We start from the raw sequence: 143,415 nt of genomic DNA on the forward strand, positions 1-143,415 counted from the left end.
AACAAAGGAGTGGCTCCGTAAGAAGCATTTGAAAGTCCTGGAGTGGCCTAGCCAGTCTCCAGACCTCAACCCCATAGAAAATCTGTGGCGGGAGTTGAAAGTCCGTGTTGCTCGGCGACAGCCCCAAAACATCACTGCTCTCGAGAAGATCTGCATGGAGGAATGGGCCAAAATACCAGCTACTGTGTGTGCAAACCTGGTAAAGACCTATAGTAAACGTTTGACCTCTGTTATTGCCAACAAAGGTTATGTTACAAAGTATTGAGTTGTATTTTTGTTATTGACCAAATACTTATTTTCCACCCTGATTTACGAATAAATTCTTTACAAATCCTACCATGTGGATTCATGGATATTTTTTTTCACATTCTGTCTCTCACAGTTGAAGTGTACCTCTGGTGCAAATTACTGACCTCTGTCATCATTTTAGGTGGGGGAACTTGCACAATCGGTGGCTGACTAAATACTTTTTTGCCCCACTGTAGACACAGACAAACAGGCACACACAGACACAAACATGCATTCCCACCCTCATGCACACATATACAAACACTCAGCACTCACCCAACGTAAGGATTGACATAAATGGACATGTACACACAATCACACTCCCCAAACATACTCTATACCCCGGGTCCAGGTACCCTCGCCCCCAGAGGGGGAAACAGAACCCAGACCCAAGAGACGTTACCCTTCCCCCCCCCCCCCGGGGTGGAGGCAAGCAGACCGTCCCAGGCTCCGCAGCAGCAGGGAGGCCAATCGGACAGCTAACATCTCCTCCCAGCCCCCCCCCGCCCCGATGGCTAGCAGAGAACGGGGGTGTGTGAAGACCCCATACCTCCCTCCTCCCGCTCGTGTGTAGTGTTGCTGCGTGTTGTTCTAAAGTGCATTTAAAACAAGGGAGAGCATGGTGCTGCTGCCAGAGAGCAGCAGGTGTTAGCATGGCCCCTCCCGAGAACCCTCAATGTCTACATGGATTTAAAATTGAGAGGTGGGCACCAGCGCAAGAGGTAGGTTTGAATACACAGACTGTCCACTGGACGCCGTTAACGTGCCCACCCTCAAGGCCCTGTGTGTGTGTGTGTGTGTGTGTGTGTGTTTTACGTGGTGAGGGGGAAGTAACAAAAGTGACCGGGTCAGAAAAAGGAGTCAAGGAGGCGAAACAGTTTAAATAAAACAGTTTTATTGAAGTAAGTCAATTAAAAGAGACGGACAAGCCGTTATCACCATAAAACACCAACAAAACACAAACAAAACTCAGGCGTTGGTCAAATAAAGCAAAAAGTCAAAAGGAAAGCGCAGCTCACTAGCTGGACACCACACTACGCAGCTCACTAGCTGGACAACACACTACACAGCTCACTAGCTGGAAACTACCGCAAACACTCAGCTCACTAGCTGTACCCACACAAAATGGCACTCTGGCCCAGAGCTCACCCTGCTCTGGGCTTAAATACCCTTAATTGCTGATGGGAGTCAGCTGTACAGGAGGGAAAGGTGGCACCTCAGGCAGGAGGTAGTGGGACACGCCCACACAGGCACCCTCAGGAGAGAGAGAGAGAGAGAGGCCCTGCTAGGGCCGTAACACCCCCTCCCATAAATGCAAACCCATGGTTTGTCAATTTACCATAACCAAAAATGAGTCCATAACCGTTTCATGACGAATATTGCAGGCTTTCCACCTACCAAACCCCATAACAACGGTTAGGCATTTCCTGCGGAAACTGCCAATCCCCATCTCAGTGGGTTCACAACATTGCCAGAGAGTGGCCCCAGACCCTCGAAACAGTGTCCCATGGGATAGCCAGGGCTTCGAACCATCACGTGTGGAGAACCCAGCAGGCAGCTAGCAGGCTTCACTGAAACACAGACATGACTGTTAGCAAGGGGTGCAGGTCAGAATGGTGGTTTTAAACATGAACCGGAGAAAGGGTCAACCAGCGGCAGCTCAGGGTTAGTTGGCCTCGTACACTGATTACGGGGTGCTACTGAGCAACTGTGCTCCAGGTTTAGCCTTTTAGTAGGCCTGGCAGGCTTGTCAGTTTGAGAGCCACGACTGACTTTACTCAAAACAGGCCCCTTTTTGTGTTATGAGAGTGTAAGTAATGTGGATGTCTAAGTTGTGAGATAAAATTGAGGTACAGGTGGCCAGAAGGGGACAGAGGGGGGGATGTCTCCCCTGCACCCTTGTGACACGCAGAGGAAACTGTACCCACCCCAACATTCAATCGTCTCCCAGACTACACAAGACAACAGACACCCAGGTTAAGTTTATTCTCCACCTCTCTTATGTCTCTCCCCCACCTGCAGAGTGGACTCCTGCAAGGATGGAACAACCTCCCCGCCAGTTGAAGAGCCCCCCAGTTAGGCCGATGCACAAGAGGCCCCCTGCGCCAGGGCTGAGCCCCAGTGCACCCACCCGCTCACAACCTCGGTGACACACCGACGAGGATCCAAGCCCCCAAGGCCCAGCCAGAGCCCCAGCACGGAGGCGAAGCACCCCTGAACCCCAAACCCCCACGCCTGCCCCGGATCCACTCAGGGGCAGCCAGGCCACCAGGCCAGTAACCTACGTCCACCGGTACAGACCATCCTCCAGCCCCGCTGCACGCAGCCACGAGGAGAACAACCTCTAAGAGTGACCAGAGACACTAACCAGGTTATGAACACAACCCCCGGGTTAAGCCCTCCAGGGATAACGTCTCTAGGGGTCCTCCAGGCGCCCTAAGCCCGTCCCAACTCCATATCAACCACAGTAGCTAAGGCGGGACCAAACCACGACCCCTTACCCCCGCTAGGTGATGGAGCCGATCAAAGGAGCCCAGAGGGATTGATCTAATGTGGTGGCAGAGGCTATATCGAGACTAATGTGATCTATTAGAAGGTTTCTATATTGGCTAGAATTAAGATTATTTTTATTTTTCCAGTTCATGAGGACAGTTTTCTTGGCGATGCATAGGGCAGTAAAAACCATGTGGACTGTATTAGTTTCTGTAGTGACCTCATCCAGTTTTCCCAACAAGCATACTAAAGGGGAGGTTGGAATTTTACATTTCAGACACTTTGATAAGTCTTCACATATCTCGTGCCAAAACTTCTGCACTGGTGAACAGAACCAAAGAGCGTGAATGTAATTGTCTGGTGTATTGCCTTGACAGTGTGAGCAGTTGTTGGAAGATGTAAAGCCCATCTTGAACATCCGATGACCTGTATAGTGCACTCTATGTAGTATTTTGTATTGTATTAATTGCAGACTGGGATTTTTAATCAATTTAAAGGTTTTTAAGCATACCTGAGACCAGAAGTTTTGGTCTAAGCTGACTGATAAATCTACTTCCCACTTTGCAATAGGAAGGGATATTGATTCATCTAATTTAGAAAGTGTTCTGTATATTTTAGATAATAATTTGGGGGATTTAAGAGTAAGAAAATGTGCCGCACTTGGTGGTGTTTGTAATTCAACTTGACTGAGGTTAAATTTCTTTTTTACTATGGATTTAATTTGTTGATATTCTAAAAATCTTTTCTTGTTGATCCCATATTGTGCAACTAGTCTGTCAAATGGAATAAATTCTGTTCCCTCTAATATATGTTCTAAGTATTTAATTCCTTTACAACTCCATTCTGGGAAATTAATCATATTATTGTTTTGTAATATGTCAGGGTTATTCCAGATAGGTGTACGTTTGGGATTAATGAAGACTGTTATTTTTAGAAACTCCCACCATGCTGTCAGAGAGAAGCTGATGTTGATACTTTTAAAGCATTCATGTCTTTTGATGTTTGAGCTAATAAATGGTAGGTCTGAAATCTCTAGATCCTTGCATAGTGCCTGTTCAACATCTAGCCAGGGCTCATCTAAGAAGGTATGTTTTAACCATTCTGAGATGAACTGAAGCCTGTTGGCTAAGAAGTATTGGTGAAAATTAGGCAGATCTAATCCTCCTCTATCCTTGGTTCTTTGTAGCGTTTTTAAGCTGATAAGCGAGGGTTTATCTTTCCAAAGGAATTTGGTTCAGATCTCTGGATTCATATATTTCCAATCTTGTGATGGTTTGTTAGGGATCATCAAAAATAAGTAATTTATTTTTGGCAAGATCATCATTTTTATAGTGGCGACCCTTCCCATGAGTGATATGGGTAAAGATTTCCATCTAGTCAGATCGCCTTCTACTTTCTTTAGAAGTGGGATGTGGTTTAATTTAAGTCTGAAAGCTTAGGAGAAACATTAATACCTAAATATTTAATATTTCCAGATTGTAGTGGGGCAGAGGAAGAATAATGGAAGGAGCAGTTAATGGGAAGAACTGTAGATTTTGGCCAGTTAATTGAATAATCTGAAACTCTTGAAAACCAGTTTATTAGAGTAATTACCTCAGAGGTTGGTTTGTGTGTTTTGCAGAAAAAGCAACACATCATCCGCATAGAGACTGATTTTATGTTCTATGTTCTTACATTTTATGCCCTTAATTGTTGTAACCTGTCTAAATGCTGCTGCTAGAGGTTCGATAAAAATTGCAAAAAGTGAAGGGGAGAGTGGGCATCCCTGTCTGGTGCCCCTCAGGAGACAGAAGCTGGAGGATGTCTGGTCATTTGTTCTGATACGAGCTGTTGGGGAATTGTATAATATTCTTATCCAGTTTATGAAAGAGTTTCCAAAACCAAATTTGTATAAAGTTGCGAATAAAAATTTCCAGTTAACTCTGTCAAATGCTTTTTCTGCATCTAGAGATAATATTATGGTTTCGATGTTTTTATTGTATGAGTAGTCTATTAAATTAAGTAATCTACGTGTATTTGTTGATGAGTGCCGACCTTTTATGAAACCAGTTTGGTCAGGATGAATTAAGAGGGGGGTTATTTTCTCTAATCTCTTTGAGAGAGCTTTGCAGATTATTTTAAGGTCTACATTTAAAAGAAAAATTGGACGATAGCTTGAGGGAAAAAAAGGGTCTTTGCCTGGTTTTAGCAGGAGACTAATGTTGGCAGAATTCATATTTGGTGGTAGTCTGCCCTTTTCCTCGATTTCCTGCAACATTCCGTGGAATACTGGTGCCAAAATTATCCAGAATTCTTTGTAGAATTCTGCAGGGAAGCCGTCTGGACCTGGAGCCTCATTATTGGGCATACTTATCAGGGCTTCCTGGAGTTCACCTGGCGTCAGTGGCGAATCCAGTGCCATTGCTTGACTGTCTAGTAATTTTGGAAGAGTTACGTTGTCAAGAAACAAATCAATTTCATTTTTAGATGGGTTTATTTGTGGTGAATATAAAGTTTCATAGAAATCCCTAAAAATGTTGTTTATTCTTCCAGGGTCATATATTGTGTTCCCCGATAAATCTTTAGCAGCACATATAGTTGTTTTTTCTTTCTTTATTTTTAACTGGTTAGCTAGAAATCGACCTGATTTGTTACTGTGTTCAAAATTCTGCAAGTGAAGTCTTTGTATAAGGAATTGGTTTTTTTTTTTTATTAATAATTTCATTTAATTCTAGTTTTGTCTTGCGTATTTTGTTCAATGTTTCCTGATCTTGGTCGCACGCGTAGGCTTCTTCTAGTGATTTGATAGTTTTTTCTTATTCCTGAATATTTTTGTTTTCTTCTTTCTTTTTGTGTGATGAGAAAGAAATTATTTTACCTCTCATCACAGCTTTCCCTGCTTCCCATAGAACAGAAGCAGATATTCCGGGAGTGTCATTAAAGTCTAAATATGAAGTCCATTCCTTTTTAAAATATTTAATAAAGTCTTCATCTTTAAGCAGTGATGTATTAAATCTCCAGTTTTTACTTGGCGTAGTATTATTCTTGTGCATTAGTGTTAAAGATGCAGGAGCATGATCGCTGACAGCTATAGGATGAATCTCAGTGTCTGAAATGTCACTCAGCAGTGAGCTGCTGACCAAAAAATAATCCAGACGAGAGTAGGAGTGATGGACATGTGAGAAAAAAGTATATTCCTTACTGTTGGGGTGAAGGGAGCGCCATGCATCGCGAAGGCCAAAGTCGCTCATATACTGTTTGATTATTTGTGGATTGCCAATTGTGCTGAGTTCCTGTTGTGTTGAGCCTATCCATTTCTTCATTTAGTCCAAGGTTGAGGTCGCCGCCAAGAATGAGTGTGCAATCGAGGTGTTCAGAGAGTGCACTAAAAAATCCGTGGAAGAATGAGGGTTCATCAACATTTGGACCATATATACTTACAATACATAGTTTTTTGTTCAATATTGATAGTTTAATAATTAGAAATCTACCCTCTGGATCTATAACTGTATCGAGTACTGTAAAATTAACATTTTTATGTATTAAAATTGCTACTCCCCTTTGTCTAGAATTATAACAGGCTGCAAACACGTTAGGAAACTCAGGTGTTTTAAGTTCGTTTAAACCTGTGACAGGTCTGTGAGTTCCTTGTAATAAAACAACATCTGCCTGTAGTTTTTTTTTTTTAAGCTGGTTAAATATCTTTAACCTCTTTCCTCTGGAGCCAGCTCCATTTACATTCCATGTGACAAACCTCAGCATGCCCATAATTGTGTGTGTATGTCTAATGATGTACGATGGGTGTTTCGTTTAGACAGGTGGAGAGAATGTGGAAACATCCCTTGTTTGTAAATAGAAAGAGAAAAAGAAGTGTGGTGAGAGGCTCCATAAGTCTGACTGTGTGTAAATATTCACTAATATGAACAAACGTGGCTTGCTTATGTGTCCTGCAAGTCTGTGCGTGCTGTGAGGCTGTTGTGAATGTGCTGCCGTTGAGCGGATGTGTTTGCGTGATCGTGGTGTGAAAATATGGAGAAATAGAGGGTGTTGTTTGTAGGTGAGTGGGGAAGTAGGTGATCACAGCAGTGAAAGACAAGAGAAAGAAAGAAACCACATGAACTGTGAGCCACAACAACAAAAAAAGAAACGAAACGGAAACATTCCAATTAAAGTAATGACGGAGGGTGACGGTGTTATATCTGCTATGACATCATATTGATATTACTAGGTTAAACCCATGTTAAAGGAGAAAGTGTGAATGAATAAGAAAAGAGTGTAGCGGGTTCTTATCTGGAGTGCAGTCAATATAACCATGGTGTGGTGCCGGGGTCGCAGTAGAGCTGTCAGTCCACGTAGAGCCGGTCCACGGCGATGACAGCACGGGAGCCTTTCTGGATGAAGCTACGTCGAACTGGGAACAGGACCTTGCGTCGTTCCAGGATCTCTTTGGGGAACTGGTCGTTCACGCTGAAGTCCGTTCCTTTCAGCTCTCTGCCGCGACTCTTCACCTGTTCCTTCTGTTTGAATTGACCGAATTTGCCCATAATAGGCCGTGGTCTCCCGGTCCGCGACCGCACGCCCCCCCAAGCGATGCACTATATCGAAGTCGATGTTCTTTACGGTGTCCTCTGGCAGCTTCAGGTGGATTTTAATGAAGCTTTTCACCGTTGCCTCTGCGTCCTCTCCGGCAGATTCTGGAATACCAGAAAACACAAGATTATCTCTCATGCTACGGGCTTGTAGATCGATAACGGACTCTTTTATTTTTTTATTTTCAATGTTTAGCTGGATCACGTTATCGGTGAGAGATTTGACCGACTCCCGTAGCGTGGCATTTTCAGCGGCAAGCGTTTCCACCTGCTGCCGGCTGAATTCCAGGGATTCTCTCAGAGATTTAAATTCCCGGTGTAAAATCTCCACCAGGGACAGCCTCACATCGAAAGTGGACAATCGCTTGTCGATTGACTCCAGGATGTCTGCGATGTCTTTGCCGGCAGGCGATGTTGTACCGGGGAAGTCTGCCAGGCGACATCTCTTCGATGACGGCGTCTCAATTTTGGCCGGGGAAGATGCACTCTGGGCCTTCTTCATTACTAAATCTTGAAAACAGCGGTCGATGTAATCTTGGAGAGCGTCTAAACTCTCCCTGTTGTCCTCCAGGGTGTTAGAGATGATAGGACAGATGTTGTTAGTTAAATGACAATTGATTAGTATATTTGGTAATACTGAAGCTTGAAAAAAAACTTTGTTAAACTCTATGCTACCATTCGCTTTTTTTCCGCCAAATCTCCGGCGTCTGACGTCACCTACAACATGGGTCGCTTACCTTACTCGTCACTTACCGTCACTTACCGTCTCCTCCTCTATCCCGTCTCCTCCTCTATCCACATCTCTGACATACAGCAACATATGTGGTTGACTGTTATGAGTACAGGGTTAGGGTTTCTCTGTCAGATCAAAGAAACAATCTTTCTTAATATGCTTTTGATCCAGTTATGTCAAGCATAGAGATGGACCGATCCTGACCTAAATTACTGGATCGGATATCGGAGAAAAATAAAAAAATGTAATCCGATCCATTAAATATCACGAAAGCACCTCACAAAACTTGCAACACGCCGTAACTCACCTCAGAACGTTAGCACGTCGGAGCAGTATGCATCACGTGATAGAGCGGCTGTGGCATGTAGGACCTGTCGGTGGTCTGGATAGCATTTGGAGCTTCGCTAGCAACCCGGCATTTCATCTCAAACAAAGTTATCCCGAGAGAAGTAAAGCAAGTGTGTAAGTCCATCTCTGAATGTTTGTAAAGCATTCCTGCGTTAAGCTTAACAAGCGACTGCCTCTCCTGCTGCTACTTCAATCATGAAACTGCTTAACGATCAGCTGATCGGCTTTTCTGTCGCGAGTCCATCTCTCTTGTTTGCTTTTGGCCCACTTTGCACCAGAAAGAGGAAACCAGCGGCTGAACAACAGCAGCACGTTTAAGCTTGATCAGCTGTTGTTAGAATTTATTTAATATTACTTTCTACACCAGGATCTTTTTCTACGCAGCTGACGGCTGTAACTGTGCAGGGGCGGATCTAGCAAAGTTTAGCCAGGGGGGCCGATAGGGCATTAACAGGGAAAAGGGGGCACAAAGACATACTTTTCTTTCTTATTCTCATTTAAAATGTCTAGCTTTTAATAAATAATTATCTGACACCCAAAGTTTTAATTTGATGTAAAATGAATAGAAGTCAATTACTGTATATAGTAACTATTAAGTCTAATATACCCTAGTAAGCTATAGTACTTTTTCCTTTGGGAAGGTACCATCTGTGCAGTCTGCAATTTTGTTGAAGAAAGATGTTGAATCTATTTAATATTTCTTGAAAAATAATTGATTTCTGTGCATTTTTTTTCACACTTCATCAAATTAAGGTTGATTACGTCGATTAAGCATCATGAGGTGGAGCGTGAGGGGTGGTTCCCTATTTTTTATTTTTTTATTTTTGTTGTTGCTGGGAGTTGGAACCCTATTAGTTAGGTTGCTTAATATTTATGCTAAGTACTCTTTAAAATACCAGAATAGGGAGGATGGTGTAGGTTTAAGTTTATTAGATTGATCAGTATTGCTGAACTATGAAATATTTTTTTTTTGCATAGGGGTATAACAGAATAGCTTTAGTGTAGTTGTTGTTTTAAACTTGAGTATGAACTCATACAAAATGCAGCAAGATGATTAAAAAACACTATATCGGATTCATATCGGTATCGGCAGATATCCAAATTTATGATATCGGTATCGGTATCGGACATAAAAAAGTGGTATCGTGCCATCTCTAGTCAAGCACTCGCCTCGCTCTCAGGCGTTGTACATCTAATACTGGGTTGGACAGTGGGACCCCACATTCTCCTAGCAAGAACTTGCCCCTGTCATCGCTGCCAGCAATTTGATTTTGCAAGGACACTGCACGGATGTTCTTAAAATAGCAGTCCAACAACTCCAGAGAAAAAAGGAATCAATGCTAAATATCTCATAAAATCAATTCCTCTACCTGTGTGTGTGGGGGGGGGCTTAAAGAAATACAGACTTGCATCAACTGTCATTTCACTTATCGTGCACTTTTATTGTTGGCGGTGCACTTACAAAGTTCTTGAACAGCATTTGCTGTCAGTCCATGTTGTAGGATCAGGATGGCCTTGCGGTACTGTCTGAAGGTAGTCATTGCAAATGTGGGGATACAATCACCGCCTGAAAGCCTTGCGTGGAAATATTCAATTTCCTTCTTATCAGACCTATTGCAAATGTGACAGAGGTAAGACATCATTGAAAGTGTGTATGTGTCATCCAATATGTGGAAGTGGCAATAAGGTCAACATACCTCGCTGTTGGCACGACTGTCGGGCACGCTTGGGGACTGTCAGTGATGATAAAGCCACGTGTTTGAAGGTGAGTGCAGAGTTTAATGCAAGATTCTTCATCCTTGCAGTACTCCTGGAGCTCTGAGAAGTTCCAGACTACCTTCAGTAGAAAACAGCTTCTGTGAAGTAATGGCTCTGGAAGCTTCTTCCTCACATTCCTGTGGTGTGCAGTCTTTCAAGCACACTCTGCTCAGGTGTGTGCGAATGGACTGTTGGGGCTTTTTACAAAGCAGGCAATAGACAACGCTTCTCTCCATCTTGTTTGCACTGTAAGTACAAAGAGTGAGAGAGAAAATCTCTTCATATCACTTTGTTTTCTCATACTGTCAAAATAAACTGAACAAACAACAACAACAAAACATCCACACACAAACTTTGCTTCCCCCATCCCCCCCCTCAAAAAAAAAACTTAAAGAAAAAAAAGTGATTTAAAACAAGACAAGAGAACAAACTGCTTCATTTCCAATCTACTACATGGATTTTCACAAAAGACCTGAAACTTTCCCTGATTGTTCCTCAAAGCCTGCTGATTCTTACAGTGCAGGAATGATATAGATAGGCTGCCGACCTCTGATATGGTATTTTTCTTTCTTGCACTTTTTGCACTAACATTTGCTCATGATGTTTAACCCAGTGTTAATTTGGTTATCTGATATTGTGTGATATTCAGTATATATGTATATATCTATATTGGGTGTTATAAAATGTTCTTCAATGATTTTGAGGTTTTTTTTTTTTTTTTTTTATTGCTATTGGTTTGCGGCTGCTTTACGACAGTCGACTGTGGTAGTACATCCTAGCGGGAGGGGCTATGAGCTCACGTGGCTTGTAGCTGTGCCAGAGAGCAAGCTTGGGTGAGCTAGCGGGGAATATCTTCTTCTGCAGTAGCCTTAAAAAAGACTATTGTTCGTTCTCCTGCCAGGCGCCTTACTGCTGTGCTGCCTTACTGCTGTGCTGCCTCGCTGGTGCCATTAAAGGACAAGCGGCTGCCATCCATTCATCCATCCGGACTTCGATTATTTGGACCGAAGTACTCACACACACACACGCCCGCACTCAGTGCCATACAGTCTCTTTATTTTGCTGGCCAGCTAACATCATTGTTTTTTTTTTCTTTTTGCATTCACAAAGACTATCCAAAGACATTTTGGTTATTGTCAAATAGACACTCTCTGATTACGGACTGAGGAGGTTGTGGTGTTACAACCCCAGGACTGAGAAAAAAGACTCTCTACATAATATATTCACTTGTCTCCTGGTTAGGAGAAGTGATTATTGATGGAAATATTTTTTCTTCTTCTTGTCTTTGTTTACATTGTATCCCAGAGAAGTTTTAAGTTGTTCAGGTTGAAACATTTGCACTTAGTCTGTTAAGTTTCCTTTGATGTATCAGTGTCAAGCTGATGTTTAAGAGGGTATGTTAAGGACAGATGTGCTCCAGTCCATCAATCCCTTAAAGTGCTGGACACCGATGGTAAAGTGCCATCAGACCCTAAATAAATTGTCCTCTGCTTTTATCCATATTGCTTCACTCATTCTTTGGTGAGTAGACGTATTAGTTACAACTAAAAGTAGTAGGAAAAAATTGGCGCCCGAACAGGGACTGGAGCACATCACTAACTTTATCCTGAAGCACATGCACAGACATCTGTGAATTCATCTACTGCTTTGCAGAGAGAGACTATGGAGGTATGGTTTTGATCCAGAGTACACTGTTTTGTTAAAAGGGGCTAAAGCCAAGATTAAACTACAAGAGGTGCAAAGAGCATTCGCTTTGCTGGATCACGTGGTCAAAATTCAACAAATAGTCTCCCTGACACTATTTAGTGTCAGTACACTGAGTCCATTACCCCAATGCTCTTAGATGGAGAACATTCAGCAGATGGGGAGTGTTGGGAGGTTATTCAGATAGATGAGTACTGTCCTCAGGGACCTGACAGTTTTCACTTGGCGCATGATGTGGTCCCCCTTGCTCGAGCAATTGATGATGTGACTGCTAGTTTCAGAGAACAAGTAAACGAACTGGCATTAGCATATAATGTGAGCCCCGCGACCTTAAATCAGGCTGCAGTGAGCCACATGTGTGGGGAAAAATGATACATATAAGGGGTTAGCTACCTCAACTCCTGCCTTGGGAGTTAAAACTCAGTCCACACCCGGTCCCAGGTCAACTGCCGCCTGTGATGATGGCCATGTGCCCAAGGCTAAACAGGCACTGGATGCGGACTCCCTGCTTGTTGATCCTGTGCCAGCGGAGGTTCAGAGAGTTATCGTGGAGCACATTGTAAAACATGACTCACCCATGCATACTCCCTCTGCTTTTGAGCTCCGCTCATTTTCAGGAAATTCTCCAAAACCCCCTAATGAGGTAGAGTACAGGGTATGGCGACTTAGAGCTAAACAGGTACTAAATGACTCTACCCTTTCCGAAGGGCAGCAGCGCTGTGTTTTCCTCAATAGCTTGGCTAGCCCTGCTTTGAATGTAGCCCTTTCTATTGGGTCTCAAGCACCACCAAAAGACTACCTCGATGAGCTCGACAAGGCTTATGGCAATGTCACTGGAGGTGAAGAGCTGTATATCCAGTACCTAGAGACTTATCAGAATAGTGGAGAAAAGGCATCTGATTACTTGCGCCGACTCCAGACGTTGCTGCAGGAAGTAGTTGACGGTAATGGCATACCTAGAAGTGATTTTGATGTTCAGCTACTAAAGCAGTTCCTCAGAGGTTGCTGGGATGACTCTCTAATTGCCACTCTGCATCTAAAAGAAATAGTGGGATCTGCACATCATGTTATTCCCACTTTCTCAGAGCTGTTTTTTAAAATCAGAACGCATGAGAAAGAGAGTCAATTAAAAGAAATGCACAGGAAACGTTACATGAGCGGCACCTCAACTAAAGTGCAGGCTCGAACACTCGTAGCCACAGATGACGGCAGGCCTTCTGGCACCCTCCCACAGCGCTGGATGCGTGTACCAGAAAGCAACTGGAGGAAAATAAAAATAAAAAGAGGAGTGGAGGAAGTATGTTCGCCCCCTTGTACATGCTTATAACTGTACAAAACATGGCGCAACTGGAGAAGCGCCCTTCCTTCTGATGTTTGGTAGAGAGCCACAGCTTCCGATGACACTTGCATTGCTCAATAACTTTTTCCTGTCATTACAACAACAGATTGCTGGGTTAGTGCAATCTCTGTCGGGTGACAGTGACGGGGACGTCACACTTTAAGCAGGGGTGGATGTAACCCAGTGTTAATTTGGTTATCTGATATTGTGTGATATTCAGTATATATGTATATATCTATTAGGGGTGCAACGATATTTGTATCGATATTGAACCGTTCGATACAGTGCTTTCGGTTCGGTACGCATATGTATCGAACAATACAACATTTGTAATTTATTTTATCAACTTTCCTTCTGATGATGCTGTCTGTGTGGAGCGCTCAGTGAATCTGCGTTCGACTACTCCGCCTAGGCTGCACTGTCGAGCGCAGATCCACTGAGCGCTCCACACAGACAGCATAGTCAGAAGGAAGAGCGCAGGGCAAGCTAGCGAGACAGAAGTTAAGCTCTCCTTGCAACATGGCAAATTGAACCTCCCCCACCCTCATTCAGATCTGGCGTTTGGAATTATTTTGGTTTTCATGTGACGTATGACCCTGAAGGTAAGCGCGTCATGGACTAAAGTAAAACAGTATTGTAACGATGGTTAAGTGTTATTGTACAGTGACATGTTGGTGATCTCTGCACACTGTTGTTGTTCCTTTAAGATTCATGTTTGGTTGTGGTACAGGAAGGGGAGGGGGGACCTGGTTGTTTTGGGTGTGTGTGTGCCAGGCTGGAGAGAAGAGTTGTATGAGGGCGCTCTCCCCGGAGTTAGCAACCCGCTTGCTTATGTGCCGAATAAACGGACAAACTGAGACCCAACCGTCTGGTTCTTGTGAATGTTACATTGGTGTCAGAAGTGAAGAAAGAAAAAAGAACCCCAGAACGCCCGACACCCTGTTGCTGGCGACGCTTGCCGTTACGAGACGAGGATGTTGCCGGGCAAGATTAAGAAGGAGACGGAGGAGAGGGACGTTCGTCCGCGCTCGCCCGCCCATGGAGTGAGGGAAACGGCGCTGCGGCTGTCTGCCGAGGCTGGATTTTCTCCAGGTTTGACTAGGCTCGGGAACTGTTCGCACAGCGGCCGCGATTCCGGCGGGAAGGAGTCGACCTCGCTTGGCGCGCCGTCACGTGATGTAAACAAACATGGCGGCGCCCAGCAAGCTGCAGCGAATATAAAAACGCCTAAGTTCAGCGGCAAGACGCCATGGGAAGTGTTTATCGCACAGTTCGAGCTGTTAGCTGTCGCAGCTGGCTGGTCTGGGGAACATAAAGCTCTCCAATTGGCTTTGTGCCTGTGTGAGGATGCAGCTGCATGCCTGCTGCTGCTGACCGAGGAGCAGAGGGGAGATTATAATGCTCTGGTCGGAGCACTTCAGAGGCGCTTCGGGCAGTATAACCAACCAGTGCTGCTGAGGTCGGAGTTCCACAACAGACGCAGATTGCCAGGTGAGCCCCTCCGCATTTTGGCCCATGAAATCGAGTGCCTTTGCCGGAGGGCGTATGACAGCATGCCACCATCAGTGCAAGCGGAGTTAGCTCGGGACCAGTTCCTGCAGGCCCTGAGCCCTAAAGAGCTCCGTATGCAAACTCAGCTTGCTCGGCCGGCCACACTCAGTGCAGCCCTGGAGCTAGCGTTGGAGAGGGAGATGCTTGCAGGATCCTCTGGGGGCGCTGATGACGCACACGTGGTGAGGGCTGTGTCAGCACCTGTGGAACAGATGGAGACGCCAGCGGGCTTGTGCAGCTTGGTGCAGGCGGCTTCGCTGCAGTCGCCTTCCCCTCGGGCTGGCCCACACCGCCGACCACAGAGCTGCTGGGGATGTGGACAACCCGGACACCTCATCAGGCAGTGCCCCAAGCTTGCAGCGGTTCAGGGAAACGCCCACGGGCCCGTGTAGGCGGGAGTACACGGGCCTGGGAGAACGACATCCCCACGCCACCACCACCTCCACCCGGTGCGGCCATCCCTGTGGGATGGACCCAGGTTGGCGGCTTTTGCCATGTTCCAGTGACGATCGCGGGGGTGTCCTGTACGGCCCTGCTGGACACGGGGTCCAATGCAACGCTGGTCCGACCCGATATTGTCCCAACCGGAGCTGCTGTGCAACCGACTAATGTGCAACTTAAGACTGTGACCGGTGATCTGGCCCCAATGAGAGGGAGGGGAGTGTTCCAGTTCAAGGTGGGGGACCTCGGTGTGTCTTATGCTGCCTGGGTGGCTGACGTGCAGGACGCCTGCATCCTTGGGCTGGATTTTTTACGAGCCATTGGCGGTGTACTGGACTTAGGCAAAGGCTTCCTCGTAATCCCTGATGGGAAGAAGGTGCCGCTTATTCCTCCCCCGGTCTGCACAGCATCTGCCGCGGCGTCCACCTCCACCGCAGAGACCCCTGCAGACCCGCCAGCAGAACAGCAAGCGGAGGAGGAGGAGAGGCTCTTAGCAGTGAGGAGTATCTGGTCAAAGAACTGTGAGGGGCTGACTCCACAGCAGCAAGAGAGTCTATGGCAGGTACTAAAAGAGTTTAGTGACATTTTTGCCCTGAAAGAAAGTGATGTTGGCTTGACACACTTGGTAGAGCACGTAATTGAGACCGGGGGTGCCCAGCCTATTAAAGTGCGCCCCCGCCGCCTGCCCCTGGCTCATCAGGAGGCTGCGGACAGAGAGTTGTGTGAAATGATGAAGGCGGGCATCATAGAGCCATCTGATAGCCCGTGGGCCTCCGCGGTGGTGATGGTGCCTAAGAAAAAAAGTCCTAGGATGCGTTTCTGTGTGGACTACAGACCACTCAACAAAGTGACGAAGAAGGACTCTTACCCCCTTCCCAGGATTGATGAGTCTCTCGACTTAGTAGCCGGGTCCTCCTGGTTCTCCACCCTGAACCTGCGGAGTGGCTACTGGCAGGTGCCACTGTCCCCGGAATCCAGACCGAAGACAGCCTTCTGCACTAACAGGGGACTATGGCAGTTCAAAGTCCTGAGCTTTGGTCTTTGCAACACTCCTGCGACCTTCGAGAGGCTTATGGACAGTGTGCTGGCTGGCGTCCCACGGCAACGGTGTCTGGTTTACCTGGATGACCTTCTAGTGCACGGGAGCTCCTTTGATGCTGCCCTGGATGCCCTGAGACAAGTGTTGGAGAGGGTGGCGGCTGCAGGCCTGAAGCTGCACCCCGACAAGTGCCACTTCATGAGGAGGGAGGTGGAGTTTCTGGGCCACAAGCTGGGTCGTGAGGGCATCAGCACGTTGGAGGAAAAAATTCACACCATTACCGAGTGGCCCACACCAGCAGACCAGAAACAGCTCAAAAGCTTCCTAGGACTGGCGTCTTATTACAGGAGGTTTGTGAAGGGCTTTTCCTCCATAGCCGCACCACTCTTCCACCTGCTGCAGAAGGACCGTGACTTCATCTGGACCCGGGACTGTCAGCAGGCGTTCGACACCCTCCGCAGATCGTTGACAGAGTCCCCAGTCCTTGCCCCCCCTGACCCCGCCCTGCCTTTTGTCCTGGACACTGACGCAAGTAATGTGGGGCTGGGAGCGGTGTTGTCGCAGGTTGGGCCGGAAGGGGAGAAGGTGGTGGCGTACTTCAGCCGGGTCCTGAACAGGAGTGAGCGGCGCTACTGTGTCACACGACGAGAGCTGTTGGCTGTGGTGGCGGGGGTGAGACACTTTAAGTACTACCTGTGCGGCACAGCATTTGTTATCAGAACTGATCATGCTGCCCTTCAGTGGCTGATGTCTTTCAGGGAGCCAGAGGGACAGGTGGCTCGCTGGCTGGAGGAGCTCCAAGCCTTCAATTTCACTGTGGAGCACAGAGCAGGGACGCACCATTCTAACGCAGACGCCCTCTCTCGCCGCCCATGTGCTGCAGCTGGCTGCCGTTACTGTGAGAAGCGAGAGGAAATAGAGCAGGAACTCACGACAATAGATGGAGCAGCACAGCTCGCCTGCAGGGCTCTTCTGGTGGTGGATGCAGCGGAGTGGAGGGCACGGCAGGAACAAGACACGGACCTGCTGCCGGTCCTGCAGTGGCTGGAGAAGGGGGAGCAACCCCTTTGGGATGAGGTCACTGGGTTTTCCATCTGTACCAGGGGGCTATGGGCCAAGTTTGCAGCTCTCAGGCTGAAGGAGGGGGTGTTGGAGCGTGCCTGGAAGGATCCTGCCACGGGGGAGGAGAGGTGGCAGGTTGTGGTGCCAAGGTCGCTGAGGTCAGCTGTGCTGGAAGCCTGCCATGGGAGCACTGGCTCCGGCCACTTTGGGGTCTCCAAGACTCTCCGCCGCCTCCGCCAGGGCTATTACTGGGGTCAACAGCGGAGGGACGTGGAGGACTTTTGCCGCAGCTGTGATGCATGTTCCTCACACAAAGGGCCACAGGACCAGTCCCGGGCTCAGCTTCAGCAGCAACCAGCAGGAGCCCCAATGGAGCGAGTAGCTGTGGACGTCATGGGCCCATTTCCTCGCACAGACAGAGGAAACCGCTATGTTCTTGTGGCAATGGACTATTTTACCAAGTGGCCGGAAGCATACGCCATCCCAGATCAGGAGGCTGAGACTGTCGCTGATGTATTAGTGGAGGGGATGTTCAGCCGCTTTGGAACAGCAGAGACCCTCCACAGTGACCAGGGGCGTAACTTTGAGTCGAAGGTATTTGCTGCCACGTGTGGACGCCTTGGGATTAAGAAGACCCGCACCACCCCACTTCACCCCCAAAGCGATGGGCTGGTGGAAAGGTTTAACAGGACGCTGGCCCAGCAGCTAGCCATCCTTACCTCAGAACACCAACGGGACTGGGATTACCATCTTCCCCTTACCCTCATGGCCTACAGGTCGGCAGTACAGGACTCCACCCAGTGTACGCCTGCCCTGCTCATGTTAGGGAGAGAGCTGAGAACTCCTGCAGAGTTGGCTTTTGGGAAGCCCCCGGACGCGACAGAGGCACCACCGGGCCGGGACTACGCAAGGAAGCTGCAGGACCGGCTGGATTCTGCACATTCCTACGCCCGAGAGCAGCTGGCGAAGGCAGGCCTGCGCCAAAAGAGGAATTACGACATCACCACTAAGGGGAGGCACTTCCATGCTGGGGAGCTGGTGTGGGTCTACAGCCCAAAGAGGAAGAAGGGACGGTGTCCTAAACTGGATAGCAGCTGGGTGGGGCCTTGCAGCGTCCTAGAGCGAGTAGGGGAGGTTGTTTACAGGGTGCAGTTGCCTCCTAGGGGGAGGATAGTAGCGCTGCACAGAGACCGGATGGCCCCCTACAGAGGGCAGTCCCTCCCCTCCTTTCCAGAGGGACGTGTACAGAGTGTCCGTGACCCTGCTCAGAGGGACCCCCGACCCGGGCTGCGTTCCCCTCCCTCGGACTCTCCACCCCAAAGCCCCGAAGCTCCGCGTCCACCTCAGGGGCTCAGGAGGTCAAGGAGGGAACGTAGGCTACCACCCCGCCTCAGAGACTGTGTCGTTCCCTTGGGGACGAGGAACTTATTGCTGGGGGGGCAGTGTAACGATGGTTAAGTGTTATTGTACAGTGACATGTTGGTGATCTCTGCACACTGTTGTTGTTCCTTTAAGATTCATGTTTGGTTGTGGTACAGGAAGGGGAGGGGGGACCTGGTTGTTTTGGGTGTGTGTGTGCCAGGCTGGAGAGAAGAGTTGTATGAGGGCGCTCTCCCCGGAGTTAGCAACCCGCTTGCTTATGTGCCGAATAAACGGACAAACTGAGACCCAACCGTCTGGTTCTTGTGAATGTTACAGTATGTTGGATGTGCCACGCGAATGAATTACATGGGTTTTGAATTACATGGGTGGGAGCTAGTGTGTTAGCGCAGTTAGCTCGTTAATGGAGATTTGCCGTGTTGTGGCGTTAAGGTCATTTTAACGAGGTTAACCTGAAAGCACTGGTGGGAACACAACGAATATGACTGCACATTTATGCCGACATCCTAGTGCAAAGACAAAAACAACAAGCATGCATGCTACAAACTTTACCCGAGTCATTTAGACAGCCGTTAGCACATGAGTCTCCTTATGGGGACCTGATATGTTTAATATGCTGCTGAGAATATACAGTGGGGCAAAAAAGTATTTAGTCAGCCACCGATTGTGCAAGTTCCCCCACTTAAAATGATGACAGAGGTCAGTAATTTGCACCAGAGGTACACTTCAACTGTGAGAGACAGAATGTGAAAAAAAAAATCCATGAATCCACATGGTAGGATTTGTAAAGAATTTATTCGTAAATCAGGGTGGAAAATAAGTATTTGGTCACCTCAAACAAGGAAAATCTCTGGCTCTCACAGACCTGTAACGTCTTCTGTAAGAAGCTTTTCTGTCCCCCACTCGTTACCTGTATGAATGGCACCTGTTTGAACTCATCATCTGTATAAAAGACACCTGTCCACAGCCTCAAACAGTCAGACTCCAAACTCCGCCATGGCCAAGACCAAAGAGCTTTCGAAGGACACCAGGAAAAGTATTGTAGACCTGCACCAGACTGGGAAGAGTGAATCTACAATAGGCAAGCAGCTTGGTGTGAAAAAATCAACTGTGGGAGCAATCATCAGAAAATGGAAGACATACAAGACCACTGATAATCTCCCTCGATCTGGGGCTCCACGCAAGATCTCATCCCGTGGGGTCAAAATGATCATGAGAACGTTGAGCAAAGATCCCAGTACCACACGGGGGGACCTGGTGAATGACCTGCAGAGAGCTGGGACCAAAGGTCACCATCAGTAACACACTACAACGGCAGGGAATCAAATCCCGCAGTGCCAGACGTGTTCCGCTGCTGAAGCCAGTGCATGTCCAGGCCCGTCTGAAGTTTGCCAGAGAGCACATGGATGATACAGCAGAGGATTGGGAGAATGTCATGTGGTCAGATGAAACCAAAGTAGAACTTTGTGGTATAAACTCAACTCGTCGTGTTTGGAGGAAGAAGAATACTGAGTTGCATCCCAAGAACACCATACCTACTGTGAAGCATGGGGGTGGAAACATCATGCTATGGGGCTGTTTTTCTGCCAAGGGGACAGGACGACTGATCCGTGTTAAGGACAGAATGAATGGGGCCATGTATCGTGAGATTTTGAGCCAAAACCTCCTTCCATCAGTGAGAACTTTGAAGATGAAACGAGGCTGGGTCTTCCAACATGACAATGATCCAAAACACACCGCCCGGGCAACAAAGGAGTGGCTCCGTAAGAAGCATTTGAAAGTCCTGGAGTGGCCTAGCCAGTCTCCAGACCTCAACCCCATAGAAAATCTGTGGCGGGAGTTGAAAGTCCGTGTTGCTCGGCAACAGCCCCAAAACATCACTGCTCTCGAGAAGATCTGCATGGAGGAATGGGCCAAAATACCAGCTACTGTGTGTGCAAACCTGGTAAAGACCTATAGTAAACGTTTGACCTCTGTTATTGCCAACAAAGGTTATGTTACAAAGTATTGAGTTGTATTTTTGTTATTGACCAAATACTTATTTTCCACCCTGATTTACGAATAAATTCTTTACAAATCCTACCATGTGGATTCATGGATATTTTTTTTCACATTCTGTCTCTCACAGTTGAAGTGTACCTCTGGTGCAAATTACTGACCTCTGTCATCATTTTAAGAGGGGGAACTTGCACAATCGGTGGCTGACTAAATACTTTTTTGCCCCACTGTAGCCCAGAAGAAGCGTATAGTATAGCTTTTATTTTGGAAAGAGACATTTCTCTGTAATAAATTCTCTTTTCCAAAGATGAGTGATTCCTCAATCAGATACAGGGCTCACAAAATCGCTAGCCCGATTTTTTTCCAGTCGGGCTACCAAAATCTATCTCTGCCCTGCCCGTCCGGCTATTGTAGGAAGGAAAAATATATGTCAATGCTTTTGCATTCTTTCGGAAATGTAGCTGGGTAATTATGTCATTGGCATCGGTGAGCCACTGTCAATATGTGACATATTGAAATCCCGTTTGAATTTGCGCTTGTTTTTTTGCTTTCACTTTGCAATCGCGCGAACTGTGTATAGAGAGCGACAGTACTGATTGGTGAGTGATGATAATTTGTGCACCAATTCCTCTGACATTGTCTTATTAATCGTTAGCTTACTACGCAAACATGACAAGTGAAATCTCCTGCAGCAAGCTCAAACATGTGAGAGGTTGATCGCGCAGAGAATCGCTGAGCTTATGTGAGTGCGTGTGTAAAAGTAGCAGGATTTATATTTTAGTTCTGCTGAGCCAAATAAGACAGGTCAGGGTGAAGAAGTGACAGCCAAAGAAAAGCTTACCACAAAACGGAAAAGTTATGACAAATCAGACTATAAGGCAAAAAGAAAGTGCAGCTTTATGGTTTCATGGACAAAATAATTTCTGTGGCTGCGATATGATGAGCTAAACAACCAGGGCTGCACATAAGTGGTCCGCAGGTGCGCATTCGCTGTCAAAATAAAAAACACGCACAAGGGTTAGGGTTAAATTTAAAAACTGTACTTTTGAGTTAAAATATATATTTCTAATTTTAATAAATGACAAATTAAAAACGCATGAACATTTTTTTTGTATTGAAAAAATATCGAACCGTGACACCAAAGTATCGAACCGAACCGTGAATTTTGTGTATCGTTGCACCCCTAATATCTATATTGGGTGTTATAAAATGTTCTTCAATGATTTTGAGGTTTTGTTTGTTTTTTTTTATTGCTATTGGTTTGCGGCTGCTTTACGACAGTCGACTGTGGTAGTACATCCTAGCGGGAGGGGCTATGAGCTCACGTGGCTTGTAGCTGTGCCAGAGAGCAAGCTTGGGTGAGCTAGCGGGGAATATCTTCTTCTGCAGTAGCCTTAAAAAAGACTATTGTTCGTTCTCCTGCCAGATGCCTTACTGCTGTGCTGCCTCGCTGGTGCCATTAAAGGACAAGCGGCTGCCATCCATTCATCCATCCGGACTTCAATTATTTGGACTGAAGTACTCACACACACGCCCGCACTCAGTGCCATACAGTCTCTTTATTTTGCTGGCCAGCTAACATCATTGTTTTTTTTTCTTTTTGCATTCACAAAGACTATCCAAAGACATTTTGGTTATTGTCAAATAGACACTCTCTGATTACGGACTGAGGAGGTTGTGGTGTTACAACCCCAGGACTGAGAAAAAAGACTCTCTACATAATATATTCACTTGTCTCCTGGTTAGGAGAAGTGATTATTGATGGAAATATTTTTTCTTCTTCTTGTCTTTGTTTACATTGTATCCCAGAGAAGTTTTAAGTTGTTCAGGTTGAAACATTTGCACTTAGTCTGTTAAGTTTCCTTTGATGTATCAGTGTCAAGCTGATGTTTAAGAGGGTATGTTAAGGACAGATGTGCTCCAGTCCATCAATCCCTTAAAGTGCTGGACACCGATGGTAAATTGCCATCAGACCCTAAATAAATTGTCCTCTGCTGTTATCCATATTGCTTCACTCATTCTTTGGTGAGTAGACGTATTGGTTACAATGTCACAAAACACAACCCCACAATAACAAATATCTCATGTTCACCATACAGATGGACATCCGTTGACAGCCTTTGTCGCGTTGCTTTGACATCATTGCCCACAAATGCGGCCATCGAAGTATGCAATTTGGACACAGCCGTAGTGTACAGCAGGTGGGAGGAGTGGTGTTTGGGGAGTAACGGAATACATGTACCACTGTTACTCATTTGTATTTTAAATACGTAACTGTATTCCGTTACAGTTACCATTTAAAAAGGTGGTATTTAGAATACTTACTTTGCTGAAATAAAGGTCGTGTCCAAATTCATGGGCTGCATCCTCCTGAGACGCATTTGTAGACCAATTGCGTCACAGAGACGCGCTGAAGGCTGTCCAAATTCGTAGAATCCTCCAAATGCAGCCGACAAATGCGTCCTCCTTTTCCCCGAATTTGAAGGATGGGTCGGGTGTGTCCTTCGTGGCCTACCATATCCCAGAATTCATAGCGTGGCCCAGCCAAACTCCAATTTCCAATAATGGTGGCAGCTACTAAGTTTTAAAATTACTCTTACTAATCTTTCTGGGTCACAAAATAAACTTTTATGATATTTTCAGGTGAGAATGTAGCTGTGTTAACATCAAATATCTGCTCGGTTTATCAAGATATCGCATATTTGCAAAAGTGCTTCGACGTTTTCGGAGACATCTGCTACCCACCGGCTCGGGAGCTGGAGGGTCACTGAAGCCGCCGAGAACGGCACAACTCCCGGCACAACTCCCAGCACATCATTTTCAGATCACCGCAGTCTTTTGCTACTCAGGTTAAATGTAATATATAAGTCACTTAGACCAGCGGTCCCCAACCTTACCTGTGTGCCAAGTTTCAGCCAGATTTACTGTAAAATTCCTCAAAAATTAAAGGACATTTATATGCAATTCAATACAGCCAATACACTACAATTATGGAAATTTCAGAAATTCATTAAAAAATCATCCATAGTAGTTGAGGTCCAACTTTCAACACTTTCTTACTCTGGGCGCCCTACTGTATCTCTGGGCCAAGTTTCATCTCAATTCACTGTAATCTTTATCAAAAATTGAAAGAACAATTATATGCCAATGCTGGATGTGTGTCCTTTCAAAGTGACACTAAATAACAGAACTCAGGCACATCAGGGAATAATCCAAAAGGCGGATTTATTAAACAAAAACAACATACAAAATATCTCTAACCCATACTACATAACCTAAAAAGAAACAAAGGGACACTTAGAAGCACAAGAAAACAATACTGAAAGGGCAAGAGACACAGCCCAAACATAATCCACAACTAAAATGCCAAAAGAACAAGTCATCCCACATAGCAGACGGGTCTTGCCTGGATCTGGTGTCAAGCCGGCACTGCTGGCTGACTTCTGGCATGGTAAGATGGCACTGTTTATGTGATGGCATGCCACATTTGGCCCGATTGGGTGAATGTGACATGTTGTATAGCGTAGGGGTGGGTTTTTATAATCGAGTTATCGATTAAAATAGATTCTGGCTTGGATAACGTAAAATCGATTCATTAAAATCCTGAATCGATTTTTTTAATATAAATTTATTTTGCCCGAAATCTCAGGTGAAATCTCACAAAATTTCAACCACCACCAAACAGCTAAGACAGTAAATGAGAGCAGGAACACGGATTCTGCACAAAGACTTAAACACACAGCGCGACCCGCGGATCAGAATCAGTTAGATGTCGCCTTTCTCACGGTCGGGGCTGAAAGCCGACAGCTTGCTGATTCTGATCTGTCGGCGGGTCCGCACTTTGTGTTTACGCCCTTTATGTGCTGATTCTAAAGCTGCTAGTTTGATGTCTCTCCAAACAATATTGACCGAACCAGCAGCAAAAGAAGATCCAAACTATGCTTCACATGAACATTGTCATGTATTCACTCTTACTTTTACTGTTTTGCTTCGACCACGATGCACAGCTCTCTCTCTCTCCCTCTCTCTCTCCCTCTCCTTCAAGAACAGTTTCCCGTCTAAAAATCTGTTTTCGTCATTATTCGCTTACTTGTTATGCACAAGACTACAGTTTACAGCGCTGTCGGCCGACGTTTTTTTTTTTTCGTTTTATATACTTCCGAAAAGAAAACCTAATTTCTGCGGTTCAATACTGAACAAATTTAAACTTTTTAAAATTATGCAAAATGCTTAGCCGTGTCTCTAATAAAACCGCTGTAACTTCAGATTACAATCATGTGTTGATTAATGGTTTTCTTTCGTTTTTGATGTACTGCAGAATATTTTTATAAAATCCCAGGCCAGGAAAATCACCTTCATGTTTTTCTGTGTTTTATCCTCAGCTACTTTGACACAAAGGCATCTGCTGTGATGCTCACACCTTTGATAAAGTCTTGCGTGTGTCAGCTTCCTTTTTATAGATACAAAAATATGTAAATGTACTGATCTGAATTATAATATTTCTGTCAAAATTTCCCAGATTCAAATTGAATCGAATCGTGGATCAAATCGATTCGGGACTTTGTGAATCGGAATTGAATCGATTCTAGAAATCAGTGACGATACCCAGCCCTAGTATAGAGCACTTTGAGTAATATGGGTGAGTAAAAAAAGCACTGTATAAGAATCAGTCCATTCACTGTCTGAACAGAGTTTCGTCATGTTACTTTTGCACTATTATGTTCCAGCACATGTTGTTATTACATGGCTTACATGGCTAAGGTACACATTAGGCTGACATCTGGGGCCAGAGCTGAAACTGTTCTGGGCCAGCACAGGGCCAGCAGTGTGTCTGCAACTGGCCTTGTGCTGGCTCATGTGTGGGCCACCTCTGGTAAACCAGATCTGGGCCACCAGAGGGCCGTCATTCTTTGCGGTACACAGGCCATGTGTAAGCAAATTGTGTGTGACAGATCCAGGCCATACCAATTTTGCTATGTGGGAGGAATTATGTAAAAATAGAAACATCATAAAAATGAACATGAAGTAAAATGTGCTGAAAAGAACATCAGTATGGCCATCATTATTTGCTTGGAAAGTCTAAAGTTCCATGGCTTTGAACAGCCAGACAACGCAATGCCCAGCTTAGAGTGACTAAAAGTAACTTCTTTTAACATTCTGTCATTCTGCCTCTATATCAAAAATCCACTAAAAATAGTCATTTGAAAAAATATTCGCCACTTTTCATCAGTGTGGGTTCCTCTGTTTATAGCAATTTTTAGAAAAGAATCGAATACCTTTGTCACTATACAGTTGTACAGTGAGATACAGAGCATTTCCTACTCATTGCAAACATGCTGGGGGGGTGGCTCTATCCGCCTTAGTGCAGCTGCCGTACCATACTGTGATGCAGTAAGTTAGTAGGCTCTCAATGGGCGAGTGGTGGAAGGTCAGCAGAGGATGTCTGGGATGATTGCATTAAAGGCTGAGCTGTAGTCCACAAAGAGCATTCTGGCGTAGCTCTGCCGCTGTTCTAGGTGACTCAGCACCGAGTGGAGGGTGATGGCATCTTCTGTGAATCTGTTTGCGCGGTATGCAGAGAGCAGAGACGGGTGTTTGTCTTCTGAATTAATATAGAATAGAATAGAATAGAATTTATTGTCATTGCACATGTCACAGGTACAAGGCAACGAAATGCAGTTTGCATCCATCAAGAAGTATATATTGTAATAGATGTATTACAATATATATTAGCAATAATATAGGTATGCAAGTATATTACAGAAATGGGTCTATTATGGTATGTATAATGTACACGGTATGAAGTTATGAATATGCTATAACTATAAGTATGTACAGGCTGTAGTGAGTACAAGCTATGAACAGGATATAAATATGAAAAACTATACAGAATATGAAATAAAAAAAACTATACAGAAGTATGAGATGTACAGCTATACAGAAATGTGAACTATGCAGGTTATAAACAGTTGTAGAATTAAAAATTATCATATTGTACAGAATGATGTGAGCTGCATCCACAGAAGAGAGGCCTGAGAGATGAAGACTCTGATTCCTTTTCAACATTAAAATTCTATAGGAACCACAAGTACACCTAATATTCCAAAATTAAAATCTGGATTTCAAAGCGAGTCAGTGAAGACAAGCAAATATGCTGTCTCTTTATAGTCCCTGTCATGACTCTCTCAGCAGCACTTTTGATCCATCAATATTAAACAATTATTGATGCAGCAGATTGAGATGAAACCTGGCCCAGAGGTACAGTAGGTGTCCCAGAGAAGGAATGTGTTGAAAGTTGGACCTCAACTATTAAGGATGATTTTTAATGAATTTTTGAAATAGACAAAATTGTAGTGTATTGACTGTATTGAACTGAACATAAGTTCCCTGCAATTTCTGAAGAATATTGTGGTGATGTGTGGGTGTTCATGTGCCAATGGGGTTTTGCCAGTAGGGGGCGCTGTATTTGAGAGGGCTCATGAATGCCTCTATAAAAGAAGACTGACTTGTGAATGAGATATAAAATGTTTGGAGCAGACGCTCGCGAAACACAAGTGGATGCTGTGTAATTATTCAAAGCTATACGAAGACAACACATGGTACCAGGAGTAAAAGTGGGAGAGCGGAAGCGATAGTAGCTCAAAGTTCTGTTTGAGATGGAAAGTTTGAAGCCTCCGGAAGGACTGAAACTGGTGGGGAATGTGGACAGCAACTGGCGGTGTTTTAAGCAGCAGTTTGAGCTGTACATGGCTGCCATGGGACTGGACTCTAAACCCGATGCCAGGAAAATTGCATTGCTGCTCACCGTAGCTGGTCCTCAAGCCATTGAAGTCTTCAACACGTTTGAGTTTGAGGAAGTTGGTGACAGGAATAAGTATGACAGAGTGGTTGAAAAGTTTGATGCACACTGTTCACCACAGAAGAACACAGTATATGAAAGGTATGTTTTCCGATCTCGGATGCAGCAACCAGAAGAGACTTTTGATTGCTTTGTGACTGATTTGAAGCTAAAGGCACAGTCATGTGATTTTGGAGAGCTGAAAGATTCTATGGTTCGTGATCAAATTGTGTATGGGATCCATGATAAACGGACTAGAGAACGGCTGCTCAGAGATTCCAAGTTAACTCTGGATGAAGCAGAAAGACTGTGTCATGCAAGTGAGTTAGCCCTGCAGCATGCAAAGACATTTAATGAGACGAGCGTCGCTGCAGTACATGATAGTGCAAGAATAGCTGTGGTTAAAAAGAAAATGAGGATGTCAGTGCATGTCAGTGCGAACATCAGCACTAAGGGAGTTACTTCGTGATTCCATGGAATTTAAATGGTCAGCGAGGCATGAACAAGAATGGAATGATTTGAAAACCACACTGACAACGCGCCCGGTGCTTGCCTATTATGATCCAACTAAGAGTCTGAAAATCTCGACAGATGCCTCAAAGGATGGGCTTGGAGCTGTTTTACTTCAGGCTGAAGAAGGGAGTTGGAAACCAGTTGCTTATGCTTCTAGATCCATGACTAAGTCTGAAGCTAGATATGCTCAGATTGAGAAAGAATGTCTCGGACTGGCATATGGACTTGATATTTTTCACTGTTATGTTTATGGTCTTCCTACCTTTACAGTTGAGACAGATCATCGTCCTTTGGTGTCAATCATTAAGAAACATCTGAACGAGATGTCGCCGAGGATTCAACGTCTCATGATGAAACTGCAAAGGTACAGCTTTGACTTGATATACACACCAGGAAAGCATTTAGCTTTAGCGGATGCACTGTCGTGAGCATCAGTGCTCACGCAAGCTCCACTGAGAAAGAAGTAGACGATCATGTTAATATGATAGTGGAGTCTTTGCCAGTGTCTGACGCAAAGATAAAACAAGTATGTGAGGAGACAGCTGCAGACAGGGAGCTGCAAACGGTGATGGAAAATATCCAAGGAGACTGGCCCAAAGGGTCTTGTTCAAAGTATTATCATGTTAGATCGGAGCTCAATGTGGTAAATGGACTGCTGTTGAGAGGCAATAGGATTGTGATACCACATAGTCTGAGACAGCTGATACTTCAAAGAATACATGAGGGACATCTGGGAATAGAAAAGTGTAAAAGGAGAGCTAGAGACACTGTGTACTGGCCTGGCATTAATAAAGATATTGAGACCATGGTCGGAAAGTGTGAAACATGTAACAAGTTTCAGAGCAGACAGGCAAGAGAACCCATGATGATTCCTGAACTTCCTACAGCGCCTTGGAGGAAAGTCGGAACAGATTTATTTCATTTTAATGGGAAAGACTATCTGTTGGTGATAGATTATTACTCTAACTTTCCTGAGATTGCTCTGCTTACAAGTACAACTGCTAATAATGTGATCACACATGTGAAGTCTATCTTTTCCAGGCATGGAATACCTGAAACTGTCATTAGTGACAATGGTCCTTGCTATAAATGCAAAGAATGGCAGAATTTCGCAAGAGAATACGGCTTTAAACATGTCACATCAAGTCCTCAACATCCACAGGCAAATGGCAAGGCTGAAAAAGGAGTGCATATCATCAAGCAGCTTCTGAAGAAGGCTACAGACAGTCGATCAGATCCTTATTTAGCTCTGCTGAGCTACAGGACTGCTCCTCTTGACTGTGGTTTATCCCCTGCAGAATTGCTGATGAATCGTAAGCTACACACAACTTTGCCCTGCTATGCAGAAAGCAAGCAGAGTGAAGGAATTATAAAAAAATAAGAGCATCTGAAATGGAAACAAAAACTACAATACGACAAGGGAACAAGAGCACTTGGATTGCTTGCAAAGGATGATGTAGTGAGAATCCAAGATCAGAATGCATGGAGCAGGAAAGCCATTGTTCTTCAGGAAGCAGGTCCGAGATCATATGACGTAAGAACTGAAGAAGGTCATGTGTTCAGAAGGAACCGTCGTAACTTGCTGAAGACTAAAGAGACATTTCAGGAGGAACAATATGGTGAGGAAGATGAAAATGTTGATGTGTCACATGCAGAGACAGTGTCTGGTTTAAAACCACTGGATGGACATGAGCATGTGGAGAAAAGTGCAGTTGTTTCAGAACCTGTATTGAGGAGGTCAGAGCGTAAGGTCAAGAGACCAGTTAGGCTTAATCTGTAAAGCTATGACTGGATTTGTTTTTATCTTATATTCTGATGGTGTTGAGAGGAAAAAAAAATTGTTGTAATACAAATATGTGTATATGTTGATTCGTGGGACCTATGTTGTCAGAGAAAAGGGGATGTGGTGATGTGTGGGTGTTCATGTGCCAATGGGGTTTTGCCAGTAGGGGGCGCTGTATTTGAGAGGGCTCATGAATGCCTCTACAAAAGAAGACTGACTTGTGAATGAGATATAAAATGTTTGGAGCAGACGCTCGCGAAACACAAGTGGATGCTGTGTAATTATTCAAAGCTATACGAAGACAACACAAATATTACAGTAAATCTGGCTGAAACTTGGCCCAGATGTACAGCAGGTTTCCCAGAGGAAGAATGTGTTGAAAGTTGGACCTCAACTACTATGGGTGATTTTTAATGAATTTCTGAAATTTCCATAATAGTAGTGCATTGGCTGTATTGAATTGCATATAAATGTCCTTTAATTTTTGAGTAATTTTACAGTAAATCTGGCTGAAACTTGGCACACAGGTACAGTAGGTGTCCCAGAGGAGGAATGTGTTGAAAGTTGGACCTCAACTATTAAGTTTATTTTGAGCTGCATACTGCCGCCAGCTGCATAGGAGACGCATTGCACCATTAAACCTAAATCGACAATTCATGTGCTATTACTTATGTCTGAGTAAAGGAGCAACCAATCACACAACTGGCTCCGCCCTGTCTCTCTTGATTGACAGACAAAGTCATTCTGCTGAAAAGTCGCATTATGAAATAAATAGACCATCGGGAAAAACGGGATTTTGAAATAAAGACTGACTTTGAAAAAAGGACATTTTGGAATATAAACGGCTGGAAATAAATAAAATGCCTCAGGAATAATCTGTTATTGTGAAAAATAATGACCATGAAATAATATTTCACAATAATAAGTACATTTATATAGCAGAATGTAATATATTTCACAATAATGAGCATTTTTTTCAAAATGTGTTCCATTATTTCACAATATCATTCTCACATTACATATCTGTGTCTTATTTATTCACATAGTTATTTATGTCATCTTGACCTATTTATTTAATTTTGAACACTTTGGTGCCGGTCCGCTATGGAACTCCAAACGACTCGCGGACCGGTACCGGTCCGAGGCCCGGGGGTTGGGGACCGCTGACTTAGACAACCTAAAAATGTTATTGTTGGGCTTTTTTCTGTGTTGTATTTGTTCGTGAGTAAATTGGTTTGGCTGAGATTAAAGTTATGAAATTAGATTAGAGAAAATAAAACTTTATTAATCCCCCGGGTGGTTTTTACAAAGCTGAATAAACATCAAACAGAAGTGTGAGATGGTCGAGAATTTACGTGTCCTGTTATATTTTAGAAGCAGACAGCTAAGTTTATTAAACTCCACCGAGACAGCAGAAGGCTAGACCGTCCAGTTTCCCCAGCCGTTTACTTCTGGCCTATCCGATCTTCTGAGCACCCAGCCCACATATTGCAAAGACCGGGTCCTCAGAAGGATGCAGCCCATGAATTTGGACACGACCAAAGTGATTACACAGCAGTCTTCCTGTTTCATATGTCAGCTGTGCCCTCTCTATTTTTGGTTTCCACGCCCCAAACAAAACGCGCATTAAGAGGCCTGTGTCTCAATCTCGCGGCCCATGTCACCTCTACTACACCCCGCATAATAACGTGAAGAAATATTTTTAAAAATTATTCACAAAAATGATTTAACATGAAGGCAATAGGCAGAGTGTTACAGGCATCGCACTAAAGAATGTAGCCTCATGGGCAGTGTAGTTCGTGCTGCAGGGAGAATGGACTGCCATACCCGTTATGTGTCTGCGAGTGAGCGAGGGAGGGAGAAAAAAGGAAAAGTACGAGCTGTACCCGAGCAGAAACGGGAGCTGGAAGCATGCAAATATAATAATAACCACTGCAGCCAAAAAGAGTGCCTGACGAGCCCAGTTGTAAGTAAGCTATTAAGACTCGACTGTACACTGTGTTCGTGTTTTGCTCCCAGTTCCGTTGGAGCAGCCTTTCAACGCCTCTCTCTGTCTCTTGCTAGCAAAGTTGACCCAGACAACAAAGTAAAGCTAGTTTTCAGCTACAAGCCCGACATGAACCCGCCGTATTAGCCAGAGGTCCCTTTACTACGGTTCGGAGCCGTGGACCTGTTTTATATACATGTGGAATAGTTTTCTATACGAGATCACTGCAAAAAGTGCAGCCTTACCTAATGTCCACCCTACTGTTACTCATTTATATTAAGATTTTAAAATGTAGTCAGTATTGGTATGGCGAGTAACCTTCAGTAAAAGTCATAATTCACACAGCAATAGTACATTCATGTAGTTGTAAAAGGCATGCTAGTATTATAGGTAATCCAAAGTATTCAGAATTCATTACTGTCATTGAGTAACGTAACGGAATACATTACAAAATACATTCTGGGGCATGTAATCTGTAGTGGAATACATTTTAAAAGTAACCTTCCCAACAATGTGTGTGGGTAACGTTCACACAGTAATGACGGCCTCAGGTGATCAGGAGAAACTCACCTGGATTTCCTTTTTCCACAGCAGACTGAGAGCTGCAGGTGGAACTGAAGGAGGTCTCAGACAGAGGTTGTAACTTCAGTACACATACTACTGTTAAAGGACTGAATACACTCCCCATACCAGCATAGGCAAAAATACACATGTTCTGTACTAAAGTGCTGTAGTAGAATTTGAAGTACTGATTCAACTTCTTTACTCAAGTAAAAGTACTGAAATGTACTCAGAGAAAGAAAGTAAAAGAAGCTGTTTGCAGGATGTTTCTACTTTAGTTCAGAGCTCACTGAACCTTGTGCTATATTAATAGCTCCAGTAGATTTTCGTAGTGTGATCAGTTGACCTGCTGCTCTCTGTGGATGGACACACCTGAATCTAACCAGATGTGAGCAGATGTTTCATGAGTTGTCCTGATTTCATCCTCCACACTGACAGTACACAGTTTATGCTGTCTTTATATTAGACACTATACAACCATCATCAGCTAAGTCATCTGAATCTCTGCTACACATGATGTGTAGCAGCAGTCACACACTGTTCTTTACTTTAAACCATCACAGCAAACTAACCTGTTTATCCTGCACTAACGTGCTGACTAGTCCGCTTTTTTTCCACCACACAACACTGGCGCTCCATCTGTTGTAAGTCCACAGGTTTGTCCGAGGGCAGTTTCATGTCGGTTACACTTTGACATACGTTTTAAAAAATGTCTTTCCCTGTCGTTGTCCCTTGCATCGACTTAATGTTCAATATTTCCTCTCCACGGATGAAGATGGTCAGCTGTGCAATGTCCATCATGTCTATACTTTCATCCACAGCAAGAGAGTATGCAATAAAGTTTTTGCTTCTTTCACACAACTGTGTTCTTAAATCAGTGGCCATCTCACAAACCCGATCAATCGTATTTCTGCTCAGGCTCACATTTGCCAAAATCTGCGTTTTGTCTGGACACAAGACGTTGCACAGCTTCATCATGCAGCTCTTCAGAGTGGTACCAGGCTGATTTTGCTCCTCTGCTACAATAAAACTTGTTTTCACAACAGCTTCACTTTGTGATTTTGCTGTGGTGAAAAAAGTCTGCTGAAATGTCAGATTCTTCTTTAGCTCTTCTACTTTCTGTAGTTTCTGCTCTGCATATAGGTTTTCAGCTTATCCTGACATTTTGTCTCGTAGTGCCGTCTTAAATTAAATTCCTTAATTACAGCCACATTAGCTCCACTACTAAGACACACGGGTTTACCAGCAATGTCTGGCATATATTCAGTCACCCACTGGCGCTGAAAGGCTCTGCTTTCAGAATCAACTTTTCTCTCCACCATTGAGAGCGGCTAGCTGCGCAATAACAGAAGTTTGACTTGATTGACGCGGGAATGTTCTCAGTTAGCCTGGACACATGTGCAGTGTTTATACCGTTATGGAAAAAAACAACAACAAAAAAAAAAACATCAGCCCATAAAAACGAAAAATCACCATCGTATGCCCGGTATGCCCGATGGCCATGCAGTTTGGTCCAAAAGTAAACTTGTCAAAAAGCCCGTGACATGCAGCTGCTGCCAGGACCTGATGATTTAAGAAGCATGTTGTATCCTTTCATGTAAACGCCTGCTATTTTTGGACTGACACAAATACTAGCGTAATGTTAGCTACAACTAAGCAGTAGTTTCGCGTTCTATTGAGTTCATGTCCAGAGAAAGAGTGTAGCCACATTTACCCATAATGAAATTCTTTGGCTCGTGCTCCTCACCTTTACATGAACATGTAGAGAGTGTGCTGTTATATTAAGAAGGGAATAGCAGAAAATAGCAGTAATAATAATAATGATAAAAGAGAAAAAGAAAGAAAAAATTCTCTAAATATTTAAAAGTTAGGGCAAGTTGGTATTTACATGTTGTGCAAAACTTGTGCAATAAGCATTTAAGTGACAGTGTCTAGAGTCCTGTAGTTGTAGTGAGTGTGTAATGGTGCGTGCAGAACGTCAGCAGCTCAAAAGCCTGGTGGCTTGTGGGTAGAAACTGTCTCTGTGTCTGCTAGCGCTGGTCTGAATGCTCCTGAACCGCCTGCCGGACGGCAGGAGTGAGAAAAGTCTGTGGCTGGGATCGGAGAGGATGCGCATAGTCTTCCTCATGCAGCGCTGTCTGTAGAGATCCTGCATGGCTGTGCTGTCCTCACCACCCTCTGCAGAGCTTTGTGGTCCAGAGCATTACAGCTGCCGTACCAGGTGGTGATGCAGCCAGTCAGAATAGTATGAAGCATGAACTATGAAGCAAAGTTACAAACAATTTTTAGGAAAATGTGTCTTCTTTCTTAAACAAAAGTTTAATAAGACAGGGAAGGACTTGGAGATTTAGCCACTGAGATTAATACGTTATTGAGCAAAATTGTGATGGAGTAAATCATTTGTTACACTACTCGGTACATTACTTTTGCTCCATACTTTTGCACAGTGGTCTGCATAATGTGTGTGTGGGAACACAAACAGTGGAGGAATTGTGTTGCCAATGGCATTAACCGCATATACAAATGTGACCAGTGAACCTCTCTCTGCTGATGTCGTTGCCCCAACTTGTTTAATATAAGTTAAAGTAATAGTGTGGTAAGTTGTAACATCTGCGTTATTGTTACAAATAACCCAGACTCCTATAGCCATGAACTAGCTAACATTACAGCCAACGGCTAAAACATTAGCACTAAAGACCTACACAGAATATATCCCCATAGACATACAAATAACACAATTTAAGTTTGATGAGTTTAACTTAAAAGCAGATAATGCTATTAGAAATTGAAATAAAGTAGAAAAACTTACTTTTTGGCATACAAATTACTTTTTTTCGTGTTAAATTGTCTGTGTTTGACAAAATGTGCTGATTTTTCACATGTGATAGCAGAACTGAATTGGGCATGCACAGGATGAATCACATCATTTGAAACTTAGCCCTGATTGGAGAAATTGGAAGTGTTACAACTGACCCACGTTACAACTATCCCCGGTCTCCCCTACTGGACTTATGTTTCTACAAAGGTTTGAAAATGTTCGTGCCTGTCTGAGAAAAGTGTATAAAGTGTGTAGTGAGAGGTTTTCCAGCCTTAAAACATCTATAATAATTGTAAAAAATAAAGCTGGCTACTTCTGATTTCACCTGTCGCGGGTTATTTTTAGAACATAACTCCCGCGATAAACGAGGGACCGCTGTAAACTACTGCATGAGAGACAACGAAATATCACTTTCGTGATTCTTTCCCCCGTGTTTTCAGGGGTGTGACAAGAGTGTGGTCTCTCTTTGCAGTTTTTCTCGTGGATTATCTGACAGTTTGTTACTACACATGAAAGTTTCTGAAGTTTTAAGGCCTCAGTCACACAAAGCCCAGAGGCTGCTCTGAGCCCTGAAAACATCTGTGTGGTACTGTGTATTTCCTGGTGCACTGGGAATACACATGTCTCTTTGTAAAAATGATTTAGACTTTGCACTTAATTATAACAAAATCCTAATAATTGAATTTAATAGTGCATTACAACTGTGAGTGAGGGCTGAGGAAAACTGACATGAGGACATTTACACGTTGCTGCTCATCGACTGAAGCCTTTTTTACTTGAAGGAACAATCACACTGTAATAAGTTTAGTGGGCGTATATTTGTATGTTCCCTAAGTAGTTATTTTGCATAAATTGGAATTTGTGGACAGTTTTCTCATCATATGAATGATAACAATAATATATTTCCCTGTTTGTTGTTGTAGGGGTACCCGTCGATGAACTGATTTTGGAACTGCAACAGCGTCCGGATTTTGAAGCGATTCGGCCGATGGTCCGCTGGCTTGAGTACGGTGTGTTGAGCGGCCTCTTAACTGAGCAAAACCTCCGTGTTCTGGGCCAAGTTATTCATCAAGTGCAACGAAATGATGAGGAGGAGGACAGAGTTCAGGACAATGATCAAGAGGCTGATAACGAAGAGGAGGAACAGGCTGATGTTCCAGTAGCGGGGATAGAAATAAATCCACCTCAAGTAGAAGGACCCTGGGTCCATAACAGAGAAGAAATCCCAGCAGGAGAAATTGAAATACACCCGGCCCAGCAAGCAGAAGATCCCATTGCTGAAGAAATGGAGAACTGGTTCTGGGATGATGAGGAGGATGAGAGCGACAACGAAAGTGACCCTGAGAGTGGTCCTGACAGTGACAGCGACCACAGTGACACTGATAGCAACAACAATGATGGGAATGACGATGATGATGGCGGAGACAATGTTCAGGATGCCCCTGTGCCACTGCCCCCCAGCCCAGTACCGGGAGGTTCAAGGAGGAGACCAAGGGAGGAGGATGATGATGAAGAAGAAGATGGGGCACCTAGAAAACAACTAAAACTCTGAATTTTGCTCCTGGACATCTAGCAAACCCTTCAGAGGATTCAAAGATGTACATTTCAGTGGCAGCTAAATCTGTGAGTCGTCTGCATAACAATGAAATGAGATGCCATATTTTTTTTTAAAAAAACTGAACCCATAGGGAGCATATAAATTGAAAAGAGAACTGGGCCAAGAATGGACCCCTAGGGGACCCCACAAGCGAGTGAGGTTTTTGAGGATTATACAGGGAGTGCAGAATTATTAGGCAAGTTGTATTTTTGAGGAATAATGTTATTATTGAACAACAACCATGTTCTCAATGAACCCAAAAAACTCATTAATATCAAAGCTGAATGTTTTTGGAAGTAGTTTTTAGTTTTAGCTATTTTAGGGGGATATCTGTGTGTGCAGGTGACTATTACTGTGCATAATTATTAGGCAACTTAACAAAAAACAAATATATACCCATTTCAATTATTTATTTTTACCAGTGAAACCAATATAACATCTCCACATTCACAAATATACATTTCTGACATTCAAAAACAAAACAAAAACAAATCAGCGACCAATATAGCCACCTTTCTTTGCAAGGACACTCAAAAGCCTGCCATCCATGGATTCTGTCAGTGTTTTGATCTGTTCACCATCAACATTGCGTGCAGCAGCAACCACAGCCTCCCAGACACTGTTCAGAGAGGTGTACTGTTTTCCCTCCTTGTAAATCTCACATTTGATGATGGACCACAGGTTCTCAATGGGGTTCAGATCAGGTGAACAAGGAGGCCATGTCATTAGTTTTTCTTCTTTTATACCCTTTCTTGCCAGCCACGCTGTGGAGTACTTGGACGCGTGTGATGGAGCATTGTCCTGCATGAAAATCATGTTTTTCTTGAAGGATGCAGACTTCTTCCTGTACCACTGCTTGAAGAAGGTGTCTTCCAGAAACTGGCAGTAGGACTGGGAGTTGAGCTTGACTCCATCCTCAACCCGAAAAGGCCCCACAAGCTCATCTTTGATGATACCAGCCCAAACCAGTACTCCACCTCCACCTTGCTGGCGTCTGAGTCGGACTGGAGCTCTCTGCCCTTTACCAATCCAGCCACAGGCCCATCCATCTGGCCCATCAAGACTCACTCTCATTTCATCAGTCCATAAAACCTTAGAAAAATCAGTCTTGAGATATTTCTTGGCCCAGTCTTGACGTTTCAGCTTGTGTGTCTTGTTCAGTGGTGGTCGTCTTTCAGCCTTTCTTACCTTGGCCATGTCTCTGAGTATTGCACACCTTGTGCTTTTGGGCACTCCAGTGATGTTGCAGCTCTGAAATATGGCCAAACTGGTGGCAAGTTGCATCTTGGCAGCTGCACGCTTGACTTTTCTCAGTTCATGGGCAGTTATTTTGCGCCTTGGTTTTTCCACACGCTTCTTGCGACCCTGTTGACTATTTTGAATGAAACGCTTGATTGTTCGATGATCACGTTTCAGAAGCTTTGCAGTTTTGAGACTGCTGCATCCCTCTGCAAGATATCTCACTATTTTTGACTTTTCTGAGCCTGTCAAGTCCTTCTTTTGACCCATTTTGCCAAAGGAAAGGACGTTGCCTAATAATTATGCACACCTGATGTAGGGTGTTGATGTCATTAGACCACACCCCTTCTCATTACAGAGATGCACATCACCTAAAATGCTAAATTGGTAGTAGGCTTTCGAGCCTAATAATTCTGCACTCCCTGTATATCGCCCAGTCTAACAGAAAAGCTTTGGTTGGACAGATAAGATTTAAACCACTCCAATGCAGTCGCTTTGACTCCGACAGTGTTCAAGCCGAGAGATAAGAATCCTATGATCTACGGTATCAAAGGCAGCACTGAGGTCTAATAGTATTAAAATGGCAGAATCTCCCAAGTCAGCAAAAGTGAAAAGGTCATTAAAACCTTTTAAAAAAGCAGTTTCAGTGCTGTGGTGGGCTTTAAAACATGACTGAAATACTTCACTAATGCCATTTTTATCTAGAAAGGTCTGGAGCTGTAGAATAGGTTCCACCACAGCATGTTTAAAGTCAGCAGGGACACACCCAGACTGAAGACTGCTATGGACAATAGACAGCAAACTCATACCCACAGTGTCATAACATCTTTTAGTAAATGACATGGAGCAATATCCAGAGTACAAGTACAGTGAAAATTTTGAAGCAATTCACCCGATGGTCCACTGGCTTCAAATTGGTCTGCTGCGCGGCCTCTTGACTTAAGAAATTCTCCGTGTTCTCCACCTCAAGTAGAACGACCCTGGGTCAATAACAGAGCAGAGATCCCAGCAGGAGAAATGGAAATAAACCCGGCCCAGCAAGCAGAAGATCCCATAGCTGAAGAAATGAGGTGGTTCTGGGATGATGAGGAGGCTGCGGGGAAGAGCGCTCTATGACCGTCCTCGCGAGTAAAAGACAACTGCAGTGTTGCGCCAGAGGGAGTGTTAATAGACCTCTCTGCATTGAATCGTGCTTGTTATGAATCTCTGTCTCTCTTCCACAGCATGTCTTTATCCTGTCTTCCTTCTCTCACCCCAACCGGTCGCAGCAGATGGCCCCGCCCCTCCCTGAGCCTGGTTCTGCCGGAGGTTTCTTCCTGTTAAAAGGGAGTTTTTCCTTCCCACTGTTGCCAAAGTGCTTGCTCATAGGGGGTCATATGACTGTTGGGTTTTTCTCTGTATCTATTATTGTACGATCTACTGTACAATATAAAGCACCTTGAGGTGACTGTTTTTGTGATTTGGAGCTATATAAATAAAGATTTTTTTTTAGTTGCCACTTTCTGTGTGTGCTTACCAACGGTGTATTATTCCTGACCTTGTATTGCTTACAATACAAAGGTCACTGTGAGAGCAAAAAGGTAATGTTTCCATTTGTCCCAAATCACAACAAATGTGTCATATTGAAATCTGTTAGAGAATGTAATTTTTTCCATTTTAAACAACCATAGACAACCTCATACCAGTCATTTAGTGACAGAATTTTTACACTTAGCCATTTCTTAGTGATAGTCTTTCGGGCAGCCACACTCAAAATGCCATATAATAGCTTGATCACTTTATCCACAATACTGAGTATAAACATCCAAACAAGAGTTCATCCCAGTTAAAGGGAAGCTGCATACTAAGAATAGTCTGTAACTCAGAATGAATCGAAACCCAAAAAGTGTTTATCAATGGACAGGACCAAAACAAGTGGCGGTGCTTTACTCCTTGGGCCCCACAGTTTCTCCAGCTGCTGGAGGAGTTGGAATAATGTTTACTTTGTGCAGGTTTAATAAAAAATTGGCAAAGACTCTTCCAGCCAAAACATCTCCATATATTAGAGCTAGAGATTCTTTCCCATTTTTGTTTGATGTAAATTGTATTCAAATTCCTAACCTCCTGTAAACCCTTGTACAGTCTAGAAATCACTTTGAGACCAGGATCCACATGGTATGCCTCAACAAATCTATTCAGAACAGGAAGAAAGAAAAGATTTGTTCTCTTGGGTATAAAGTTATGTAAATGATGCGGGATTTGGAGAAACCTGAAAAAAAAAATCAGTCTTGCTTAACTGACTGGAAGTCCCTAAGATTTCCCTTATCATAAAACATACAGTATGCCGTTAAGCCTTGTCCTGCCCAGTTTTTCTATCTCACATCTAACTTATTGGGTAAAAAATCAAGATCATAAGCGCATCATCTTAAGATCCTGGCCTCTTCATTCCAATCATTCTTGTTAAGAAACTGTAACCAGAGTTTTAAAACCAGCTTAATCCATTGGTTTCCTTGCAGAAGTCCACTCTGCAGGTGGGGGAGAGACATATGAGAGGTGGAGAATAAAATCAACCTGGGTGTCTATAGTCTTGTGTAGTCTGGGAGATGATTGAATGTTGGAGTGGGTACAGTTTCCTCTGCGGTGGGGTCAGGTGGGCTGCCCTGGGTCCTGTGGGGCTTGGCGGTGCTGCTGCCATAGGCCCCAGTCTGGATGGGCCTGGGCCCCGTTGCCTTGGTGGGTGTTGGGGGTGCCTACTAAGGTCAGTGGTCTATTCCCCCCCCCATCCCCCAGCCCACACAAGTAGGGCCTTGGGGTGCAGGGGTGTCACCAGTGTGCAGGAGAGGCTTATCTCCCCTCACCATACTCCCTGCCAGTGGCTGATGCCCTCAGGGGTCGGTGCGTTGGTTCTTGGTGTCCGGGGCCTTTAAGGCTGCAGACCCTGAATTGGGATACAGCCTGTATGTCTTTGGACTGTGGGTGAGAACCCATGCAAACTCCACACAGAAAGACCCTGGTGGTGGTATTGAACTCAGGACCTTCTTGCTGTGAGGCAACAGTGCTAACCACCATTTATTACTGCCAGTAATGTACAAATACTTATTTATACTTTATTTTGTATTTTCTAATGTAATTTTATTTTGACAAATTTATCAAAAGATTTCCATTATGCTCAGTTTTCTACACTGAAGTATTAAATTGGTTAATTTAATTTAATTTAATTTAATTTAATTTAATTTAATTTAATTTAATTTAATTTAATTTAATAGATTCAGAGTTTGCTGACATTCCTCATCATACAGAGGTCCGTTGGCTGAGTTGGGGAAAAGTTCTCAATAGAGTTTTTGAGCTCATCGAGGAAATCTGTCAGTTCATGGACATGTATGATGCGGTGAAGGCATTTCAAGTGAAGCTGTCACAAATGTACCAGTGCAACCTGCCTCACTTTCCCTGTTGCCAAGTAATGTTGAACCAAGTCAGCGGACTTTGCTGAACTGCACCTGTGCAGATTCAGATGGAGCTGCAGTGTAATGATACACTCAAGGCAAAGTACGACACTGAATGGCCCGCACAGTTTATTAGTTCCTGAAGCAATGCCTCAGCTCCATCTACATGCGGCTCCAACCTTGTATATGCTTTCATTTATTTTTTCTGGGGGGTTTTGGCAGCATGTTCATATTTCTAACTTGCATAATTTTGACAGGATATATTTTTATGAAGAGCAAAATATTTAAAGTTAAAGTTTGTTTTTTTTTTAAAGTTTATTTAATCTGGAATAATATTCCTGTCTGTTTTTATTCATATTTTGTGGAGTTTATATACTGCTGGGCGGGTGCTCTGATGTTATTGATGTTGAACTTGTTTTATCTTATTTTATTTATAAGGTTAGTTATTAGAGTTTCCAACCGTCCCGTAAAAAACGGAATGGTCTCGTATTCAGAGAAAATATTGCGCGTTTTTCGTATTAAGGTGAAAAGGAACACAGTTTGTCCCGGACTTCAGCTACAATGAAAAAGACACAAAGCTGGAGTTATTCTGTCTTTGCTGCACAACTGCCTCTTCTTCTCTCATTCTCTCCCCTCCCTCTCCTGTTTCTACTTCAATCATGAAACTGATCAGTGATCAGCTGATTTTGCCAGTATTTTCCCACATTTTCTAGATTCTGTACCAGTACTGTGTGTAAAATGCCAACAAAAAGTCAATTAAGTTTTATTCTTTCTCACCTGTCTTTCTGTCTCCTTTCACTTTTTAAAGGTTGCCATCTTAGAAAAAATATTTTGCCCTGCCATGCTGTTTATTGATGTGGCAAATGAATGGTTTATGAAAATATATCTAAATCTGTCATCAGTAATCAGTAATGATCATGTCTCTCCTCTAGTCTTCTCTGTCTTAATTTCAGGTTTTCACCATGTGTTCTAGATAGTTTAGGAGGTTAACTCGACCAAGCAGTCTACTTTCGGGTACTGTTTAGAATACCAGAATAGTTTAGTTTATTAGACTGATACATATATACCAACAAGACAGTGTACATCACTGTGACAACAGCGTTTGTTTTCAGTCAAAGGATTTATGGTTTTTCCTATAATACCATGGTGGGCCATTCATTTGGACATTTCAGGCTATTGTTGCTTTCATGATATGACTTGACTAAAAGAAATGTTATTAAGGAACCGGACCACGGCAGGTTTTAGAAAACCCATCCAGAATAATTTTGTAGGCCCATACAGGGACCCCAAAGGTCAAAGCTTCTGTTGCCCTGCTCACGCAGTCCTACCAACAACTACCCACTGTGAAAACAGGCAGGTAATAACGTTTTGGCACATTATTTATGATAAGAACCCACCGTGAGGGGAAATGCAGTTGTGGAGAAGATGAAACCACAGAACATGTTTGATGACGCTGTCAGAAATATGAAGTTGGGAAAAAGTGACTGATGCAAAGCCCCAGTAAAGTGAAAGTTAAAGTGGATCTTATTGATATACTGTAAAAGAACTGAAGAAATGAACGATATCAGGCTATATTGCATTTTCTCAGACAGACTAATTTATCTGATAGCCTTTGATTTTTGTTTTCTTTCTCCGAGGGCAGCTGGATTAACAGCGTATTGATTTATAGGATAAAATATCAAAGAAAAGATGTCTAGTTTGACTTTGGTAAGAGACATAAATCCCTTGAGGACTGTCAGGAACAGCACCCCGTGTAAACATCAGCCGACATTCCTGAGTGGCTTTCCTCTGGTCCTCACGTCACGCCGAAGGATGGCGGTAATGCACACGGTCGCTGTTTGACAACCGCCAATAAAACCCACGAAGAAGAACCCGAGGTCGGTTTGGATAATGGCGGGTGCTCTGATAGAGAAACAACTTGCTCGTCATGTATATTCTTCATTGGAGGTAAACATTAAATACAATATTAACTAAATAAAGTCATAGTTGTGCTCACATAGCATTAAACGCTGCTCTGTGATTTGTTTGAACGTGAGCGGCTCATTAATGCACTGAAATGATTAGTGATGTTTTCTAAGGCGGCGGTCCCCAACCCCCGGGTCTCGGACCGGTATCGGTCCGTGAGTCGTTTGGTACCGGGCCGCGAGAGTTGAGGCTCAGGTGTGAAATGTATAGTTTTTATCGGTTTTCAGCATTATTTTGTCATCGTTTTTATCGTTTACTCGGTTTTCCTTGGTCTTTTCATGTGTGTTATGAATACATTTTCTTTTTTTCGGTACCGGTACTAGTTTTATTTTGTTGTATTTATCCGCGACACTTTAAAGGCCGGTCCATGAAAATATTGTCGGGCATAAATAAACCGGTCTGTGGCGCGAAAAAGGTTGGGAACCGCTGTTCTAAGGGACTGTGTAGCTGATTTGGCTTCGGTACAATGTTGGACTTGTTCTACATGAATATTTTTACAGTGATTTTCCTGCTGCGTCCTTTCTTCTTGGTCTTTTGACTGCTGCCTCATGCGGTCGAATAGAAACAGTACTGCTGGAGCCACAGATCCGCTGTGCCTTTGGTCATGACTCTTTTCCTTTGCCTTGATGTGACTCTGTTGTCGTGTGTGTGTGCGTGTGTGTGTGTGTTGAGGCTGCGTCCTGCCCCTTGGTTGAAGGTCTGTACCTGCAGGAAGCAGACAGTATGCTGCAGCTGCTGTGCGCCCCCTCACAGCACCGCACGGACATACTAGCGTGGATCTGCAGCAGGTAGGAGAAGCTCTGCTCCTGTACCACAAATAATCTGTTCATCATTATGAACTCGGCCGTGTGTTCACTTCACAGTATCAGCCCAAGCTTCACCAGTTCAAAGCCGATGTCAGTGAGATCCAAGGAGCCTGATGTTCTGACTAAAGGTAACGTAGCTGTGCACAGAGTCCACCAGATGTTTTTGCTGCTTGACACTAACTGTGGTGGTTTATGTCCAAGCAGATATGGCTGTTCTTGGGCAGGAACTTTTGCTATGCCGAGCATCTGATGTGGACCTGATTAGGGTGAGAGTTTGTATTCAATTAGTGATGTTATTGATTCACACATACAGACATGCAGTATCACAATAAACACAAACAGTAATCACACATCCATGGTTCTGTGTTTAATCTCTGAAGGGTGATGCAAGTCCGCGGCGGCAACTTCAGTTTCTGGAGCAGCTTTTAGCTTTCGTCCCAGGCTGCGTGAAGTCTGCTGGGCACACAGCTGATGGAGAGCTGCTGCTGAAGGAGTTCTTTGGTGCTGAGAATCTGCCGCACCTCACACAGACGCTAAGTCCTGCATTTGACCCTTGGCCTACACACATCAAGTATGTTTGCTGTCTGATGATCTCTTCTTACACACATTGCTGAAAGACTCGTTCATGGATGCTTGGTGAATCCTAATCGAATTCATTGTGTGCTGTTGTACAACCACAAATCAGAAGAAGTTGGGATGTGTGTTAAAGTAAAATCAAACTGAAACAGTGCTTCGTTAAATGATCTTTGACCTGTATTATATTGAAAACAGTACAACAGCACATTATTTAATGTGTTCTTCATGAATTTTATTGTTGTTTTCAAAATAAACACATATTCCAGTTTTGGTTCTTCCGACACATTTCAAAAGCAGTTGGAACAGTAAAGCATGTACTGCTTTGTAATGTTGTCACTTAAAAGACGTTTAGAGACTGAGGACACCGAGCGATGAAGTGATTCAGGTGTCATTTTTTCCCATTTCTTCCTGCAAACAAGTCTTAAGCTGGGCAACAGTACGGGGTCTTTGTTGTCACCACACATTCTGGACTGGAGACCTGTCAGCACTTTGTAACTTTGTTCTTTGGTCCGGAGCACACAGCATCCATTTCTCCCAAAAAACAGTGATTGATGGTGAACGGACTGGTTCTTTTCTACTCTTCTGAGCAATCAAAGTGCTGCAAACAACTTGTGTATTCACACAAGCACATTTTCTGAGTGCTTTCTAACTAACATTCACACGCTGATGGATGCATCGGAGAGCAATTTGGGGTTAGTATCTTGCCCAAGGATATTTGGCACGCAGACTAGGGGAAGCCAGGAATTGAACCATCAACCTTCCGATCAGTAGATGACCTGCTCTACCGCCTGAGCTACTGCCACCCAATTGATATGAAATTATTGATGTGATCACAGTGTACGTTTCCACTGTGACGTGGTTCATCCCAGATGCCTGTGAGCCCAGAGAAGTCCACGGCACTTCTGTTAACACACGGCTTCCCTTTGGCTCAGTACAGTTTTAACTGCCATTTGTGGATGTAACTACATACTGTGGTACTTGACAAAGGTTTTCCAAAGCGGTCCTGAGCCCATGCGGTGATATCGCTTATGGATGAATGACGGTTCTTGATGCAGTGAGGGATCGGAGCGGAGCGGTTGTTCAGCTTGCGCTTGCGCCCTTGTCCTTTATGCACTGAAATTCCTCCAGATTCCTTGAATCCTTTAATTCTATTATGCACTGTTGAAGGTGAAATATCCAAATCTCTTCCTATCTTTCTTTGAGGAACATTGTCTTTAAACATTTTGTCTCGTATTTGTTGCAAACTGCTTCTCCTCGGCCCATCTTTGCCCCTAGAGACTCCAAGAAAGGACTAGACCTTTCTCAGATGCTGCTTAGACGTCACCTGTTTCCAATCAGATCAATATTTAACCAATTTACGTGATTACGAGTCCTAAATTGCTCCTGTCCCAACCTTTTTTGGAATGTGTTGCAGGTCTGAATGACAGAAAAGGACAAAACATGAAATATTTTGTGTTCATATTCTCTGCAATGAAACACGAGTCAAAGGAAATTTAGAAATCACTACTTTCCTTTTTTTTAAATTTGTTTTCCAAACTGTCCCAACTCTTTCTGATTTGGTTTGTAGGTGAGAAGCCTCTCTGACTTCTTTTCTGTACCTCATAGGGCTCTGTGGAAGAACACAAAGTCATCTTATAAGCCAAACAGAGAAGAAAATGGAGATATTGTTGCCCTTCTACAGGCGACGCAATCAGCACTGGAGCAGCTGCAGTCAAAGGTCTGACAAGGGAAAAAAAGGGAAACTGTTTTATTAAAGCACCAACAGAAAGCTCAAACATCTTGTTTGACATGTGCGACTGTCATGGTGGTAAAGCATGCCGTTTGCTTCGTCCCCTCAGTGTGTATTCCTGAACAGCGAGGCCCAGAGTCCTCCCGCCTTCTCTCCAAGCTCACTGCGTGTAGCAGCGTCTGACCTCCAGCAACTGATGGCCACCTTCAGCCATGTTTATGAGACAGACCTGAGAGTTTACTGCAGCAGAGACCCCCCCAGCTTCAGCTCAGAGACAGAAGTCTTCCAGAGGGTCCAACAGCTGCTGCTGGCCTGCAACACGGTACTCACAAATAAGCCCACTCTGTTAAAGTCACACCTGTGTCATTTGGACACCCACAGTTCCAGAGACTTCCACATTAAATCATTCTAGGGATGCCCTTAAATCATTGACTAAATATTAGCAAATGAGGAAAGTCTCAGTTGACCAAGTTTGGAGTTTGGTGGAGGGAAAGCAAAGCAAATCATTTACCTTCTTATTTACAGACGTGGCCAAATGTTTTGAGAAACCCACAAATATTAGTTTTCACAAAGTTTGCTGCTTCAGTTTTTACGATAGCAATTTGCACACACTCAAACTTCTTTACCATGAACTTGACCGAGCAACCCAACAATCATATGACCCCCTATGACAGGAGTAGGGAACGTTAGTCCTCGAGGGCCGGCGTCCTGCAGGCTTTAGATCTCACCCTGGGTCACCACACCTGAATCACATGATTAGTTCATCAGGCCTCTGGAGGACTTTAGGACATGTTGAGGAGGTCATTTAGCCATTTCAATCAGCTGTGTTGGATCAAGGACACATCTAGAACATGCAGGACACCGGCCCTCGAGGCCTGGAGTTGCCCACCCCGGCCCTATGAGCAAGGACTTTGGCAACAGTGGGAAGGGAAATGGAGTTGTCTTAATTCTGGGAGTGTGACTGCACCTCATACACTCCCCTTTTAGTTTTGTTACTGTTTGAATTCCTGCATTTCACAGCGTCTGTTCTCGTTTTTCATGCCCACACTCTGCTCTTTTGTTTCGTCTCAGTAGTACCTGGGATCTACCTGCTGTCAGTCAGAGGGCTGCCGTGAAGCTTTTCCCAAACTCCGGTCACAGACTCAGATATTAGCTTCCAGCTGTTCTCTTTCTATAGACACTGATGATCTAAGTGAAGACACGGTTAAAAATAATACATTTACAGCCAGAAACAAAAACCTGTTTCTGTAGCTAAATTATTTTCCTCCTCCTTAAACTGAATGGTGTTTTGATCGTTCTGTTTTTATAACCCAGCAGTTGGTGCCACGTTGATGGGAAGGTGTGCAGACACAGGCGGCTGTACAGCCTGGTCTGACCTGAAACCTCTTCAGGTCCTACACAGCAAAATCTCCAGTGTTAATTTAACACTGGAGAGTGTCTATATGGGTCCACACCTCTGAGTGTTAAATACAACACTGTTGAGCGTTAAATTAACACTTTTGACAGTGTTATATGTTTAAAAGTGTAACCGGAAGGTCGCCGGTTCGATCCCTGGGCTCTCTGTCCTGGTCGTTGTGTCCTTGGGCAAGACACTTTACCCTACCGCCTACTGGTGTTGGCCAGAGGGGCGATATGGCAGCCTCGCTTCTGTCAGTCTGCCCCAGGGCAGCTGTGGCTACAACCGTAGCTTGCGTCCACCAGTGTGTGAATGAATAGGGGCATTGTAAAGCGCTTTGGGTGCCTTGTAAAGCGCTATATAAATCCAATCCATTATTATTATTAAAAGTAACCTAGTCAGTTTTGAAGATTAACAATGGCTAACACTTTTGACAGTGTTATATGCTGATTTTCTAACACTGGAAAATAACTCGGTGTTAGAAATATTCCAGTGTTAGAAAATCAGCACTGCTCAGTGTTAGCCATTGTTAATCTTCAAAACTGACTAGGTTACTTTTAAACATAACACTGTCCATCCATCCATCCATCCGCTTATCCTTTTCAGGGTCGCGGGGGGCGCTGGAGCCTATCCCAGCTGTCATAGGGCGAGAGGCGGGGTACACCCTGGACAGGTCGCCAGTCTGTCGCAGGGCTAACACATAGGGACAGACAACCATTCACACTCACATTCACTCGCACATTCACACCTAGTGGCAATTTGGATTATCCAATTAACCTATCCCCACAAGCTGCATGTCTTTGGACGGTGGGAGGAAGCCGGAGTACCCGGAGAGAACCCACGCAAACACGGGGAGAACATGCAAACTCCACACAGAAAGAGTGGAGTTTGGCCTGATGGTGGAATTGAACTCAGGACCTTCTTGCTGTGCGGCAACAGTGCTAACCACCGTGCCACCGTGCTGCCCTATAACACTGTCAAAAGTGTTAATTTAACACTCAACAGTGTTGTATTTAACACTCAGAGGTGTGGACCCATATAGACACTCTCCAGTGTTAATTTAACACTGGAGATTTTGCTGTGTAGCTTTGCATACTAATGGCTTATTCAGGGTTGTTGTAGTGGCAGCAGATACCTTGGACGTGTTTCACAGAGGTGTTGAATCTATCCCACCAAACGTCTCTGAAACAGTTAGTCTGAACCTTCATTTAGTCCGGACTGTTTGCAGGCCTGATAGCAGGTCAGTGTAACTAATAAACTGACACTGCTCGTAGGACAGGAACATAGTGACGTGTTCTGTCCTCTGGTGTGTGCGTCTGTCAGGAGCTGGAAATGCTGAAGGAAGTGTCAGAAGCTTCTGAGTCGGTGAGCGAGGAGGTGAAGCAGCTTCAAACGCAGCCTCACTACTGGAGCCGAGGAGAGAAGCACACGTTACGTAAGTCAGTTTAACACTCATATTTAGAGTTTCTTACATATTGTTTATTATTTGTTTCCTCTTTTTTTCTCCACTAGCTGATCAACTGGAGAAGGTTATCGGGCGAATTGGAGGCTTTCTGTCTCAGCTTAGTTCATAACGTCATTCAGAGGGATGCACTCATCAGATTCACTGAGGAGGCTCTGGTGGTGTTAAGACGGAGACAACACAGCTTGGACGTGTTTCACAGAGGTGTAAGGGACAGACGTGTAAGGGACAGACGTGTGTGTGGTCACTGCAGTCAGACACCCTGTTTAATCTGAGCATGACTGACATGTTGTTGTGTGAAACAGAAAGTGTCACTGTTGGTGAGTCGAGAGTTTTTACATCGTTTTTTTGGAGAAATCAGTGATGACATTAAACATGTTGCTATGCTTCTTTGTTTCATGATGATTACTGAAACTGACCATTTTACACTCAGTGGTCACATCACATCTCACTGCAGCCGTGCTGGGAAGTACTCCAGACCAGAGTGGGAAGAGAGTATGTTCCCTACAGTTGGCGTGAAGGAAGCGCCATGCGTCGCAAAGACCAAAATCACTCATGTACTGTCTGATTATTAGGATTCAACTTCGTCATTACACATGTATAAATACAGGGTAACAAAGTACAGTATAAATACAGTATAACTTGTGGACAGTCGAGTTCCTGCTGTGTTGAGCTTGTTCACGTCTTCATTAGTCCAAAGCTGAAGTCGCCCCAGAGAACAAGGGCACAGTCTAGGTGCTCAGAGAGTAACAAACATGGAAGAATGAGGGGTCATCAGTATCTGGGTCATATATACTGCTATTCAATTAGAAATCTACTCTCCTAATCTGTAACTGAGTACTGTGAAATTCACATTTATTGTTCTATATTTTGTTAAACACTCGACTACATGTTAAAAAAACAGAAATGAAAACATTGTTTATCACGCCACAATTATTAACAGTAGTTCAAAGTAGAGCTGGGCGATATAAGATTTTTTCATATCACGATATTTTTTTTCATTTCAGGCGATAACGATATCTATCACGATATAAGCCAAATAACTATATTTGTAAGATTTAAATGTGCTGTTGCTCACAAGTAAAATGGGAAATAATCAGCAGCTTGTTTTTATTTAAATGTTTATTTCCCATAATAAGTTCAACAGGGTAGATGTACTTAAGGAACATGAGACTTTTTCAGATAAATAAAGGCAAATATTGCAAACTACACAAAAGGCAGCCGCTAAAGCGTTTAAGTTTCAAAATAGAACAAACAAAACAGGCTAAATTGTCAATTCCACTTAGAAACAAAATATTAATTCTAAAAATAAATCTTAGTTTGTTTTACAGAAGAACAGACAAAATTGACTAACTTTTGTCAATATCAAATAAACTGAGAACTAAAAGGAAATTCTCAATCTCTCCTTGTTGTATAGCTGAGCTTTTCAAACAGTTTTAACAGTTACTTTAGTCTGACAAAAGCCGAATGACGAATTAGCGCTTCCAGTCAGAGACTGAAGCTACGTCCACACGTACACGGGTATTTTTGAAAACGGAGATTTTCCGTTTTCGTTTTAAAAAATAATCCCGTCCACACATAAAGGCAGAAATGAAGGAAAACGCTGCTATGAACATGCCAAAGCAGCAGGTGGCGCTAGATTCCTAACCGTGCAGAAATGTTGGCCAATCAGAAGTCTAGAAGCCTCGGTGGGAAAAAGTAAACAAAGCTGGGGCATAGAAGCAGAACCGAGTCGTATGTGTGGAGGGACACGTGACGTGACGCTGCGGCTGTGATTGGTTCGGCTCTGGGCTACTTAATTTGGATTGGCTGTTCTTTTTTTTCTTTTTTTTTTAAGAGGACAAGAGCGGCGAGGTCTATCGCGATAGTTTAACTTTTCTATCGAGAAAAAGTTATATCACGATACATATCGTTATCGTTCTATCGCCCAGCTCTAGTTCAAAGGTTTATTACATAAACGTAAGCTCAACTTATCCTTGTTTTATATCTCATGTATATATATGGCTTCAAGCTCATGTACAGTGGTGTGATTCAAATATTCAGCCTTCAGACCAACAGCCACTCTATTTCACACAGTTCTACTCAGCCTGCTTCATGTGACAGGGAGCAGCTATCTCATCCACCCTGTTTACAAGGGGAGCCTTTCCAAAGACACTGGCTGAAACAAAAGCAGAGGGGAGCTAAACCAGTCTGTCCAGCTCGTACACCCAGTATGAGATTGGAACACAGTCTAATAAATAAAAATCTAAAATCAGGAGCAGAGAAATGTTATTATGGTTAAAGAGACCTAAAAACAGCTGAACTCTTCACTTTTGGTGAAATGTTGAAACTTTTCTAATCACAGAAATAGACAGTTTTTAGGTTTTAAACTTTAAACTGTTCTGAATCCATCATAATGGGAACAAAAGGATAAAAAAAATCCCTTGTGAACCCAACAGAGCACCTCAGTAAAGGACGTATAATTCTTCTCATTGCTGCAGGCAGGCCGGCACACTGATTCGTGTTGATTTGTGTACAGTGATATTAAAAGACAAGACATTTTAGAAAGATGAGATACTTCAGTTAAAGGGCTCAAAGTTCTTGTATTATGAATGACACGAGTGTTGGAAAGTGACAGAGAGGCATGCAGTGGGAGTTGCTTAACAATCCTACAGGAGGAGCAGCCAGACTTGATCCTGTCTCCAGCCTCGAGTCTTTCTGCAGCCAGTACAGCACAGACTCCAGCAGCAGGAAGAAGAAGAATGGCAGAGCACACGCTTAATGCAGAGGACATGGCTCTAAATAAACTGGGCGACATAGAGGTAAGCATCAAGCCTGTCTTGTCCTCTCTGCCCTCGGGGGCCACGGTGCTCGTAGCTGAAATGCCTAAAGTTTGTCCAGTTTGAGTCGGCACATCATGAAGCTGTTACTGAAGGTAACGGCAGAATTGTATATGGAATTATAGCTTGTGTGGGGAAAAACAAATTTTTTATCCTGTCTTGGGGCAAACTGACCAAACTTCTGAAGCAAAAGTAAAGCTGTGGCTCTCTCCCCACCGGTCATTTAGACATGGGGCTTTTTCATAGAACCAGGTGTAGCTTCTTTCTAGCAGGACTTTAGTCTCACCCACATGATGTTCTACATTTCTGTTTCTGAGGAGCCAAAAGAAAGGTGGATCAAAAAGGCTAAAACAGCTCATTTTTGACCTTCGATGAACCCAAAGGCCCAGCATGAGATAAATAAGGATCATGTTGAACTGTGATTCAATAATAAAATTAAGGTATTTGATGTGATCTTAAGAAGTCTCTTTTAATCCTACCAATAAATTTAACAAAGGCTGGGGCTGTGTGTCGTCTTAATGTCTTTGGCTTTTGTTATTCCTGATTAATTTATGTGGTGAAGCTAGCGATGGGCATTCTGAACCTGCTTTAAAGTAGCTGAAAGTAACTATGTGTTCTCTTAATGCTCAGATCCACGTCAGGCATGTGCAGGCTATGCTATAACAAAGATAACCTGTACAGTGATGAAAACTGAGAACCAGAGGTGTGGACTCGAGTCACATGACTTGGACTCGAGTCAGACTCGAGTCATTAATTTTATGACTTTAGACTTGACTTGAAAAAATGTTGTAAGACTTGTGACTTCACTTGGACTTTTACACCAATGACTTGGGACTTGAATTGGACTTGAACCGGTTTACTTGAAAAGACTTGATATTTCACCCCAAATATAAAATTTAACATGCATATTATATAGAAATTGAAAATGTGACGTCATTCACGGGTAGAACCGCAAAGGATTCTGGGAACTCGTGGCAAGCGGTACTAGCGCACGCAGGCTTTCAATTGAAATCAATTACACAGCGATAAAAAGAAACACAAAAATATCAAGAAGCTGTTGTATTATTAACTGCAATAGCCGGTCGCATGACAGCCACGGGAAGCCGACGGGTAAAGAGATCGGTTGTTATCGGATTACGTCGTTGAAGAGAAATTGTTCGAGCCATGTTTCCGAAGTAACAAAGACGCGACAGATGGTCTGGATTTCAGCCATTCAAAGATCAAATATAACGTCCCAGAACCCTCCAGCTCACAGGTTAGTCTGCTCCAAGCATTTACACAAAGGTCAGTCTGCTGTTGTAGTTAATGCGTCATTTTCATAACATAATTGGTGATATAGGTTACAAGCAAGTCTGGCGCTGAACAGAAATTGTCGCGCTATGCTCCTTTGTTTATTGTGCATAAATAGTGAATTGTCCTGACACAATATTGCGTTTCGCTTCTGTTATTATGGTACACTGACAAAAACATATACTTTTATTCACAGGATAAAACAGGTTTTTTGTATCACTAATTGCCCAGTACGATTACAGCATACAATATTATTGTCACTGCTACATTTCTGTGATGGGTACCAGAAATTATTTCCACTACTAATTAATTACCGTTGAGCTCAAAGGTCCTATTAATAAACGGTTAACGAATGTGTATTTATGACGACAATTTGTGAGACTGGTAAACTTATGATACGTACGATGGTCTTTCGTTCTACACGGTGCATTTCAAGGTCCTGTACCCATCCGTCGGTAAACTGTACCTGGGCTTGTTGCAGTGACCTGAAGTTACTAAACTTCATGAGTGTATGCACTCACTCCAAGAACCGTATAATTATAAATATGCATATAAATATGCTAAGATGAGATAGCTGACTTCATCTAACTAGCAAATGTTGTCCAGGCTACGTTGTTGATGCAGTTTTTTTTAATGTGTATGATATTTTTGTCATGCGATTTTAAAGCTGGTCCTACAACCGCATCCAAGAATAACATGCAGCTTATCTCAGAACTGTCGGTGAAAATTATTCTTGGAGCTAGGTTTAATTGAGCTGCATTTTAAAGAGGTGCAATTTCACAATTTGTGTATATTTTCTAAGTTCACTATTTTGTCATGTGTTGAGAAAAACACAGATTTTAAAATTACATGGTCTAATATTTACATTTAGCATAACTGCAACATGCTTTTTTTTTTTTTTTTTTTTAAAGACTCGAAAGGACTTGAAATTCAAAGTTTCAGACTTGTGACTTGACTCGGACTTTTACACCATTGACTTGAGACTCGACTCTGACTTGCCTGACATTACTTGAGACTTGACTTGAGACTTGAGGATAAAGACTTGAGACTTACTTGAGACTTGCAAAACAATGACTTGGTCCCACCTCTGCTGAGAACGTCCAGGTGAACACAACCAACCTTTTGGGATTTACTTGGATGTTTGAGCATGCAGCACTAATCCCTGACATCACATCAACCTCGAAGAACAATCAGAATGACAAAGTCACAAAAAACAAAAAGATTAATGATTCAGTTCAGTGTCACTTCATCATTATGCTATTAAAGTCCATGATAACAGGGAGAGAAAATAGGAACGACCCCTCTCCAGTGTCTGTTCCACTGATCAGCTGTACAGAGAGCTGAACGATAGCTTTGGGGCTGAGACAGGGCTGCACCCCGGTGTGACGTCTCACACCCTTGTGCTACACAGCTGGACTTAAGTAAATGTCTCAGCTGGTTGAAACTTTCTCACAGTATTTCTGAGATACATGGCGGCGGTCACCTGGATTTATCAGCTCAGACACAGGACCAGTTCAATTGTTCTCCGCACATACATGTTTTCATGTGATAAGTTGGTAGGTATGTAGAAAACCACACCTCTTTGCATGTTAGCCCATGTTAGCTCAGGTGAGTCAACATATGTTATTCTGCCACTCCTACCTTTGTCCTTAATGCCACACCCCAGGGACAGGTAACTAAACGTGTGTGGAAAAAAGCGTGGACACGTGTGCAGAGACGTCACACTGTTAAAGAGAGAAACATTGTGAAAAGTTATTTGACTTTGCATTTGTGTTCCTGCTCTCGTACCTAACCTGTCCTCTCACAGGCCCAGCCTAGAAAAGCACTCCGACCGATTGACATGAATCACTACGCCACTAAGAAGCGTGCGGCTCAGAGCATGTTGGACGTGGCCTTGCTCATGGCCAACTCGTCTCAGCTGAAGACCATCCTTTATGTGGGTCCGCAGTATCGTTTCTATGTCCCCCTCATCATGCTGCTGACCCTGTCCTCCGCGTTACAGGTCATAGTGGGGCTGCTGCTCGTCTTCATTGGCAAGTGACATCATTGACTTTGTCTGAATGAAAATGGCTTAAAGAACAGCTGTGCTTCTCTCTGTGTTATTCCAGTTTGAGTGAAAAATACTTTCAAAGTATTTTTAGAATAGAAAAGAATAGAATAAACCTTTATTATCCCACGGATGAGAAATGTGGGTGTTACAGTTCTTATAGCAGGGGCAATATAAAATATAAAAGGAAGACACAAACTGTTCCTATATACATAAGCAACTGAAGTTCGTATATACAGGTAACAATGCACAGAGCTATATATTAAATGTGCAGTAAACAAACAAGCTGGTGAGTAAGATGATCAAAGAATGTTGAGCTGCATTATAGAGTGTGACAGCCCCTCTCCAGGCTCAGACTGAGGTTAAAGATGGATGTGGTAACCTCACAGAGTTGATCTGCACAGTCCCTCAATAGTCTGGAGCTGATTCCATCCGGACCCGTGGCCTTCCTGGTTTTCCTCTTCCTCAGCTGACTTTGCACCTGGTCAGCTGTGACGGAGAGGCTGCAGTGTGGGACAAAGTAAATGATGATTGCTGCTAAAGAACTGATTGAAGTTTCTTCGTGACTTTTTAAAGAGCAGGATAAGTTTGGGGGGTCTCTCTTCTGCGTAGTGAAAAAATGACAAGAGGATGTGAATCTCAGATTGATTGTGATTTTAATGAAAGGAAGAAGTGACGCTGAAAACTAGTTCATGCATTTATTAGTTCCAGGCTGAACTACTGTAATTCATTATTATCAGGATGTCCTAAAAACTCGCTGAAAAGCCTTCAGTTAATCCAAAATGCTGCAGCAAGAGTCCTGACAGGGACTAGAAAGAGAGAACAGATTTCTCCTGTTTTGGCTTCCCTTCATTGGCTCCCTGTTAAATCCAGAATTCAAACTCCTGCTCCTCACATACAAGGTCTTAAATAATCAGGCCCCATCTTATCTTAATGATCTTGTAGTACCATATCACCCTATTAGAGCACTTCGCTCTCGCACTGCAGGCCTACTTGTTGTTCCTAGAGTATTTAAAAGTAGAATGGGAGGCAGAGCCTTCAGTTTTCAGGCCCCTCTTCTGTGGAACCAGCTTCCAGTTTGGATTCAGGAGACAGACACTATCTCTACTTTTAAGATTAGGCTTCAAACTTTCCTTTTTGCTAAAGCATATAGTTAGGGCTGGACCAGGTGACCCTGAATCCTCCCTTAGTTATGCTGCAATAGACGTAGGCTGCCGGGGATTCCCATGATGCATTGAGTTTTTTCTTTCCAGTCACCTTTCTCACTCACTATGTGTTAATAGACCTCTCTGCACTGAATCATGCTTGTTATTAACCTCAGTCTCTCTTCCACAGCATGTCTTTATCCTGTCTTCCTTCTCTCACCCCAACCGGTCGCAGCAGATGGCCCCGCCCTTCCCTGAGCCTGGTTCTGACGGAGGTTTCTTCCTGTTAAAAGGGAGTTTTTCCTTCCCACTGTCGCCAAAGTGCTTGCTCATAGGGGGTCATGTGATTGTTGGTTTTTTTCTGTATCTATTATTGTAGGGTCTACTGTACAATATAAAGCACCTTGAGGCGACTGCTTTTGTGATTTGGCGCTGTATAAATAAAATTGAATTGAATTGAAGGTAAATTACAGCGCAGGAACACGAGAAAACACGGTGATGCAGGACGCTCGCAATACTTTGGTCACTTCAGTGCACGCAGTCCCACAAAACTGGATGTCACGACGCATAAATGTGACATATTTTACTCCATATTCATTCCTGCTGTCTTACTGTTTATATTTTACTGCTGCACAGTCAGCGTGCACCACCTATCATGGAATTTTGCATGTACAAGGACAGTAAAAGGCTATTCTACTCTATTCTATTCTATTGTCATTTGCAAACACTGATGCAGCCGTGTATTTATGTGGAACATTTGTAATATTACTAGACATTTGAACCTAGGCCAATATCAACGAGTTACAGCAGCTTTGAATTCATTTCAGACTGGATGTAGCCAGTTACAATTCAAGTCTCACATAAGAAGTATTTTGTTAACTTTCAAATCAGATAAAAGCTTCGTTGAAGAGTGCACGGCATCACTAACACCTGAGGGTGTTCTATAGCAAAATCAACTATGATGTGCAAACGTTTGGAGGCCTCGAGGGCCAAAAGGTCAGATTGCTGACTCACTGACTCAGAACAGGACGTTTACATGGAACTTGCTTTTGACAAATATTGCAGTACCTCCACCTTTTTTGGGTTGAGCTGTCCTATATACATTATAGCCATCAATACTTATAAGCCTACTTGTAATACATTTGTTTAACCAGTCCAATGTGCCCATTCACGGAGCATATCCATCATGGAACATAAGCGACCAAGATGGATATGATGTGGTTTAACATTCCCAGAGATAAGAAGTAGCAGAAGAACGACACGCTTCAGCTTAAAGATTTCCTAGAATTATTTTTTAGAATCTAATTCTATTCTAAAATCATGTTTAAAGGAAAGTACAATTGTTGTGAAGAGCCATAACACAAAGCATTTGGGGCAGTTCCACAAAAGAGAAGAACAAGGGCACAGGTAAAGACTTCATTCACCTCAGTGCACCGTCACTTTTATACACCACAACATATATTTGCACACATGCTTGTCCTTATTTATATTCATACCTACATCTCTGTATTCATCAAGTCAGCTTAATATTTATCTAACAATGTCTCTGCTTCTACACTAATTGTTTATGAGTTTGTTGTATATTTGCTGCTCTACGACGAATAAGGTTTCTCTGATTCCAGTTAATGTCCATTAAATCTGCGTGATCAATGGCATGCAATAGAATTTAATGGCAAAATAGCATTATTTTTTTAACACGTTGGGGGTTGACATGTTGTTTTAGTGAACGACCTTGGGTTAAACTAACTCTGATCAGCTGTATGGAAACAAAATCAACAGACTCTTCATATCAGAAGCTCAACCTGCACTGTGCTCACAGCACAGTCAGCGCTAAATCTGATTTGAACTGACCAAACTATACAGTACCTGTATGAATACTATGAAGGCCGGAAGTGAGAGGCTGTGGAGTGGGACGGTCTGTGAGACTGAGATTACCCAGAATGCACCAGTGAACGACACAGGAAATCATTCCTGGCTGTGGATACCTCCCTGCACAGCTCCTCCATCTAATGCACGACACACACTTTTGTTCTACGGTGAAAATAACAATTTGTTACAGTTTAGCCTAAAATGCCAATGATATATATTTCTCCTCTGCAATATTTTGGACATTTATAATGGAGCTATTTATATATATTACAGCTACACCTTATATTTTGTAACTGTGTAATGTATTGTGTTATTTAATTTTGTTCAGTGTTACTGCTCTTATTGACTCGGAGCGACTGTAACCACAGAATTTCCGCAGGGATTAATAAACTCTTTATTTCACTTTCCAGCATGCAGAGAATGTGTTAAACGTTTTTCTCTGCCACCTACTAATAATATACACAAAGAACATAAAGGCTTCCACCTGGCCCAAATGACCACAACTACGACATATTTTCAGTGTCAGTTCATCAGATGATCAGTTTTCAGGATTCGGATGTATTGTTTGGTCTATTAAATGTCACACACACTTGCAAAGAGCATGGTTTATTTGAAGACACAGAGTAATCAAACACCTCGTTTTGTTAAATCAGAACATTTTGTCTTCTGAAAGTTTTATTTCTGCTTCTGCCAACATGTTTAGTTAACGAGCTCGACTGGACAGAAACAATCACAACTGCTGAACCTGCACTGTGCTCATGGTTAAAGCTCCCACAACATTTTCTCTTCTGAACATTGTATTTTTGCTTCAAAACTGCTTCTAGCACAACAAGAGTCAGCGGAGGCTGGAATGAGACTTAAAAAAGCTTCAGTCCACATTTCAGTTTGTTGAGCTCGCTGTTGCTCCAGAGGAGGCCCTCAGCTGGCCGGGCTGGAGCCGAGGCCCCGGGGATGCTGCTACGTGTCGCGCTGCTCTCCAGCTCCACTGGCTGGTCAAACACAGTCATTATCGAATAATTGTCCACCATGAGGCACGACGGGTCGTCCGACTGTCCAGGAACTTTACCAAGGGCGTAGTTCTTCCATGTGACATTATCAGTGCACACCTGCCACGGAGAACCTCTGAGGGCAAGTGCTCTTTCAGCCTGCACGTCTGCCCATTTGCGCTCCTCACTTCTCTCCGAGTCCATTGGTGAGGAATGCAAGGGACGGGCGTCCTGCCGGGAGTGTTGCATCTGGTCCAGCAGCATCCTCACAGTATATATGGGCTGCTGCTGCTGCTGCTTCTGCTGCAGAGGTGTGCTGGCCTCTGAGCGCTCTGTCTGTGTGTAGATGGAGCAGAGCTGGAACAGCTTCTCTCTGGTTTCCTGAGGGGGGGGATGCTCCATGTCATCCAGGACTAGCTGGATCAGGTGAGGTGTGCTGATGCAGGGGGCATCCAGACATGCAGAGAGAAGCTGCTGCCACCTCAGCTGGATGCGGTTGATGAAAATCCTGTCCTTCGTTCTGGCTTTCTTCTGCAACTTTGTCTCAAAATGATATTCAAATTTGTTGTTGTTGCAGAGGAGGACTTCTGAAATCCATGCAGAAATATAGAAACACCTGTGACTGTTGGGCTCTTTGCTGAGCAGCTTCAGTTCCACAAAGAGCTTCTCCAGGAAGAGGTGAATGAAAGACGGAGAGTTAAGCATCTTTAGCAGGGGCAGCCAAAAGCGCAGGAAGGTTTGTGGGACTCTGGGCTCAGTGGGACTGGCACTGTCAGAGGTTGCACAGCCTAATGTTTCCAGCTGCTCCATGGTAGGAACAAGAAAACCGTCTTCCAGCAGCACATCAATCAACAGCTCACTGGACTCCAGTGCAAACTGCTTGATCTCACCCAGCAACCAACTCATGTCTGCTAAGGGGGCCTGCCACAAGCTCTTCTTGTCTTCAGGAGACCCAGCATCAAAAGCTTGGTACTGGTCCTTCTCATAAGAGATCAGCAGCTCCCGAGCGTTTCTGTAGGCATCCACTTCTTTCTGCCTGGCAACGAGCTCATCTTCCTGGCGCTTGACGTCCGCTTCCTCATCCTCACCATCCGACTGCAAGTCCCAGCGCTCATCGGGGGCTCCTCCCAGCTGTCTGGACCAAAACTCCTGCTGGAGCCACTCCAGGACCACCTTACACCCCTTTCGGCACCATTTCAAAGAAGGAAGCGTCCGATGCGTGATTTCGTGCCTCAGATTCACCACCCACTCGGGGATGTTCAAGTTTCCAGCCAGTCGCCTCAGCGGCCGGGCTGTTCTTCCCTGCTGGCGCTCCGTGATAAGATTAACAAATCTTACCAGGGCCGTCCCGTACATCAGGGTCAAGTCCTCTCCGGTAAGCTGTCCGGACCGGTCCCGCACCTGGCAGCGCACGAGGTCCGCTGTGCAGTCCACGGCCACAGGAAAACTATTAGCGCACCTGGCCTTCCAAGCCGATATCCTCTCTAACGCAAACCTCTGCAGAGAGGAGTCCATCGAGTAAAGGTAGTCCCGAACCTGATCCCACTCCGCTTTGTTAAGCCAGGCAACCACATGGCGTTTTTTCTCAGAGCCCTTTTTCTTCATTGTGCGCGCTCCGGACCTCACGCTCAATCTCTCACTCACCGGGAAAAAGCCGCTCGCCTCACGCAGAGACCACTCGCAGATTTATATGACACAGGACCGCGTTCAGAGCTTCGAATTTTACCGTCGCTTCTCGCACAGTATCCAGGAAATGACGCTAACGTTTTCTTCGGCTTCGTTTGCGGCTGACGTTCACCCTGCGGGCACGCTGACGCCTCCTGCTGGATTGGAGGATGGAGCGATGGTTCTACAGAGCGCTTATTTACATGATGCTGGTCATAAACGAGCTTTCTTTGGCTATGGTGATGATCACAGTTTATTTACATACTCTATAAATTCACGCTGTTTAGTTTTAGACACTGCACTTTTTTCTTGCATCGCATTCATTTGGACATTTCAGGCTATTGTTGCTTTCATGATATGACTTGACTAAAAGAAATGTTATTAAGGAACCGGACCACGGCAGGTTTTAGAAAACCCATCCAGAATAATTTTGTAGGCCCATACAGGGACCCCAAAGGTCAAAGCTTCTGTTGCCCTGCTCACGCAGTCCTACCAACAACTACCCACTGTGAAAACAGGCAGGTAATAACGTTTTGGCACATTATTTATGATAAGAACCCACCGTGAGGGGAAATGCAGTTGTGGAGAAGATGAAACCACAGAACATGTTTGATGACGCTGTCAGAAATATGAAGTTGGGAAAAAGTGACTGATGCAAAGCCCCAGTAAAGTGAAAGTGAAAGTGGATCTTATTGATATACTGTAAAAGAACTGAAGAAATGAACGATATCAGGCTATATTGCATTTTCTCAGACAGACTAATTTATCTGATAGCCTTTGATTTTTGTTTTCTTTCTCCGAGGGCAGCTGGATTAACAGCGTATTGATTTATAGGATAAAATATCAAAGAAAAGATGTCTAGTTTGACTTTGGTAAGAGACATAAATCCCTTGAGGACTGTCAGGAACAGCACCCCGTGTAAACATCAGCCGACATTCCTGAGTGGCTTTCCCCTGGTCCTCACGTCACGCCGAAGGATGGCGGTAATGCACACGGTCGCTGTTTGACAACCGCCAATAAAACCCACGAAGAAGAACCCGAGGTCGGTTTGGATAATGGCGGGTGTTCTGATATAGAAAACAACTTGCTCGTTATGTGTATTCTTCATTGGAGGTAAACATTAAATACAATATTAACTAAATAAAGTCATAGTTGTGCTCACATAGCATTAAACGCTGCTCTGTGATTTGTTTGAACGTGAGCGGCTCATTAATGCACTGAAATGATGCAATGTATTTATTATTCATGTATCTGTAGAAGTTTACTGGCTCAATGGCGCCATCTTTCAGAGGCAGTAGACAAAAGGCTGAGGTGGCTTGTAGAGCAGAACGCTGTGGTGGGGAACTCCAGGCCTCGAGGACCGGTGTCCTGCAGGTTTTAGATGTGTCCTTGATCCAACACAGCTGATTTAAAGGCTAAATGACCTCCTCAACTTGTCCTGAAGTTCTCCGGAGGCCTGGGAATGAAACAATCATTGGATTCAGGTGTGGTGACCAAGGGTGAGATCTAAAACCTGCAGGACACCGGCCCTCGAGGACTGGAGTAGGAGACCCCTGGACTAATACCATGAGTGTTGGTGAGCTTTTTACTCCCCAGTGGTCTGTACCATACAGCAGACCATAGTTTTATGGGTACAGTTCAGTAAAAATAGTCCACCAGGCCCCAGCAGTGTGCACACAGTGAGAAGGCTGGGACACCTATCACAGCAGCCGTACCCTAATTCAATTAATCAGGTGGAGGAAAGATTAAAAGAAATGACCCTACTCTCTCTTTTTAAATAAAGATCAAAACTATTAACACAGGCCAAAATGGTTTGCAAACATGCTTTTTATGCTATACAGCTGGACGTTAAAACGTGTTTGCATGTTTGCAGACCTCTAAGCAGCACTTAGAGGTCCTGCAGTTTTTTGGCATTTCTTAATTTGGCTTCATTTTTCAGATCCAGAAGGGCCCAAGCAGGGTGTGCTGGTACACAGTACTTTAAACCACATCGTGGTCAGTGTGTTAGCGCAGCATCCCATCTGCTGAGACATTCCAGTAACAGTCCAGCTCATTGACCATAACACAGAATCCACGTTACTGTCATTCTTAGCCTGCTGCTGTTTCTAGCCAGAAGAACATGGAAACATTAGATCACTAAGGTCTTTCAACATGGCAACAAAAATGATGTCAGATATGCGGACATACGGTTTCTCGTAAAATGTCTTCATTACATTTTCTTTTTTTTTATTTTTACAAAAAATACCTTTAATAATTTGCCTCGTTACATTTCTTGTCAGTGACATTTTATTAAGAGTGTAATTCTTTCTGCTTTACAGTGACTTAAGAAACTGTATTATTGTTATTACACACTGTTACACTGACGCACACTGTTTAGGAGTGATACTTTACAGAACAGCAGGAAGACAGCATTTCATTCTTGAGTCATTATAGGACAAAGTAACATTTTAAATCCTATGGAGCAGGTTTGGATAAGCTGGACAGAGGCAGGTGTAAACTTGTTACACAGCGCTGTAATCAACTCGTGTACTTTCACTGTGGACACAACGAGTCAGTGTGAGTCCGGTGTTTTGAATCTTCTTCGGTTTTCTTTCTCTGATGCTACATGATTAAGTACATCTCAAAACTCGGGTAAATAGAAAATAATAAAAAAGGACACTGCTTAAAACTGTAATAAAACAATTACATTTGACCCTGAATTAGATAAGAAAAAGGACAAATGGATGGCTTTAATGTTAGAGGAGCTAAAACAGATGTTTCAGACAGAAGATGAACTGGGGAGCTGCACCAAAGGCCAGTAACAGATAAATAAGTATTATTTTCAACAGTATTACAGGTGTACAAAATCAATACTGGCTGGTCACTAGAAGCTTTGGCTTTAAAGTTGGACAGCAGAATCTGAAGCTACTGTAGCAGAGTCCAAGTAAAAAGTGGTGAAGCTCAAAAATAGAGTCTCGATGTGACATCGATGGAACAATCCTTCCATCCAAAGGAAGATGATTCCCGAATGAACAACTTCCACTGTTCATCACACGATGTAGGCGTAGGCGTAGTAGCACACAGCTGATAACACAGCTAAAGGCAGCAGCACCAGAATCATCTTCCACAGGCTTCCTGTGGACTTGTCTCCAGTGGGCTCCCCTGATCGTACAGAGGTGTGATTGGTGGAGCTGTAGGTGACCTGCACGGCAGCCCTGAGACACAAAGGAGAAGAGGTGGGTTAGATCCGGCTATAAACTCACGAGCTCAAACATGTGACTGCTTCATACTGCAGGATTCACTCTGTGTCAGCGTCTGGTCCCTCCACTCCATGTTGCTCAGTGCTTCGCTTCACCCTGTGTGCAGGAAACACACAGTTCAATACTTAATGTTCAAGCCAGCACTGGGTTTGTTTCACTGCACTACATTTATGATACATTTTAGGTAAAGTTACCCCAGGGTTTACCATCAACGTGTCATCACCATTATGACTGAGCTGACAAGAACAGTGGATTTTATTAACACACATAACAGATTTGCACTGGTAGTTAGCTGCATGCACTTTTTGGTTTAAGGATGGCTGGGTATTAAAATGTTATCAAGTCCAATTAAATAAAATATCCTCAAACAAAGGTCAAGAACGTGATAAAGTCCCTCACGTGGAACAAATGGCAGTAAGTACCGTGGCAGCTGCATCAGCAAGTTAAAATAATGAAATGCTGCAGTTTGAGTTTCACATGTAAACCATCTCTCTGCTTCCCTCGTCACCTCCTGGAGTTCTCCCATTTTCACATGTAAATGATTTGATTGGCTGAATAGCATGTGTGTAGTGAGTTACAAAGCACACGATTGGTTGGTGTACACACAACAAGAGATAAAGGAAAACGTTGCACAGATTAATATAACGTTAGTGTAAATACTAGAAAATCCAACCTATCATCTTACAGTGTAAATCACAACACTGTACTAAGAAATGTGACTCTGCAGAGTTCTGACTGACATCTGGGTAAACAACAACAATCTGCCCTTTCAGTTTTACTTCCATGGTAGTGTGGACCATAACACAGATGAGGTGTGATAACACCAGTGCAGTTTGGGAGAATTTCATAGAGGAAATAAAAGCACAGTGTTGTATGTGGGCGGTGCAATATAATCAGCTTTAAGACTATCCAACCGGAGCGGTGTGCTGTCAGTTAAGTAAACAACATTTAACTTCTTTTTGCAGTTAACACTGAATGGAACGATGTTTGCTAACTGGGTATTAGTTGTTTGTAAACCAGTCTGGTGGTTGTTGGCAGGTTTCAACTGGTGTTTCTAAATGGTTAGTAGAGAGAGTGGTGCATCGAGAACCACCAGTATCTCGCCAGTCAAGGTGAATGTTGTTTACCCATGAATGCCACAAACCCACACTATCATTTTTATGAGATTCATGTTCTGTTTAATCTGCTTCACTATAGTTTCATGTCCACATTTGTGCATGCACACACATGCACCATGTTTGAAATGCACGTGTCAGCGGAGCGGCTTCATCGATCCATCATTGTCTCAGAGGACGAGAGGATCTTAAATTAGAGCCTCATCCAGATGCTCTAACCCAGGGATGTCCAACTCCAGGCCTGGAGGGCCGGTGTCCTGCAGGTTTTAGATCTCACCCTGGGTCAGCACACCTGATTAGTTTATTACCAGGCCTCTGGAGAACCTCGAGACATGTTGAGGAGGTCATTTAGCCATTTCAATCAGCAGTGATGGATCAAGGACACATCTGAAACCTGCAGGACCCTGACCCTCGAGGCCTGGTGCTGGACACCGTGGCTCTAACCTCTCCTCAGCCGTGCGTTTGCTGCTGAAATAGTGTCACTAGTGTTGTTTGTGGGGACAATGAAGACAGGCCTCCATGAGATCATTAAAGAGTCACATTATAATCAAGGTAAACGTACTTTGCAGGTGATGATCTAAATAAACCCTCAACACCTCAGCCTCGCAGGTCTCGACAGAACAGGTTGCTGCTCTTTTTCTGCTAACAGGTTAATCAGGATGTCGTGTTGCACGAGTGTCTTTAATGTGCCTTGTGATGTTCTGTGTGGGTTATAGCAGTACTCACATGTTGGCAGAGCGCTTACGTGTAGCCTGTCGAAATGAAAGCAGGAGTAATTGTAAGATTATTGTCTTTTTCCAGAGTAGAGGAGTTGGCACAAAAACAAAGGGGTAGGCAGACAATCAGGACTCACTGCACTCTGGTATGTGATGTAGGTAACTTCCTCCTCTGTAAAAAAACAACACGAAACACAAATCATCAACTATTACCTCAAAGTTACACCTCCAAATCTGATCAGAGGACAGAAACAGGAGGAGCAGAGTGAGCCTGAGAGCGAGCTGCTGGGGCTGACCTCTTCATACAGACCAGTTATCATCACTGCTGCTGTTTCCATAACACTAACGGATTTAAACTTCAAATTCACAACTATGAAGGGAAGAGAGTTACAGTTCACCACCAAAGACCACAGTCTCCTGACTTTACCCAATCACCGTTTGTGTGTTTAAGATTGGAGCTAAATGAGCCCGATCCTTAGTATTCTTCACTCTGACTGAAACACTGACGGCTTCTACCTCAGGCTGCTTCCTACCTTCCTCTCTGTAGTAGGTCTTATCAGAGGACGTCTTCACTGAAGCCTGCTTCATCGCCTTTTCAAGCTTCCTCTCATACAGATGCCGAGTGGAGTCTGTGTTCACACAAAAACACTTCTTCAGTATGTGAACAAAGGACAGACACTTATTTAAATAAATGCTGGAATGAATTAAAAGCAGTTTTTGGGTTCACATGACCTTTTGTAATGAATGATTTTAATGTCACGTGGATCCATTTTTATGATGCAGTGTAAGCAGTTTCCATATACTGTCCACATATACCAAGCCAGACCTGACGTAGCGGTAGCCTCGCGTTATAAACTTCCAGTGTGAAGGAAGTTTCCCGCAACATTTTCCTCATGTTTCAGATGCAGAACAGCGCTCACGTGGATAATCTGCGTGTGTGGAAAACACTTCACGGCGCAAAACTGCGATCCCTGTGTGTGTACTTACCCACGATGGGTCCGTGTTTGATGCCATACTGAGAGAGCAAGCTGCCGAGCTCCTCGTCGCTTTTCTCACTCAGAGACATCTGCAGACAGACAGATTCAGACATGCGCCACCCTGCGCTCCAGCAGGGAAACCAACAGGCTACATTTCAAAACCAAACTTTATTAGTCAACGTTTAAGACAGTCGTACATGTTGTAAAGCGTTTACTTCTTTGGGCCCCGTTAAAATGAGTTTCCCCGCAGAAACATAGTTCCGAGAACTGACCTGGCGGCTTTTTGCGTCCCTCTCGAGAGAGTAAATCACGCTGCCACAAACAAATGAAAGCGGCGCATGAACAAAGCTGACGGTAAAGTGGGCTGAATGTCACTCACCTTTGGAATAAGACGACGGCTGTGCTGCGTGAACTGAGACGAAGGAAAGTCGGGCACAGCAGTAAAGCTCACATGTGGGCGTAACTTCTCCAGAATTTGGAGACGTTAGGTTGGCACACCCGCAGAGCACCGCTGATCCTGCTAACCTGACCTAGCCTTGTTCTGTAGCACGGTTACCAGTGCTTTGCTTTTAAACGAGTAATCAGCGCTCAGAGCGGGTCCAACAGGACCTTTGTTATCGGCAATCTGTGTAACATAATAGATATCCCCCTCCCGCCGATCCATCCTTCCAGCCCGGGTCCTCTACCAGAGGCCTTGAGGGTCCTGCGCAACACCTTGGCTGTTCCTAGGACTGCGCTCTTCAGAGACTGGGAGGACTCCGATTATCACTGGGACCACCGGGAGCTTCATCCTCCACATCTTCTTGAGCCCTTCTAAGCAATTTCATGTCATAAACTTTTGTCTTCTCTCTCATAGCTTGTGTGTTTTTTGTTGTTGTGAACTGGTGCTCTATTAATAAAACTGAAACAATCTTTCATTCTTTTCGTGGAAGTTTGTTCAGTGCATGACACTATTTCACTCGTCTGTAAATTAATATCGGCTCCCTTACATTAAGCTGGAGGGAAATAAAGACAACAGATGCTGAAAAATGGCGACTAAATGAAGTAAAGACATTGTGTGAATACATTTTTATTAGTGCTCTGTGTAAGACTTTATAAATATAAAGCAGTACTGCAAGTCTCCTCTGCTGGAATGCATAAAAACGTGATTTTGTCTGGTACAACGGTAAAAGGATCATCATCTTTGATGTTGTACTCCAAACAACAAAAACTTTAATGTTCATTACATTTATGTCAAGTTTTCATGAAACCACGCAGAGTTGAATCACTCATCGCTCTGTGTCATCTCTCTAAGGCACTCCCTCACGTTATCCACCCTTTCAGGTGGAGCCTTCTGTATGGTCTGCTCCAGCAGCCGCCGTGCTTGATCCAGCCCTCCTACCTTAGGGGCGTTCTGGCGGAAGAGGTAGCCGCAGAGCTGATTGTCATGGCAGTCTGGAGAAAGCAGGCCACACAGAAAGCGCAGGAACATGTCAAAGTGACCCAGTGGGTGGTTAAAGGTTCGCACCAACGCACACTGGATCAGGCCTGCGATGGACTTGGTTTGTTCTTTGGATGCAAAGATCTTGGGCATGTGCAAGATCCCAGAGTCCAGGACGTTCTTCTCCTCTGTGCGAAACATTGTGAAGACATACAAAGCAGCCATGAACTCCTGCAAGAAGGAAGATAGAGCTTCTTAAAGCGTGATCTCTACAACATACAAGTTTTTCACATTTTTGTGTATGTCACAAGAAACAGTTGATTACAGTGGCTCCTCGTTTATCGCGGGAGTTACGTTCTAAGAGTAACCCGCGATAGGAGAAATCCACGAAGTAGCCAGTTTTATTTTTTTACAATTATTATAGATGTTTGAAGGCTGTAAAACCCCTCACTACACACTTTACACACTCAGACAGACACGAACATTTTCACACTTTTCTCTCTTGTTTAAACGCTTACAGTTCAAACCTTGGTAGGAAAATAAGTCCAGTATTATAGAATGAAACCAAACACACCCGCGGCTGCCTTTCAGGGCGCAAAACGTTTCGTCGACAGTGTTTGTTGGAGCAAACCTACAAACATACAGTGCAGCACTTCAGAGTCACACTGCTAGCGATCAAAGATTTATATAAATTTGACAAGCTGACCACATTCTGTACTGTACAGGAGACACGGCACGAGATTGATTAACAGTGGCCTGCAGCCAATCAGGACGCAGAACACAATGCGCTGTAAAAAATAAAAAATGCAAAATTGCACAAAAAAAATCAGTGAAACAGCGGGGCTGTGAAAGCTGAACCAAACACTGTTTCTGTGGTGGGTGGGTTGATCCCTGGCTGCTCCAGGCTGCATCCCAAATGCCTCGGGAAAGATGCTAACCCCCAAGTTCAGATCTAATGCTCTGCTAACCACTCCCTGCAAATATGATATAAATTAAACAGAAACAAACAGAAAATAAAAAATCTACACAAGGATGCTAGGGTAGCTGAAACAGAGGGAGAGATGGGAAAGTCTGCAGCTTCAACAGATCCCTACATGTGAAGTGTATGTTTGATATACTAGAAGGCGTGTTAGTGTGTAAGATGCAATGCAGCTTGAGTTGTGCTAGCTTCACTACCTTTATGGAGTCAAAGGCTACGTTCACACTGCAGGTCTTAATGCTCAATTTTTTTTGATCAAATCTGATTTTTTTTTTCTGTCTGGTTGTTCACATTACAAATAAAATGTGACAGCAAACATGCTCTACTGTGAACAGTTCACGGCCCTCAAAGCAGCCCGCATGTGCAAAAGAAGACGTCACACACAATATGTCTGTGAAGGTTCTCAGTCATCCAGGTCATCGTAGTCTAAGGAGCTTGGAAAGAAAAGCGTCTGGACTTCTTTGAGTTGCTTGAAGACGTTTCACCTCTCATCCGACAAGCTTCTTCAGTTCTAAGGGTCAATGGTGGGGAGTCCCAGAGAGTCCCACACCAGCGAGGGAGGATAAGAAAGACAGACGCAACAGGCCTGTCTTTAAATCTGGGACTCCCCACCATTGACCCTTAGAACTGAAGAAGCTTCTCGGATGAGAGGTGAAACGTCTTCAAGCAACTCAAAGAAGTCCAGACGCTTTTCTTTCCAAGTTCCTTAGACGTCACACACAACGTGCTCCGTTTATGGAAGTAAAAATGGCGGCTACAGAGCAAGTAGGTGTTGTTGCAGCAGTCTATCAATTTCTGCACAGTCGTAACTGACATAATTTTGACGAATTAATTAGAGAAAGAAGGACACTGAGAAAACAGAGAGGGCCTGTGCTTTAACAATGGCCGCCATGCTTTCTCGTTTGTCTTCTCCGGCGCTGATAATTGGCGTCTGTCTTGTGTCAGTGACGTAAAAGACGGATTTAATGCAACATGACCATTCAAACAACAGTCGCTTTCTAAAACATCAGATATGTATTGGATTCAGTACCACATACGAAAGTGACCCAGATCGGATTTGTGCCGTTCACACTGTCATACCATGATGGGATATGGGTCGCATAGGGTCAGAAAAGTCAGATTTGATGCGCTTTCGCCTGCAGTGTGAACGTAACCTTAGACAGTAAAGTTTATGGGAAGGTTGATGTCCGAGCAACAGGAACCTGTGAAGAGAGCTTATGTCAGGTCTGTTTGAAAAGAATAAGCACGAACATGTTTACCTGGAAGGTGAAGTGGATAAAGGAGTACACTGTCCTCCCATTGGCAGCTGGGGCGGGGAGCGCAGTGCACATGCCGCAAAACACGGCCACCTCGTTCAAATTCAGGCTGTACTCCTTCAGATCGTCTTCATAGAACACGCTGGTATCCTTCTCCAGCATTTTCAAGGCCATCCTTCCCAACTGTACCACCAGGTTTTTATCATCAGTGGACCATTTCTGAGTGCAAAGAACACAAGAAGATAAAAACAAAGCTCCGACACCGAACATAAGCTTTGCAGTTCCAGGGCAAATGCCTGTTCATCGGTCTTAATGGAAATAAACTGGGATTTGACTGTGTTTGATTTATTGCTCCTTTAAAGCTGGGCCACATCTGGACTTTTCTGTTTCAACAGCTCTTCTTTTCACAGCAGCTGCGATGTCATCCACTCTGCTGCTTTGGGACTGCAGCGTACACCCGACAGTCATACATTAACACTCAGTTACCGACAGTATAGACAGTATATGACCCATCAAAGTCATACTAAGGCTGTAACTTGGCCAGTTTAAAAACAAAGACAGTATATAAAAGATGGATGCATCCTCTGTGACATCACTTCAGAAACTCGTGTAATACACACTGTGGACAAAGCCGCTCTTTCTCTCCTAAAGCTAGCAAACTAGAGCAGCAGTAGTTTGCAGCAGGACTGGAAGCTGTTTGGAAATGAAACACAGACACGTTACCAGCTCATTTTCCCTCCTGTCATAGTAAAACTGCAGCCTGCGATTCATCTGGACCATCAAAATGTTGACGTAGAACGGCGTCAGTCTGGGAGGATCCTTCCCGTAGCCCCGGTAACGGTAGCAACGCTCGAACACCGTGGCCACCATCCAGCACACAAACGGGTGGCGAGCGGCCATGACAAGTGTGGGGAGGCGCTTAAAATGAGACAAGATCTTTGCTCCCAGATCCGTATCGCTCTGCCAGCGTTTCTTCAGGTAGGACTCTTTCATGTCATCGCTGCGGACAAAGGGGGCAAACGGATTAACTCACAGCACTGAAACTAAATCACGTGCACACAGACGTCAGAAAGAATCAGCCGCCATACTTGAAGCCCTGGATTTCTGTGACCGCATCGATGAACTTGGAAGGTATCTGTGAGACAGCCCCCCGTCTGCCCAGGATCCAGAGGCGGGCGCCGCGGAGCACAGTGCCTCTGATAATGTTTACTACCAGGACGTCAGGATGTGCCGGAGTGTCGTTGTCATGTATGACTGGAGCATTCTGGAGACAGAAAAAGGAAACAGACAGAAATGCGTCTGATTGAGTCAGCCACTTATCTTAGCAGCCAGGTTTATTCCTGCTGGCTAAACCTGCTCAGTTACAAACAAGATCGTCACAAGTACTTTACTCCATCTTCATTTAACCTCCTAGGACCTGACCTCCACATGTGTGGACATCACATTTCCTTTAGAAATGTGTGGTTTCTTGCACATTGAATTTTGGTTTGTCCAGACCACAACACTGAATGTTGGGCCTGATATCCACTTACAGGGACGTTATGCTGCCACTGTTCTATCCAAATGTAAAACGAATGTCCTCGTGTGTGGATCTGATTTTTCTCAGAAACAAAAATCAGGTAAGAAAGAAAAAAAAAAAAAAAAAAATCACAAAATTCTTAGTTTTTACATTCATCAGGTCCCAGTGACAGAGCTCAGGTCAGTAGGTTAATATAGCTGTGTCATGTCAGGATATCATTGCAAAAACAACGCCATGTGCTCCTAGCACACACAATGCCACTGCTCAAGCATCGTCCTCTGTGGGGAACATGATGCTGTTTTAGAAGCAGAACAGCTCTGCTGTGAATGATGCCGGTGACGTTGTGGGAACGAGATGAAGATGTGTTACACTGACACTACATATCAAAGATGGTTTGATGAGTGTGCAGCTTGTTGTGTGGTTGGAAGGAGGTGCTGCTGCTGTTCTGTTTAGTTAGTCTGAGAACAGGAAGTTAGTCTCACAGAATAAAAAGGGTTTTCACTCAAATCTTTAAATATCCAAGTGTGTTTGTTTCCTTTATGTGACTTGAGCCAATGATGTTAATAAGTCAGACATCAAAGTATGTGAATGGATGGGTTTACCTCCCAGTCCAAAGAACTCTGGTAACGATCAAATGAGTCCATTATGATGAGAAATTTACATTCGTCCTCCTCCAGGAAAGGCTTTACGTCTTTGCAGTCAGAATAAAAATATTCAATGATTTCCATGATGGACATCGTCTGAGAAGGAGGGAGGTGTTTGTTTCGCAGGACCCACAAAGATCTGAATGAAAGTTTGATGACAAACTGGATATCCTGGATAGAAAGAACAACAGAAAAGCTTTTGGTAATGAGCGAAACACAGGAACAGTAGCACAGCTCATCTCTGCTGCAGCTGGAAAACCAAATACTGGCGAATCAAACCAACTACGCTGTGTGCTACTGCAGTGCTCAGGCTTCACACAGTATATAAGATGATAAAAAGGGAAATGTAGACAAAATATTGTGTAATTCCAAATATCAAACACATCTAGAACTCACACTGGCTTTCATTTATGGAACGAGCTAATTACAGCCCCTAACCCAGCATTCAGGAGGATGAATGGATGGATGACATATACAAAAAGTTCATTCCCCTTACAGCTGTTATCAGAGTGAAACAGACCGAGTGAAGCTGCTGGGATTTCTGTGTTCTTTCAAAGTAACTGCTAACGCTCTTCATGTATCAAGTGCACGAGACTGGAAAATAGTTCAAACAGTGAGCTCCTGCTGGAGTGACGGTATAACCACGTGTTTATCCACAGCAGGGTCCAACCCGAATGCTTTTTCTTGTCAGGACTGGCCTGAGGCGCTCATTGGGTCAGGATACGCAGAATGTAAAGCATAAAGGCTCAGAGAACTCAGACCTCCCCACTCAGGACCAGCCCAGAACACACCCTGCTGTGGCTTTACTGAAGCTGTGATTTGTAAACATCTCACCTTATTGGCCCGTTGTTCGGCCCAATCCAGGCAGAATTTTCCCACACACACACTCATGCCAACTCCTGGAAGCCCTGTGGTCACCAGCGTCCTCACCGGAGTGCCGTCATCTTTCTTTAGTCGGATCAAATTGTTCAGTCCAACAAAGGTGTCAGGGCTGGGGACCGGGACAGGGGACGCAGGTGGTCGTAAATCATGGGTGGGATAAATTCCTCCACAACCAGAGGTGGAAATCTCCGGCTCCACAAAGACCTTGTCTAGAAAGTTCTGCTTCCCAGCTTGAATGACTCCCTCCCGGATGACTTGATGGTCTCTGACTAAAGCCTGCTGCAAGCGGAAACGCATCAACGCTGTGTCGGAAAAGATATGGAGCAAAGTGAGAAAATGACATGTAGGAAAGAAAGAAACATTCAGTCCTTCAGGTACGTGTTGTCTAAATTCTGAGAGCTAAAATGAGATCATTCATCATCATTCAACAACACATCGCCTACAGGGGAAGTAAGAGGTTAAATCCAGGACGTCACACAATCTATTTACAAGTCAAGAAGCTTGCAGACAGAGCAGGGGTGTCCCACCCCAGGCCTCGAGGGCCGGCGTCCTGCAGGTTTTAGATCTGACCCTGGGTCAGCACACCTGAATCACATGATTAGTTCATTCCCAGGCCTCTGGAGAACTTCAAGACATGTTGAGGAGGTCATTTAGCCTTTAAATCAGCTGTGTTGGATCAAGGACACATCTAAAACCTGCAGGACACCGGCCCTCGAGGCCTGGGGTTGGACACCCCTGAGACAGAGGTCAGAGAATAGATGTTCGAGTGTCGGCAGACAGCAGGAGCATCAGAGTTGCACATCGAGCTACAGCAACTTTCTTATTTGTGATGATTGGAGCAGCAGATGCTTTGTAATGGCATGAAAATATAAAATGTCGTTTCATTTTACACATGAGTAACCCTGCTAGTATATGAATTGTTGAGCCATGGCCAAAAACAATTATATTGTCACTCTGACTTAAACAGTCTCATCTCTGACACAGCGACCACAGCGATTCTGAAGTAATCCCATTGAGGCTTCCCAGAGCTGTTCCCGCAGATATTGGATGTCATTTGCCGTGAGGCATAAAAGCACTTTGACCCTTCTTGAAACAGAGACATGAACATACTCTGCTGATGGTGCTGAAACCTCCTGAAAGCCCACGCACTGTCCGCTCACCTCTCTTACACATGTTTGACAGCTCCTCTGCTTCTGGCTTCTTGTTGATATGTTCCAGATTTGTTATTGTGCGAGTCAGAGCTCGATCTTGTCCTGCAGAGCACAGTTTGCATCCAAAATAAAAGCAATAAGAATGTGTGACACAAGTGTCCATCACAGCAACGACTGTTTCAGCTGTGAAATAAACTTTTACACCAAAATCCCCCCACAGCTGTAAAAGACTGGTTGGCAGCTGTTGCTCCTAAGCGTGGCCCAGCCAGTGATTAGGCTCCGGGAAACACCTTTCCACACGCAGGTTTGGATTTTTCCCCATAAACTCCTTCATTTAGAAACTGCTGCTTTAGTTTACTTGTGTTGTCTGTTTGACATTTCAACTTGTTTGATGAGTTGAAACATTTAAGTGTGACAAACACACCAAATAATAGGAACTCAGGAAGAAGGCAAAGACTTTTCACATCACTGTAGGTGCCACAGCTGTGCTTCCTTACCGAGGACCTCCAACAGCCGGTCTACAAAGTCCAGTATGTCTCCATCGTACATCTGGTTCAGCTTCAGGTCAGCCTCCCACTGATAAAACCACGACTTGAATTTCATCATTTCTTCCCAGGACAGCTTGGTCAGGGTGCTCTGAATATTCTACAAATAAAGAGCACCTTATGAAAACACAACTTAAGACGATGTCTTGTCTTGCTGAATGCTCACGTACTCAAACCCATGGACATGATTTATCAATAAAACTTGTAACAAAACGGCAAAGTTGCTCTGAAATTTGTCCCTCGACTGCCAAATGGACTATCGGGATTTGTTCCACCCTGAATGTTTCATGTGTGCGCCCACTGCAGGAGCCTGCTCTGCAGGACTTCACTCTCAGGCGTGTTTTGGGCAGAAAGATGAAGTAACAGCAGAACAAGTGGAAAAGTCTCAAATGGACTGATTGGGTGTTTCAGGGTTTTCTGGCCCCGCAGACCTCTGACTAATCCAGAGAAGCTTCATCTGTAGCTTTCTCTGACTCTGTGTCAGCCCCAGTGTGTATGGGACAGCTGTCACACACACCTGCAGCTGTGACCAATCACAGCCAAGATGTAAAACGTCTTTATAACCTGAGGAAACATGACGGCTGCTGTTTGTCATTGTGGCACTGATCTTCATCACACTGAAAATGCAGACAGACGTCTGAAGGAAAAGCCTCCTGACAGCAACAAGTTCCAAACACTTTGGACAGAAAATGGTGATTACACTGTGTTATTCAATGAAAACGTCTTTAGCGTGGACACCAAGCGATAGCTTCAGTAAAGACAGACAGGCTTTGTACCAACCCTAAAGACATGAGGCAGATCCTGTTCTGGGTGCAGCCTGCCGGGCTGGCTGTTCTCGTCAGGCATTGGATCATCTGGTTCAATGGGCTCAGGCGGTTCTGGAGAATTAGTTATTAAATACTCATCTTCTTCCTCATCATCTTCATAAAAGTCCAGATCAACAGAGCTGGGAGACAACCAGAAGCACAGGGTAGAGTCAGAGACTGCTGCAAACACGGTTACACAGCACGCATCCTGCCTGACCCAACACTGGTGAACAAAGTGTGGTGGATTTCTATAAATATCACTCTTTGGCTCTTCTAATAATAACGTTTGTCAACAACATTTGTTTTTTTTAAGTTTAATGTGTTTGAAAAACAGAAGACAAACCAGCCCGGGTCCATCGTCATGTTAAACTGAAACAGTGTGTGTGTGTGTGTGCGTGCATACGTGCGTGTGTGTGTGTGCGTGTGTGTGAGCGCGCGTGCCACCTGGTATCAATGACCACAGCTCCGGGCGCTCTGGTCTGCTGCGTGGTCATGGTGTACAGGGTTTCTGGAGAGTCGGAGCGATCCTTGATCTGTATCCTGGTCAGTATGAAGAACAACAAGCTGTAACAGGCTGCAGCAGCTCATATCATCCACACCTGCCATCCTCTGTAACTCTAACAGGATATTCAAATGTACCAGATGAGCTGCTGTAAAATGACTGCCCTGCTTTCAAAAGCAGAAAAAGAATTATTGTCACTTCTGTGTTGCTGAGCATTGAAGAACAAATCCAGAATGGCTTGTGGCAGCGCCCCCTGCATAGAAACAGCGCAGGTCCAATCCACGACATTTTTTAAAAACTCTGTACTTCGTTAGCCTGTATTTAAACATGACAGTGAAGTTGAAGCCTAATCCTAACAGCAGGATCAGCTGTGTTTAGCTGCACTGTCTTGTGCATCGTGCTGACTGTGCAAACTTTCTTGCAGCTCAGACAGTGGACAGGCTTCATTTTTAATACGGGCAATTAACTGGAACTAAGGGTGGCAGGCTAACTGTCCCAAAAACACACAGCAAAGAGCAGAAGTCTACAGACTGAAACTTCAAATCAGATAAAACACTCAGGACCAAGTACCCTGTCCCTGTGGGAGCTCTCGGTTCAGGTAGTTTTGCTACCACGTCTGCAGCTTCCTGCTTCTCCTCCACGTTGTCCTCCATGTCGTCACTCTCGCTCTTCATTGAACCGTAGCTGGACGGTGGCCTTTTCCACTTCTCCTTCTCCTCGTCCTCCTCATCCTCTCTCTGGAAAATGCTGGGTGAAGGAAAAGAAAGTTTTAGTGTGCACCTGACTGTTTCTTAAACATCATTCTTCTCACATATATTCACTCATATTAAGTTTTGGTTGTCTGGCTGTGACAGAGAGGTGTAAAGGTAAACATTTTTTTCTGAATTGCCACGTTGCTTTCTGAAAGACGCGCCTGCACTTACTCGTTATTGTTTCGTTACTACATTATTGGCTCCCTCGTCAGCCACTTTATGTTTTCCTCCTCTGTGTTTCAGATTTCTGTGACCGAAGCTAAACTCGCTCCATCACATCCCAACTGGCTCCAACTTAAACAAATTAATTCCTGATGGTGCTAAAGGCTGTAATACTAAAGCCAACAGGATGGTAAAGAACAGCAGACAGTATGAGAGCAGAGGGATGTTCAGAGTAGCTTTAACAGCTTTTTCAAATTCTAAATGTATGTGTAGCTTATGGCATTGAAACATGAAACATGATGTGCACTACTTTGTTAGTTCGGTGCTGCACAGCATACAGTTGTGTTCCTTTGCAAAGGACGGCCCAGTGCATCCAGGTGCAACAAAGGGAGCAGTGAACATGTTTCTGGAGCACTCACAGCTCTCCTGGATCCATGACACAGTGACACATGCAGGAAAAAGAAGTCTGACTGGAAATTCATAGACTAGTTTTCAGCAAAGATGGCGGTTGGCCCACAACTGCCTCCCTGAAGTTAACAGCAGAAACGTGAAACATCAGCCAGTCACAGTGACGTGACGTTTACTTTCCTCGCTCGCTGTAAACGCGGATTTCACTCGCTTTCTTGAACTCTTGCCCCCTGTGTCCACACAGCTGGGCTCTTTCTTTTCACTTGTCTCTGCTGTGACAGGGAAAAGGTCACGCAGGAAGAGGCGTGACGGGGGGGCTCGCTGCATACCTGATAGTAATAAATGCGTGTTAACACTTGAGTCAGAGCTGAGTGGTCTGTAGCGCACAAGGAGAGTAAACTACGAGGTCCCGTCGGAAACACTGCTTCTCTCCTGAAGTCGCACACAAGCTGGGAAGATAATGACAACACCCACCTTTCGACCTCCGTGTCCGGGTCCATGTTTGTGGTTGGAGCAGACGGGCACGGCACGGAGCTTAGGCGGCTAAATGTTGCAGCACACAGTTACTTTAACACGAAAACAAGCCGACCGGCCTGCCGCGCTGATTAAGCTAAACTATACCACTTCCAACTTTCGTTTTCGACTCGTTTCCTTCCGCGAGCAAAGTGCAACGCAAACCCTAAGACTTCCGGGACAGCTTTTCGAAATAAAACCATGATCGTCGTTAGATACGAGTATATTTTAGAAAGCTACGTGTGTATGAAAACAGACACCACGGGCAGTGCTCGGGGCTGCAACACCACTGCTGTAGACCGCAGAGCTGCGCATGATCTTAATCACGGTCATAGAGCAGCTCAGATGTTAGTTTGAGACATATTCGGGCTTCATAAGTTAGTCCATCCATTTTTATTGTATTAATTATTAGTAGGATTTTTGAATAAGGTTAAAATAATCCCAAATAGTAGAAAAATCAGATTAATACAAAAAAAATATTTCAATAACATAAGCATAACATTTATTTGTAACATTTAAAGCTATTGTTAGTGTTCGACATGACAAACGTGGACCTGAATGAGCTCCTCATCTAAGAGAGATGCAGTGTTATGTTGTGAGAAAAGCACAGGGCAGCTTAAATCACCATCTTTTCAGTGTTCCAGGGTCTCCTCTAAAGAATTGTCTTTACAAGTTCAAGTGTACCACTTCCTACTTTATTAGGCAGATCTGTAAAATCCAGTGTTGTCTGTACATTAGTAATTCATATCAGTTCTTAGCAGGTCAATTCAAACATTATTTTCTGTTTATTTTCTATTGTTCTAATGTCCTCATAAACACAGGACGGGCAAACTGTTAATGCATGAAAACACTGCAACACAAAAGTCCAAAGATGACTTTTTGCGGGGACTTTTCCAAGCCCTAGCAGGAAAACAAACTAAACAAAGGTGCAGCACAATGTCAAGGAATTGGCACATCTGAAGCCGTTAGACTTGTTTGGGAGAAATGTTTGTGCAACCACATTTTTAGCTGGTTTGTGGTACCACAGAGGATCCAGTTTTACCACCACAGTGTAAGACTGTGAAGTGAGCTTACAGCAGTCAACTACAGTGCAGGCCCTCTTTTCTTTAGGTCTGGTTTTCAGTGAGCCAGACTTACTTGTTATCTTTGAAAGTTTTCCAGGCTTTCTTTCAAAGCTTTGCCTTTGGAAATTGACTTTTTTTTTCTAACTGATTGCAGTCTAGTCTTTATAACATTTCGTTTGTGCAGAGGCGGAGGCAGACATTTGAAACACCAAAAGGTAGTATGCATGTGGGATTGGGGGGGGGTAGAAATGACTGAAAGATTCATTGGCTCTGTTTTGAGTTTTGTTCAAAAAAGAATGACTTCATATAGGGAAAAATATATAACACATATGCAGGACACCTTAAACTAGTTTTTTAATAAGCAGCAAGGCAGAACAAAATCAGGGCTGCATCAAGACACGAGGACTAAACCCCAATTCAACCAGACCCAGAACTGATCCGGAATTAAAACAGGACTACAACAGTTCAAAATCAGGACTACTGAGGATTTAACCAAGACAGAACTAGAATCAGAACTAGATGATAGTAGCACTAAAAATCATCATAGACCTGCACTACACTTATTTTTTAATTCTACCAAAGTCCACTATTTAGATTGAGAAAAATGTATATAATTATTTAGCCTTGTTGTGCAAACAAGCTTGCAGAACTTAATAAATATAGAATTTGAAAAAGAACAAACCCAAAAAGAAACACTAGGTACAAGATACATGAGGACCTATGATACGGTGATACTTTTGGTAAACAACCATTTGACTAACATGTGGGTCTCACCTGCTCTTGTTCCATCTCTGTTCTGTCCTCATTCTCCTCTCTCTCCCTCTTTGTGCTGACAATCATCAAATATACAGTTGAAGCCAGATATTTACAAACTCTTCAGATAAAAACACAAACACTTTTTTAATTGTAACATCAAATCAGACTAAATGTTTTTTTTTTTATATTGATAAATATAAAAACTTATTTGTTAACTTTAAGAGTAAAGAGAGAAACTATCTGTATTTCTTAATTGCAAATGGCACCAAATTGTATTCAAAATTGAGCCACACTTATGGAGCTCCACAGTTCTTTTCCTGGTGTTTTGGTTGACATCTCTTGATTTTCCCATTTCAAAGAAACAGACTCTGTGTTTTGCCTTATATGCATCCACAGGTGTGCCACCAATTTACTCACATGGACTCTACTAACCTATCAGAAGCTTCTTCAGCTCAGAATGGAATCATCTGGAGTTTCTTATTAATTAACAATAAACTTAGTGTATATGTACTCCTAAATTTGATGAAAGTAATAAAAAATAGACAGCTCTGTCTCTCTTTATTCTGACATTTAACTAATTCAAAAGATATTTCAATATTTATCCAAAACAAAACAAGTTTACTCTAAATTGATGGATAGTCCGGAATAACATCTGTGGGCGCAAATTGGATGACATCTCGGGGAGGCACACTGCCGTGAGTTCTCAGAAATCGGCTCCTTGAGCACAAGAAATGACAAATCACAGAACGCAAGTACGGCGAAGCTCGCAGCTCTCCAACGGGAGATTGAGAGACCAGTGTTGGACTGTAGAACTGCTTTGAAATTCATATGAGTTGTTCGCACTAAAGTAAAAACCACCATCACTTATGCGGATACCCCTTTGGCGCCAGCTGCAAGGCTGGAGCTGAACAACACCCTGATAACGACTGTGTTTAGTCTGTTCCTTCCCATTCCATGCAAGGCCACCTGGGTTGGCTGGAAGACTGTTTACTTAGCCTAGCAGGGCGAAGGACACTGTCTCAGCTGAACTCTGGACACGCACACGTATACACTGATATGCACACTCTCATCCCCCCTCCCTTTCCAAACGCCTTCGATGCTTATTCCCTTCCGATGCTGACGGGGATCAAGGAGACCAGCGCACGCAGGCCCGGATGTACTGTCAAATTCAGCTGTCTCTCATCCTTTACCCACCCCTGTTGCTTGTCATGTGTTTCTTTGGTGTATTAAGAGTTTTTTTTCATGTGCTATGTGCAGAGGTGTTTTTTTCTGTTCTCATACTGATCTCCCTGTCGGAGCTCAGTCTGGGGGGAGTTATTTTTTTCTCTTTATCTTTCCTCATGTGGTGCATTTTCCATTGTTATACTTCTCTGACCTGTCTTCCCCATGTGATGTTTTGTGTAATATATGTATGGTCGGAGGGTAAGATGGCGCCGCCATTGAGTGCAATAGGTCGGCAGCCTTATGAAATTTCCCCTTGTGGGACTAATAAAGGTATAAAGGTATATCATATCATATCATGTTGTACAGTAAAAAAATGTTCTTGTGTTTTCCATAAAGTGTATGTAAATATCTGGTTTCAGCTGTGAATATACTGCTGTGTATTGAAATTCCTCTTGTTTTGCATAGAAATATACTGAACAACATACAAAGCATAATATATAAAATAACATCTACCTGAGTTTTTTCTTTGAAAGAAGCCCCTTATGTCCATTCTTGTATATCAGTACGTTACTGAAACCTATTTATTTAGCTGTGGAGGGTAACAAATGAGAATATGAAATAAACACACATGTAAACTAAGACTCACTAAAGCAGACCTTCCCAAAGTGTGGGGCCCGCTCCCTAGGGGGGGTGCAGAGCCATTGCGGGGGGGGGGGACAATGCTTGGACACTGCTAGCACGGCGCCCACACAAACGCAAAGCAGGAGATGAAGCATCGCTGAATATGTTTCCAAACCAACTTCATTCTAAGCCAAAGACTAGAAAATATGGTGAAGCATATCTGCCCTTTGGTTTCACCTGCACAATTGCCAAGGTAGGTCTCCCTGCAGAATTGGTTTTCCCTGCATTGGGAGCACTCACCTGGCTCTACAAATCACAGACAAACAGTGTTAGTTCACAAACACTTGTTGTAATGACTAACTACTCCTGACATTTTGGAGATGTTAGCTCTTTATACAGTAAAGTTACAGTAGAATACAAATACCATCGGGCTGATCCTGCCACGATTTGTTGCCCCTGTCTATCACGGACAAACAGGATCCCACACAGAGGCGGAGCCAGACATTTGAAACACCCGGGGCTTAGCCCAAAGAGTAGTATGCATGTGGGATTTTTTTTTTTTTTTTTTTTTTGGAAAAAAGAAAAAAGAATGACTTCATATAGGGAAAAATATATATATATAAAATATATATCACATGTGCAGGACACCTTAAACTAGTTTTTTAATTAAGCAGCAAGGCAGAACAAGGTCAGGGCTGCATCAAGACACGAGGACTAAACCCCAATTCAACCAGACCCAGAACTGATCCAGAATTAAAAACAGGACTACAACAGTTCAAAATCAGGACTACTGAGGACTTAACCAAGACAGAACCAGAATCAGAACTAGATGATAGCACTAAAAATCTTCATAGACCTGCACTACACTTATTTTTTTAATTCTACCAAAGTACACTATTTAGATTGAGAAAAGTTTATATAATTATTCAGCCTTGTTGTGCAAACAAGCCTGCAGAACTTAATAAATACAGAATTTGAAAAATAACAAACCTAAAAAGAAACACTAGGTACGAGATACATGAGGACCTATGATACGGTGATACTTTTGGTAAACAACCATTTGACTAACATGTGTGTCTCACCTGCTCTTGTTCATCTGTTCTGTCCTCGTTCTCCTCTCTCTCCCTCTTTGTGCTGACAATCATCAAATATACAGTTGAAACCAGATATTTACTCTTCAGATAAAAACACTTTTTTAATTGTAACATCAAATCAGACTAAATGTTTATTTTTTTTAGATTGATAAATATAAAAACATATTTGTTAACTTTAAGAGTAAAGAGAGAAACTATCTGTATTTCTTAATTGCAAATGGCACCAAATTGTATTCAAACTTGAGCCACACTTATGGAGCTCCACAGTTCTGTTCCTGGTGTTTTGGTTGATATCTCTTGATTTTCCCATGTCAAAGAAACAGGCTCTGTGTTTTGCCTTATATGCATCCACAGCTGTGCCAGCAATTTACTCACATGGACTCTACTAACCTATCAGAAGCTTCTTCAGCTCAGAATGGAATCGTCTGGAGTTTTCTTATTAATTAACAATAAATTTAGTGTACATGTACTCCTAAATTTGATGAAAGTGATAAAAATAGCTCTGTCTCTCTTTATTCTGAAATTTAACTAATTCAAAATATATTTCAATATTTATCTAAAACAAAAATTTACTCTAAATTGATGTTGTACAGTAAAAATGTTTTATGTTTTCTCCCTAAAGTGTATGTAAATATCTGGTTACAAATGTGAATATCCTGCTGTGTACTGAAATCCCTCTTGTTTTGCATAGAAATATACTGAACAACATACAAAGCATAATATATAAAATAACATTTACCTGAGTTTTTTCTTTGAAAGAACCCTCTAATGTCCATTCTTATGTTTCAGTACATAACTGAAACCGATTTAGTCGGGGAGGGTAAGAACTGAAAATATGAAATAAACACACGTAAGCTAAGACTCTAAAAAAAATAGCATTTGTTCGGCTTTTCATTTTGCCATTTGTTGATTCACTTGAAGAGCAAGTAACGTAATATTGGTCAAGTGATCAGTTTCATATCAATCTTTCGTGATGCACCGTCATATTTACATTATTTGTACAGTACGAATGATTTGCTTTGGTACCTGGTCAAACTTAAGCTCTCCTTAGTATGGCTGGCTCCGTCTCTCCAACAGCGCACTCACGGGCAGCAGCTGCCCCGCCCCCTCGCTCAGTCGCTTAGTGCCTGAGCTTGGATCATACCAATATCAGGGGGGGATTCACGCACAGTCGTAAATTCCCACAGTGTGCACTATGTGCTTCGAATATTGTGTGTACTTTTTGTTTTATACAGTTGTCAGCCAGGCATCTAACTATGAAAAAATTACACTCCAAAATACCCCGGGCTTCTGACAAAACAACCCGGGCTTAAGCCCCGTAAGCCACCCCCACGCTCCGCCCCTGATCCCACAGCTGTTTATGTTTTTAAACCCATTTTGCACAGAGAGACATTTTTTGAAAAATGTATTGATAGCAATGTTGAATATTATTACACAGGAAAAAACCCAACTACACGTAAAATAATTACACCATGATGCTTCTGCCTTTGTAAATAGAGAGACAGTAACTGCGTGTTTATATGTAAGCGTGTAAAACCTGCAGATAGAGACAAAAATGTTAATCTGACTATCTGCCTTTCTGCAATTCATCTCATGTAAACAATAAAGTGGCGCACAGCGTGACATGAAAAAAGGCGCATACCTTTGACGTTGCGTGACGAACTCTGTATTCCTCTCCACACTTAAACGGCAGAAAAGGAGTTTTAAAAATCTGTTTTCGGTGATTTGAAACGCTGTTTACGTGTGGACACAACAGCTGCGTTTTCAAAAATACCCGTGTAGGTGTGGATGTAGAGTAAAAGAGTTAGTAGTTTATTTTATTACTGCCTGTAATATATTGCAGATTACTTGTATTTGCTTAATTGTTTGCTAAATGTTTGAGGTGTGAAATAAACCGCGATGGAGCAAAATATGGGTGTGTGTGGCTGGAAAATGTGTTTGTGCGTGTGTGCGTGCGTGCGTGTGTGTGGGGGGGACGGACATTTTTCTTGTAAAACAAAGGGGGGCCCAGCAAAAAAAGTTTGGGAACCACTGCTCTAAAGAAACAGCATTGTTGTTCGGCTTTTCATTTCGCCATTTGTTTATTCACTTGAAGAGCAAGTAACGTAATATGGGTCAAGTGACCCACTTGATATCAATCTTTCGTGATACATCGTCATATTTACATTATTTGTACCAGAGGTGTGGACTCGAGTCACATGACTTGGACTCGAGTCAGACTCGAGTCATTAATTTTATGACTTTAGACTTGACTTGAAAAAATGTTCTAAGACTTGTGACTTGACTTGGACTTTTACACCAATGACTTGGGACTTGAATTGGACTTGAACCGGTTTACTTGAAAAGACTTGATATTTTACCCCAAATATAAAATTTAACATGCATATTATATAGAGATTGAAAATGTGACGTCATTCACGGGTAGAACCGCAAAGGATTCTGGGAACTCGTGGCAAGCGGTACTAGCGCACGCAGGCTTTCAATTGAAATCAGTCACACAGCGATAAAAAGAAACACAAAAATGTCAAGAAGCTGTTGTATTATTAACTGCAATAGCCGGTCGCATGACAGCCACGGGAAGCCGACGGGTAAAGAGATCGGTTGTTATCGGATTACGTCGTTGAAGAGAAATTGTTCGAGCCATGTTTCCGAAGTAACAAAGACGCGACGGATGGCCTGGATTGCAGCCATTCAAAGATCAAATATAACGTCCCAGAACCCTCCAGCTCACAGGTTAGTCTGCTCCAAGCATTTACACGAAGGTCAGTGTTTTTTAGTAGTTAATACGTCATTTTCATAACATAATTAGTGATATAGGTTACAAGCAAGTCTGGCGCTGAACAGAAATTGTTGCGCTATGCTCCTTTATTTATTGTGCATAAATAGTGAATTGTCCTGACACAATATTGTGTTTCGCTTCTGTTATTATGGTACATTAACAAAAACATATACTTTTATTCACAGGATAAAACAGGTTTTTTGTATCACTAATTGCCCAGTACGATTACAGCATACAATATTATTGTCACTGCTACATTTCTGTGATGCTACCAGAAATGATTTCCACTACTAATTAATTACCCTTGAGCTCAAAGGTTATATTAATAAACGGTTAAGGAATGTGTATTTATGACGACAATTTGTGAGACTGGTAAACTTATGATACGTACGATGGTCTTTCGTTCTACACGGTGCATTTCAAGGTCCTGCACCCATCCGTCGGTAAACTGTACCTGGGCTTGTTGCAGTGACCTGAAGTTACTAAACTTCACGAGTGTATGCACTCACTCCAAGAACCGTATGATTATAAATATGCATATAAATATGCTACGATGAGATAGCTGACTTCATCTAACTAGCAAATGTTGTCCAGGCTACGTTGGTGATGCAGTTCTTTTTAATGTGTATGATATTTTTGTCATGCGATTTTAAAGCCGGTCCTACAACCGCATCCAAGAATAACATGCAGCGTATCTCAGAACTGTCGGTGAAAATTATTCTTGGAGCTAGGTTTAATTGAGCTGCATTTTAAAGAGGTGCAATTTCACAATTTGTGTATATTTTCTAAGTTCACTATTTTGTCATGTGTTGAGAAAAACACAGATTTAAAAATTACATGGTCTAATATTTACATTTAGCATAACTGCAACATTATTTTTTCGTTTGTTTTTTTTAAAGACTCGAAAGGACTTGAAATTCAAAGTTTCAGACTTGTGACTTGACTCGGACTTTTACACCAGTGACTTGAGACTCGACTCTGACTTGCCTGACATTACTTGAGACTTGACTTGAGACTTGAGGATAAAGACTTGAGACTTACTTGAGACTTGCAAAACAATGACTTGGTCCCACCTCTGATTTGTACAGTACAAATGATTTGCTATGATACCTGGTCAAACTTCAGTTCTCCTCTGTCTGCCTAGCTCCGTTTCTCCAACAGCGCACTCGCAGGCAGCAGCTCCCCCCGCCCCCTCGCTCAATCGCTTAGTGCCTGAGCTCGGATCATACCAATATTAGGGGGGATTTATGCACAGTCGTAAACTTCCACAGGGTGCACTATGTGCTTCGAATACTGTGTGTAGTCTTTTGTTTTATACAGTTGTAAGCCAGGCATCTAACTATGAAAAAATTACACTCCAAGAGACCCCGGGTTTCTGAAAAAACAACCCGGGCTTAAGCCCAATAACCCCCCCGCCACTGCTCAAGTGTCTGTCTAATGTAAAACTTAGCAAAAAAAACAATTGTAGATTTTCAGGCATGTTTGTTACAGGCGCCTGCTCAAGAATAAAAGATGGTCATACCATAATATTGCCTTTCAAGCTAACTGTCGGAAGTGTACAGCTGTATTTGCCTTACATGCTTTCCCCCCATTTGTTTGTACGTTTCAGTAAATTTCGGCACTTCCCAGTTTCAACAGCACAAAGCTGTCACGTGGTGCTGGTATGCTGGTAGAGCCACCTGCGATGTTTACAATCCGGTTGTTCAGTCTGACGTCACTAGCCGTGTCTGGACCTAAACTCCGCTGCAGGTCCATATATCAAATGATCACTGTGGCATTACTGAGAGTTATTTCTAACACTGGAAAATAACTCAAAATGTTAGAAATATTCCAGTGTTAGAAAATCAGCACTGCTCAGTGTTAGCCATTGTTAATCTTCAAAACTGACTAGGTTACTTTTAAACATATAACACTGTCAAAAGTGTTAATTTAACACTCAACAGTGTTGTATTTTACACTCAGAGGTGTGGACCCATATAGACACTCTCTAGTGTTAATTTAACACTGGAGATTTTGCTGTGCACTCTCCCCCGCACTCGTTTTTTGTTTTTTTGTTTTTTTGCCTGTCCTGTTTGGCTCTTTTGCCATCAGAATTATTGTCTAAAGGTGAGGAAAGATGCCCAACGGATTTACTTTACCAAATTGACCATCCCAGCCTTGCCGTAATGGTCTATTTGATTCACCATTTATTGTTTATTTTATGAATTTTTTTTATTTTCACTTGCTAGATACGGGACAGACTTGAATGAGGAAAAGAAAAGGGAGAAAGGAAGAGGGGGGAAAAACAGCAGAGAAGAGGGACGGGGATAAAGGGCAAAAAAACAAAAACCAACTAAATAAGCAGACAAAAAAAATACATATATCAATCACCTGGATCACCTGTTGAGAAAGAAAAAAGAAAACAAGCAGAAGAAAACGAGAGCAATACAATAAACAACATCACGATGATATATGGGAATATAACAGTAAATGCTAAATATTAAACATTATTGTGCAGCACGTAATATCGACAGCGCACAGTGTGCTTTGAGGTAGGAGCCAAAAAGGGTGTAATTTGTGTGTGTGATCACCCATGTGTACACCTGTGAGCATGGATGCGTTCGTTTTTAACCCTAGAACACTATCGCTGGGTGATTTACACCCGAGAAAATAGATTTACATGATTTCTCTCTCCTGCAGCTGTTTGCGTGTCGAGGAGCCTGTGCCTTCACCAGGGAAGTCTCAAATGTCCCAGGAATGAGTGGACCAAAGACCAGCTTTCCAGAGTCATTATTTTGTTTTAGGAGTTTTATTTTTCATTTTGTTAGACATGGCACAGTTGAAAGTAAAAGAAGACCACTCTAATTTGTCATGTGTTGTCATATTTTCATATATTTGATTACTTTTCATTGGTTATATTATATCGGGTAAAAATCACCCGGCATTAGTGATCGTGTTACTATTTATAGCGATAGTGTTCTAGGGTTAAAAGGTTGCTTCATGTAATGATCTGCTAGAGGGTGTGGGGAGCCACAGCCCCGTCCACCAGGGGATGAAGCAGGTATGGAGGAGATCAAAACTCCAGACATCCAGAGGCCCCCAGAACACAAGAGACCAAGGAAGACCAACAGAGGGGCAGCCGCGCCACTGTCCCAGAAAGAGCTGAGGAGAGTCCCAGATGAGGGGTCACTCAGCAGCCGCGGAGCAGAAGCCAGGGGGGGTTGCAGTGACGTGCCTGTGAGCTCCGCCGGCAGCCAGCTGTGCCAGAGTGACCAAGCCCCAGACCGAGAGGCCGAGGGCACCCCACCTCCGAAGTGGCCCGAGCGAGCCCCAGGCTCCAGGCCCCGATAAGCAGCCACCAAGGAGTGAGCCGGTGTGTACCTGGGCGCCCATCCCCGGACACAAAGAACCACCAATGCACCGATGTCTGAGGGCGTCTGCCACTGGCAGGGGAAGTGGTGGGGGGAGATAGGCCTCCATACCTTAGAGCAGGGGTGCTCAATACGTCGATCGCGATCGACCAGTCGATCGCAAAGGTAGTATTGGTAGATCGCATGGCATTAAAAAAAAATAGATGCCAGCCTATCATCCATCCCGTCACTTGATTGATACAGGGAAGCCAGTCAGATGACAGCAGATTTTTTCTGACGCTTAGGTCGCTGCGCATGCGCAAACAGTGGCGCGAAGTGTAGTAAAACTGACAAGCTAGTCAGCGAGTTAACTCCAATTTTTAGCTCTCGGTTTTTTCTCTTAAACCTGGCCGTCAGCAGCTACTGTCCGGACTATGCATCCCTGGCTGATTCAATTCAGTGCAAGTCATCAGAGTAAACTCAGGTAATGACAAAAAATTTACATAGTTAATTGTGTTGTGAAATATTGGATATTGCGGTTATGCATGTATATACATTGTAGATATAAAGAATCCTCAATATATTTATAAATAAGTATATGTTTTGGATTTTTGTAGTGGGTAGATCATTTTGACTTGGTCATTTTATAAGTAGCTCACATGCGGAAAAAGTGTGAGCACCCCTGCCTTAGAGGGCCTGAGATGTCCCAGGAGAGGTGGCGTCTGATACCCAACCTGACATATAGACACAGACATACAGGCACACACAGATACAAACATTCATTCCCACCCTCATGCTCTCATATGCAATTACTCAACACTCAACCGACAGACATAGAGAGACTATAGCTGTGTCCCGAAACGTCGGCTGCATCCTCCGGAGGCTGCATTTGAAGGCCGATTACGTCACAGCCAGGCGACGAAGGCTGTCCCAATTCGTCAACTCCTTCAAATGCGGCCAACAAATGCGTCCTTCATTTCCCCGAATTTGAAGGATGGGTCGGGTGTGTCCTTCGTGGCCCACCATATCCCAGAATTCATAGCCCAGCCAAATTTCAGCTGACAACAATGGCAGTTTAACTTTATAAAGTTAAACTATCAGAAGAATGCAAATAAACAGCTACAATGTCAGTCCTCAAAGTATTTTGTTAGAGGTAAAAACAGGGCGTGGCTTTATTTTGGCATAAGACCACTTTGAACTACAAAATGGGAACCATAGTAAGTATCCAGTCTGTCCAATATTATTCAAGCTGGTATTTGGCTTTTTCAAAATTATGTTACTATTATACATAACCGACTTATTCTGAGAGCCAGAAGAGACTACTGTTTTAGAATAGTTAGCAATAAGCAGTGTTGGTCACTTGAAAAAAGTCATCAGTAACTAATTACTGATTACTTCCCCCAAAAAGTAATCCCATTACTTTACTGATTACTTATATTCAAAAGTAATTAATTACTTAGTTACTTAGTTACTTTTTAAAAACACGATTTACAACCTGAATAGGTGATAAAGTGATAGATCTTTCAGCCCAATTCTACTTTTTCTACATAATCCATCATACAAAATGTAATCAAATGGAAACATCTCTTTTTAAAACTTGTTTTATTAGTTTTAATCTTTTAACTTCATGCATCAAGCAAAAATTTAACTATATGCAACATTCTCTTACTGGAAGAAATTTGTTTAATATTTAAACCTATTTTCTGCACATTCCAGCACATAATATATATATATTTTTTGTGTTTACACTCACTCTTTCAAATAGATGCAAGTAAAACACAGCAGAAAATAAATTAAGTCAAAGACTAGCGGTCCTGTCGCTCTATTTTCACCTGTAAAGCAGGAGCAGGTTTACCCTGGTGCAGGTGTGCGCAGCGGTCAGTGGAAGAATCCGCGAGTTTCTCTGTGAATTTCCCATTACGTTGTAGCGCACTCGGTGCTTGCTTGGACAGTAACGCGTTAACGCGGACACCTTCAGTAAAATCCTGCTGAAACACTGCCACCTTGTGGTGAAGGTTTTGCATGGGATTTTGGGGGGTTAAGGGATAGGGATGCAGTGGCGATCCACATTATTTACTTAGGGAAAAGTATTCTGATTCTGACTCTGATTGTTTCAGGATGACCTGCCATTATCCAATGACACATCTGCTCACCTGTATCTTTTGCTCGCTTCTCCTCCTCTTCTTTTCTCTTTTTTCTAAACTGAGCACCTGATGGCTTTGAACTTTTCTTGTCCATCTTACATTGGTTTTAATTTTGCACTACAGTATGAACACAAATCCCCCAACTCGAGGATCGCAACAACATAACCTAATAGACCTACACCTTAGTTCACAGATTCACTTTGTCTAAGGTTTATTTCTGGGATTTCACACAACCCAGGATTCAAATCATGAATACATAATGGGCTTGGATTTACAACATTATAAATAATATGTGCTCTATTTGGAAGCAGCCCCCCCCCCCCCCTCCCCTTTCGACGGGTTGTGTGAGACTTTAAATCATCAAACTGTAAATTATAAATTTTAAATTGTTATTGATCCCTTTACCCCAGTCCTAAAGTGTATATTTATTTTCTTACTCTTCTTATATTTACTGTTTGTTTAGTTGCACTGCTGTAACTGGAACCTTGTCGTCTCTGTATATACTGGACTGTATGTAGTGGAGATGACAATAAAGTTTACTTTGACTTCAGCAGCGAGCATGCACACTGAGGGCTCTCGCGCTCACTTTTCGGGTATAGAATTTCAAAAAATTATAAGTCTGTATCATAATGTCTGGTGCAATGGCGTGTCCAGCGGGGTGGCCTGGGGGGGCACAGGCCACCCCCCAAACCAGACTGGCCACCCCAGGTGCCACCCCAAAGGCAAAACAATAAAATTCAATCAAATATCAAATGTCCGATTATGTTTTCACGGTGACGCTCAGATATCCGAGTGTAAGTGAATGCAGCATCGCTTCTGCGCTATGCGCATCACGTTAGCAAAGGTAGGAGAGCCAAGCACGAAAGACGGCACTGCAGGAAACAATTTTTCGGTGAAAGAAAATGAGGACAGAATAAATGTCCCGGTAAGTAATATTAAGTTTGTTGAGTTTAGTAAACTTCGGTGAAATTAGAATACCAAGGAAAAAATAACACTTAAAGAATTATTGCAGCTGTGGAATATTTCAGACAGTATGCTACAGAGGGCAGCTAACATAAGAGTTATGCGTTATAAGATATAATCTAAGTCGTAACATTGCTGTATGGAGCTGCAAATTTGGTTGCAGGTTAACATAGCTGGACTGGCCATCGGGCTTATTTGACTTATTTTTTATTTTTTTTGTAACGGCATGAACAATGAGAGGTGGTGGATTGGCCAGATGCAGGTCGATGTGTAGAAATAACTCCGTTGTTTGGTGGTGGCTATGGCGGGGCTTCCACAGAGGCAACAGGTGGATGAGGGAAGGGGAGGCAGGAGGAGAGACCCGAAGCAGCCGCCAGTCCGAGTGTCAGGTGAACTGAACTTCAGGTAAGAAGTTATGACCTGCAGTCTATCTGGGTCAGATATGAACTAAGTTTAGGTGGAGTTTATTTTCATGTTGCTGACTTTTTACTGTCAGTTGCAATAACTCATACTGCGTTCTAGCCAGCTTGACGGAGTTTTTATACAGCTGGGTGGGTGCTATGATGTTACTGATAGTGAACTTTATTTTATTCATAAGGTTAGTTAGTAGAGTTGCCAACGGCTCCTTAAAAAAATGGAATGGTCCCTCATTCAGAGAAAATATTACACGTTTCGTATTGAGCTGAGAAGAGACGCAGTTTGTCCCGGACTTTAGCTAGAATGGAAAAAAGACACAAAGCTGGATTTATTCTGTCGTTACGCTGCACAGCTGCCTCTTCTCTCATTCTCTCCCCTGCCTCTCCTGTTGCTACTTCAATCATGAAACTGATCAATGATCAGCTGATCGGCTTTTCTCTCTTGTTTGTTTATCGCCCACTTTGCGCCAGAAAGAGGAAACCAGCAGATATTGCGCTAAACAACAGCAGCACGTTTAAGCTTGATCGGCTGTTGTTAGAATTTATTTAATATTAATTTCTAGTATCAGCTGATGTTTGCTGGAGCCACAGCTGTAAAGCTGCTGGTCATGATGTCGGTTTGGATATCTGGTGAGAGGGAAACATGAAGATGAAACCAGGAGATGTCCTTACTGAATCATCAGAGCTGTGATGGAGAAACAGGTTTACCTTTTAGGTGACATGAATGAGTTGAAGTTATCAACTGTTTCTGAGAGACAAATAACACCAGGATCCTTTTTTATGTAGCTGACAGCTGGTAACTGTGCAGGGGCGGGTCTAGGAAAGTTTTGCCAGGGGGCCAGGTAGGGCATTAACAGGGAAAGGTGGGCACAAAGAAATACTTTTCTTTCTTATTCTCATTTAAAATACCTAGTTTTTATTAAATAATTATCTAAATCTTACAACCAAAGTTTTTATCTGACGTAAAATGTATAGAAATCATACATATACCAACAAGACTGTACATCACTGTCACAACAGCATTTGTTTTCATTCAAAGTCTTTATGGCTTTAATACCTGGTGGGTCGGTCTGTAGTAAAAATGCCCAATTTTTTTGTCCCAGTCCAGCCCTGCAGGTTAATACTGGCAGGGTCACCATGCCAGCTGACTGTATTTTATCATCAGCCAGTGTTGTTCTTTATCAATATTACCAAAGTTTACCATAAGGCAGCATAGAAAGTATTTACTTGCTTTCAGGTTTTATTCAAATGTTAGTCTTTTCATTTGTTTCCCCACTTTTTTCCTGTTTCAAAATCAAACACCAGTTTGTGAGAAGATTATCTTCTTTTTTTAACAGGCAGATAAAGTTTTGCATTGGAACTGGCTAATTTGTCAATTGTTTGTTACAAATGTTCATATTTTAATATTCAAAAATGTTTTTGCCCAAAACATATGTGCACTATATGTCAGTAAAAATACTATGCAAATATTGATGTCCTTGACTGCTGAGTAAACACTGACAAAGCACTGATTGTATCTCTTGTACTTTATCAACGCAGTATCTAAAAACTTTGCACCGTAGTGGTTAAAATCTCATTCTAATAAGAGTTAAAAGTGCATTTGGTTATTAGGGTTATAGGATTATTGAATTATGGTTAAGGGTTGGTAGAATTTTTTTTTTAAACATTATCTGCCAATTAAATCTGCCACCCTTCTCCAAATCTGTGCCCCTACCTGGCCCCCCCAACAAAAATTTTCTAGACACGCCACTGGTCTGGTGTTTTCGTGTTTGTTGTTTTGTTTTTATTTTGTTTTATTTTGCCAGTTGGTTATTAGTAGGGGTGGGTTTTTATGATCAATTTATCGATTAAAATCGATTCTGGCTGGGATAACGTGAAATTGATTCATTAAAATCCTGAATCGATTTTTTTAATATAAATTTATTTTGCCCGAAATGACAGAATCTCAGGTGAAATCTCACAAAATTTTAACAACCACCAAACAGCTATGACAGTAAATGTGAGCAGGAACATGGATTCTGCACAAAGACACAAACACAAAGCGCGGACCCGCGGATCAGAATCAGTGAGATGTGACTTTCTCACCTGAGGGCACAGACACGGTCGGGGCTGAAAGCCGACAGCTCGCTGATTCTGATGTTTCGGCCGGTCTGCGCTTTGTGTTCACGCCCTTTTTGCGCTGATTCTGAAGCTGTTAGTTTTATCTCTCTCCAAACAATAAAAATAAAACTGACTGAACCAGCAGCAAAAGAAGATCCAAACTACGCTTCACATAAACATCGTCATGAATTCCCTCTGACTTTTACTGTTTTGCTTCCACCACACTTCATGCACAGCTCTCTCTCTCTTTCTCTGTACTGTTTTCTGCATTATTCACTTGCTTGTTACGCACACCTCTACCGTTGTTTACAGCGCTGTCTGCCGCTGTTTTTTTTTTTTTTCGTTTACATACTTCTGAAAAGAAAACCTAATTTCTGAGGTTCATTACTGAACAAATTTAAACTTTTTAAAATTATGCAAAATGCAAAACGCTTAGCCATGTCTCTAATAAAACCGCTGTAATGTCAGAGGTAATGTTCATATGTTCATTAATGGTTTTCTTTCGTTTTTGATGTACTGCAGAATAATTTTGGCCAGGAAAACCTTCATGTTTTTCTGTTTTATCTTCAGCTACTTTGACAAAAAGGCCTCTGCTGTGACGCTCACACCTTTGATAAAGTCTTGCGTGTGCCAGCTTCCTTTTTATAGATACAAAAATATGTAAATTTACTGATCAGAATTATATTTCTGACTGTCAAAATGTCCCATATTCAAATCGAATTTAATCGAATCGTGGATCGAATCGATTCGGGACCTTGTGAATCAGAATCGATTCTAGAAATCAGTGACGATACCCGGCCCTAGTTAGTAGATGCTGCTCCAGCCAGCCAGAGAATCCCCCGCACTCTCCTCCCTGTGCCACAAGCAGCAGGCGCACCTTGCAAACGGAGGGCGTCCTTACTGCCAGCAAATGGGCGATAGAAAACCGATCGGTGCCTATGCCATTCCCAATATGCGCTGGCTGATGTCGAGGGAGCATGAGAACCAGCAATTTTATATTTTTTTTGCCGATGCCCGTAATGCCGCCCCCCACCACGATGCCCCAGACAACCACCCATATCAAAAACCGCTACTGTAGGGATGGGTTTAAAAGTATCAGTTTCCTAATTCAAATAAATTTTAGTTTGAATAATCTCATTTCGATCCATTAAACCCTAAATGTATGTTGCCAGAAACGCCAGAATCTCACAAAACTAGTTCAACAGCCGCCAAACAGCTAACCGGTTGTTAAGTGATGCCGTATGAACCCTGCTTCCGGGTCCAAACTACTCTGCGTTAATCAAGGCTGATGTGTTAACATGTAGTGATGGCCGAGTGAAGCCTTCTGAAGCACCGAAGAGTTTCAGGCCTCTTTAGTGACATCTGGTGGCCAAAAGTATGAATCGCAGCTTACAACTCAAACTTCTTCATTATGATTGCCCGCTCCTTAGAGCTGAACTGACAGCGTCTGTTTGATGTTTACTTCAATAATAAATTATTTGTCCTTGTTTAAATGTGCCATGGTGTGTTCTCCTTTTGCTTGTGACTTCCTAATATAACACACACACACACACACACACACACCAGAAAATTAAAATCTCCTTGTTTTATCGTCAGTTACTTTGACACAATGGACAAGCGGAAGAGAGTTGATGGATGTACAGAAATGAGACAACCATTAGAATGACAGAAAAATACTTAGACAACTTTATTGTGTATCAAAATACTGTCTTACAATCATTTTTAAAGCCTTTTTATTTTGGACAAGATTCTTTTTTTTGTTCAGAAACAGATTAGACAGAGCGGAGATGGAAGGACAAAGGGAGGGGAGGAGGGAGGGGTGGGTGTTGCTGAAGGGGAAACTGGTGAGATCTAAAACACTGAGCAGCAAAAAAAAAACAAAAAAAAAAAAAAAAAAAACAAGCATCTGTCCACTCCCTCTGACGCGATGAACCACACCATCATCGTCGTTGTCAGCCCTTCTGTTAAGCACAACTTTGGAAACTTCCCTTTTTAACATACAAGGCAGTGAGCCACTGCACACTCACGTTTCATGCCAGGGAATCGGGCTCTTTATCAGAGTTCTTACAACCTAATGGACATGGATGGCCATTACTGGTGGCACGCTTTCCACAAAAAAAACAAACAAACCGAGGAAGTGGCATTTCCAGGCAGCAGTGTCGGGATGACGAGCAAGCTACTGTGAAATGCGTCTTCCCTACTAAGAACAGCAGTGGCTAAACCTGGATCACACTAGCAGCAGGTAAAACAGCTGGGTTAGTAACAGAGCATCATGAACACTCTGGTGTAATGAACAGACATGTGTGTGTTCTCATAGAAGCTCATATCAGAGTGAATCCATTATTTACTGTGTGTATGTCAGAGTAACTCCTCCAGTGTAAACAGTAACTTCCATCCAAAGCAGGGGGCCAGACTCTACTGGCGCTACACTAGCTTCTCATAAATCCACTGAAAATCGCCTAAGGCACGACTGACTGCTAGCTTACAGTAATAATGAAAAAGGTGCGTCGTTCTCGTCCCCAAGTTTACTGAATGTGTTTAGCAGAAGAATGAAAACAGAAAATGGAGCAACTGACTGTAGACAAAGGAATATTCAATGCACTGAACTTTGAATGGAATTTTAAAATATCCAATCCTGGAATCTGGCTGAGGGCAACACTGATGAAGTCATTGGTAACATGGGAGGGACGTGGAGCTGTACACAATGATGGCTTAAACTGGAGAACGTCGTTTTAAACAGTGGTACAATTCTAATCTGCAGAGCTGGATTTTTGCTTTTTTATTTTTTTAAACTGTGATGTGGTAGGGGCTGCCGGGGATGTGCTCGTCGCCCCACTTCACCACCAGGATGTACTCTCCCTTTTCCTTGAGCTGGTAGCTCACGTTGTACATGCGGTTGCCCAGATGTTTCACAAGGATCTCCTCACATGGGACCTTAGGACCGTCCACGCCAACCAAGAGCATGTTACGACCTGCAAAAGATGTTATCAGGTGAGTGATTGCATCAGATCAGAATCAGCCCCAGAGCGTGTCGTGCAGAAGCAGCCACACTGCTGAAAGGTGTGGACAATTCCTCCAATGTTGCGTTGCTAAAACAAGCACAGCCATTCCTCAGAGACGAGTCCTGACAACAGCTTCACCAAACTACCATCGCTGAGTGCTGGCAGTACGGGCCTTCCTTCAGATGTCCATTTGCATGAACAGATTAAATGTCAAGTGAAAGCAGCTCATATGAAAGCTCTGCCACACCGCAGGATTTTCTATTGTCATACTTACGACTTTACCACAAAATACAACATCTGATCCTGAATAGCGCTTTGACCCGTGTTCTGTTCATGCATATCCTAGCTTTACACACCTGCTTTGCTGCAGTCAACGCTGAAGTTGTTCTTCTGACCAATGAAGCCCTTTGTCAGGCCTGGGCCCTTAGCCACAACCTTGCTGGCATCGGATTGGATAGGAGCGCCCTGCTGAGAACAGCTGATGGCACGGGTCACAGGGTCTACAGTAACAGAGGAGGTTTCATGCATACTGTGGCTGGACACAAGCTTGGAACCTAGAAGACAGAGAGGAAGAGGAGTGCGAGTTAAAGCTGAAGGCATTACAGTATTTTACATTTAATAAAATAATGATGAAAATATTCCTCCTCACCAGTGATCTTGGCCTTGAAGGGGCTTCCCACAATGTGGTAAGGACCGCCATACTTGATGGAGATGAGATAGTTGCCGGGTGCCATCGGGGTGTACGTGACCCTGTAACCCTCGGGACACTCCACACAGTCCATCTTCACCTTGGAAGGCCCGTCGATGGTGACCGCTAAAGCCCCGGGCCCTGCGTTGCTCGTGTTCACCACAAATTCACATGATGTTCCTGGAGGTAAATGACACATGACAGGCAGGATATAGGGGACATCAAACAGGCAAAGGAATTTCATTGATTTGCACTCAGGGTGAAAGTGCTACCTGTGGTGCCTCCCTCCAGTCCTGGTCCGTATGCAGACACCATCCCAGGGTCTCCGGCCTGGCCGGTCTCTCCGACTCGAATCTTGAACGGACTACCAGGGATGTGACTTCCATTGAACTTCACATCAATCAGATAGAGACCATTCTCTCTGGGGATGAACCTGACTGCATATTTATCTATCAAACAGAAGGCAGATCAGTGTGTAACACATCACATCAGCTTAGCAAGTGCTTTGATTGGGTTAGGGTTGGTTTTCCTGAGGTTACCTTGGTCAATCTCAGTGACGCAGCACTCCTCCAGCGCTCCTGACGGGCTGTGGACCTTGGCATCAATCGCACCCTTTGCTCCGTTAAGGCTGACAGCAAATGACGCTGGTTGGTTCACCTTCAGACCCGATTCCTGCTCAACAACACACTCACAGAATTAAACACTGCATCGAAGGACAAAATGAACCCCCATGCCTCTGCCGCCCACAGCAAGTCAGCAAAAGGTCACCACATCATAACCACCACTCTTACATAGCTTACCTGAAGTCGCTAACAAGGCTAAAGAGGAGGGCTGTGCAGTGAAAAGGTGTGCATGCATCATATTTTTGCTTGTGCACGTCCGTGTGCACATGAAGATTCCTGCAAGTGCTTCTAGTAGGTGGTCTGACCATTCATTTTGTAATATATTAGAGAACGCGCGATATGCTTTCAGTGAGCAGCAGGTACTTTGGAGTCGTGCTACCCAAAGTCTACGTCCACACAGTGTCTTGGTATCACGCATGTATGCAGTGATGACAAAGGCCCGTGTGATGATGTGACACTGACACATGGCTCTATGGATGAATGAACAGGAAGAACAGCCCATGTTAAACCTCTTTAACCCTTTAGCGCCCACAAGACTTTCAGAGACGAGAGGCTGTTGGGAGCCTTTAGAATGAGGCACGAGAAACACACACAGTCCTTTCGTATCCCAGAAGCCCTTGCACTGCCCAGCAATGCAGCAGCAGCTGATGGTGATCCCATGTCTGTACCTTTGCTACCAGTGCATGCAAAACAAACCACTACAGCTGACTTGCCGTCAGAGGTATCCACGCTCAAAACATAAAAACAAAAACCCTCACCGAGCTGCTACAGTAAAAAGAAATAAAGGCTGGTCCCTTTACATATGATCTAGCACAAAAGTCACCAACACTCTGCTGCTGCAATGCGGTGTACTGTGGCCTGGTGGTGTGTGCATACGGATGTGTGCGTGTCTCAGAGCCTCACCTGAAGACTGGCAACAGTGAGTCGGCGGGCATCGTCTGACGGCGAAGCCACGGGGACGATGAAGGGGCTGTCGGGGATGTGCTCGTCGTTGAAGCGGATCGACACCTCGTAGTCACCTACACGGGGAACCATCAGTCAGTGAGAGTGTCACTTAAGCACAAAACAGTGACAGGACGACATGCACACGCACGCACGCACGCACTCATATGAGGACCAGGGTCAGAGTACGACTGAAGCATAAAACCACACTAAACTAGAAATGTGATTCAGTGTGCAGCACAGGCTCTGTCTCTTCTCACCAGGCTCCTGCACGATGTAGGAAACCCCACTGGAGCCGTCCTTGCGGTCCTCAAAGGCGATTTCGGCCTTGCTTGGCCCCTCCACAGCAATACTGAGCCCTCCGGCCCCAGCCTCCCGCGTCCAGATGCTGAACTCCGCTACACACACATGCCAAAACAGAGTTAGCTATACAGTGTAAAATTACACACTGGATTCTGCACTCACAACCCAGACACCACACCAACCTGGTACTCCAGCCTCCGCTCTCTCCAGGCCTGGCCCTCCAGCACGCACTTTGTGAGCGCCACCCTCACCCAGGGGGCCGACAGTGAACTGGAACGGGCTCCCAGGCACATGCACGCCGTTGTATTTCACACACACTGTATGCACACCGGTCTCAGTGGGCACAAAACGAATGCAGTAGGTGTTATTCTCTCCCTCCATGATGTCAGCCTTGTGAACCTGACCAGAGGGGCTGGTCACCTGAGCGGTCATGTCCGCTATGCTGATCTCTGAGGACGCACAGATGTAGACATACAAACATGAGGATCACCTAGCGTCAGCTGCATAAGAGAACCTAACCGTGAGAAGGCTGTAACCTCCCCCTTTACACCCAAGCACAGATGGAGAATTAAATACGAGTTCCTGCTTGTCTCACCTGGGATCTTCAGGCTCAGGTCACACTGGCTGCCAACGTTTGCAACCGATGCTGCCCTCTTCTTCCTGGTGATGCTCTCCTTCATTCTGCCCTCCCCTGTTACCTTCACCGTGAAAGCACTTCCTGTGTATACACATGAACAAATTCACTTTTACAAAACCAAAACATGTGCCTCCTCTGTAATCCGACTGTTTCATGTAAGCACCTGGCACATGTTGGTCAGCAAACTTGATGTTGATGATGTAATTTCCTGGTTCAGTGGGGCAGTAGGTGACCTTGCAGGTGCCATCCTCCTGGTCCTCAGTGTTAATGTCCACTTTGCTGGGGCCTTCAATGGAGAGGCTCAGGCCACCGTAGCCTAATGCATCAAAGATGAGCATGACAAATATGAATGTGTAAAAATAAAATGACAGCATCTATGCTTTCACTGAGCATATACCTGCATCACGAGTGTCGATGATGAACTCTGCAGGCTCAAAGGTCCTGGCCTCGCTCAGCCCCTGTCCACTCACGCGCACACGGCTCGCGTCACCAATCTCTGACTGCTTGATCATTACAGAAATTGGGCTGCTGGGAATATGACGACCGTTCTTCTTGATGTTAACAAGGTGCTCTCCAATCTCCTTGGGAACAAAGGATATTCCTAAGACAGACAGAGGAGGGTTAACAACGCGCCAACCAGCATGCAGCCAGTTTCATCCCCCCAGTTATACTTAGGGAACCATAAAAATATTCTGATGACTCATTGTTTAGCAAACTTAGACGCACACTCACCAACGTGACCGTTACGCAGCATCTTCAGCAGGCAGGGCTCCTCTCGCCCTGAGGGTGTTGTAAGAGAGGCTGTCAGCTGGCTGAGGTCGAGCTCTCCAATGTCCAGTGGAATATCTGCAGCCGAGCCCACCTTCAGATGGGACATCCTCATCGAATCGTCACCTAGAGATGCAGTAGTGATTGTTAGGGCACACGCTAATGGCATAAATGCACTTTTTCTATCATTTTTTGTGTGTGTGTGTGTGTGTGGGGGGGGGGGGGGGGGGTGCGGTTTGTGGCTCAGCTGCAGGGGAGGGGGTGGAGCAGTGGGTTCAGGGGAGGCCGACCCACACCTGACTGGAGGAGAGGGTGGTGTGTGCTACAGGAGCAGTGGGAAAGCCAATAAAAACGTGTTAACAGCAACGCTGCTGTTGTCGGCTCACACACACACACACACACACACACACACACGTATCCTTGCTAAATTAACTGGATTTTTATCGTTTCAGTTTCCAGGCATGTAGTCTTGGAACATCTCTGGATCCAGCAGGAAGGGAGGAACTACGTTACTGTAGTGTGTGGGCTGCATGGATGTCTACTCTGATGTAGAAAGAGTTACCAGTAATCCTAGCAGAGAAGGGGCTGCCTGGGATGTGCTTGTCATTGTATTTAACAAGGATGCTGTAGTCTCCCGGCAGCACTGGCAGGTAAGACACGGTGCAGGTTCCGTCCTGGTTGTCCACACAGCTGATGTCAGCCTTGGACGGACCCTCGATGGCCAGAGACAAACCCCCTACAAAGATGATCAGCGGGCGTCACATGTGTTCAAATCTGAGGCGGCAGGTAAGTCATAGCCAATATAATTGCACTCCACAGGTGTAACTGTTACCCACCTTCTCCAGCATCTTTGGTGTTAACAGTAAAGACGGCTGGCTTGTTGACAGTCCCGTGGATAAGGCCAGGCCCATAGGCACTGACATTACCACTGTTCATGTAATCCACGTAGAACTGCAAGGGACTTCCTGTTGGCAGACAGAGCGGTTAGTGTCGCACGTCCAAACCATCTTCTCAGTGCACTTTAGAGCCCACACAGTCCTAAATGTGTGCAGATACCAGGGATGTGGATGCCGTCGTATTTGATATCCATCTCGTGCAGGCCGGCCTCTGTGGGAGCGTACTTGACAGTAACCGTGCCATCTTTGTTGTCTGTGATGTCAGGCTTAGCCACTTTGCCCGATGGCATTCGGACCTCACCTGAAGCAGAGGACAACACAATGACACACACAATGACACACACACACACACATCACTATGATCAAATTACGCGTTTATAAAGGAGACGTTACCTGTGATCTCTCCTTTCTGGATGGTGAATGGAATCACCAGGTCAAACGGTCTCAGACTTGCCACATCCAGCCCGTTCATTCCCATTGGTCGGTCTGTTGCCTGAGAGACAGAGTGCACCAGTCAGATCACAGGTTGTTAAGAGATTGTGGCAACCGTTCTGGTTATAGTGACAACATGTCACACAAAGTGAACACAGTGCGGGATGGAAGAGGAAAACGCCAACAATGAACAGAGGATGAGACGATGAGATGGAATGATAATGGCGACTGTGGTCAGGATGATGGTACGGACAAGCTGCAAGAGCAGGATGGGGACAAAACATCGGGAAGCCATTTTGAAAAACGTGGAGTAGCTGGGACGGCCAAATTTAGGATTTTCAAAATGGCCTTTTTCCCTCTGAAGCCAGGTCGACATGGAGCACTGTCCACAAGGGCTGCATAATGCTTGAGTAAATATATAATTTGGTCCCATGCTACCAAGGAAACCACTGTTTAGCTCATACAGTAGGCTTTGGACCCTGAACTTTAACATTATGCAGCTCTGCTGAACAGTCCATGTGTCCCTGGCATCCTGTTTGGAGAGAGAAACGAGAGAAAGCACCCTCTCAGTGATGAAACACCTGCAATGAGACACAGCAGACAATGATGAAAGGAGACCATGTGCACCATAGACGACAAAGGGACAACAGGGAGAAGCAAAACTGAAGCCGAGAAGGCCGAGAGACTGGAGGCTGAGGATTTAGATACCCAGGGCTGTTGACTGTAGTACTGGGGCATTTGGCTCTGTTGCATGAGCTGGTCTGATGGAGCTCCTTCCAGTGCCTGGAGGGTGTAGGTAGGGATGGTGGAGGGAATTGAGAGAGTGAAAAAGATAAGGCATTGGAGCGGATTAAAACGGCAGTCAAAGTGATTTAGAGAAACGGCTGCAGGCGTCAGGACCAAAGCCTCTGTAGGGGAAGTAGTTGAAAGCATCTGTGGTCCAGGGCTCTGACAAACCTGTAACTGCTGGTAAACAACCAGCTCAGTAGTTACTGTACCGACGAGCAACACAAACACTCTGCATCAACTTGTAATTCTTACCACGTCTACATCAGCTGCTGCTCATTTGAATTTAAAATCTGTCCTCATAAAGGCCCCGCCCCTCTACACCATCTTACTGAGAGTACTCAGTCAGTATGAAGGGGCTGAGCAATGACAAATGAAGCCAATACAGGTGTGACAAAAGCTGCACCTCATTGTCCTATAAAAGCTCCCACGTCCACCTTTGTAGCCGGAAAAACAGAACGTGCTTACACTCTGCCTATACTGACCAAAGCTGCTTTTTGGACCCACTTCCACAGCAACACAACATGTGTGACTTTAAAACATTAAATCAGGGCTTTGGAATCTCGGACTGTGTATGAGTTTTCTTCAGTCGGTGGTTTCTGTCACTCTTACTAGCAGCAGGGCTCGACTAACGCACAACCTTTGGACAAACTGCCTGAAATGTGTCGACAGAAACATTTCAGGGATTCTGAGTGATTCTGCACTCCAGATGGGTTAATTGCAATAAAATAAATTTCATCGTGATGACGGATTAATCCACACTAACACGTTAACTTGGACAGCCCTTATTAGTGCTCACTTAAATTGCTTGCCTAGAATTTGAGGACAGTTTATCTTGGGCCCACTTCCTGTCAGTTATCTCGCCCATAATCGTCTCATGTCGGTGACTTTGTATTCTCGCGTCACCAGCTTCAAGCTGCAGCCTGCTTTCACTGTGGATGCAGCTTAAGACTGAACTCTGCTTCTCCAAGTTGAGGGTCATTCTTGATAACTGTATCTGACACTGAGAAGTTTTCATGAGATTCTAGCAGAGCAGGCTTACACGTGCAGATCACTCACCGTGACTTGGAACGGACTGTTAGGGATGTGCTCCCCTCCAAAGCGGACGCAGATCACATACTCTCCAGGTTGTGGCGCCGTGTAGAAGATGTCGAATGTGCCGTCCTCATTTTCAACCACGTCCACGTCAAGCTCCGCCCCCTCTGGCGTGCAGACGCTGCACGTCACCTTGCCTTTTCCGGCAGCCTTGGCGTCCACCGTGATAACCGTCTGTTCGCCAATCTGGATAGTTGGGCCAACACCGGCACCTTCAGATAAAAAATAAATAAATAAATAAAAAATAAATAAATAAAAAAATGCATTAAGTCGTTTCTTACACAGACAAACGCACTGCCAGACGCAACATTCAGCATGCACATTCCACAACCAGAAGACCAGGTTAAAGCTGAATCTAGTCATGTTATTACCATCGCTCATATTGTTACCAATAACAGTTACAGTTTCCATGTATGAACAGAAAGCTAGATTAGCCAGAGTGCCATTCCACCATGCCTTTCTACCTACTCTGTTAGTCCATTAGTTTGTCCAATATAAAATGGAGACACAGTTATGAGAGAGGAAGCGTAAAATGAGATGGAAGGCGGGGGAGGAAAAAAAAAAAAAAAAAAAAAAAAAAAAAGTCTGGGAAAGTGAAATATAGAAGAGAAACAAGCAAAAGGATGGGATGTCCTGTTGAAAGCTGGTGCCACTATCCTCCATGCTGAGAAAAAGACAACAGAAGGTCCTCTACATGATAAAAAGGCTTACCTAAACCGTGACCGCCGATTGAGACTGAAAGTAGGAACGGTGAGAAGCGAGGGAGCCAGAGAAAAGTGACAAATAAAAGACAGTCAGGTGGGGTGGAGGTGACGGGTGGCAATAACTGTGCTCCAAACAGTTGGATGAAACAAACGGTGGGGGAGTGTGAAGCGGGGCGGTGTGTGTGTGTGTGTGTGTGTGTGTGTGTGGGGCCGGGCTGAGTAGGAGTGTGCAGGGTGCAACTGAGGAGCACAGCGTGAGAAATGCCACATACCAATGCACAAAAAAAACAAAAAAAAAAAAAAAAAAAAAAACTGATGAGATACGAGCTGCAGGTACACTGAGAGGCACTCTAGATCACATGACCTCCAACAAACCACTCACATAATCATCTGTGGAGCCAAATGTCCGTGAGCCCTCAGGTGTGGGTGGGTAGGAAGACTTTCAATCGTTGCCATTGTAGTTAACCAAAGAGTCTCATTCATGTATGTTTGACTAATTCATAAAAACCAAAAACAGGATTTCTATCATCTGAGCTCAAACTCACTGATGTCATGCATCAGGTGACTTAAAGAACCAAAGCAGGTAGTCCTACCTGGCTGTTAGAAAACATTCAAGCTTCGCTTTCAGAACCAGAAGCTCTGCATGTGATTACAGCTGACTGATTAAACTGGAACTTCCTCAACGCTCGACTTTAAATACCAGATCCTGACTCTTCAGTTCAAAGACACGCCGAGCGCTCAATCCTTGTGTTCTGTAGACGCATTTGTAAGTATTTACCCATTTGTAAATCTGCACCGCTCAAAGAACTGTGCAACATTTTCTGCAATATATAAAATCCTGTACGAGCAACTATTCCTGCACGAGAGAGGAGAGAAACGTTTTGTGGCTCTGAGTAAAAACCCTTTGACCTCTCCCGCCTGCAGGAACTCTGGATTTTAATAGCAACAGGTGGAAATGTGGGGCATATACTGTTGATAACAATCAGATATGTTGGAAATCATTGTGTGTCAGTATTCTACACAATATGTTTCACTAATTATTCCTGCTGAGATGAGACACTGATCAGCAGTACAGCCGACTGAGTTGGTAGAATAACAAAACTCAACGTCTATGACTGCAGCAGCCCGTCCTGGACATACCTGTGACGGTGCACTTGCTGGCATCTCCGGTGGGCAGAGCCCTGATTCGGTAGGGTGAATAAGGGATCTCGTCTCCTCCGTACTTAATGAGAATGGTGTATCTGCCAGTCATGTCTGGCACATAAGACACCAGGTAGGTCCCATCATGGTTGTCACGGATATTTGCCTTCTTGGGCTTCCCCTCTGGGTCCTTCAGGAGAAAACAAAGCGTTAGCTAAACATCGCAGCTCTGATTCCATGCTTGTGTGGTCCAAGCACTCACAGTGATCTGCACTGCCAGCAGTCCCTCGCCTGCATCTTTGGCATCGATGGTGAACTCCACCGGCAGAGAGGCGGGCACTCCAGTGGTGTTGAGGCCGGGTCCGCTTGCACGCACCTTGCTGGCATCATGGGTGGGCAGCACCTTCACCTTGTACGGGCTGACAAAGAGAGAGAAGGACTGGCTGTGGGATACAGTCTCATCGACAGAGCCGAGTAAACCACGGGCAGGTTAGAGGTTTCACTAGCAGCCTGATGACACGAACTGTGTCGTTAGCCGAATTCAGCCATGCAGACAGATGACCGTCTGTGGTAAAGCATGCAGATCACCCGGACAGCACAGTTATTATTCCAGCCAGACTTCAGCTACTTCATTCTAATAATGCAGGAACTACAAAGATTTATTACTGGCTTTTGAATGTGGTTCTATTCAGAAAAACAAAACTAACATCGTTTTGTGTTTTCTGTGTTGGTCACAGGCAGACATTGATCATCACTGTTAGATATTAGGAAATGGATTAAAATTTGTGCATATTTAGGCTGATACACTGCCTGAGAGTTACCTGCGTGGGATCTCCTCATCAGCATACAACACATTGATGGAATAGGGTCCCTCTCGAGTAGGAACATAGTTGACTGTGTGAGTCTGGTCACCGTTATCCACAACCTCCACAGGCTCCACCACACCTGAACACACACAGAAGGAAGCCAAATACCAAGTTTAACATCCTCTAAGAGCTCTCTGGTACACAGTTAATCATAGATGGAGAAATGTTAGAAGCCAGATCACCTTTGGGCCCTTGTACTCGGACCTGCAGTGGGGCAACTCCAGCTTTGGAGGCATCCACTGTGAACGCCTGAGGAATGTTGGCTCTGACATTGTTGCCGAGGCCGGGACCCTGGCACTTCACCTTGGTACTGTCCACTGTGTCGCTGACGGGCACAGAGAACGGACTTCCTGCTCAGAACAAGCACGAGGGAAACGATATTTAAGGCCTCTGCTTAACAACAGGGGATGAGTACATTTCAAAAGGATGTTCTTCTCACAGTTGTATTTCTTACTACTACTAAAACAGTATTCGGTACCTGTGATGGGCTGTCCTCCGTAGGTGATGTTGAGGTTGTACGTGCCAGGCTCGTATGGGATGTACTCCACACTGCAGCTGCCATCCTTGTTGTCAGTGCAGGACATTTTGGCCTCCGACGGACCTTCCATAGCTAGACCCAGGCCACCAGTACCTGCTCCTCTGCACGGGGAAGAAAGACTTTCACAATAGGAGTAGGAAACAGATTTGTGACACACCACCATGAACTCGTCTCACCTGGTTTCCACGGTGAACTTGTTGGGCTTGTTGGTGGTGCCACCTTTCAGACCAGGGCCGTGCACACGAACACGAGCCGGGTCGCATCCTTCAGTCACAGCAACACGGAACGGGCTCTTTGGTACCGGAGAGCCATCATAGCAAACTTCCACAGTGTGTGGGCCTGAAACACACACACACACACTCAACTCAAAGTGGAGAAGAAGAAAAACGCTCAGTTACTGTACCCACTGCTGCACTTTAACTCACCCTCCTCATAGGGAGTGTACTCCACATTGTAGGTTCCATCCCGAAGGTCCGTGATCAGGGCATCTGTGCGGCTCCCTGAGGGGTTGCTGATGTGGGTTTTGATGTGGTCACCTCCAGTCTGTGAGAGAGCGCGAGCATCCACAGTGAAGTCTGTAGTGGCCTCACGGAAGACTCCTGAAAGGACAGAACATACAGTACACATAAGCTCATGTCCTTTAAAATGAGACCAGTCTATCATTTACATTTCACACAGCTCCCTTTATTCTTCACATAACGTTATTCACACAAGCTGGGGCCCAATTTCATCTGAATTCTGCAATAATCTACAGATCAGATCAGCTCCCATCAATAAGACTATGGTGATAATGGGAGGAAGAAACCAGCACCAGCCCCACAAAAAAGGAACACACACACACACACACACACACGTTATTTCACCTTTGCCTTCCACTCCTGGTCCGAACACCAGAACACCGCTGGCATCAACGGCAGGCTCCACGTTGAGCCGAGCAGGGAAGTTGGGCACATCCTGGCCACCATAGCGGATGGTGAGCGTGTACGAGCCGGGGTACAGAGGGATGTAGGTAATCGTGTAGGTTCCATCTCCGTTGTCTTGGATGTGAACCTCTGCCTCAGTGCCGCTGTCCGATATGATCTCAATAGTCAGCTCAGCAGGGCCGGCATTGGTACAGTCCACAATGAACTCCCCTGTCTCGCCAACCTTGGCACGCTCCAAACCTGGGCCTGAGCAACGTACCTGAGAGGAAAGGTGACACGGAACAAAGATCAATGATTCCAATCTGCAAGCATGTCAAGCTGAATTAATTCAATTCACTTCACACAGGTTTAAGAAGATCCAGCAGCGCTTGTGGCCAACCTTGGAGGGGTCTGTTGCAGGGTAAGCTGTGGGGGTGAAGGGGGAGCCAGGGATGGGCACTCCATCATAAGTCAGTTCAACCTGGTATGGTCCTGATTCCCGGGGAATGAATTTCACCTGACTAGTCTCTGGGCTCAGCCCAGGCTCCACCTGGAACAAAACACATTAACGTGACTTTACCAGAGGCATGAGGAGAGAGAAATACGTGGCACTGAAAGAGTGCTGGAACACTGGGAGAGTTCTCCAACATCCAAGGAGAACTTCCAGGGAGACCAAATAAGTGGCTGGAGGTGTAAGACAGCGGTGGAGTGGACTTTGATTTTACCAATAAGGATAAATAAAATGTTTATTAAAAACCAAAAACAGGATGAAACTGGTTTAAGACTCAAAGAGAAAAACATTGACTCCTATATTGTCCTGTTAAGAAAGGAGATTTGGTGTCATACTTTGCTGGACACTGGTTTCCCTCCTGGTCCAGTCACTTTGGCAGCAACCTTGCCCTGACCCCCAGCACCCTTTGACTTGACAGTCACTTCCTTATCTTTGCCAACAGTCATCTCTGCAAGAACAGACCAAAGAAAACACACTGACACTTCTGATCTGCCTGAAAAGCTTAGATTTTTTTTTTTTATATAAACACATCAACATACTGACAACCATGCAAGGGAGAAAGCCATGGTGAAAACAGTCATGTTAGACAGTAGGCTTTATATAGGTTGAGGTTTGCTGTCAGGTGTGGCTGGACAAGAACAGTGGCACAGGTACATACTGTCTCCCAGGCCGGTCACGTTGACCTTGCTGAGGTCCAGTGTGGGCGCCACGCCGACGCTGAAAGGGCTCTTGGGAATGTGATCTCCACCATAGGTTACAGCAACTCCCAGTGGACCCTGTCACAGCAAAGAGGAGCGATCCACACAATCCCATTTAATATGATGCATAACAGCCAGAAGAATGCTTTACTGCTCTGATAAGAAGCCACATGATACAACGTAGCACAACTGCATGTGGGAGCATTCTTCTCTCACCTGTTGCACGGGTGTGTATTTAACAGTGTGTGTGTTATCGTGGTTGTTGATGATTTCAAAGTCTTTCACAGCCTCTCCTTTGGTCGGGCCGCTGAAGCTGCAGTCCAGGTTTGCCTTTCCTGCTCCTTTAGTGCTGACGGTGAAATGAGTGGGCTTGTTCAGCTCTACGCCTGAAAGACAGCATTCAACTGGGTTAGGGAGTCTAATTAGAATAAAAGTAATCACCCAGCATGTCATACAAGCTTTTGTATCAACACGTTTCAATAAGCAGGAAACTTTTACAACTTGGAGGAAATGCTCTGGGTGCTTCAGGGTCCACGGGTAACAGCTCACAGCAGACAAAAGACTAAGATTAAGATGTGTAAATGTAGATCTGCAGATATATAAAAGACTTAAAGTAACAGATTTAAAATGCTACCCAGCTTAGCACAGCGTTTCTTCTGCAGTGTAAAATAACACCAAACTACCTTGAGCTAAATTAAAATGATGCATTTAACTGAAGCAGTTGATGACTGATTTGAATTATATTAGTTCAAATAAAGTCTATTTATATGCAGTGTACAGTGACGATTATAGGTGTGCAGTACCAGTCTGACTCTTAAGAGATTAATAAGTGTGATCCAGCTTCATACATTTATTCTGGGATGCCACAGCTTTACAGGAGTCTGTCACAAAACAATCATTTCAGCCCCCTGCCCCCCCAGATGACAACATCTTAAGCTAATGAGCAGGAACAGTGACTTGTACAAATAAATCCTATTATGCGACTCATCTTTGCCATCTTACCTCTGTCAGACTGTCACATGACAGCTCAGAGGGACCCGTTTCCATTAGCAAAGCAGCTCTAACCCTGTTTATTCTTGTTTTTAAATCCTTGTGATTTTAATCTGGATCTTGTCAGTTTTGTCAAACAAGTTCTTGCTACAGTTGTTAAAGCATTGAGAGCTATGAAGAGTTGTTCCATGCAGTTTGACACTGACCGTCAAACCTTTGAGCGTTCAATCTACAGCCAATCGAATGTGGCCACGCCTGTTTTTTGTTAGCGCCCTCTGGCTTGGTGTTCTTACCACTGCGGCTGAGTCCCGGTCCCTCCGCCTTGACTTTGCTGGCATCATGAGAAGGATCCACTTTGACCCTGAAGGGCGTCATTGGAATAGCCTGAATGCAAACAGGAAGACAAACATTACAATAAACCCCGAGTCGTGGAAACAGTCTGCCTTCCAACCGATATAAATACTCAAGGATTCAGAGTCACCTGGTCAGCAAACAGCACCATGATGGTGTAGCTGCCTGCTCCAGGGGGAGTATATTTGACGGTGAAGGTATCGTTGTCGTTCCTGATGATGTCAAAGTCGATGTCAGCCTCTGCAGGTCCCACCACTCCCGGGGCACACTTGATGCCTATGCTAATGTCACCTGATGGCCGAGGGCAAAGGTTAGCACGTTAGCATGTTATAGGTAAAGCTCTACAGCCTCAAACAGCAGCTGGGTGAAATACATTTCCTATAATATCTGTTCATAAACATGTTGTTGTTTGGAATATTGCTTTGACCGGATCTTTTGTTTGCGCGCTTTACTCTCAGTTTTCTGGAGCTTTACCTTGACCAGCCTCTGAGCAGTCAACAGTGAAGTATGTTGGCTCGAAGGCCTTGAGGCCCGTCTTTGCCACTCCAGGCCCAGAAACCTTCACCTTGTTTGGATGACAGCCTGCTCCGATATTCATCTGTGGGCACAAACACCAAAGCTCAGGAGACTCAGTGAGAAGAAAAGGCGAAGCCTGCATAGCAGAGCATACTCACCCTGAACGGACTCTCAGGGATGTTAACGTCTCCCCAGGACACCATCACAGTGTGCTTCACAGGCTTTCGTGGGGTGTAGGTGCAGCTGTACGTGCCGTTGCCATTATCCTTCACCTGGACGTCCACAGAATTGCCTTCACCATCCTGTGCAGAGGACAAGGGATTAGTTCACTCAGATTTAATACACATTTACCATATTTTTGGTCATAAACAAACCCAGACATACCTGAGCTACAATTTTCAGAGGAGCTTTTCCTCCTTGCTTGGCATCGACCGTGAATTCGGTGGGTTTTCCAACAGCAAGTCCACTGCTCTGAAGGCCTGGGCCGTACGCCTTAACCTAGACAAAAAACAAACAAAAAAAACCCACATGTACTACAGCCAGAATAGCATTTACACACTACAGTGCTGTGAAGACATATCTGCCTCCTTCCTGATTTACCATCTTTTTCCATATTTATCACACTGACATGTTTCAGATCAGTTTTTAATATTAGACAAAGAATGTCTCCTATTAAAAACGCAGTTTTCCAAACACACTACAGGAAAAAGTAATTCATCTAAAACCTGAAACCTTGTGTGTCACCTCTGACACCAAGAACTGCATCAAGTGTTGGGTGCAGGAAGCCTCCCTTTGCCTTCACGCAATCGTTTTTAACCCATCCACTCCCACCATGATCTCAGGCCTTGAGGCAACAGTCATGAAAACTAATCTTAACTGAAGAAAGATTGTTAGATGGACTCGTCCGTAATCTCCATGTGCATCTCTCTGGGTGGGCGCATACCTTGTCTGGGTAAAAGTCTTTCCCTGGTGGGTTGACGATCTCAGCCATAAAGGGAGAGTGCTGGATGTCCTCATTGTTGCAGAGCACATGGACGGCATACTCGCCAGGCTCTGTGGGCCAGTAGCGCACGTCACACGATCCATCACCCTTGTCATCACACTCGATCTTGGCCTGAGACGGACCTTCCACAGAGAAACCTGAAGAACAACAGTTTCAGAGAAGAAACTGAAGATGATCTGCACATGCTTTCAGGACCGACCCCATGCCCGCGTATGGCACTTACCCAGTGTACCGACATTGTCTCCAACAGCCTCCACCACAAAGTCAGCAGATTTACCAACAACGCCTCCTTCCAGTCCAGGACCCCAGGCCCTCACCTTCTGCTGGCTAGCCTCGGTGCCAATCTTGACCTCCACGGGACTAAACAGAGCATCGAATGGTCAGTCACAATGACAAGTTGGAGTCAGTGTTTTGTTTGCACGCCCATGTGTACCTGCGTGGAATGTGCTGTCCTCCCCAGGTGATGGTGATGGAATATGTTCCAGGTGTGGTGGGGTAATACTCAAATCCATACACACCGTCTCCAAGGTCTTTCCGTTTACACGGCTCCTCCAGACCCTCTGTGAACAAGATGCCTTTGCATTATTTCTTTAATCCAGTCTTACTTTATCATTTTAGGAAGGAGGAAGCATCCCCAGTCTGTTTGTAGTGAAACCACAAACAATAGATTCATTGGCTGCTCAGAACCACATTTAAGAAAACAAAACCATAGCTCAGAGTAGAAATCCTCTGAGGCGATCGTCATTTTAGGTTGCATTAAAAAAAAAGGTACATTTTTAAAATGCTTTATGCACAAAATTGTTCCCGTTGGACACAAGAAGCAGATTCTGCAGCCTGATCAGGCTGGTGTTTGTGCAGCTGGCTCACTGTGCTGTGATAACAGTGCATTTGTCAAAGACTGATGTGAACAGTGAAGACAGTCTGAATGTCAAAGAGCGCAGAGGAGGGCTGCAGACGTCAGGAGCTACTCTTTCAGTGACAACAGCTGGCTGCGCTCGTTTGTCTTCACTGTTCTGTTGGTTTGTTGTCAGTTAGCTAAAGATTATCTGGGGCTTTGTAAATCCAACAACCTCATTTACTGATGTGTTTGTTTGTTGGGTTTTCTCTCTTCAGATTGCAAACATTAATCCCACCTCAAGCACAAAAACCAATATGAACTTTTGGATTAGAACTCACTGGGGCCCTTGATGGTGACTTTCAGCTCCCCAGTGCCGGCTCCTTTTGTGTAAACCTTGAAGTCTGCAGTCTCCTTCACCCGGAGGCCCTTTGGCTGCAGACCACGACCCTTGGCTCTGCAGAGGCTGGGGTTACACGCTGTGGACAAACAGAGCGAGTGAGACGGGCACGGCTCCGAGTAACATTATGACCACATTTCAGTGGGGACAAGACCAATGAAGTGTGAGGTGAATGACATTAAACACAAACCATCCATCACACTCCAGATCTGTTGGAAAGCAAATGTTATTTTCTCCTTCCTACTACCCTGCATGCCCCCAGTTATCCACCCATCCTTTCCTGCAGAGGGAATTCTTAGACCACAGGGAAGGAAGTGAGCCATTATCCTCACACAGGAAGTGGGATATCCCTTCATATCACTTTATTAAAACTGTAAAAAGCAGTGCTGAGTCACAGCGAGACCAAGTGCAGAAAGCAAAGGAAGCCTTCCAGGAAGATAAAGTGTCTCAAGATATGGTCCATGTTATTGTATTCAGATGTGTTGCACTTGCAAAAGCTACTGGACACAGAGACACCACATTAATGGCAGAAGATTGTTCTGTGTTTTGTTTTAAACCAAAGTTACTTTGTTTTTAATGTCTTTCAGCCTAATCTAAGGGGACCTTCTGGTTAGCAGCAGAGCTGTTTAATGACTTTTGGTTTTTCCCGATTGTGAAACTGAGGAAATTCTTTACAAGCTCTTGTTGTTTCCCACAGGCTCACTTTAAAGGACGACCATGATCTAAACGTTATCAGTTAGTAGGGGATGAGCCTATACTTGGCAAGTGGCAACCCTTCACTACTTTGTTAATGTGCAGCTCTTTCCATTTAACACCAAAGCAAATGCATTTGTTCTGTGAGCCCATTATACAAGCTGAATTTGTTTTCTGTCTGACAGACTCTGGCTGCATGGACGTCTTACTGGATCTCAAAAAGACAGTGAGTTACTATTAGGTAGCAGCCACACCCACCGTTCTGCTAAAAGCTATTTAAATCATGTAAATATAATTCTTAGTAACCCAGGTCACTGTTAACTTAAGACCACAGATTGGCTGTAATGAGGAACTGGTTTCCTGATCAAACACACTACAGCTTAATTTTCTGGGAATGTGTTTCTTCATGAATGTGCTGAAAACACCAAATAAGGAGATTCACACCACTGTGGACGCTCGAGTCACGTGAAGTTTACAGGCAGCCGACACACACAGCAAGTTTACAGGGGGAAAACACACACACACACACACACACGACAGAGTAGGTACCAAAGAGATCCCAGGAAGGAAGAGGCTGTTCCAGAGAGAGGACAGATGCCAGCAGGCTTCTATCAAAGAGAAGAGGACATAACATCCAGCAGAGGAACACAGCAGAGGTTAGACACAGGAGAAGCAGAAACACATTTTAAAACGGCTGCTGTGGTAGAAGTGTTCAGTTAGCAGTGACATCCTCCCAGATTTACACTCAGTGAAGTTTTAACATATGCTCACCCTCTCCCACATCAACTGTGAAAGGACTCTTGCTGATCTGACCACCAGCAAAGGTCACGTAAATGGTGTGCTGGCCCTCCTGGGTGGGTTTGTAGGTGCAGCGATAGCTGCTGTTACCCTTGTCCTCAATGGTGCACGTCACCGTGTTCTTATTCCCTGCAGGGTCCATGATCACCACTTCCACCTCTCCAACACCAGCACCTTAGAAAAACAGGAGGAAACACACAGTTAAACACTCCATGTGGCCTGATGTTACAGCTAGCTGCACAAACCTACATTACCTGCTGTGTACACATCAAAGTAAGTGGACTTGTTAGCAATATTTCCTGAGGGCTCAAGGCCCGGTCCCTGTGCTGTGGCCTTGCTGGAGTCTCCCTGAGCCATGCCGACCTCCACCTCGAAGGGGCTCTTAGAGATGTGTTGCCCTGCAAACAGCACAGTCACCTACAAAGGAAGGAGAGCAGGAAAATGGCATGTTAGCTGTAATCACTGCTTTGTGGAGCAAAACCCATTTTCTACCTGAAAGATTACTTTAGGGATTATTTCTCACATCTTTAACATTGAATTCTTCACTCACCTTGTGCATGCCTGTCACTTTGGGGACATAGACAACAGAGTAGGTACGGTTCTTGTCATTGTTGGCCGTCACTTTAGCCTGAACACAGACACAATCGTTTTTAAATGAACAAAACTGAAAGTAGAAGTTACACACAAGGATGGATCACAGACCTCCTCTCTGTGGCCTGCAGGGTCCTCCACGTAAACCAGCACCTCTCCCATTCCTGCGCTGATGGTTTCCACGGTGAACGTAGCCTTTTTCATCACTACATTACCAACGGGCTCGACGCCTTCACACAACAGACAACATGTTAAAAATGTCTCACTGCAGTATGAGGCTCACAGTTTCTCTGTGGATACAAGCAAAGGTGCATCAGCTGCATGTGGTGATGCGCGTGCATGCCGGCATACCTGGGCCATAGGCACGCGCCTTCTTGGGGTTGAGTTTGGGTCGCAGAGGTGCTCCAGGCTTGAGCTTGGCTTTGGGGAACTGTGACAGGTAGGTCATGACTGAGTGCTCGTCCACATTGGGGTCCACGATCTCTTCAGGGGTTATCACCTAGGAGACGAGGAGGAACATTTTTCTAAATGTAACGGCGGGCAGCCCTCCCCACGACTTGTTTGCATGTTTGTAGTAGGAGAACCAAGGTGACAGCTGTGCAGACGGAGGCAGGGCTTGATCAGTTACCGTGGAGATTACCCACAGGCAAACCCAGTGATGTTTTGATTGTGTGATTAAAACCACACACACGAGCTGTACGCATTTAGAAAGTACCTGAGACAGTCGCACGCAAACCAGGAGCCAGACAAACCACAGAGTCTGGAGGGGAAGGACGCCGACAGTTTCTTAGCAGAAGCACGGCTGAAGGCGGAAACGCCAGCGACCACAGAGCCAACTGTCAGCACGCTACAGCGTGCCAATCATGCCAACAGTACTGACACACACAGCACAGTTACGCCACACAGGCGGCACAGGAAACTGAGTTCACTTTCAAAGCTCCCTGGTAAATGCTGAAAAGGGGCTCAAATGTCAGGTTTCCCCACATGACTGCACCAGAACAGATTTACCGTTTCTAGTTTGCCAAAGACCCTCTGTAGCCTTACATAAGACTGAGGGGGTCTTTGGGGGGGGGAACCAAGAATCGGACAGGTATGAAAATGGCCGCTCACTGACCAATTTATATAAAAAATAAAAATAAAAAAAAATAAAAAAGGAAGCCATCACCTGGGACCGTCACTCAGATAAGAGAATACTTGCACCACTGTGTAAGGATTCAAAAACGAGCTGCTGTACAAAGATAGATGTTGTGATGGTGACCAAAAGGAAAAAGCTTCACTGCAGATAACAATCACCCTCAGGAAATGCACCACTTCCTTGTGTTTGGTGTCGGAGGGAGTGAAGTCATTAGCAGGTGTGGATAAGAGTTCAGTCAGTTTCCAGAGCGTAGCATGATCACCTACACCAGCCTAATGGCAGACTGACTGCAAACGATGAACAGTCTGAAAGAACACGATGAGTTTACTGGTGAACAACCTCTACACTCTTATTTTAAAAGTTCACCTGCTGTTAACCAGAGGCCCAAAGACCCATCAGTCAGCAGCTTCTGTAAAGCCTCTCAGCCTGTGGATGAGAGTCTCCAACAAGTTTCAATGACCAGTCCTCAGTGAAAGGCTCCATCATTTTACCTCCATTTAGATTAACTGCAGATGATGCAGTCATCCTCAAAGCCACCTTAACTCAAAGCAGGTTTTTGCTTTATATGCAAAATCTGTTCAAAAGTGAACGGTTGCTTATTTGTAAAACACTTGTGACTGGTCACAGTGACCAGCAGGAAGCAGTGCATTTCCCTCCAAAAGGCAGATAACTCTGGTTAAACGTTAGCTATGGGGAAAACATGAATGTGCTTGAACTGTGTTCCAATATCCAGCTTTTTTAATGTTACTCCTTCATTATCAGGTCACCTGTGGAATGCCGAGCCAGTCATCAGCTTGCTGCATGGCTTCACGTGCGTTGTCCACTGGTTTTGTCTGATCCCACTGGTCCCAGTCAGGACACAGACCTGCAGGAATAAGAGGTCAGATGGATTCACTATATGAAGCAGAAGGGTTCATTTATAGTACTGGCTGTACTGATTATGACGAGTATAAGATCTCAATGAGAAAAAAAAAAGTGTTTAATGATATTGAACTTGCTAGAAATGCTAATGCAGAGTGGACATTTTTCCTGATGACATGTATAAGCTCAGCTAGCTCTGCATTTCACCACCGAGAGTGGATCTGTCGTGTCTTTGCTAATTTTCTGTCATTGCTCCATATTTTTTTTATTAACACTTGCATAATTTAAAATCATGTGTCCTGGCTTCAGAGGGCTCCAACACTCAGATGTCTTGACAATGAGAGCAGAAATCCCCAATATGGTCATCTGAAGCATACAGCTCTGCCCCACCCAGCCACTGTTTAAGGTTGCACTGAGGAGCTGTGCCAGGGCTGTATAAGATAAATAAGAAGTTTGAGTAAAAGCAGAGTAGATCCCCTTTACACAGTGAAACAGCTTCCTGTTATAGCCAGTCTGTCTAATTAAGGACAACATGTTGACTCCAAACTTGTAGCCTTGATGATATCCAGAAGATAAAGGCAGAATGTCTAATCTCTGCAGCAGTACGTAGGTGTGGGCAACTCTGGCTCCCAGACATGTCTGCCCTTGAATGATGAGCCGGTCCTGGAAATGCGGCCATGTCAGCAGTTATTTACTTGCTGGTAAGTCTGATGGCTATCATTTCAGGACGCTGCAGTAAATCTGTTTGCTTCTGTGGAGGCCTCGTCTCCAGCTTGAGGTTGCTGGTGAGCCATAGCAACGCCAAACACTCCAAGCATGTAAACAGAAACCTCCTTTGTCCCCCGACAGAGCTCTGTACCCCCCTCTAGCTGCTCATCATCACTCTTCCCATCTGTTTTATTGACACGTGAGAATATCATGCTTTCCCCTCACCCAACCTCCAGCTGTCAGTCACTGCTGTGTTTTTAATGTTAGACGTATGAGGCGAGGTTGGCGTGCAGTTTGAGGAGTGGTAGTGTTGCGTCAGTGCACTGCTTAGTTCCACAATCTTTAAGTCCTCTCTAGCTGCTGGACTGAAATGTGTCACTACGTGTCACAGAGACCTGCACACAGGTCGAGGACCGTTTCACACGTCAGCTTTAAATGAATGCTGAACTGTGTTGGCCTGATTATTGATTTTAGCATCTCTACAGACACACACCTCAGCATTTCTGCTGCTTTGTGACGGAGATGTTTTCTGTTTCACTGCAGTGTCACTTACTGTGATTGGCTCTTGTTTATTATTGTTTGCGTAGTTATTTACTACCTTTGTGTCTCTCACTTGGTGAGCCGGATTACCAAATGAGAGCAACATGGTTTACACAATCCCTCGGGAAGTGAAAGACACAAGTCCCCTCTGGGGTCAGGTCAGGAAGGACTGGTGTCAAACTCAAACATGCAGACTTGCTACTGTGAGCCTGTGGGACAAGCTGAAAGTAGCTTCTCACCACACTGGTGTGATCGCTGAACACTCCAAATTTAATGATTCTTTATCGGTTAACATAAAATAAATAAGCGACTAATTTTTAAAATGGCCTGTATTTGTATAGTGCTTTAAAGCATGTGTCCAAGAACATGTTTAAAAATACTGAATCTTCACTGGAGCAGCAGAACATCGAGACAGGAGCCTCGTCTTTCTGAAATAGATGCATCTCGTTCTTGGTACTGGGCTCGTCTCAGGATCAGCCCCTAGCAGTAGGGTAAACACACCCACACACCCAAGACCCCAGAACACCTCAACACATCCACTGTTTAGCTCACCTGGAGCACAGCTGTCAACCAGGGCTCCCAGGGCCCGGCCGGTCTGCCAGTCTCTGTTGAAGTTGGTGATGGGGAGCTCAGGCAGCTTGTTCTGGATCCATCCCAGCAGCCTCTGCTTGGGGGTCTTCTGCTTGCCATCATCTGCCTCTTCCTCTTCATCCCACATGGGCATGGAGATGGAGTAGTGCAGGATCAAGGTCCAAATCAGACCCAGGATCAGCTTCAGGTTTCCATCAACAATGGCTTTAGAGTCTGGGGACCAGATATGAGTCACGTTAAACAGTCGCACAAAGTTCCTTTATTTTAGAAACCAGCTTAGACCACCATAAAGCAAAGCACGACTAGAAGGTCTCAGCCAAGGACATGAAGTAATCTGTACTTCAAATACTCAGATTCCTCCTGCTATCTAATGTTTGGCTGGATACATGCCCCTCCCCCTTTAAACATATTTCAGATGGTCTAATTTCCAGTGGTTGTCATAAGTCGAAGATGTGTCCATTCTTGGAGCACTGCATTTCAAAAGACATTAACTCAGAGCCCAAAGCTTTTTTTTTTTTTTAAAGTAGGAGGATAACAGTGCAAATTAAAAGCCGGGTTTCTGACACTGGTGGACAGAGTGCACGTCCTCAAATGGCAGTACAGCAACACAGTTTATGGTTTGGGCCACCGCTGCAAAGCTTTAATATGAAAACCTTGGAGGATACGTCGAGTGTAAATGCATTTGTTTCAAGGACGGCAGATTTGACCACCATGTACCAGTCATGGACTTGTTAACTACCTACCTCATTATTGCTTTACATCAAAGGAGATTCAGTACATTAAACTCCAGGATGTACACAGAGTCCCGCTGACTCTGTAAAAACAGTCATTTTCTAATGGACTCTAGGCTGCTCCACTATTTACCCAGCGGTTGGGGATGGACTCATCTGATTTTGTGCCGGATGCCCTTCCTGATGCAACCCTCCCAATTAGCTGGGCTTGAAAGCAGCACTGGGAGTACACCAGCTTGGAATCCCCACAGACTGGATTTATGAAGACGCCAACCGATTCCTTTCATGGTGTTTTATTAACTCAGTGTGGATGACTCATGAGCACAGTGAGTTTAAGTGTAATAAATGTGTATATAAATAAAATTGACCTTTTATTTGAACTAATTTTAATTTCACACGTCTTTGATGCATTTTTGCAGTGTAATAAAACTTGACCATTTTTGAAACTCCATTTGTGTTAATGAAACAGTGACGCTGAAGCGTGACAAAGACATGAAATTCATCTGAATTAGAGCCTGAACTGTCTGAATTCAGACGATAGTGTGAGAACTTCCAGAACAGAGAGTGCCATGATGAATGCAGACCTGAATCACATTAAAACTGAGACACTGACACACTAGTTCCAGTTGTGACGACCACACCAACAGCACACCGACTTCTGTATTTGCATTTTTCTATTTTCAAGTCTAAACCACATACTGCTGCAAGCTGAGTAAAAGGTGATGCAACCATAAGCTAGCCTGGGCATGAGCACACATACCGGCCCACATAAATGCTACTGCATGCACATAGCTTGCACAAGAAGCAAGACCAATGAGTCCTAAGATCAGGCCTTGAGGAACGGGTGTGGCGCAGTGTTTGTGCGTTTCCAAGCTGATGTTGATCAGATTATTAGTTAGAGGAAATAATGGGGCCAAGTTCAGATTCTTGGAAGAACCTGAGATCCAGTTCTGAAATACGAACAAAGCCCCACTTTTACGTGCAGTGTTTTTGTTTTGCAGGGTTTGGGAGAGCTTTAGTCTTCATTGCAATCTTAACTCCCCACCCCTGAATTTACAGCTACACTGGAATAACTGTTGGTGACAGCAAACCAGCCTCAACCACAGTGACACCACCCGAGCCCTTTGCTGGAGCTACTGCAGCATTAATGGTCTTCTCTGGGAGTCAGCGAGAGCGTGAGGATGAATGATGCAGATAAAGATGAGGAACAGAACAGCAACAGGAAATCTTTTCCCCATAACAACCTTCAACAAGTCGAGCTGTTTGTGCACATGCAGAACTGGGACAATCTGTCTTAGCTGGCTGCTCGTCTGAATCCATGCGCCAACAGAAAAGCATGCTCTCGAGCAGCCAACGCTGCTCTACATGACATGTCAGCTGCCTTCTGTTTGGCGTGGGTGGGTGAGAGACACTCCATAGGGGTGATCAAACAGAACTGGATCAGATGCTTGGATGGCCAGCTACTGTGGGAAGTTTGAGAAAGAAGCAAAGAGGCAGCGGCGGAGGGGCGCAGAGATATGTTGCCTAGGGACAGATAAACCCAGGACTTATAAACTGTTATTAGTACTGATAGCAGAGTCTGAATAAGACAACAGGTTGGTACGTGTAGCAAGAATGCAGAGCAGCTAAGTAGAGGCGTGTCAGCCTGCCAGCCATCCCAGCAGAGACACAACACTACTAGTTTTAGTACTTGTACAATTAAGAGAACACAATCTGCTGCTTTTAGTTCAACACGACAGTCCCCTATAAAGGAATATTGTTAGGACTTCATTCAGCTCCGAGTCTGTGTCTTTGATTCATGTCTTGCACACACAAAAGCCACTAAACATTCAAGGAATCTGCCAGCATTCCCAGCAGAGCACAGCTCACCAAGCCTGACAGAGCCCATATATGGACACATGCTGCCACAGACTCCCCCCTCTGCTGACTCATACACCCCCTGCAACAAGCTTGTGTGTACCACGGAGGCTACCATATGGAGTGTCTGTGGTCCCTTTACTCCTAAAACTCCCATGATTCATTGGTATGGCTCATCGTTACTGCAGCAGCCCCTCCACAGCCCTCCTGTGGCATTACATGACATCATCACAACCCGTGACCTGTACCCTGACCTGGTCTCAGCAATGAGACCACGGGGAGCGAGAGCGCTTTGCACGGTTCAGACTGTACAGCAACATCTGGAGCCGATTAGTCCTGAGAGCTTGTAAACTGAAGAACAAGCAGCAGTCCCGAGGCCTCTCCCGTCCATGTTATCCTTACACAATAATGATGAAGTGTAACCGTAGCATGACTGTCACCATCTCTGCATGTTCATAATATCTCCAGCTCACATGTGGAAAGGAATTTTAATGAAATTCTTAACATGTCACATGACCGTACGTGTATGTGTAACATACATATGAGGAAAAAATAAAAAGATTAGTGTTGAAGTCCCACTGAGAAACAATGGGACCATCATTTCCAAAATGAGCGTTATGTTGATTCACAAAGACTTGAAACTCATCAGTTTGATGTCAGAGTTCGTGGTTAATCTGGAGTCGTGCAGCAGAGGAAACAGAGCAGCTGCTGAGAATGTAACTGCAGTCACAGGGAGACTGAAGAAAAGACATTCATAATAAAGCTTAAAAATAAAGTCATTTGCTTTGTTCATGCTGGCCCACATATACCAATACACTAAATGTAATCTATTGTTATACAGAGTTTAGGCTAAAAGCTCCAAATGCTGAAATCTGTGGCCTGCAGCTGTTCTTCCCCTCCCACTTCTTCCTCTGACTGCACCAAGCCACACTGGAGCTACTACACTTCCTCCTCTTCCTTTCTACTCCTTCCACTCATCCTCCCTCCCCTCAGCACTCCCTAAGCTGGGGGAGAAAAAAAAAAAAAAAAAAAAAAAAAAAAAGTTCCTCCTGGTTTTTTAGCCTTAAAAGGGCAGAAGCACACTGGATTTGGCAGGGCCCCCCCACCACCCCCAATTCCCTGGGCTCTGGTTACAGACAGGGAGGGGAGGAGGCAGGACGGACAGGGAAAGGGAAGGAAAGAGGCAGAAGGGGCGGAGGTCTGAAAGAAAGAAAAAAGGTGCGGGGAGTGAAAGTGCTGCATGGGACATTTTTATAAGGCTGCACTGACAGCAGCACACACTGAGGATGGGATGTGTTCATCTGAGTGAAGCAAGCAGAGAAAATGGCCTTGGACAAAAGGATGATCAGGAGGTGAGGGAGGACATGGGTACCATGTCAAATGATGGAACACAATACAAGTGTTTCCTGGAAACCGCTGAGAAGTACTATTAAAGTACTGATTATTCCCTCGATGACATCGTAATAAGAACAGTAACATAAGACATTATCTATGAAAAACAATGTGTCTGCTGTTTATGTGCAGTTTAAATGTGTGCTGGAAAAAGTGCTTGTTGAGTTTGAACATGAGGCATGGGGAGTTGTGGCAGTTTTCCAAATATGATGTAATGGAATAGCCAGAATACCTCTGGACTGAATGGGAACACACTCTGCTAATTCCAGGATCCACATGACCAACCCCCTCTGCCTGTGCAGACAGGAAGTTGTGCTAATGATAATGAGCTGGCAGGAAGTGATCTATTTTGACCCAACTGAGTGGCTAAGAGCTTATCGCAGCCCGACCTGCATTCCTCTCTGCCCTCATCACCAAAGGCTCTCCTTTCCTTCATCGTCATGTTTCTGAAAGATTACATTTAAGATCATAACATCCGAACACAGCAGGCTAAACTGGTGAGTGAGCGTTCCCAGTGGAACTGTGCAGCACTCATGTTATGACCAAAACAGGAGTTTTCCGGGTTTTGGGAGTAGCTTAACTTCAAAAAGGAACCCACCGCTCGCTGAATTCTGCTTATTAACATGGTCCAAGTTTCAAATAGTTTTCCACTAAGCTGATAACTGATGCAGCCACAAGCATCAGTGTAGCTTCATATGTTGGCTAATGAGCAATAAGACTGAATGTGCCAGTTTGCTCCATCTAGCAGCTCAGGTGTCACTGCAGCCAGGAGAATCTGACTTTAACTAAGGAAACGTATCCATCTCCATCACATGGCTCTTTAAACACCTTCTCTTTGGTTAATGTCAGAGATCAACAACACTGGCTTAAATTGGCACCCATTTCCTCAGGTTATTTGTAGAGCCATGGTGCCACACTGTGTGGACATCCAAGTTGCAAAAGTAGAAACATGGCAGAGGGAAGTTAATGTTTGACAGTATGAAACTTAATTGTGCAAAATCACATATCTGTTGTATACAGCAATTACAAACATCTTTACGTGCTTTGATGTTTCCCAATCATCTAAGGAACACGTGCAAGCAGCACCTTACAGTTGTAACAAACTTCCTTAAATGCTTCATCGTCCTGGGATCACTTCTATAAAACTTTTCATTATCATGGGACAGCATAACAGGAGGGAGCAGCTGGCTATTACTACACAGGCGTCTGTCTCAACCTGCTTACCTCCACTACCAGCAGACACAAGGAAGCTGCAATTTATGAAGATGATTCCACACCAAGCCTGGAAGAGCTTGGCACAACATTCACTCATGCACCGTTTCTGCATTTTCTGCACAGGCTCAGTCAAGTTCATACAAAGCAGGGTTTCAAATCTGGGTTTGGCTGACGGGCTGGAACAGAGATGCTGCCGACATGATTATGATGGAGAATGAACCTCTGCACAAACAGAGGAATATTTGATGAGGACAACAAGTCTTAATCTGCTGAACAGCTAATGTTTGTTAAAGCTCTATTTCACTTAGACACAAATAGGATGAAGCTTGTACAAACATGGGTGTGATGAGGGCAGGGGAACAATCACTTACACCGTCTTTGCACAAGGATGCAACAGGAATTTCCTCACAACTAAAGATTTATACAGAAGATGCTTGTAAGATGTTCTATAGTCACAGCAAACTAAACGACTGCATGAGATGTGCTGTTGGATCACTGCTAACACCACTGCCTGCTGCTGGCAGCCTCTGTGACTGAACCCATGTTAGGTCTTTGGATTCATCAGTAGTCATGAGTCTGCTGCTGCTGCTGCCAGATCATGTGGGGCTTTGTCAGAGAGATTACCTGTTAGGCTGGAGCCTGGTTACAGTGAAGTCTGGACTCTGTCACTGTGGCTGTATACCATGCTGGCCGAGCCGTGCAGGAACACGAGCGATGCGAACCACACATGCAAAGGCACCATGTTTACAGCTGAAGGAGCAAACAAGGTTTGGCAGGAAGAGTCTCCTTTAACCATTTATCTCCTGTGGATTTACTGTCAGCAGGCCCATTTGACAAGTTCTGTTTAAGTGAAAGCGACTCTTCTGGTTTGTCCTACAGACAAAACTCAAATGGTTCAGCAAAGATCAGAAGACGAGCTTTACAGGCATGTTTAGTGTCACAGTCACAACTAGGGCTGGGCCATATTATACCGTTCACGGTAATACCGGTATAATGTTAGGCAACGATAGGAAAATGAAATATCGCGATAGAATGGGAGTAAAACGCGCATGCGCAGTGCCTTTGTTTTCATACGCACATGGCCGATTGTTGAGTGAAACAGATGAACCAGAATTGGTTTGTAAAAAATGGTGCAACTTCCGTGATGTGGAACTGGTTTGGTGTTTGTCCGTCAGATACACAACAAAGCACATTTTTTTGCAGAACATGCAAGCGGCCGTTGTTATTGTCGTATTTGTCGGACTAAGATGCTCTTAAATCTGGGAGTAATCTGGGTCCTAAACTCCGTATACTTCAGGTCAAACAACACTGCAGCGTCACTTAGAGTTAAAAACTGTCTAAATTCTTTCATCTTTAATAAAACGATCAGCATTGCTGCTTTACCAGGTGTAACTATAAAGTTTAACTTCCAGGCATCCATGAAAACAAAATGTATTACATTTAACGGAGTTAGAAGCTAGCAGGAAGCTAGCGGAAGTTAGCTCGCTAGTTTCGCTAGTTACCTAAGCATGATATTGCATGTTCTGACTGAGAGATTTCTGAAAAAAATCAAACGTACAGCTCTGCTATCACTTCCAACATAAATGAAGACAGGAAACTAAACAGCAGTGACGTTTGTAGGGTTACTGAAGTTGGGCTAGCTGGTATATAATGATGTGCTACGTGATCGCTAGCGACACAGCTATATTAGCATAACATAAACAGTGAAGCTGGAGGACGAACACTTAACACTTTTCCACTTATAAAAGTTAACGTGAAGGTTCCTCATGGTTAGAGACAAATGCAATCGCATGGCAGGATGCTGTAAACGGACCAAACTTCAGTCAGGAGAACAACTGAGATAATCCATCCACAATACGAGGTTAGTCATTAATATACTGCAACAACATGGGAATAGAGCAGCTGCCAGAGAATTCAACATTAATGAATCAATGGCACAGAAGTGGAGGAAGCAAGAAGAATGAGTTTAATAAAGTTTGATTTATCTGACTGCTTTGTTTCGCTTAATGTGCCTTATAATCCCGTGCACCTTACGGTCCGAAAAATACGTACTGCACACTGCAGTTTAATGTTGCAAAGCACCTCTTTTTAACTTCAGTGGATATTATACATGGTTGTGCTCAGTATATGTCAGCCCATTTCTACTGGAAATGCCTTTTGGTTAAACTTTCAGCAAGGAATTTGCATTTGCACTGTTAAATTTTTATAAAGCTTTAATGTACATAAAAACCAGTTTCTTGTTTAAGTGAAAATAAATGGAAGGTTGTCTTTTTGCGCTAGTAATGTTGTGGAGTTGTATTTTGTCTCACATCAATTATATCGTCAGTTATATCGTTATCGCAAATTTTCAAATATATATCGTGATAAATATTTTTGGCCATATCGCCCTGCTCTAGTCACAACCTACTGATGTCTGAACACACAAAGCAGAACTGACCATCTTTGCTTCACATTTCGTTTTTCAGAATATTTACATTGTTCCTGAAAAGTGATGATTTTTTTAAACTTTACAGCCAAAGATGTGTAATAAGTCCATTTGACCAATATTATTATTGGTTAATAAATCTGGGAATCTTAGTCTGTTGCTGTAAGGTGGATTAAAAGACACACAGCATCTCTATGGGAGATTCTGCTAGACTGATTTTGTTAACCTTTCAGTAAAGTTAGCCTAAAGGGAAAAAAGAAAAACCATCAGACTAAAGCTGACACGCTGCTGGTCCCAGTGTTGCATTTCCTGTGCAAAGAAGAACATGACATATCTGTAAGAGGAGCGTTTGCCAAACAGCCTGGCTCAGCCGGTGAAGGAGAGCCCTTTGTAACAGAGCTCAGTACCGGTCGGCGGTCGGCCCTCTCCAGATACATCTCCTGCAGCCCATCCACGGAGCCTCTGCCTTTAAACCAGCAACATTAGTTTCAGCCTCTCTAATGTCGCCCTTCCCAAAAAGCAAAGTTCATTTATTTTACTGTCAGACTGAGGCAGCATGCTGAAAGGTGACAACCAATCTTTAGAGAGGTTCAAAAAGCTGACTGTAGAAACAGTGACACTTTCTGCTGCTGGTGCATCTCTCCTTCATTTTGTGTCAGAGTCAAAAATCTGGCATTTAAAAAATAAAAAATAAAAAAATGATTTGACAGAACAGAAATCCACTGATTGTTACAGCACGGTGTTTGTCAAATCGTGCTCTACCTGCTGCTGACATGCAGCCAGAGTCAGACATTTACATAAAAAAAAAAAGAAATTCTTGAAATCCTGCTGATGCTGAAAATATCAGCTGTCAGAAAATACCAAAGTACCGAATACGATAGTTCTGTTTTCACAAAATGATTATCCCGTCTCTTATTTGTAGCCTGCACTCCATTAAATCCCTGTAATACTTCCCAGTTAGAGGCTTTGAGAGGGCGTGTACGAGAATGGGAGTTTGTGCTGACGTTCGCTCTTCATATTGAGAGCAGAGTGAAGCCCGAGTGAGAAAGACAGAATCTCACACATGAAAATCTCAAGCAAGCACAGTAGCCCAAAATAAGACTGTGGATAAGGACAGCCAATCAGAACAAAGTGGGCTTAAAGGGGGAGGAGTCGTTATTCCAGACAGAGCTACACCAAGGCCGTGTAGGAGATAACGGTTAATCACTCGGAGCTATTCTAGTTTTTATTCTTGGACTGAACAAGTTATAGGTCACGTACTGAACGTCTGTCGAGTTCAGTGAGGACACGTTTGCCTTTTCCTCCAGTGCAACGCTGTAAAATAAGAAACACTGGACACCTGCGTCTCTGGGGTTGGATGGACTGCTCCACAACACACACAGCTGTTATTTGGGAACTGTTGCATTTTCAGTAAATGAGAAAAAGACAAGTGAAAAGAGAAATGAAAGAGGTGTGGCCATCAAGATGCAAGATGAAAGGAAACCTGATAAGTTATCAGTGAGAAAATATGCTGAAAACCCAAACTGGGCAAAGAACAACAAGAATAAAGCCCAGAGAAGCAGAGAGCATGTGCATCACACTGAAGAGATGTCAGTTTGGCAATTTGTGGTGAGCCTTGCTGCCTGGGTGTGTCCACTTTCTGCAATGAAAGGAGGAAGTAAAAGAAAAGCAGGCTCCTCTCTCATCTTCAGATGAAATGAGTCAAAGAGCAGCTAAGGATGAGTGAGTCAGCAGGAGGAACAAACAGAGGCTCACTCGTGCTTCGCCCTAAATACCAGCAAAGCACTGCTTTCAGTAAAACACAAACTGCTGCATGTATTGAGAAAATGAGGGTGATGTGTGTGAAGAGTGTATCAGATGTGTACTTTAAAATTGTCAACCGCAATTTCTGCAGCAGCACCTCCCAAATTTAGAGCCACCCATCATCTCCCCTGCAGAGCAGCTGGAGGCAGGAGCGTGTTCATGGAAACCAAGTGAGCCAGACACCAGAGATGACAAAGACCCACTCATGTCTGAGCCACAGAGCTATCACGCATTTCCACCCACAGACTCTGTAGATAACACTGTTACAGACTGTCTTTACTCCAGGTGATGAGGCAGCATTGCATTTGCTCTTACAGACCCTGCATAATGAACTATAGTGAGGACTCAGCTGTGTGACATCTGCACTGTTCTGGGAGAAATATGAGAAAGCAGAACATCAGTAGCGCTGTGAGCAGGCATGCAGCTGCATGTAGGCAGAGCCAATTCAAACTTTATGTCTGCTGCAGTCCAGCACCAGCCCAAGCTCTCCCCACCACATCAACACACACAGTAGGTCTGGGGCAGGCCCACAGAGCGTGGCTCTCACAGGCCCGGCCGGCTCAGGCGGTTGAAAACACCCCACCCACCGACCCCACAGCACAGTCAGACCCCCTCCTCCCAAAACAATCGGCCTCAAACCTGAACAGACCGAGACAAAAGCCCTGCGCCCCCGGTCACCCGAGGGAGACGCCTGCTGCCTCACTGAAAACCCTTTCAGAAATGCTGGTGCGCGTTTAAACACTTCTGTTACAGAAAATATTCTAGTGGGCTCCATAACTGGTTTTCCTGCGCCCCACGGTCGTGGGCTGCTCTTAAAATGATCACCATTTACTACAGTGCAATCAAATGTGACCACTTCTTTAGGAACAGCAAACATTTCCAGAAGCCTGTTGGAGTAAAGCTGGATCAATCACGCGTCCTGGCACTCACACACACTTATCGGACCCACCTATGGACACCAGCTTGATGTTTTCCTTGTCCAGGAACTCCAGAGCCACCGACACGTTCTCCAGCTGCATCTGGCGAAAGGTGGGCCTCTGGTTGTACTTTCGGAACATTTTCTTCTGAGACAGGACCTCCAGGAGCCCGATGAGCCGCAGCCCGTCGCTGAGATCCGTCTGCAGGTTGCCGATCCTCTTGTTGACGCATTTCAGGTGTTCGTTACACCAGCGGGTGAAAGTGTTCTGCTGTATCTTCTTCCACGGCGCATCCTCGGCCAGGTCTTTCTCTGTAGCGGGCATTTCTGCGTCCTTGTCCGCGGAGAGAGCGTTTGGAGCGGGCGCGGCGCTCTGGTGGAGCCGGGGGTGGGAACCACTCATTTTTATGGTCTCGGCTGTCTCCTGGTTCGCTGGCTTCTCTTTTTTTTCCTTCGCCCTGGGTGGAGTCTTCTCAATCTTCCCTTTCTCACTTTCTAGCTCTGTTTGTGGAGAAAAGAAAAAGAGAGCAGAGAACAGTTACTAACAGCCTAGAGATACAAGTTTCGCAAAGAAAGTAGGCGGCTGAGGACGGAAAGGGACGAGTCAGCTTCATTATCCGTGTTACAATCAGGAAAAAAAGGGGAAACAAATACGAAGAATGGTATTTAGCCCCGTTAGACTGTGTCCCAAACTTATGCCTGGCTCAGCTAAGGAAACCCAAATGTCCTGTGTTGGGGCGGTTGAGGTGTAAGAAACATGAAACTTGTTCACATTCTAACTTTACGCCATGTTTAACAGCAAACGAGCATCTCGCTAATTTTACTACCGAGTTTAACTCATTGCAGTCAGAACAGCTGCTCTGTGTTTGAACATTTAGCCATTTTTAACGAAGACAGTCAGCGGTGTCCAGAGAAAGAGCTCCGGGCTGACAGAAACCTCAAGCTGCAGCTTCAAGTCAGAAGTACGAGTAGTCTGAGAGTCATTGTTCGGTTTGTCCTCCGCTGAAGCACCTTTGTAAACAGGCTCCTGTCTGAAGCTAACAGTCATGGGTACATTAAACTGTCCCCAAACTAATGGACAGCGCTGGCCACACCAGGACAAACACCAATGATCATAACCATCAGGCCACAACGTGCCGGCAGTATTGTGTGGAGGAAACAACGACTGATGTCACTGAAAAAGCAGTGAAATTACCTCCGTAGTCTTTGTAATGTCTTCATGTGTGTTTGTCAAAGACTGTCCTTATCCTGGACCTCCTAGCGTCCCATTGTGGGACTATGTGACAGTTTGCACACCGTTAGTTCCTCCTGTGGGTTTCACCTGCTCCCTTCTTTGACCTGCCCTCATTAGAGCCTGAGTGATTTCACCTGCTCAGCCTCAGCTGTTGTTTCCTTCTGTGTTTTAGCTCCTTTTTACTTGTTATTAAAGTTTTTATTTGAATACCTGCAACTTTGTTTCTGTCCGTGTGTGCTTTGAACTGTATCACTGTGTCACATATGATAACCTTATGTTTGTCTCACACCTGGTTGTGCTCCTGTCTGAGTTTCCAAAATGGTTTCAGACAGCAAACAAGTTTAGCTGAATCTAACTAGCATTATTGCTATAGCTCCCCCCAAATAAATCCAATAATCAATGCTGTTATTATGATTCAAATTTACAAAGTACAGCTGCTCTGTAAGCTGCAGTGGAGTGTTTCTGACTGTACGTCTTCTAAGTTTTCTCTGCAGTTTTTTGCTGTTTTTAAAAATGAAGCTTAATGGTGCCATAAAGTTAAAACTCTTAATATTGTCATCTTAATTCAGTTTTTACAAATACCCACAAGTATTTCCTTCGAGGACATAACACCTCCCCCCCCCCCCCGGACCTTTATCCCTAATGCTATGCTGTGGCTACAGAAGCAGAGGGGCTGTTTTCAGAGCTCGACAAACAGATTTTCCAGCAGACGTACTGCACGGTCCCTGTGAGGATATGAGCTCATCTTGTGCTCGGGGTCCCAGGCGAAGTAAATATTTAAGCTATCTGGAAGGATAAGCAGATCAGAGACTCACTGTTGTTTGTTTGTGTGCGTTGGAATGCATTCAGTGTTGTTCAACTTTCCTTTTTTGTGCAAGCATGGACAGTGTGCTTATTTGTGCATTTGAGCGCACAGTGTGAACCTCTGCCTTCGTCTGTGTCTGACATCACTGTGCTGTGTGTGCAGCCCCGTCAGTAAAGACAGGACTGTGGACCAGTGTGCTGTACTGGCCCAGCAGCGTGATCACAGATCAGCTATGTGCTCTACACTAACACATGTTAGGCTAATGATGAAGTCTGATAAGAGCCTGGATCGACTGTTTTCATCACTTTGTCTTCTGCATTGGAGACACGTGCTGATTGCTCTTTTTAGGATTACCAAAAAAATATGATGGCCAATATTATAACGAAGCATCAAGCAAGCTTTGAGGTGAACAGTTGGCAGCTGTCAGCCTGGCATGGTGAGGTACTATACTGGTCACCAAGGAAGCTTACAGTTTCTCACCAGCTCCATGCACGCTGCTCTGTGACTGCTTTGACCTTCAGAGGTAAGGAAGTAAGCTGATGGCCAAAACTGTTCTTCCTCTAATGGGCACAGTCTCGAAAAGCTCGTCCCTCCACACAGTTTGCTTGATTTCATAATAGAAATAAACACCATCACAGCCTGGTGATGGAGGTCTCTATAGTGCTAGTTTCTTTCATAAAAACTGTACAGTGGGTAGATCTGATCCATTTACATTTTGTTAAGTGTTAAATCAGACGTGGGTAATCCACTGGTGTGCTGGCACGGGCAGATACCTGTGAATGGGACGTGTTGACTATGTGCTCTGGTGTCTTTTAAGCATTTTTAAGGGATCATCTAACAAAAAAAAAAATCTTTGCTGATGATTCGCGATGTTGCTGCTCCACTTTTTTTCACCTCACCAGCAGATATGCGTGCCTGCGCATTGCAGTGATGCAGTTCATGTATGCAACTGTCTAACCAACCGTACTAACCATAGCTGATAACTTAGCAGTCCACTTAGCAGTCTGATGCAAATATGCTTCTAAAATGACTTGTTCTTATATAGCGCTTTTGTACTCTTCTGAGCACTCAAAGCGCTTTACACAACTTGTGTATTCACCCATTCGCACAAGCACATTTTTCTAGGTGCTTTCTAAGTAACATTCACACACACTCATGCAATTTGGGGTCAGTATCTTGCCTAAGGATATTTGGCATGCAGACTAGGGGAAGCCAGGAATCGAACCACCAACCTTCCAATCAGTAGATCGGAAGGTACCACCTGAGCTACAGCCAAGCTATAACATGAAAGCTCTGTGCTTTATGCCATCAGATGGGTGCTTCTTGTGGTTTTTGAATGAAATTATCTGACAAATAATAAGTCTGTACCACTGTTGTGGTGCAGTGCAATGTGTCAGAGGTTTTTGTTAGTCCACTCCTTCACATACAACTTGTGGTTGAAGCTTGCTAAACAGGCTTGTTACTATTAGTTGGGAACTGGGCACTTCACCCTTTAAAGGTGAGTTTAAATATGGCCACTTTTGGCTCCTCAAAGCAAAAGGCATCATGGTGGTGGCCAAAAGTCTAAAGTACAGCATTCACATTCACATAAATAAGATACGGACATATTAGCAACTTATTTCCAAAGTGTGACCAGCAGGACTGAACAGGACGTTTGATGAACTACCAGATTTGTAGCTCAGTGGTTTCTGTTGCTTTGTAGTGTCCAACATCTGATTATGTATTCTAAGCAGGACGTCAGTATTATCTGTGTACCCTGACCTTTAAATTCCTTTTTTTCCTGTGAGTAACACACCAGCAGTAGCTCTACAGATGGGCTTGGATGTGACTCTGCAGCTTTTTGACTAAATAAGGAGTTCAGTGCCAGGAGCCAAAGTGCGGCCAGCAGCCATCAAGAATGCTTGGCCTTTGTGTGTGTGTGTGTATGTGTGTGTGTGTGTGTGTGTGTGTGTGTGTGTGTGTCTGGTCAAAGGAGAATCTGAAGAATGCTCTTCACCCCCATAACAACCACGGAGCCTCCAGACTTAATAACACCCCAATAAAAGCGTCCCGTTAATGCTACACACACCGAGTGGCACCAGCATGCTTCTATCATCCTGTGGTCACTTAAAGAATCGAACGATACAATTAGATCGTTTTGGTTTAATTGTGTAATTCACATCATTTTACAGTGTGCAATGTGCGACAACAGTGGCAGAGCAGAAAACAGGCCAAATAAACACAATGTACCAGAAAGAAGAAGTGAATAGATGCTTGGAGTGGAAAGGCTTGGAGGGGGGTAATCTGTGGTTTGTTCATGCCAGAGAGCTCAATGAAGTTCTGCCTGGAAGTAAGTGAAAGCCGAGAAAGCTGGCAGAATATCCAGCACATATAGAGGCCTATTGTTCCAGAGGAATTTAGAAAATAAACAGGAGACAACACGCAGGGCGGGACGGCAAGAGCTCACCAAGGCAAGACTGAGCTCTCTCGCTTGTCCTTTGTCTCCCCCTAGCATTTGATTATGGTACTACACTTCTCTGTCCTGGAAGTGTTCCAATTATTTGCTTTTTGGACGTATCCACTTTTTATACTGATTGTTGTGACATCATCACTGAGTTCAAATGTACAGCAGCCTCCTCTGTTGAGTGCTGTTGAGGACTTTGCCACCACCACACAAATTTAATTAGAAAATCACTTAAAATCACTTCATTAAAGTGCCCAAAAGCTGCATCAGTGTTAATCTAACTAATGCTTCAAGACAGACTGAAAAATGTGTCATTCAAGCTTCTTACCCACACATCAGGACCTCAGTTTAGACTCTAAGCTCAAAGACAATAAGGTAAGAACATGAATGAGTGCTGTAAAAACACAACCTGACCACGTCAGTGTTGAGAAAGGATTTCAGTGAGCCAAATCCAACAGAAGGTTGCAGAACTAAATGTGGCACTGTTATTCTCTGCTTGTGCAGGAGGCCTCCAGCCAAAGACCTCATTCCCTGAATCGGCCGAGACGAAACCCAGAGGCTGTAGTGCTAAGACAGAGGTACGAGTGAAGACCTGAGAGATGAAAACCACTGATTTATGGAACAAATAGAAGAAGGGAAGAGCTTTGGATGTCTTGTTGTATTTTTCATCAAATAGTCAAATGTGAAATCTATCGACCTGTCTATGGGGCATGGTATATATGTGTGTGTGTGTGTGTGTGTGTGTGTGTGTGTGTGTGTGTGTGTGTGTGTGTGCATGCGTGTTTGTGTGTGTGCGTGTATCGAATATAAGCTCTATTCCACAGAAAGGTGTCGACTCAGTCTCCACTTGAGTGAATCTTATATAGCTGTATAGCACCAGCCTGTCCCAGCTTCAGCTTCTCATCACTTACCCCACCCAATCAGCCACAAGCATGAGCAGAGCAAAACTCAGCACAGGAAATGTAACACTGCACGCGATAACACTGCCAGCCACATTACATGCAAGACAGTGTGGAGACAGCCAGTCAGAAGCAGAGATTACACCTAAATTATGGTTTTCCCCTCCAGTTTCTGTAGACAGTGTGGTAACGGTGGCACTTGTTAGCTGAAAGTAGGACAAGACATGTCAAATAAGGACACGTTTGATTGAGATGTTTACATCAGATGAACCACACCAGCATCCTCTTTTGTCTTCACAGTATATACATCTTTATATTTATGAGAGAGAGGCAGAAATCCAGTCAGTCTGAGTAGTACCACATTTGCCTGGTGTTTGTCTGCATGCAGGTGAATCCATTTGTAAATCATAAGAGGAAGTTATAAGCCTCGAAAGCATCAACAGTTTAGCTTTCATTGTCCTTTTTTAGTTGGCGTTGCAAATACTAATAGCTGCACAGAACAGGAAGTCTTTGGCCTGACATCTGTGGTGTGCTGGCTACACCTGACCCAAACAGCGGCTACTGACCCCGCCGCTAAGCCATGCTAGGGGAGGCATGCTAGGGGAGGCATGCTAGGACAGCCATGCTAGAACAGCCATGCTAGGACAGCCATAGGTCCTCAAACTGTGGAAAAGCTAACTCGCTTAGCTTAATACCTCTCATTTTAGTGGATTTAATTGGATCTTTGCCTTTAAACAACTTTTTTAACAAAAACAAATGTATCTATAGATACCTATAGAAAAACTTTCTGAAAGTTGATTAAATATAAAGACAGTGGGTGGTATGCAGAAGTCTTAAGCTGCCACTCACTGGATATATTTTGCTAGGAAATCAACTGAGACATCTGAAAGTGAACATATATAGAAACACAGTATATGAGACAAAACCTGAGAATCCTAACGAGCTTGGAAGGCAATATTTGGTGTGATCAGCTTTATTCAACACAGTCTGAACTCTCTTATTCAAGCCTTCTGTGATTTCCTTAAGTAGTATTTAGGAGTAGTTTCTTGGGGGACGTTTCAAAGTCTTCTTTACAAACCGAATGCTGTTCAAGGTGACCCCACGTTTCTTCAATAATGCTGAAGTCTGGAGCCCAGTCCACCACTGTGTATTTCTCTGTTCAGCTTTGCTTTTACTTTGTTGACAGTGTGTTTGGGATCGCATGCTGAAAAATTAAGCTGTTGCTAATCGGATGCTTTCCAGATGGAATTGCATGATGGATCAACATCTGATGGTAAGGAGCCAGACATTCTTCTCTTTAAAAAAGACCCTAAGTCTGGACCACCAGTCCCAAACCATGACAGAGCCTCCACCATGTGTGACAGACATCTGTAGACACTCACTGTAGTATTTCAAAATCATGGTCATCATCTCATCAAAGCTGTTTCCAATGATTTTTAGTCACGTTCTTGTGTAATTTAGCATAATTCAACCTTTAGAATCATTTCCTTTATTCAAGAACGGCTTCTTAGTAACTACCCAAACGGTCCAGTGTCAGCTCTTTGCTGGATCTTTTCCTTTCTTAACGATATGACTATGACATACTTTTCATCTGCTGTATGTCGTTTTTCAGACCTGATACTTTTTTACCCTCCACTCATTTTTTTGTTTTGTTTAAGGCCACATAGCTCATCAGTTAGTTCAGAAACACCATTTGATTCCTGACCGAACTCTGTTTCCTGGATCTGCTACAGTGCCTAAAGATGGTTTAACAGATGAACAGCATTACAAATGAAAATGTTACTATGTGTTGTCACACACTGGTTCATTCTTAGCTGCCTTTTTTATGCCTGATTGAATCATAGGTCACAGTGAAATGGCTTAGAAAAGGTCAGGCACAAGGACTGGGCTGAAAATGAAAGACAAAGCAGCCAATGCCCACACACTAACATCTGAGACGTACTCCCTTAAGGACCACTTTAAAAAGATCACAAAAAACAAAATCGAATAAAATGTGGGGGTGGCTCGAGACTTTTACTGTAGGCCTTATCTAACCATAATATTTTTGCATGAAAAACACCAAGTCTGCATACATTTTTCTGTTTTAGGGAATTTAAGTTTTAATATGTCATCGAGTTTGCATTCACATGGCAAAAGCTAAACTTTTAAATTTGCTGTAGAGAGGGGGGGGGGGGGGGGTTGATTTCATTTAAATCACACATGTTGTATGTGACAATTAGTAACCAGTAAAAACCAAGTAAAGGTGATGTGTCTGATACAGGTCAGCTGAGGAGCTCAGAGTTTGTGTAGAGCACAGGAAGCCCACAGTCCTCCACAGCGCTTTAGATGAAAGCTCAGTAGGAATGTTATGACCTCACCGTAAAATCACCTGCCAGAAAAGCTTTAAAAAAAACTGGTTACATTTAAGAACAAAAGAGGCGCATTCAGGTCCTGCAGTCTCATCACCAAACAACCATCATGACAGCACTTTTCTGTTTTTGGAAGCTTACTGGTGAAGTGGACATGACTGTCTGGACTGGACTTAGATTATCTCCTACACTCTGCCATGAACTGAAAAGAACGTTTGTGTTTATATAACTGTATATAATATGTCTATAGGCAACAGTTAGTTCTTTAGAGGCTTCTTGCAAATGCTAAGTGAAAGGACACTGCCACACTGTAAACTGGACTTGGATCGGAGCGTTCGGTTTGCTTCATCACAACTTATAAATAGTAAAGTACTGATACATAGATGTAAGCCTCCCAGTCTTCCAGTGGCATGTGTTAATGCTGTTGCAGTTTAATCTGCAAATGATGTCAAGAACAGCAGAGCTGAAACTAAAGAGAAATGCTGCCTTGCTTGTATGGTTATTAAATGTGGATAAATGAAGTGTAACGAAGGTCATGCTGTCCTTGAACATGGGAGCTGCGTGAAAGCTTTCCTCCCATCTGGCCACACTTTGAGAAGCCGCTGACCATAAGAACCAAAACATGTTGCAATGATGTGCATCAGGTGTAGGCACTCAATGAAACTGAAGCTTTATTATGATTATTACCGACTGACTGACAAATACTTGGCAGGCATCTTTTTGATAATTGCCAGACTCATTATTTTTATGTTTTCATCGATCAGTTTTCCTATGCCAGCTATCACAGGATGAAAGGTGTGGTCCACTAGGAGGGGTCTAACCTTCACACTGCATAACTTATCGTTTCTTTTCCTTATTTTGAGAATTAGATGATCATCCAGCTGTGTTTCTGAAATGTGTTACGTGAAAATTCAACCATTCTTCTGAACAATATCCAGATTAGATCAAATGAGTCGAGACTGGAAGGAATAATTATTTCAAGAGAGAGTAAACTCTGGGACAGGTGCACTTTTAGAGCTGACTTTGCCGTTTCGAGTCTTCAGTCGGGCTGCTGTCAGTGGATCGCTGATACTTCGGGAGGTCAACACTTGGGTCATTTTCAAACGTCCTCAACGTAAAGTGGACCGGGCGGCGCGCGTGCTCTTGCGGTTTCCCGCTCCCGGCGGCGGAGGGCGCACGCGGCCACCACTTGCCCCCCCGGTAAAACAGCACCAGTGGCCGCGGATGACCTTATTTGGTGTGGAACCCCTAATTGTAACACCGGGGAGTCCGCTGCTGCGGTGCACGCGCGCAAAAACCAGCAAATAAAGTTTACACGCAGGAACAGCGTGGGGCTAATCGTGGACCACCAGGGCAGCCAAGCCCCAAGCGCACCCAGTGAACCTCCTTCAAAGTTTAACAGGAAAACCCATTCACCGCACCCGCGGCAGAAGCAGCGGACACTCACGGCTGAGCCTCTCCAGCCCGCTGCAAACATACCCACGGAGCTGACACAGAAAACTTCAGCACACATGCCACGCAGGAAGCCTCACAGTGTGAGAGGAGCCTCCTCACATCGGGACCGAACTCACCTGTGTGCTGGAGCCTGTGATCTTCAGTCGTCTGTGTGTGCGTCCTCCGCCTCTCTGTCCGCTCCGTCTGCGCGCAGATGTTGCTGTGGTCACAGAGGGTGTGTTTATGTGTGTGTGTGTGTCCGTACCGAAGTCCCGGAGCTCCCTCCCCACGCTCAGTCCCGGTGGGGGGAAATGGGTGTATTGGTACTGGTGGCGCAAAAGAAAAGAAAGAGATAGTCCCTCTGCTCTTTTTCTCTTTTCTACCTCCACCTCTCGATCCCCCTCTCTCTCTCTGTCTGCACCGTGAGAGCCTTAATTGGTAAACGGGTAAAGCATCAGAGGTGCTGGGGGTGTTACTCTCTCTCTCTCTCTGTCTCTCGCTGTCTGCCTTTTTTACTTGGTGACGTCACGACCGCGCCTGGATTTTATAGGTATGATGTCACCGGTCTGTGCTCTGCTCTCATCTCATCCACTTTTATTGTATGCTGGTGTGTGTGAGTGCGTGTGTGTGTGTCTGTGTGTGTGAGTGCGTGTGTGAGTATGTCTGTGTGTGTGTCTGTGTGTGTGAGTGCGTGTGTGCGTGTGTGTGTACGTGTGTGTGAGTATGTCTGTGTGTGTGTCTGTGTGTGTGAGTGCGTGTGTGTCTGTGTGTGTGAGTGCGTGTGTGTGAGTATGTCTGTGTGTGTGTCTGTGTGTGTGAGTGCGTGTGTGTGTGAGTATGTCTGTGTGTGTGAGTGCGTGTGTGTGTCTGTGTGAGTGTGTGTGTGAGTGTGTGTAAAGCTCCACATCCGTCTTGCCTGGTATTTCTGTGTGGTCATATGTCTTTCAGGCCCTGCTCTCTTTCCTTTTATCTGTTATTGTTAAGCGAGACTGAGGGAGCTGAGTTTCTCTGTCAGGTCCTGCTCTGACTCAACATGGGGAGGTTGTATGTGTATGTGTGAACACACACACACACACACACTGTGTTTCAGTGCTCTCCAGCTGAGCATTGGCTCAGGAAACAAGAATGTTCGGCCTCTGCTGTGCCCTCTACTCACAGTTCATCAGTCTGGAGGGAGGATGGACGGAAGGGGAGGAGGAGATAGAGAGGTTTAGGGAGGTGAAAGTGAGAGTGGAGTCAAGAACGGAGAGAGTGTATTATGTAGGGAACATTAGGAATATCTTTTAATAGTTTTCCTAAGCGTATTAGAACATGTTCTCCATCCATACATCAAGTTCACTTTCTTCCACTTATGTAAGTTCAGAGCCTGTCACAGCTGTCACAGTGGAAAAGGATATCTTCATGTATTAGGAGAAGTGTGATCTGCATAATGGTGGTATTTTCTCTATATTGTCTTCCTAGAAATGGAGTGTGAGAGAGGACAGGACCTAGATGAGAGGGAGCCGAAGGAGGGAGGTTACAGAGCTTTACAGAAAAGCTCAGTCTGTGCTTTAAGGTCACAAAGTCCCATCTGTGTGTGTGTGTGTGTGTGTTTACTGCTACAGATGAGCCTGCGGTGAGGTAACTGCATACACATGATGTCACTGATCGACTGGACCAGCTCACAACTGCAGACATATGGTTCTGATTAATACATACTGGTTCACACACGCACACATACATGCTTGCAGACATGCGCATATAAGTGAGTGGAAGACAGATGAAGCAAAAAACAAAGGTTTCGTTTTAGGGAGAAAAATCTGTGTCTGTATATAAAACATGAGTGTAGCCACTGTGACATCATTGACTGAGGTTTCATTCAAAGCCTTGAGATGAATGTTTTCACTGTCAAGATCTTTGTGTTCTGAAACGCTAAATGGTGTATGAGGCACACTAAAGACATGCTTTATATTGTAAGGTAAAAACTCTACAATAAGACAGAGAAAACAAAGAAAACCCAACAACCCCATATGAGCAAGCACTTTGGCGACAGTGGGAAGGAAAAACTCCCTTTTAACAGGAAGAAACCTCCGGCAGAACCAGGCTCAGGGAGGGGCGGGGCCATCTGCCAAGACTGGAAGGACGACAAGCTGTGGAAGAGAGCCAGAGATGAATAATAACTAGTATGCCTGCCATTCTACTTTTAAATACTCTAGTATTGTCTAGTACAGTACAAGTGCAAACTGTTCTAATAGGGTGATATGGTACTACAAGGTCATTAAGATAAGATGGGGCCTGATTATTTAAGACCTTGTATGTGAGGAGCAGGATTTTGAATTCTGGATTTAACACTTTGGTATTCAGTAAAACGATGAGAGGGTTTGACCTTTGACCTGGGGGTTGGTGCCAAATCTGCATGTGACAGAGTGCTAGCTACTGCTAAGGCTATTGTCATTTTTATGCATTTTTAATGAAATAAGCATATTTAAAAAATATGCACATGTTCAAGAACATCTGAATCCTATTTTTAGTTGTTTAATTGTTGTAATTCATTTACTAAATCAGCCTTTCTTGGTTTGTTGCCTCAGGGCAACATTGTGGAGTTAGGTCATTGTCTTTAGGCAATAATGGTTAAGAGAAATTTTATGGGAGGAAAGAATTTGATTGGACAGTTAAGGTCAAAAGGTCAGCCCCTTGGTGAGGACAGTGAACTGGATGAGAGTGACAGCAAGCAGCAGAGGTCCCCAGAATCAGGTCTGAGGAACAGTTCAGAGATGAGGGGTCAAGTCAGGGAAAACATGATGTGAACCCCAGCTGAGTTTGTAAGTTTGCCCACCATCAAAGAAATGATCAGTCTATAACTTCAGGGGTAGGTTTACTTAAACAGTGAGAGAAAAATGAATTTAGAACTTATTAGAACATTATAAATTCAACATGTGCATCGGATTCAGTTATTTTATTTTTGATGGATGGCAACCAGAAAGCTAAAATTGAAGCTCCTGGCTCTGAAATCCAGAATTAATGAGTGGCATCACGGTATCTTTTATAAATACTTCATGGTTGATTTCGATATGATGGACCATTACTGTGTTGTGAAATGAATTCATCGTCATCTTTGTTATCTGTTTGCAGCTACAGAAATAAATGACTCATAACTGGA

General features: G+C 44.1%; 6 protein-coding genes across 11 annotated transcripts; 2 read left to right on the top strand and 4 right to left on the bottom strand.

Moving 5' to 3' along the window:
* Positions 1-43,308: 43,308 nt before the first annotated feature.
* haus7 (HAUS augmin-like complex, subunit 7) lies at positions 43,309-49,783 on the top strand. Its single transcript, XM_085260751.1, has 9 exons — positions 43,309-43,407; positions 44,098-44,213; positions 44,289-44,359; positions 44,436-44,497; positions 44,612-44,802; positions 46,413-46,524; positions 46,646-46,858; positions 49,256-49,367; positions 49,445-49,783. Exons 1-9 carry the CDS (start codon positions 43,351-43,353, stop codon positions 49,504-49,506), a joined length of 996 nt encoding a protein of 331 aa, XP_085116877.1. The 5' UTR covers positions 43,309-43,350; the 3' UTR covers positions 49,507-49,783.
* A 1,317-nt stretch (positions 49,784-51,100) lies between these two features.
* On the top strand, positions 51,101-55,544 carry LOC146550978 (ninjurin-1). Its single transcript, XM_085260446.1, has 2 exons — positions 51,101-52,195; positions 55,311-55,544. The coding sequence occupies exons 1-2, from the start codon at positions 51,986-51,988 to the stop codon at positions 55,542-55,544; spliced, it is 444 nt and encodes a 147-aa protein (XP_085116572.1). The 5' UTR covers positions 51,101-51,985.
* Positions 55,545-58,940: 3,396 nt separating this feature from the next.
* On the bottom strand, positions 58,941-61,333 carry LOC146550979 (ribosomal biogenesis protein LAS1L-like). Its single transcript, XM_085260759.1, has one exon. It carries the CDS (start codon positions 61,153-61,155, stop codon positions 59,422-59,424), a length of 1,734 nt encoding a protein of 577 aa, XP_085116885.1. The 5' UTR covers positions 61,156-61,333; the 3' UTR covers positions 58,941-59,421.
* A 2,065-nt stretch (positions 61,334-63,398) lies between these two features.
* On the bottom strand, positions 63,399-68,017 carry emd (emerin). Of its 4 annotated transcripts, none has more exons than XM_085260658.1 (7): positions 67,642-68,017; positions 67,273-67,383; positions 66,819-66,914; positions 66,423-66,457; positions 66,296-66,321; positions 64,497-64,550; positions 63,399-64,409 (listed from the first exon to the last, which is right to left on the bottom strand). In XM_085260658.1, the coding sequence occupies exons 2-7, from the start codon at positions 67,373-67,375 to the stop codon at positions 64,244-64,246; spliced, it is 480 nt and encodes a 159-aa protein (XP_085116784.1). In that variant the 5' UTR covers positions 67,376-67,383; positions 67,642-68,017; the 3' UTR covers positions 63,399-64,243. The 4 variants fall into 4 exon arrangements, with proteins under 4 accessions (XP_085116784.1, XP_085116786.1, XP_085116787.1 ...); XM_085260660.1 differs by lacking the exon at positions 67,642-68,017 and adding an exon at positions 67,460-67,631 and having other exon boundaries at positions 67,273-67,351; XM_085260661.1 differs by lacking the exon at positions 67,642-68,017 and adding an exon at positions 67,535-67,611 and having other exon boundaries at positions 67,273-67,351.
* A 298-nt stretch (positions 68,018-68,315) lies between these two features.
* On the bottom strand, positions 68,316-78,973 carry nlrc3l (NLR family, CARD domain containing 3-like). The gene is made up of 12 exons (XM_085260374.1): positions 78,763-78,973; positions 77,537-77,713; positions 76,909-77,004; positions 76,439-76,604; positions 75,611-75,758; positions 75,123-75,215; positions 73,915-74,264; positions 73,039-73,251; positions 72,006-72,181; positions 71,641-71,917; positions 70,921-71,136; positions 68,316-68,913 (listed from the first exon to the last, which is right to left on the bottom strand). The coding sequence occupies exons 1-12, from the start codon at positions 78,786-78,788 to the stop codon at positions 68,527-68,529; spliced, it is 2,325 nt and encodes a 774-aa protein (XP_085116500.1). The 5' UTR covers positions 78,789-78,973; the 3' UTR covers positions 68,316-68,526.
* Positions 78,974-96,894: 17,921 nt separating this feature from the next.
* Positions 96,895-140,695, bottom strand: flna (filamin A, alpha (actin binding protein 280)). Of its 3 annotated transcripts, XM_085260562.1 has the most exons (49): positions 140,414-140,695; positions 131,147-131,614; positions 120,736-120,987; positions 118,842-118,939; positions 117,291-117,438; positions 117,051-117,169; positions 116,899-116,976; positions 116,603-116,765; positions 116,322-116,522; positions 114,799-114,936; positions 114,056-114,182; positions 113,846-113,982; positions 113,563-113,759; positions 113,004-113,117; positions 112,778-112,921; positions 112,578-112,701; positions 112,234-112,394; positions 112,046-112,136; positions 110,979-111,148; positions 110,723-110,840; positions 110,400-110,512; positions 109,954-110,103; positions 109,515-109,833; positions 109,077-109,250; positions 108,828-108,990; positions 108,592-108,752; positions 108,296-108,463; positions 108,069-108,192; positions 107,510-107,666; positions 107,248-107,437; positions 106,115-106,138; positions 105,368-105,615; positions 104,231-104,305; positions 103,484-103,583; positions 103,251-103,391; positions 103,031-103,159; positions 102,757-102,930; positions 102,159-102,320; positions 101,824-102,027; positions 101,590-101,742; positions 101,385-101,507; positions 100,972-101,238; positions 100,747-100,884; positions 100,448-100,563; positions 99,461-99,593; positions 99,194-99,370; positions 98,883-99,101; positions 98,590-98,787; positions 96,895-98,203 (listed from the first exon to the last, which is right to left on the bottom strand). In XM_085260562.1, exons 2-49 carry the CDS (start codon positions 131,514-131,516, stop codon positions 98,019-98,021), a joined length of 7,635 nt encoding a protein of 2,544 aa, XP_085116688.1. In that variant the 5' UTR covers positions 131,517-131,614; positions 140,414-140,695; the 3' UTR covers positions 96,895-98,018. The 3 variants fall into 3 exon arrangements, with proteins under 3 accessions (XP_085116688.1, XP_085116689.1, XP_085116690.1); XM_085260563.1 differs by lacking the exon at positions 106,115-106,138; XM_085260564.1 differs by lacking the exons at positions 104,231-104,305; positions 106,115-106,138.
* Between the last annotated feature and the right edge of the window lie 2,720 nt (positions 140,696-143,415).

This window comes from Mchenga conophoros, linkage group LG20 (genome assembly GCF_057382185.1).
Source record: "Mchenga conophoros isolate Kocher_MC1m ecotype Shallow Benthic linkage group LG20, M_conophoros_male_GT1.1, whole genome shotgun sequence".
Taxonomy (NCBI): Eukaryota; Metazoa; Chordata; class Actinopteri; order Cichliformes; family Cichlidae; genus Mchenga; species Mchenga conophoros.

Coding starts and splice junctions, on each gene's coding strand:
- haus7 (XM_085260751.1), top strand. CDS start 43,351: ATGGCGGGTGCTCTGATAGAGAAACAACTTGCTCGTCATGTATATTCT. Junction 43,408..44,097: donor ATGTATATTCTTCATTGGAG/GTAAACATTAAA, acceptor GTGTGTGTTGAG/GCTGCGTCCTGCCCCTTGGT. Junction 46,525..46,645: donor TGGAGCAGCTGCAGTCAAAG/GTCTGACAAGGG, acceptor TCGTCCCCTCAG/TGTGTATTCCTGAACAGCGA.
- LOC146550978 (XM_085260446.1), top strand. CDS start 51,986: ATGACACGAGTGTTGGAAAGTGACAGAGAGGCATGCAGTGGGAGTTGC. Junction 52,196..55,310: donor ATAAACTGGGCGACATAGAG/GTAAGCATCAAG, acceptor GTCCTCTCACAG/GCCCAGCCTAGAAAAGCACT.
- LOC146550979 (XM_085260759.1), bottom strand. CDS start 61,155: ATGAAGAAAAAGGGCTCTGAGAAAAAACGCCATGTGGTTGCCTGGCTT.
- emd (XM_085260658.1), bottom strand. CDS start 67,375: ATGTCTGAATCTGTCTGTCTGCAGATGTCTCTGAGTGAGAAAAGCGAC. Junction 66,322..66,422: donor ACATCACATACCAGAGTGCA/GTGAGTCCTGAT, acceptor TCATTTCGACAG/GCTACACGTAAGCGCTCTGC. Junction 64,410..64,496: donor GGACCAGACGCTGACACAGA/GTGAATCCTGCA, acceptor TTTGTGTCTCAG/GGCTGCCGTGCAGGTCACCT.
- nlrc3l (XM_085260374.1), bottom strand. CDS start 78,788: ATGGACCCGGACACGGAGGTCGAAAG. Junction 75,216..75,610: donor CCGGCTGTTGGAGGTCCTCG/GTAAGGAAGCAC, acceptor TGTGCTCTGCAG/GACAAGATCGAGCTCTGACT. Junction 71,918..72,005: donor ACAGAAATCCAGGGCTTCAA/GTATGGCGGCTG, acceptor CTTTGTCCGCAG/CGATGACATGAAAGAGTCCT.
- flna (XM_085260562.1), bottom strand. CDS start 131,516: ATGAGTGGTTCCCACCCCCGGCTCCACCAGAGCGCCGCGCCCGCTCCA. Junction 101,743..101,823: donor CATCGACACTCGTGATGCAG/GTATATGCTCAG, acceptor TTGATGCATTAG/GCTACGGTGGCCTGAGCCTC. Junction 99,102..99,193: donor ACTGGAGGGAGGCACCACAG/GTAGCACTTTCA, acceptor ATTTACCTCCAG/GAACATCATGTGAATTTGTG.